The 135,834-nt window shown below is 42.5% G+C and overlaps 5 protein-coding genes, 1 long non-coding RNA gene and 1 pseudogene across 6 annotated transcripts in view; 4 read left to right on the top strand and 3 right to left on the bottom strand.

Annotated features, from left to right (window-relative positions):
* Nucleotides 1-12,305: 12,305 nt before the first annotated feature.
* LOC139458195 (mucin-13-like) lies at nucleotides 12,306-13,037 on the top strand. Its single transcript, XM_071239534.1, has one exon. The coding sequence runs from the start codon at nucleotides 12,306-12,308 to the stop codon at nucleotides 13,035-13,037; it is 732 nt and encodes a 243-aa protein (XP_071095635.1).
* Nucleotides 13,038-14,008: 971 nt separating this feature from the next.
* Nucleotides 14,009-17,929, bottom strand: LOC139458197 (uncharacterized). Its single transcript, XM_071239548.1, has 2 exons — nucleotides 17,680-17,929; nucleotides 14,009-17,313 (listed from the first exon to the last, which is right to left on the bottom strand). The coding sequence occupies exons 1-2, from the start codon at nucleotides 17,927-17,929 to the stop codon at nucleotides 14,009-14,011; spliced, it is 3,555 nt and encodes a 1,184-aa protein (XP_071095649.1).
* A 7,475-nt stretch (nucleotides 17,930-25,404) lies between these two features.
* On the top strand, nucleotides 25,405-29,751 carry LOC139470244 (hydroxylysine kinase-like; annotated as a pseudogene).
* A 6,144-nt stretch (nucleotides 29,752-35,895) lies between these two features.
* LOC139452468 (myosin-9-like) lies at nucleotides 35,896-108,096 on the bottom strand. The gene is made up of 33 exons (XM_071233998.1): nucleotides 107,885-108,096; nucleotides 96,587-96,723; nucleotides 95,857-96,109; nucleotides 94,840-94,923; nucleotides 94,459-94,556; nucleotides 94,025-94,169; nucleotides 92,566-92,691; nucleotides 90,467-90,592; nucleotides 88,906-89,073; nucleotides 84,008-84,133; nucleotides 83,104-83,271; nucleotides 81,485-81,556; nucleotides 80,696-80,740; nucleotides 77,951-78,016; nucleotides 76,886-77,047; nucleotides 76,435-76,514; nucleotides 73,817-73,913; nucleotides 72,777-72,862; nucleotides 72,209-72,272; nucleotides 71,811-71,945; nucleotides 71,531-71,586; nucleotides 70,531-70,655; nucleotides 69,645-69,822; nucleotides 66,870-66,984; nucleotides 64,745-64,786; nucleotides 63,198-63,340; nucleotides 60,830-60,922; nucleotides 60,357-60,463; nucleotides 58,351-58,391; nucleotides 57,396-57,483; nucleotides 55,092-55,518; nucleotides 40,650-40,809; nucleotides 35,896-38,207 (listed from the first exon to the last, which is right to left on the bottom strand). The coding sequence occupies exons 2-32, from the start codon at nucleotides 96,691-96,693 to the stop codon at nucleotides 40,677-40,679; spliced, it is 3,756 nt and encodes a 1,251-aa protein (XP_071090099.1). The 5' UTR covers nucleotides 96,694-96,723; nucleotides 107,885-108,096; the 3' UTR covers nucleotides 35,896-38,207; nucleotides 40,650-40,676.
* Nucleotides 108,097-117,934: 9,838 nt separating this feature from the next.
* Nucleotides 117,935-121,437, top strand: LOC139470249 (uncharacterized). Its single transcript, XM_071252588.1, has 3 exons — nucleotides 117,935-118,019; nucleotides 119,665-119,908; nucleotides 120,953-121,437. The coding sequence occupies exons 2-3, from the start codon at nucleotides 119,699-119,701 to the stop codon at nucleotides 121,070-121,072; spliced, it is 330 nt and encodes a 109-aa protein (XP_071108689.1). The 5' UTR covers nucleotides 117,935-118,019; nucleotides 119,665-119,698; the 3' UTR covers nucleotides 121,073-121,437.
* A 5,337-nt stretch (nucleotides 121,438-126,774) lies between these two features.
* Nucleotides 126,775-127,845, bottom strand: LOC139458207 (serine-rich adhesin for platelets-like). Its single transcript, XM_071239556.1, has one exon. The coding sequence runs from the start codon at nucleotides 127,843-127,845 to the stop codon at nucleotides 126,775-126,777; it is 1,071 nt and encodes a 356-aa protein (XP_071095657.1).
* Nucleotides 127,846-129,068: 1,223 nt separating this feature from the next.
* LOC139470254 (uncharacterized) overlaps nucleotides 129,069-135,834 on the top strand; it is a 16,648-nt gene continuing 9,882 nt past the window's right edge. The window contains exon 1 of the long non-coding RNA XR_011653765.1: nucleotides 129,069-129,170. This is a non-coding gene — a long non-coding RNA (uncharacterized lncRNA). The remainder of the gene's footprint in view (nucleotides 129,171-135,834) is intronic.

Genomic DNA, 135,834 nt, shown 5'->3' on the forward strand with positions numbered 1-135,834 from the left:
CTTCAGCGGTTAACACGTTGTCTTCCATCAGCCCTAAACATACAGAATCGACTTTCGTTAGTGAAGACAACCCTCTGCCAGTCACGTCGTTGCCAACGTCGTACAGTTCCGGTCCATCTCAATCGCAGACGACGATGTTGCGCTGTCAATAGCTGTCCTCTGTATGGTCTAAAAGCCCTGATTCCATGAGCCCTGAGTCTCCTAGCCACTGTCTGTCGACTATCCCTGTGACCTAAGGCATTTGTCGCCGATGACGTCACCGTCAGGAAGCGATTTCGGTGCAAGGTACGCAAGTACCTGTCATCATGGGGCGTGGTCACCCTGGGTCTGCCTGTTCTTGGCCAGTCAGCGGTCCGCCCTGTCTGTTTGTAACGTTGCATCAAGTTGGAAACAGCAACACGGGAGCAACCGAAGGTCCGTGCAAAATGGGCCTGGGTGGCTCCCATCTGTACCATACCCAAGGCTCGTTCACGTTGTTCGAATGTGAGTCGTGGCATTGCTTTTGTGTTTTTTTTATCACTGTGGATGTCTGACTTGCCGTTGCAATCGTTTATACCCTTACCCACGCGTGCATTTGCAGTTGTCCTTGGTGCACGTGTTTTTCATTTTTTCGCGTGTTATCTCGCAAACATGTAACAGAAGATTAATATTTTCTGCATACACTATTGTTGTATTTAGGCTATGTGTTTTAGATAGACTTCATCGAAAAAAAATTACACTTTGTCTGAAATTTATATTTTCAGTTGGTAAAGTTTCTTTTGGACGTCAGTTTATGTTTGAATTGTTACCTTGTTTCGTTTTGTCGCTGTGTGTACATCTGACTACACTTCTTAACGTTATGGCAGGACAGACCGACTGTCATACATGTAAGCGTCCGAACGTGGCCGTGACGTCTCATAGACTAGGGTTAGAATAGCTTCCCTTTGACAAAGGGCAGTTACTCTAGCAGACAGACCGATGGATTGGCGAAAGACAATTAAAAATAATTTTTGTTTTGCGTATATGTTGCTTCACCACTGTATAAAAGACAGATTTCAGTTGGAACTATATTGGCCAAGGCTCGCTAAATACAATGTTTATTCCTAATGTAGGATATTTACCATCCCCAAAACACACCCGCGTGATATCCTCTATTTAAAGCTTGTACAATTTATTGACATCCTTAAAAAGGCTTTACAAAATGTTGATATATCATATAAGAAATAAACGATTATTTGTTTATCGTACAAGACAACGCTGCAGGGAGAATAAACCACTCGGGTTTGCGCTCCTCATAGTTTATTTTCCATGCAGTTTTTTATTGCACGATAAACAACGACAACGAGTGGTCTATTCCTTAAATACATACGATTACATTTAATAAAATTTAATCTGATTTGACTTTTATGTGATATAGTACTGCATCATTGCTTTCCCTCTGTGTGATATAAAACTGCATCATTGCTACACCTCTATATGATATAAAACTGTATTGGCCAAAATATGCAGTGTAATATCTTTTTGATATTTGCACCGTGTGCAATTGGTGATTCTCGAAGCTGATTGGTCAGTTAAACAAAGATAAGATTTCATTTGACAACTGGACTATTATTTTCCATGCATTCACAAATCAACGTCATTCATTCAAATATTTTAGGTGCTACGAACTCACTGATTCGAGATTTTTAAGACAAGAAACATAAACTGACGGCCAAAAGAAACGTTACCAACGATATTTCTAGGATAAAATATGACCAACACAATTTGAAGCAGCAATAACAATTGTATTGTAGAGATTCATCATTCAGAACAGTAAAATGCGAATTTACTTATTCAACAACAAAGTCCTTGACCTCCAACAGGGACATTTCTTGACAAGGGGTCATTCGTCCATTATTCGATCAACAACATTGGTTACAACTTTAAGGTGACGACGGCCCAGAGTGTTCAATACGGGATATGACCTCCATGAGCGGCAATGCATCTTCGAATGCGGCGTCGAACTGAGTAGACAAGCGTCCTCACATCGACTGCAGGTATCCGATTCCATTCCTCACGGAGGGCAACGATCAACGCTTGTCTCGTGAAGGGAGGATGTTGACGTTTCCGAAGACGACGCCCCAGCTGGCCCCAAATATGTTCTATGGGTGACAGATCTGGTGATCGAGCTGGCAACGGCAGGACAGTCACGTTGTTGGCGTTGAGGAAGTCTCTAGTAATACGGGCTTTATGGGGTGTGGCGTTATCTTGTTGGAACACCGTCCGTTGTTGACGCTGGATGAAAGGAAGAACCACTGGCCGTAAGATATTGTCAGTGTAGCGTTGTGCTATCAGATTGCCTTCGATGATGACAGGTTCCGTCTTCTCGTCCCCGCAAATGCCGCCCAGACCATCACACTTCCGCCCCCGTAAGGTTCCACCTCCTGGACACAACAAGTTGCCGTACGTTCACCACTTCTTCGATAAACTCGCGTCCGCCCATCAGGTTTGAAGAGTTGGAACCTGCTCTCGTCACTAAATAGCTCTGGGCGACATTCCCTTTGTCGCCATCGCTGAGTTTGCCTGCAACACGTCAATCTGGCACGTCGGTGTTGACGGGTCAAAGTAATGCCCTTGAAAGGGCGACAAGCCCGGAGACCATAATGACGTAGTCGTCTGGTCACTGTTTGTCTGCTGACCGGATGTCCTAAGCTGTTGGCAGCTGATGACGTCACAGTAAGAAATCTGTTCCTCAGATGAAGTACCCGTACAAAGCGGTCATCATGCGGGGTCGTGACCTTTGGTCTGCCACTCCGTGGTCTGTCTGCGGTTCTGCCAGTCTGTCGGAGACGTGCGACCAGTCTGGTAATGGTCACCTTGGAGCAGTTCATGGCAACCGCTCTCTGTGTCGCTCCCATCTGCAGCATACCTATGGCTCTCTCCCTCTGGACAGCGGTCAGTCTTGGCATGTTCGTTGGTGTTAATCATCGCAACCAATGATAGGGAACAGATCCGTGCGTAATTTATACCAGCAAATTGCACGATAATTTGGGAAAGAATGTTTTAAAAAATTGCTGAAAAACACCAATATCTCCCAAAATGCGCAAAGCACGTGCAAAGAACGACAAAGAACATGAAGGCTGTATTCGTGAGATGTGTTCTTTACTGTTTTTTAACAGGTTGGCATCTTTGTTTCAAAGTGGCAAATCAGTTAATGTTGGTAACGATTCTTTTGTCCCTCACTTTAGGTCATGTTTGGGTTGATTGCATCAACAGGATACAGATGGCTTTATTGTTTGAAACGTGATCATCTTTGACCTTGACGCCGTATATAAACGACCTTATTTGGTCTATATTAAAACACGTCTTTATTGTAAGCTATAGAGACTAGGTAGATGTTGGTCTTTGGAAACAAGGGGCCACGGGTGGCCCAGTCTTCTAAGGCGCCGCGATTCGCTGTGCAGAGTTGCGTCCCTTGGGCACGCCAGAAACCTATGATTGTGGGTTCGAATCCCGGTTCGCCCCAATTATGTTTCTAGGTTTGTCAGCACCATACCCGTGCTCGTGGGTTTTACCGAAGTGGTAAACGTCTGAGAACTGCATCACTTCGGGCTTTCCTCCAACATTAAGCTGACACGCCGCGATATAACAGGAATACTGTTAAAAGCACCGTTAAACCCAACTCACTCACTCACTTTGGAAACAAATTGTACATTTTTCGTTCACATTGAAAGACGTGTAAGTTCAATAGTTATACTATATATTACCTGTTCCAATTTGAACTTTTACATGTTTTTACTGCTATATATGCTTGACAAAACCCTTTCCATATTCATAAACAAATCTCTTATAAAACGAAAGTCGAATGTACGATTCCGACTATATCAAGAGCCTGTGGTGGTAAATCATTATCAAATCGTGATAACAGGCGTTCGCGAATAGGTAAGCGTAAGCTCCAGTAAACCCAAGGCGTAGTTTTTTGGTCTTCTTTTACGATATACAATGAACACTTTGCCCATGCATATGATCTTCAGGCAAAGCGTTCAATGCATGACGTAATATGTGTCGCACAGCAGTTTTCTCAATCTTAAGTGTCACCGTGTTGCGACCAAATAACCTTTTATGAATGTTTCAATCATTCGTAATGCAGGTGCGCTGTTCTCCGTTGATATATGTGGCTTCATTGCACTGAACGTTATTTGGAGACGACTTAAAGCTTGCTGCACACGTTTCCTCATATATTAATAGGTTCTCTGTTTAAACACTGGATTGTGTTCCGAATCAAGTAATAATAAAAGTTCGCCTCGGTGCTGCTAGCAAGTAATATGCTTTTTTGAAACTTAATTCCTCTTCTCTCACGATTAGAATACAGTGAAGCAGTTTGAAGCCAGAAGTCCAGAAGCTACGCCCCATGACGACATGCTTATAATTCAGTTGGAAACCTACAATGGTCACTGCTTATTTTTGTGACTGCTTTATTATTGTGGAAATGGTTTTGTCGCTTTACACATCTGGCAGTTTTCGGTCGTCACCGTTTCAAGAAATTCACCAGGGGCTGAAGTGGTACTTTTTGCTAGTTAGGATTTACATTTCCCGTTTCCATGGAAACGAGTGGGACTGAGCTGAAACGGGGGTAGGTACCGTTTCCGGAGCAGAACGTAAAAACTACAACATTTTTCATTAAAACGTGGAACATGTATTAACAAGGGGCGGATGTGATGCCTTTTGCTATTTAGATTTTAGTGTTGTTGATGGGTTTTTTAATTTACTGTTTCCATGGCAACAAGTTTAACTTTGACTCTGTTTCTAAGAGGTGTGTTCATTTATCATTTATCTAAAACTAATAGGTACTTTTTTTTTAAAACAGTGCACACACAACGACCAGGTTGGCAACTGGTGCCTTTTGCAATTTAATTATTTTTAGAATTTGTTTGCCGTTTCCATGGCAACACGTTTTGAAGTTGAAAAATCACATGTTTTGACTGAATGGAACTTGGTTCTTTTCTGAGATTGCAAGTCAGGCAAATTGAGTGAGTTTTAAGAATTCACCTTGTATTAATTCCACTTGTCTCAAATACTTTCTGTGGATATAAAAAAAAGTCTTTACTTGATTGTATTAAGGATTATGGTTACTCTTTGAGTCAGGGATTTAGTGGTAGATTTGCTGGACCCAGGCAAGATATTAGAAGTTGTAGCAGGATCACTCGGGGTACATGGAGTTTCATGCGTGTTACTAATCGGTTACTCGTGATTTATGTCATCAACTTTTCACCATGCCTTATTATAATATAATGTTGGCTTGAACAGGCCATCATTCTTGTGGTCAGCCAGGTAAATCCTGGGCCCTGTCACATGCAGTTCCTGCAATTGCTATAGAGGCAGGTCACGTGACTGCCCTCCGCAAACACTATATGTGCACTACACCATGCTGGACAACCAAGCTTACATTCACAGGTATGTTGAGTGAGAGTTGGGTGAATGTTATAATTGTTTTATCTAAACATGCCATGGATTTAATCTAGCTGACACATAACATGACAGGTATTTACAAATACAAAAAGACACATCAGCCCAGAGCACGATCCTTTTTGTTCCTGCAACAAAACAATTAATGTAGTGATGCTTACATTTGATGGTTATGTTGTCTGAGGCCTTGTCAGTGGAATAACCTACAAGCCTTCGTGTAGGACAGCCAGACTTTGGGTGCGGTTATCTATCGTAGTATTTGGTATATTTGATGTACTGTAGGTTGGATGAATGGTAATGGTGACCAGGTGAGTACCTGCTCGAGAGAACACGTGGTTCAGCCCATAGTTTGAAATTATAAGTGTATATATTTCTGCCATTTAATTTATAATAGTTATGGTAAATTTACGGTATAAAAAGATATTGTGCAAATATCTCTATTGTAATTAACCAGTCACTTGCCATGTACCTTTTGATAATGTCATTTTGATATTAAGCTATGTTGTATGTTCTGTACCAGTGTAATTTGCCATCAACTATATGATTGTAGAGGTAACTATGTCTGTTTACAGTTGGTTGATGGATTATTATATTGGATGTTATAATGTTGATAGGACCGTTGAACCAACGAGGTCGTGACTTTTGATAACGAACTCAGCCCTGAAACATCGGATGATGTCCTGATTGATGGATTCGTCCGTTACAGACACGATCTGCATCCCTGTTGAAAGCCATCCTTCGTTGCCAGTAATATGCACCAGGTATCCAAAGATAAATAGTGATTTGTTTAATGAATGGATGAACCTGTTTATTGTTTTTCAGAGTTTTTCAGTGCATTATTTTGTCATGGTAGAATACACAAACTTAAAAAGGGACATAGAATTGAAACAAACCCATTCTGTCTCAGCCAGGTGACATGCAAAGTCTGGCTGCGCTACATGATGGCTGGGCGTTGATCCCACATAACCTTCATAGGTAAGCATCACTAGCCTAAAACATCGGATCAGGACTTGATGACGCGTGGTCTGTTTTTCATTAGTAACTTTGTGGACCCGTGAAGATCGGGGTTAGAATAGGTCTTCAGGAACCCTTGTTTGGCGTCTATGCTTGTGGTAAGAGGTAACTAACGGGATCGGGTGGTCAGGCTCGCTGACTTGGTTCATGCATCTCATCGTAATCCAATTGCGTGGATCGATGCTCGTGTCAATTACTGGATTGTCTTGTCCAGACTCGATTATTTACAGACCGCTATCATATAGCTGGGTTATTGCTGAGTGCGACTTTTAACAAAAAGCAAACAAGTAACTTTGTGATACCAGCTATTCTTCCCCAACCTTTTGTAATGATCCCCAAGCTAGCGGGTGTACCTATGAAATGTGACAAGTGCACACACAGTATATTGATAACAACTTCTTTAATCACTGTAAAGGCGACGTTTCGGTATAAATCCGTATACCGTTGTCAAGCAAGACATATCACCGTATTCCATTTGCGTGAATCGACTGTGTCTACTTTGTCATTCGTCAACTTTTAAGTACTGCCTATGAAACAATGTATCTGTGATATGACATTGTGATATCCCTGCTTTAGTTTGGCCACTAATTTTACATGATCACACCTTAGACACGTGTTCACATTTTTCTCGCTGTGATATACGTCATGTACTTGTTTCCTGCTTAAATGTGAATTATATTTATATGGTATTGATTTCACAGTATACATTATGTGATATATTATATTTGGGCTAGTTCAGAAGGTATTGAAGTTATGTGATTGTGATTGTGATTGTGATTGGAGAAAGTTTTGCGTGTACTATTAGTGTTGGCAGTGACGGTTAAGTTTAGGAGGTTAGGTTAGGTTAGGTTGGTTTGGAATACATTTAGTAAATTGTACATTTAGATTAATGTGCATATAACTGATTCTAATATTTCAGTTCAGTAGGCTGAACACTTTTCGGGAGGTAGGTTATTGACTAATTAAAACCTATTAGGTTAACAGTAATCTTTGGCATTGGATTATTTGCCAGGATAAAACATGCAGATCATTTCATATTTTGCAAGGACGCAAAGTACGTCATCTTGCTCCACCAGTATCAATAAGGCTAACTGAGCATATGCACTCTCATGGTCGACGACATAACCGTCTCGCTGACAAGAGTTCAAAGCAACTGTATCTTGAAAAGTTGTCAGGTAGTTATAAAACATAAAAACGTACAAACCAAGTGTTCCCCCAGTATGAGAGTTTTCAACATATTACATGATAGGATTAATCACGTAAATGATTCTCAAAACTTGACGTGATAGAATCACGGAGTTTATATGGAGCTTGCCTTGGCCAGAGCCGTGTCGGTGAGTATTGGAATTCTAAATAGAATAATTAGTTTGTGTAATAGTTCTGTAATTAGTTTTGATCACTTTTCACTGCTTTTATGTCCAAAGTCATTATTGTTGTATATGGTGACCAATCCTCATAGAAGAACAACGCGACAGTCTTTACACGCGAGCCGGAGAGATTTTGCATTCCTGTGGTCCTTAGATTCAGGGGCACGGGTGGCCCAGTCGTCTAAGCGCCGCGATTCGCTGTGCAGAGTTGCGTCCCTTGGGCACGCCAGAAACCAATAATTGTGGTTTTGAATCCCGGTTCGCCCCGATTATATTTCTAGGTTTGTCAGCACCATACCCGTGCTCGTGGGTTTCACCGAAGTGGTAAACGACCACTTCATCATTTCGGGCTGTCCTCCCACATTAAGCCGACACGCCGTGATATAACTGTAATACTGTTAAAAGCGGCGTTAAACCCATCTCACTCACGCACCCTTAGTTTCAGTGTTATGAGTCTACCGAGGTGAATCTTGCAACCCTGCAGTCCTTAGTTTCAGTCTATTTTCGCGATACCCATGGGGATCTTGCAACCCTTGGATCCCTTGTTTCAAACACGTGTTCTACCCCACAATTCGCATATGCGTATACTGAGAATCTTCGTCTTAATTTCGCGATCTGTATTAATTCCGCATCTAACACAGCATCCCTGCGGGACAGACAGAGAAAGGATGCAATCGAATTGTTTCCTGGGCAAGCCATGAACACTTTTAGCACATATTTCATCAATACGTCTCTCAGTGAAGTCTAACGTAGATACCAGATACTTTTTCAATACATTTTACTGTATTTTCACAGTGTTCCACAGATTAGGAAATTCACTTTTTAGTCAAGGAGTTCGTTTAGAATAGGTGTATCAAAACAAAAACCAGCGTCTTCTTTCAAATTCTTTTCAAATGTATCATCTCTTGTCTCAGGTCTTCTGACTCTCATCCTGTCGTTGTACAACACAATTCTCAACATCGTCAACTCTGACGATACTTTCGATATTTCATCCTTAATGTATTTTGTCGACCTTTCCAAATTGGATTTGAATTAATGAATTAAAAATTTCCTCCTCATTTCGGTTATGTAGAACGTGTTTTTGATGGCACAGTGAAAACATTGTTTTTACTCACGTTAAATCCAAATACATTTTTGACAGCACATGACTAAGTTTTGCGAAAGAGGAAGATAATCACCACGGACTTGTTCAATATTAAACTTTCATCTTTAACCATATACAGTATACGTGACATCCGCTAGCATCAGATATGCGAAAATAAGACAATGTTGTGGTTTGCAACTTTCGTTATCAGAGCGAACAAACCAACAACAGCGTCGGTGATCCATGCACCATCAATGTCAAACCAGCCATGTCCTGACGTCGGGGCTTCTTTTATTGAAATTTATCATACAGCTATTCGCTAGTTTTCTGGTTCTTAGTCAAGAAAAACAGCAACTTGCACGCCTTGTGGCATTTAGTGATGTTCAAGTAATACGTATTGTATTACACTCATGTGGTGTTATGGTACTGGTGACATGGTGATATGGTTCTGTATTCTTGAGGTTGGGGTTTTAATCAGTATGTTAAACTGGTGCATTCCTGTGCACACTGAGCTGTGGCCTGTGTGAAATTGCTGTATTGACATTGTGTAGTTGGGGTCAACCTTACTCCAAGTTGATTTACATACTAGACTTTAACATAGTTGACAAAGTTGTGCTTGACGAACATTAATCAACTTGCAGTGACTGCCAGTTTTCCCGAACCTAGATTCCCTTTAAATGCGTGCCCAGCTTCATGTACGAGTAGGCTTCAGTTGCGCAGCGTCTACCATGGCGTCTGAAAGACCTTCCACAGCAGACAGAGGTCCGGATGCGCAGCGTCTACCATGGCGTCTGAAAGACCTTCCACAGAAGACAGAGGTCCGGATGCGCAGCGTCTACCATGGCGTCTGAAAGACCTTCCACAGCAGACAAAGGTCCGGATGCGCAGCGTCTACCATGGCGTCTGAAAGACCTTCCACAGCAGGCAGATCTCCAGATGCGCAGCATCTACCATGGCGTCTGAAAGACCTTCCACAGCAGACAGAGCTCCAGATGCGCAGCGTCTACCATGGCGTCTGAAAGATCTCCCACAGCAGACAGAGCCCCAGATGCGCAGCGTCTACCATGGCGTCTGAAAGACCTTCCACAGCAGACAGAGGTCCGGATGCGCAGCGTCTACCATGGCGTCTGAAAGACCTTCCACAGCAGGCAGATCTCCAGATGCGCAGCATCTACCATGGCGTCTGAAAGACCTTCCACAGCAGACAGAGCTCCAGATGCGCAGCGTCTACCATGGCGTCTGAAAGATCTTCCACAGCAGACAGAGCCCCAGATGCGCAGCGTCTACCATGGCGTCTGAAAGACCTTCCACAGCAGGCAGATCTCCAGAGGCGCAGCATCTACCATGGCGTCTGAAAGACCTTCCACAGCAGACAGAGCTCCAGATGCGCAGCGTCTACCATGGCGTCTGAAAGACCTTCCACAGCAGGCAGAGCTCCAGATGCGCAGTGTCTACCATGGCGTCTGAAAGATCTTCCACAGCAGACAGAGCCCCAGTTGCGCAGCGTCTACCATGGCGTCTGAAAGACCTTCCACAGCAGGCAGAGGTCCAGATGCGCAGTGTCTACCATGGCGTCTGAAAAACCTTCCACAGCAGACAGAGGTCCGGATGCGCAGCGTCTACCATGGCGTCTGAAAGACCTTCCACAGCAGGCGGAGGTCCGGATGCGCAGCGTCTACCATGGCGTCTGAAAAAACTTCCACAGCAGGCAGAGGTCCGGATGCGCAGCGTCTACCATGGCGTCTGAAAAACCTTCCACAGCAGGCAGAGGTCCAGATGCACAGCGTCTACAGTCTGAAATACCTTCCACAGCAGGCAGAGTTATAGATACCTGTTTGAGGAAAGTGCGTTAAATAGATTGGCACTATTCAATTCAGTTTGTGTTACCTTCGAACAGAAACACATGAAAACATTCAAAAACCAACTGAATAACAACGCTGTGCATACTTACCCAAATGAAGCCTTTTCAGCTTTGCAGACCTTATTCACTTTTCGAGTCATCACGTTCGTGAAATCTACTGCATTGAGTTCTGCACAGTGTTGTGTCTACTGTATCGTGACATGAACCATTGTTTTACACAGGCAAACTTATCAAACCTCCCTTATTTATTGAGTACAAACTATAAAGTTCTAAATTGCCAGTCATGAAAAATAACATTAACACCGTTACAAAGCTACCACTCTGACTCATAATCATCTCCTCGTTGTCTCAAAATGGCGAGCGTGACAGCAAAGCGGAAGTGAGAAATGTCACGTGGTCTTGGCGCCGAAACAAAAATAGGACACATGCTTTTTCTACTGGTGTTGAAGACCTTACACTTAGCCCATACGACCATCTAGAGCTGTTTAGAAGACATTGTATATCAGTTCCAGAAACCCATTTGTCCAGAAACTGCGGGCTGAAGTCGGTCTCGGTCAAGGGTAGTTAAACAAACCGGACATGGGAGGAAAAGTGAAAAAATATTTTCAAAAAACTCAACATTTGTCCCACTGGCTGCAGTTTCTCCTTTGTTGGAAATTGTTTATGTCATTCATCACACATAATTCAAATATAAGATATATAGATATGCGTGATCTGAATTGGGTTGTGACGTGCATTAACACCTCATACAGCCCCGCAGTCGTCGACAACGATTTGATTGCATGTCATGAATATTCAAACGTGGAACCATGTGGATGCATGCATATTTTGACCCGGTGGCATATTGCTGACAGCTTGCTCTACCGCTAGGTCATATAATCCACCCTCCATGTGTGTAACAAGGATTTTGTGAACATGAAATAGGGTGTCATAAAAACACTTTCACAAAGACTCACTGTTGGGTGAGTAAGTCATTCAGAATACTTGTTCATCTGGCGATCGCTTGTCAGCCAGGTCTTCTGTTCTCTGAACCTGTTGGACCACCTTTTCTGGCTTCTGTGTTTGGGGTCATCGAAAAGAGAATTGTCACTCTTAGGGACAATGTCATTCAGAAACTAGTTAGTTTAGATAGTTTAGTTTGTATATACATTCTATACATGGATATTAAATGCGCTCACAGTCTACCCTGTGAGAAGCCACACAAGGAAGCACAAGCGGAACGTGGGTACAGCATGGCCAGGACTGTTGAGGCGTACAGTAGGGTAAGTGAGTCAATCCAAGGTTATTTGTTTCTGAGAATGTTTTTATTACTGTGTGGTGTATATGTTGTACAGGACACTTGTTTTGAGACTGATGGCTGTTCATGCGTTGTCACCATGCTTCTCTCGGTATGAATACTCCAAAAGAGGATACTTGACAAGACCAGCTTAGGACGTGAAACTTGCATCAAGGAAAGTGATTATCACTGTCCTCGACGTCCTGTAACAGACTTGGTTTTATTTGTGTGCGTTAAATAGTTGAGTTGTAGTATTGCCGCAACATAGAATTCACGTTTATGAGTAAGAACCTGTCTATCAACGACACCAACACATCTACACTAGTAACATCTGCATCGACACCTCGGAACACCTACAACCCCGGCACATCTACACTAGTAACATCTGCATCGACACCTCGGAACACCTACAACCCCGGCACATCTACACTAGTAACATCTGCATCGACACCTCGGAACACCTACAACCCCGGCACATCTACACTAGTAACATCTGCATCGACACCTCGGAACACCTACAACCCCGGCACATCTACACTAGTAACATCTGCATCGACACCTCGGAACACCTACAACCCCGGCACATCTACACCAGTGACATCTGCATCGACACCTCGGAACACCTACAACCCCGGCACATCTACACTAGTGACATCTGCTTCAACACCTCGGAACACCTTCAACCCCGGCACATCTACACTAGTAACATCTGCATCAACACCTCGGAACACCTACAACCCCGGCACATCTACACTAGTGACATCTGCATCAACACCTTGGAACACCTACAACCCCGGCACATCTACACTAGTAACATCTACATCGACACCTCGGAACACCTTCAACCCCGGCACATCTACACTAGAGACATCTGCATCGACACCTCGAAACAGCTACAGCCCCGGCACATCTACACTAGTGACATCTGCTTCAACACCTCGGAACACCTTCAACCCCGGCACATCTACACTAGTAACATCTGCATCAACACCTCGAAACAGCCACCGTTGAACACCGACACCGCGGAACACCCACTTGTCAATATGCAGTTCCTTGGAAGATTACACAAGTAGTAAGTAATGCGCGAATGTCTTGTTTCAACCCTTGCAAGACGAGCTCTGGGAATGAGGCACGTTATTCCCCGTTAAATAAACAACAAGTCAAAAATATCATGTCGGGCATTTTAATTAAACAGAAACAGAAGACAGAAACACAAACCTTCATTGCCACACTAACCAAATCGCCCCAAAATGTAATGTTTCTATATATTCATCAAAAGTGAATAATTGACCACTTTCTGTTATAAAGTGGATAATGGAAGTTAATTCTAGTATTAGCAAAGGCAATCTCCTGACTGGAGCTCTGAGGACGTCTTCGTCCCACAACGAATAAATGTCAACTTTCACATGTTACCCCGTTCAACGTAGTGGTCCGTCTCATCAGCATGACACGCACGAGATTTACCACAAAAAAGAACATGAGCAACAGGTGCGTTTGGGCGAGCACTTCCATATTAATCGAGTGTATTTGGACGAGCTATACCAACCCAACCAAGAACAACTGTTTCCTTCTGTTCATACCCCCCTCCTTGACAGATTCCTGGCAACACAATACATACAATATCAACACAATATCAACACAATACTAACACTTCTAGCGTTTGCAATGAATTGAAATAAAACTGTACCATACTTACAAAATGATTGAAATTATAACAATCCATTAGTCCCTGAATATCCATGAATGCTCATATCACATTTTACAATGTCACAGTTCAGGAGTCACAGTTTACAACACATTTCAGTTTCACGATGTCACTGTTCACGACGTCAGTTCACGAAGTCACATTATCCAAAGTCACATTCTCCGAAGTCACATTCTCCGAAGTCACAATATCCGAAGTCACAATATCCGAAGTCACAATATCCGAAGTCACAATATCCGAAGTCACAATATCCGAAGTCACAATATCCGAAGTCACATTATCCGAAGTCACAGTTCACAGTTGACCACTCCAGTGGACAAATCTTGTTTGCTGCTCTAGTAATCACTGATTGTCCGATCCGTACATCCACGACACGCACATGTCCATCTCTTCCTGGGTATGTCTTGACAATTCTACCAAGTGGCCACTGTCCCCGTGGAGTGTCAGGAGATATCACCAACACAACATCATCGATACACAGGTCTCTGCTTGGAGTTCGCCATTTCCGTCTTGGGTTCAGACCTGGGAGCCATTCCTTCATCCAACGCTTCCAAAAGTGCCTCATCAGTTCCTGAATACGTCTCCAGCGCTTCCTTGGGTGATAATCGGTTGTGTCTACGGATTCCGGAGCAAACATTCCTCCAATCTGGCCATGCAGGAAGTGATTCGGAGTCAGAGGAATCTCATCTTGGGGATGAGTCGACTGATATGTCAGAGGGCGCGAGTTGATCAGCGCTTCAGCTCCTGTGAATGCCGTTTCCAGTTCCTCATCTGTGACGTCACCATTCCCCAGGATAGCGAAGATAGCACGCTTAGCCGATTTTATCATCGTCTCGAATACCCCTCCAAAATGCGGCGAGTATGGAGGGTTGAAGTGCCATTTCACTCCTCGATTGGCCATGGAACGCCGAACAGCATCTTGATCCAGCATGTGAAGAAGTTCCTTGAGTTCTTTGACGGCACCAACGAAGTTTGTTCCATTGTCAGATATGACATCTTGTGGTAGACCTCTTCGATTTACCATTCGGTAAAACGCATTTAGGAATGCGCTGGTGTCCAAGCTGTATGCCATCTCTAGGTGAACAGCTCTTGTAGTCAAACAGGTGAATAGACACAAATAACGTTTCTGACGTGATTTTCCTCTGCCTTGGACTGTTATGAAAGGTCCAGCATAGTCAACAGCAGCCTGGCTGAATGCACGGAAGGATTTTCGAAGTCTCATTTTTGGTAACGGAGCCATCATTGGATAGGCAGGTTTTGCTTTGTCCCTATTACATCGAGCACATTCTTTCTCCCATTCACGTATTGCTTCTCGTGCTGAGATAATCCAATATTTAGATGACACTGCAGCCAATGTTTGGTTTGTGCCCAGAACATGTTTACCATCTTCGTGATACTGTTTTATGATGAGCTTTGTCACCCAACTTCTACGAGGTAGAATTATAGGAAATCGTGCTCCAAGTGGCAAACATTCAGCATCGCCTAAGCGTCCACTCAATCTCATGACCCCATTTTCATCTAGTTGTGGCTGAAGTGCAAGGAGTTTGGAACTGGAAGCCAACATCTTACCTGACAACAAAGTTGCATATTCACTTGCAAATGCTTCCGTCTGTGCATCAGCAATAATTCTGTGCTCAGAATCTGCTATTTCCTCTACCGTCAGTTCACCTTTCATTTTGTAATCATCTGACGTGGAACAGTTATGCAAGAATCTGAAAATCCAAGCATTCACACGTGTCAATTTTCTCCAGCTGGAGAATCTGGAAGGGTCAAGTCTCCACGTCGCAAGGTCAGGTTTCTGTATTGAAACTAGAGCAACCTGCTTATTGCTCGTTCTTCTTTCATCATCATTGATGATGTCAAGGGAAAATGCTTTATCAGATGGCCATTCAGATTCATCTCTGAGCAAAAACGTAGGACCAGACCACCATAACTCATTGTGTATGAGTTGTGAAACAGACAGACCTCTTGTTAAGTGATCTGCAGGATTTTCTGCAGATGGTACGTGTCGCCATTGAGATGGATTTGTAGTGCTGTGTATTTCTCCAACTCTGTTGCCAACAAACGGTTTGAAAGTACGACTATTGTTTCTTATCCAACACAAGACATTCCTACTATCTGACCAGAAGGTAACCGTTTCAATCTCAATCTGAAGGACTTTGACCACTTCAGATACAAGTCTGAGGCCAAGTACAGCTGCCATCAGTTCAAGGCGTGGGATGCTACAGGCTTTCAACGGAGCTACACGACTCTTTGCAGCAACTATCCTGCTTGACTTCTTTCCGTCCATGTAAGTATAGATGGCATAAACAACGGTGCCATATGCATCCTGTGATGCATCAACAAAGGTATGAATAGAGACTGAACAAATCTCAGCATCAAGGCGCAAACATCTGGGTACCTGAACACCTTGTACTTCTTTCCATTGTACTAACCATTTTTCTATTTTCTGTTGCAGGTTCTGAGGCAGTTCATCATCCCAATCGTGTCCTGTTAACCACATTTCTTGTAACAGAATCTTTGCAGTGATTATAAATGGTCCTATGAATCCAAGCGGATCAAACAGTCTTGCAATTTGCCTGAGAAAACCTCTTTTAGTGGTTTCTTCTTCAGGAAACGTACCAACTTTGAATGTGAACATATCTTTTTCAGCCACCCACATTAACCCAAGTGCTTTCACTGATGGTAAATGGCCTTTACAAAGATCAATTTCAGAAGCCCTATCTTCTTCAGGAATGTTATCAAGGACATTCAGGGAATTGGACAACCATTTCCGAGCATGCATTGAAGCACTGGACCATAACTGAGTTAATTGGTTGTACAGTTCTATACCTTCATCCACATTCTCTACCGAGTCCATACTGTCATCCATGTATGTGGATTTTATGACAGTTTCTGCAGCCATAGGCAGATCTACCAGATGTGCCTTAGCATGTTCCTGGGTAACATACTGAGCCAAGAAAGGAGAAGAGGTGTTACCGAATACAAGACGACTGAACTCGTATACCTCAGGAGGCATATCTGTATTCATAGATCTCCAGAGAAATCTGTGGTAAGGTCTATCTTCCGGTGATATTTTGATCTGCAAGAACATCTCTGCTATATCACAAATGAGAGCTACTGGTTTTCTCCTGAACCGTATCAGCACATCAAAGAGCTCACTATGAAGCTTCGGACCTGGACTGATTACATCATTCAATGATGTGTCCTGATACTTTGCCGAAGCGTCAAAAACAATACGGACCTTTGTTGTGGTCTTATCTGGGCGCAATATCGGGAAATGAGGAAGATACCACACATCTTCCCTCGATTCCTCATGATCTACTTTATGGATATAACCTTTTTCAACATACTGCAAGATGATATTGTCATAGGCTAGTGCCGTGTCCTTGTCTTTGGATAACTTCTTTTCAGTGCTAAGCAGCCTACGAAATGCCATGGCATAGTCATTTGGTAATGATGGAACGTTCTTCCAAGGAATACCAATCTGGTATTGGCCATTCATATACACTAGTGTCTCCTGTGCTTTGTGAAGAGCTTGCTCGTCATCTGGTATAAGGCGTGTGAGAGGAGTCTTCAACTCTTCAATTTCCCAAAATGACTTCACTAATGAGCACAATTCACTGTCTTTGCTGTATGTGTGGTATGTATATGCACAGTGTGTTTGGGATGTTGCCTGACTGCTTACATTGCCTATGCATGTCCACCCAAGAGGCGTTCTCCTTGCAATAGGATCGCCTACATCTCCACAAACATCTTCGAATGACTGATGTAATTGCACATGATCAATACCTATCAGGAGATCGATAATTGGACGTCGCCCAATACTTGGAAAGCTTATGTTCTTCAAGTGACTCCATCTGTGTCTACATTTTTGCCAATCAATCACTTGCAAGTCGCCCGTGACCCTAGTAGTAGTCAGTGCTGTCATTTCCATATCCACCCTACCATCTTCACTCTCAATTCCAAATACCACTGGCTTGGTCTCAAATGTTTCTTTCTTACCATTCAAGACACTTACAGATATTTTCTCTATTGACCCCTGCATCCCTAATTCTGAAGCTACATCAGCATTAATGTATGACTTGGTACTTGCATCATCCAATAATGCGTTGACACGGATCCTTTTAGTTCCATTCTTCAGCACTACTGGAACTGTCCGAAGTGCTGTGAATGGATGGTCAAATTCCAATGGCATAGTTGCATGTGCTCTTTCAGAAAAGCCCTGGTCATGACCTTTTGTTTGAGAACCTACCTGAGTATCCTTCTCCACAACTAAACTATTTTCTGCAAAATCCAGATTGCCTTGTGCAATGTCAATTCTGGGTATGTTCTCATGTAAGAGTCTATTGTGGGTTTTCGTACACCCATTGATCCCACAGCGATATGCATATCTACATTGTGAGCCACGATGATTACCACCAAGACAGCGAAAGCATACTTTCATTTTCTTAGCAGTGTTCCATCTCTCAGAAACATTCATATTCTTGAACACATTGCATTTCCATAACACATGCTGTTCACCACAAACCTTGCATATGACCTCCCTCTTTGACTTTCTATTCAGCTCACCGACAAATGAGCACGATTCTTTTCTTTTGAACTCTAGTCTTTTGTTTTTATCAGAAACACCATGTATCGTTTCCGCTGCTATCGTTTGGTATTCAGCTTCCTGAAGTACCCATTCTCTTAGAGTCTCGACAGACTCTTGCCTATCTCTGTCATGAAGCCATCTTTGGTATTGTGCGATCATTGACTCAGTCATTTTCTTTTGTAAAGTGGCATAAAATAACCCATTACCAAGCTCTTCTATTCTATCTGCTTCTTTCAGACTAACGACTGCAATGTCCAAGATATCAGCAAATCTTTGAACATCTCTAGCATTCCCTTGGCGAATAGGCTTCAAATTTGTCACTTCTTCTAACTGTAACGCTACTTGACGCCTCCTACCACCATACTTCCTTTCTAGGCGCTCTAATGCAATGTCATACGCTATAGCACTATGCCCCAAAGCTTGTACTGTTTTCAAAGCCTCACCAGAAAGATACTGCCTTAGCTGTAATAGCTTGTATTCAGCAGTTGCTGGTGCATGGTCTATGCATGTCAGAAATGCAGCTTTCCAACTTTCATAGCATTTAACATCTCCAGAAAATACTGGGATAGAAACACGCTTGAGTTGTTTCCATAGATCAGTGCCTATTGCATAACTGTGTGACTCTGCTTTATAAGCATGTGTGTGTTCATGTGGTATGCTATGAACACCATGCCCAATGTCTTTCTGAATACATGGCTCACTTCCCGCAGCCTGTTCAGGTCTATACAATCTATTGCGTCCCTTACTTGACAAGGAAGTCACATCTGACCTATTATCTAAGTGAAATTGTGCCTGTTCAACTACAGCATTAGTTTCATCCTCAAGGTGACTAATCTCTCGTTCAGTTTTAGCGACATTTTCACCTTGTTGATTCTTTGCAAAAGCCAGAGTGAGTTGTGTCATAACATCGATTGCTTTCACCAGACTTTCATTTACTTTATCTATACCATCTCGTATGTCTATTCGAGATGGTTGGTCAGAAGATTCTAGTAAGCTGTACAGCTTGTTTTTGGCTTTTGTAAAGGTTGATTTAACATTTGCTTTTTGTTGTTTTAGTTTCAAAATATTCTCCAGTTTTAACAGAGACCCTTCTGTTTCTTGGGCCAGAGACTCATTGCTCTTTACAGAGCCTCCCTCCTGCAGATACGACATAATTTATTTGACTTACCTTTTGAAACCACGCTCTGCTACCATATGGGAATGAGGCACGTTATTCCCCGTTAAATAAACAACAAGTCAAAAATATCATGTCGGGCATTTTAATTAAACAGAAACAGAAGACAGAAACACAAACCTTCATTGCCACACTAACCAAATCGCCCCAAAATGTAATGTTTCTATATATTCATCAAAAGTGAATAATTGACCACTTTCTGTTATAAAGTGGATAATGGAAGTTAATTCTAGTATTAGCAAAGGCAATCTCCTGACTGGAGCTCTGAGGACGTCTTCGTCCCACAACGAATAAATGTCAACTTTCACATGTTACCCCGTTCAACGTAGTGGTCCGTCTCATCAGCATGACACGCACGAGATTTACCACAAAAAAGAACATGAGCAACAGGTGCGTTTGGGCGAGCACTTCCATATTAATCGAGTGTATTTGGACGAGCTATACCAACCCAACCAAGAACAACTGTTTCCTTCTGTTCAAGCTCACAACATCTGTTCCACGAAGCAACATTTAACAACTGAACTAAACCACCTCAAACAAGTATTTATACAGTATAACCTCTATCCTGAGCAACTGGTACTACAGACGATACAGAACATCACCAAGAAATCTCAGAAATCCCCACGTCAACAGTCTGCACCCTTTGTGATCAGTTAGCTACTTCTGGAACAGTTAGCTACAAAATCCAGAGACTCTTAAAGAAACAGGCCAACATTGATGTAGTTTTCAAGAGAAGTCATACCATTCAGAACACAGTTAAAGTCACAGGGAAACCACCATCCAGCCACAAGCTAGAACCATCAGGAGCAGTGTACCACATTCCGTGCAGTTGTGGACAAGCTTACAAAGGAGAAACATCTAGGCCCCTCCAAACCCGAATAAAAGAACATCAAAGCTCAGTCTCCAAAGATGACTCTAAATCAGCTCTTTCAGAACACCAAGCCACAGCATTCAGTTGGAGAAAGTCACAGCCCTCACCACCTACCTCAAAGACTTCAAAATCAGAAAACTTACAAGAAGTCATCAACATCAAAAGACTCCAGCCGTCAATCAACCGTGACCAAGGCTATCACATACCCCCGGCGTACAATCAACTCATAAAAGACCCAAAATCAGCCATAATCCTATTGTTTATATTACTGGCTTCATCCTTTGTATAAGTCACTGACTTCACCGATGATTGTCATCACTACCCTTGAGTGTACATAACAGGCTTCCCTACTAAAGTATAACAATATCTACTCTACTGTATAAACATTGCCTCCTACTTGTACAGTGTGTGGTTGACAAGTATATATATATATACATAACTTGCTTGAGAACCTAGAACCTACACCGAAACGTCGCTCTTAATTGTAACAAAAGAAGTTTTTCTTCAATAAATTCTTATCCTTACTTAGTACTCCAACTTCTAAATGCCTATCAAAGAAGTTATATTTATGTTTAGTAGACATTCATGCACAAAAATATAAAACACGTCCCATTTTAATTCTGGAAACCAAATAGTCCAGAAACTCTAGGTATTTGCCCAGTCTCCGTCAAAGGTATTCACAAAATTAAACATGCTGTTTTCATGGGAACATGCTAAGGAAGAAAAGAAATTAAAAAAAAAAAAACTCAATATTCACACTATGCCTGCCCATGGGCGAGAATATTTTCCTCAACTCAAAACTCATGTTTTTGTCTCGCAAATACATACAGGTGTTCATAGAAGTTTCATGACAAAAAATTTAACTCATTTTAACTTAATTCAACGATTTGATAGCGATATTGAAATATTTCGCCCATGGGCGAGAGAAGGGCTTGGCCCATGGGCGAGAATATTTTCATTCACCCAAAATCCATGTTTTGGTTTCGCAAATAAATAAATGTATTCCTTCAAGTATCATGAAAAAAATCTTAACTCACTTTAACTTAATTCAACGATGTTATAGCGATATTGAAATATTTCGCCCATGGTAAGAAAAGGTTTGGCCCATGGGTGAGAATATTTTCCTTTGCTCAAAACTCGTGGTTTTGTTTCGCAAATACATAAAGGTGTTCTTAGAGGTTTCATTACATATAATGTATCTCATTTTAACTTAATTCAACTATTTTACTGCGTTATGGAAATATTTCGCCCTGGACAAGAAAGTTTGGCCCATGGGCGAGAATATTTTTCTTTGCTCAACAGTTTTAGTTTCGCAAATACATTAAGGTGTGTCTACAAGCATGACACATGATTCAACTCATTTTAACTTAGTTCAACTAATTTGTGGCGTTATTAAAATATTTCGCCCATGTTTTCGTCAGTCCCTTCAAAGCATTAACTAATTGTGTGCAAAGTATATTATATCATGTGAAATATACTTTATATTATATCATTACATTACTATTTAAAAAACGGCCTTTGGTTGGATGTTTCATTCATTCAAAGACACAAAAAGTTTATGAAATATGAATTGGTGCCTTGATATATTCAACGAGAAAGAATCTTGTATTTTCTCCGCGATCCTGATCTGTATCATCGTTTAATGGGTCATTCATTAAAAGTATGTTGTGAGGCGATATCAAAGGCGCCGCCCAATTTACACAGTGTCGTCCGTTTCGCGTGAACTTCCACCCCACCCTGTCCGTAAGAGTTATGTAATTGGTACACAAATATATTTGAGGCGGTGTCGGTGTGGAAGGAGTTTGAATTACGTCTGCCACTGGCGTAATAAGTTCGTTAACAGACTAATGTATGTCGTATACAGCCCTCAACTGGATGTTACATTCCTTATATCAGCTAACAGCCCTGTTTGTGAAAATATGCACTAGACATAAGATTTGAAGACTAATAAAATTAATTTTAAGACCGCATAGACCATAAAACAGAATAAAATATGTCTTGTTATCATCTCTTGTGTATTAGATAATGGTAATGTCCTGAAATGTTATAACGTTAGATTAGGAAGGAGAAACATTGAAGTGTTTTATAATACTTGGGAACAATAGCAATAAGATATAGAAACATAAACATGAGTTTTGAGTAAAGGAAAATATTCTCGCCCATGGGTGAAATATTTCAATATCGCTATAAAAGTATATAAGTTACATTATGTGTCATGGAACTTGTTAAAATACCTGTATGTATTTGCGAAACAAAAACATGAGTTTTGAGCGAAGGAAAATATTCTCTCCCATGGGCTATAAAATTGTTGAATTAGGTTAAAATGAGTTTAATTTTGTGTCATGATACTTGATAGAAATACATTTATGTATTTGCGAAACAAAAACAAGAGTTTTGGGCAAAGGAAAATATTTTCAATGTAAAATTTGAGTATTTGAAAAAAAAATCTTCATTTTTTCTTCCTTAGCATGTTCCCATGAAAACAGCATGTTTCATTTTGTAAATACCTTTGACCGAGACTGGATAAATACCGTAGAGTTTCTGGACTAGTGGGTTTCCAGAATTAAAATGGGACGTGTTATAACCATTAATGACATACAGGTCAGACTCTAAGTAAAATATCGCTTTTTTATAAAGATCGAGTGATACTCTCAAAGATACTTCCAGATGGTTGGTAAATAACAGTATACAATACCATAAGCGGAACACATTTACTATTGTCGTTTCCATCGTGTGTTATGGATGCTGTCGAAGCATAAGCCAATGGGCCAAAAGCAAATACTGTCATTGTGCATTCTACATGCACAAACTTAAAGAGAAGAATCAAGGTTGGAATAAAACCGTTCTGTCCCAGCCAGCTGAAATCACAACATAGATGGTCCCACTGACAAGGCCTCAAATAACACAATCATCACATGTAAACATCACTACATTAACTGTTTGATCAAAGAACTTGGTATTTATAAATGACACATCAAATAATGCCAGATTCAAGACCAGTATGTTAACTGAGGAAGATATCTCCCAAAGCCATGCATCAGTACTAGTCTTTCAATTTGACTGGACTCTAGAACCTGAAGACAATGTCAAGGTCGTCAGCGCCGCATGGTCTGTTTTCGAACAGAGAGGAAAACAAAATGAACTGAAAATAAGTTTCAAGCGTGGGGGTTAATATGATACAGTGGATGTGATGGATAACTTCATGGATTTACTGCAGTGGGCGTATATGCGCGTTTGCAAAACTGCATGGATCAAAAACGGAGGTGTGATTTTCTTGAGTGGGAGCCATCGTCCATCTTACACTCAAACCTTACTCCATGAGTATTCCTGTTGATTTATTCTAACCTCAGGGGAATATTACTATTCTTTTCGGAAGAAAGATAAACGTAATCGACAAAGTAAGATAGCAAAGCATGTTTTAGATTATTCAGGAATAAAGTCATAGTATCAGTTCGGAAAGCAACGAAGTCTATTTTTCTAAAATTGATGACAAAATAGACAACCGAAGTAGCAAAACGTGGTGGCGTCTAGTGAAAAACTATTTAAAATGGAACAAGTTATAACAGTAATATTATAAATGACGATAGCAAATCCTTCGCAGATGTAATGAATGAATTTTTCACCGCACAGTCACCGATAGCGTTCCTTGACCAAGATCTCCCAAACATCAACTCAATCAACCAAGTATATATAAGCGTCCTATATGTAATGTCCTCACATACGATGAAGTTATAGCTATCCTACTGTGGACTCAACAAAAGCTGTTGGATCTGATTGTATTGGTAAGAAAGTATTGAAATCTGTGCCTCACGAGTTGTCCACTTAGTATGCTTTTCAATAAGTCTCTTATGCTTCATAGTTTCCATGCATATACAAAGAAACCTTCGTCATTCCCATTCATAAGAAAAACAGAAATAATCACAGTTATAATAGACCTGTCGCACTTACGACCTGTATTTCAAAGGTTTTTTAAAAATGTGTTATCAAACATGTTCTTCATTATTTTAGTGATAACAACACACTTTCAAACTTCGTCTGGTTTAATGCCAGGTGAATTTACTGTTTATCAGTTAACATACTTGAATGATGTTATCGCCAATGCGCTAGATCATGGTAAAGAAGTTAGAGCTGTAATCTGTGATGTAAGTAAAGCTTTTGATGAAGTATGGCATAAAGGAATTTTTGTTAAACTTAAGGCATACAGTGTAACGGGAATGGTTGAAAAGGGGTTTACAATTATATACAAAAAGCGGAAACAGAAGGTAGTAATCCATGGCTCCAGATCTAATCTAAACCTAATATATGCAGGCATGCGTCAGAGATCAGTGTTAGGACCGCTGTTGTTTTTAGTATTTAGTATTATATATTAATGATGTCAGTGAGGGGATCGAAAGCAGTATGCTGTTTATGCCGATGATTCCTTTTTATATTTTATTGTAGATGCTCCTAGTAAGACCGCCACTGTTTTTAATAATGATCTAAAAATATTTCAAACTGGGCAGATACAGGGCAGGTTTAGATCAGATAGATCAGAGCCAAATATTAGGAAGACTTCACCTGAATGCTTTAAGAACAATTTGCGGGATTCCAAGGGACACTAGTATATGAGGAAACAAAGTTTAAATCTCTCGAGAAAAGACCAAATAATTTTAAAATGATGCTCTACTATATGAGTATAATGGTCAAAAAGTATTTTCATTGTTGATTGTATGTAATATAAAATATATATGCTTAAACGAAAACAAACAAAAACAAAACAGAAAGACTGTGACAAAAATCAAACAAACAAAAAATTCAACTGATAGCGTAACATCCGTTCCCACATCATCCAGAAACAAACAAACAAAAGAGAAGACAAAATGAACCGTTCTCGCTTCAGCACATTGCCTCTGACACAAACCCTGCCCTTATTTTGCAGGACTACCACATTCGTACGACTTTGCACTCATGCCTCCCGTGTTTCTATGTAACAGGTGTGAGGCTGATATAACACTGAGTTTACCTGGATAAAGTTTACCTGGATAAAGAAACACCATGGCGGACCCTCGACGTCCGTACGTGACCACTGACCAGGTGAAGGACATCATGGTGTCTGTGTATGACTCCCACCCAACAGGAATTACCGAACTACCCTCGTTTATTGACAGAAACTTCCTCGTGGAGTCGTCAACCTTTGATCGGTGTGTCTTGAAAGTGACCAACCCAGATGAATCCACCTGCGACGCCAAGATAAAGGCTCTGGTAGATCTAACCTTGGTGCTCAAGAACAATGGCTTCGTCTGTCCACTTTATTTGCCCAATAAACATGGCAATATGTTTACCAAGAGAGGATTTCCTGTACCCTTGTTAGGTAAATATGACACAATATTTGTTCAGTCTCTGATTGGAGTATCCAAACAATATATTGTACAAACTGCCTTTCACAATATCAGACCAGGGAGCGTTTTTGGTGTCGATTGCATTTTTCAAGCACTATTGGGCACAAAATATGGTTTAATGTGTTTGGGATAGAGGGGGCGCAAAATATGAAATGACCGGCCCATAATATGTTTACAATTTTCTATCTTTAGATAGCCCCAAAGAAGACTGTTGTGTTCGTCTCCTCACCTATCTACCCGGAGAACCACTAGATAGTTGTCTCCACTTGCATCATAAGGAGACCTACTTTCTGCTCGGGGTGCTGTTAGCGGAACTGCTCGAGGTAGGGAGAGCGTGCTCGTATCAGTACCACATAGGGTGCTGTTAGCGGAACTGCATGACGTACTCGAGGTAGGGAGAGCGTGCTCGTATCAGTACCACATAGGGTGCTGTTAGCGGAACTGCATGACGTACTCGAGGTAGGGAGAGCGTGCTCGTATCAGTACCACATAGGGTGCTGTTAGCGGAACAGCATGACGTACTCGAGTTAGGGAGAGCGTGCTAGTATCAGTACCACATAGGGTGCTGTTAGCGGAACTGCATGACGTACTCGAGGTAGGGAGAGCGTGCTAGTATCAGTACCACATAGGGTGCTGTTAGCGGAACTGCATGACGTATTCGAGGTAGAGATAGCGTGCCAGTATCAGCACCACATAGGGTGCTGTTAGCGGAACAGCATGACGTATTCCAGGTAGAGATAGCGTGCTAGTGTCAGCACCACATGGGGTTCTATTAGTGGAACTGCATGACGTATTCGAGGTAGAGATAGCGTGCTCGTATCAGTACCACATAGGGTGCTGCCAGTGGAACTGCATGACTGGTGTGGTAAGCGAACGTCCATGACGTACCAGTGTAATTAACGAACGTCCATGCCGATGTAGTGAAAACAAAATCAGCTAAGCTTCCCATTTTGTGTGCCACTGTTAGAGAGGTCTCCTTATGTCACTGCACGTCCACTACATATGATTACCTAATGATGGTATTTAAAGTAAATAGTTGATAATATATGTGTGTATCGGGCTTTTGTCTCTCATGTCTAGGATTTCCCAACGGATTGTCTGCAGGTAGAGAAAGACAATAGATGGATTGCAGAAAATGCCGGGTTAATGAAGAACTACCTGCCTTCAACTCAGGTAGGAACATTGCAATGCAGCCTTCTCCACCGTCCACGCGCATATATACCTGCAACGTTCAACTGAACTTTGCACAAACCCAAAATAATCAACCAAAGTCAACACAATAAAAAAACACACAGGTAACGCCATATTCGCCATTAGATGAACAGCTTCGCCATCATTCCTTATAATATTGATGTGTAAATATAAAAATCGCTTACCCAAAATTCATTAGTTTCCTTGTCGGCCATGTTATTTGCCGCGATGATGGTCGAAGTTTTGTAACTGTTCGCATTATCTCGTGAAAAAAAATGTGAAATGATGTTTCAGAAGGGTTTACGTCATTTCCGCGGTCATTCCAAAATCTATGTAGGCTTTTCGCTCCTATTAACTGAATATAAGTGGGTGTAAGGGGCAAAACGGCTGTGAAAATTATATAAATGGACCACTTAACATCAGTGATGACCAGATAAACAAGTAAGCAGGTCCTTTAGCACCCGCCATTCACACCATGTTAGCCACTATGATGTCTTGAAGAGCCTGGGGTACGTGGTGGCCCTGTGTCCGGATGACATGTCACCAATCAGGCGAAGTAAGCACCCTTTGTCGCAGCGATTAGCCTGGGTGGATGGGTGACCGAATTCGGCGGTTTGACTCTTGCAAGTTTCTAACCAAGGGTTTCGGTCCTGCTCCTGATGTAAGATGTATATATACACTCCCTGCCCATACTGAAACACAGGATACTGGGGTGTCTCCATGCCCAAGTCATTGTTCGTAATACGCCTCTGTTCACCTAGCAGTGAATGGGTACCCGGTAGAAAGATGGTAACTGTAAACTAATGATGTGGAGCCATGAGTATTCACTGGACAAATAGAATCTGGCGCATTATTAATATATTATATTTATTCAGAGCATCCAGCATGTCAAGTAAGACGCGCGGACACATTATTTAAATATTCTTTTGTCACATTTGCGGGAAGAGATTACTTTCAACACAAATGCCAGCACACCCACCAACCCCTAACCCCAGCCCCAACCCCAACCCCAACAGAACATCAAATGGTCGACCCCCCAGGAACTGTTGTATTGCTTGTAGGAAGACGATATAAAGGACATTGTGAGCAGCGTTGTTCGGGAGCAAAATGTCGGTAAAACAAGGCTTCTTGCAAAAAGGTAAGACGTTTTACTATCAAGTTGTGTCACTACGCTGAACCACATACATTGAACGAATTATGAAATCCAGGATGTAATTAAAATCATGTTATGGAATTAGTCCCGAACGTGCATTTGACCTACATTCGCGTTTTGTTGAATGAATTTGAAATCAAGGCCAATGTTACCCTGGTAACATTTAGTCACAAGAATATTGACAAACAATTGTGTTCATGTAAACAATGTATCACATGAACTGTCAAAAACATTGACTTGGTCAATTATTATTTGAATCATGGAAATACAAGTTGGGGACAAGTGATGCTTGAACAAATATTTGACAAAAAACAACCCCCCTAATTGCCTAACTAGTAGAATTAAACAACATATGCATTGCCCGTGGATAGTTTCCGTTCGGTTTGAATGCTTTCACATGTCAAATCCGTGCTAAGGTGCTGGTATTTATTTTGTTGAAGACAAATATACGAAATATCAAATAGTCGGCCACATTCATTCATATTGGCGTCACATATGTACCGCTCTGCATTGTTTATTGATGAGTGACATGAATTGGGGGAGGGATTATACTGTCGATATGTTTACAGCTACACTGAAATTCTACACACGCAGAACCGATTACCCTCTTCATAAAACGACTCACGTGAATATATTATTGGAATTTAGTTACTAGACTTATGCTATTGACAATGTAACTTATGAGTGAGTGAGTTTGGTGCTTTATGCCGCTTTGATCAGAATTTCAGTTAATAGTATATCATTTTGTTTGTTTGTTTGTTGTTTAACGCCGCACTCAGCAATATTCCAGCTATATGATGGCGGTCTGTCAATAATCGAGTCTGGACCAGACATTACAGTGATTGACATCATGAGCATGGATCCACGCCATTGGGATACGATGACATGCATCAACCACGTCAGCGAGCCTGACCACCCGATCCCGTTCGTCACCTTTTACGACAAGCACATTCGCCATTTACGGCAAGCATGGGTTGCTGAAGACCTATTCTAGCCCGGATCTCCACAGGTCTTCTAGTATATCAAGGTGAGTCAATGTGTTGTGGAGGGAGAGGCCGAAGTGATGCAGGTCTTATACTTTACTACTTTCGTACCCACGAGTACGGCGGCTAAGGCACTGACAAACCCAAACACATAATTAGTGACAACTGACTTCTCTATTCAGGAGTAGTTCATGGCGATTTCAACATGGGCAACATAATCGTAAAGCCTGAGCTGTGTGGATCCGAAATGTCATTGGCTGATTGCAGAGGTGGAAAGCAGGTACTTGGAATAATAGATTTCAATGAGGTCTGTTACACATACCGAGTAGCAGAGGTCGGGCAGCTAATATACGGCGCAATGCAGAAATCCCAGGCTGGCCAACAGGAAGCACTTCGTATAGGTGGTCACGTGATTTCCGGTTACCTATCTATCCGGGCTCTCAGTTCAAGTGACCTTGACATGTTGTATGACTTTATGCTGGTATACTGCTGTCAGATTGCTGTTCTGGGAGAGCATTCTGTCCTTCAACAGAAGGATGGGAACACGTACATCCAAGGTCTGGTGGATGGAAGTAAAAGATGGCTGAGGATCCTGAAGTCTGTGAGACGAGAGTCGGTGTGTGACGTCTGGAATGAGGTCCTGGGAGATCACGGAGTGAACGGACTCCGGTGTTGAACTCATCACAGTTTGAAACAATATGTACAGAAGAGTGAGTGAGTTGGGTTTAACGCCACTTTTAACAGTATTCCAGTTATATGTGGAGGGAAAGCCCGAAGTGATGCAGGTTTCAGACGTTGACCACTTTGGTGAAATCCACGAGCACGGGTATAGTGCTGACAAACCGAGAAACATAATCGGGGCGAACCGGGATTCGAACCCACAATCATAGGTTTCTGGCGTGCCAAAGGGACGCATCTCTGCACAGCGAATCGCGGCGCCTTAGGCGACTGGGCCACCCGTGCCCCCTGTACAAAAGGAATACACGAAGATAAGGGGACACTCATAACCAAGAGACTATGATGACCTTGGTTGTTAAGTTTGTTTGACACCTTTGGACAATACTATTTCTGTTAACACTCTATGTGATTCCTATGGTGTGTTAAGCCAATCTAGCAATGGCACTGAGGAGGATGTGTGCCCTGTAGTAGAAGAACTTGTTACATGTGGTATAGGGTCCAATTTGACTGGGATACACAAGGATAGGCGCAATATCGAGATTGCATCGACCTGCTCAAATTCATGGCATGCTCATAATATTTTCTCCCTTCGCATTTGAGCGAGGCATTGCCGTTGCACTTCTGTGATAGTATTCAGGGAGAAATTTTCAGCACATGCAATTAATAATTGATCATGAGCAAATAGCGATTTATATGAGTCAATGACTATTTTTCCATTGTCTCCTTTTGTGTGACACATCGTCATAGACCAGTAGCGTTGATACAATGGCGGTCTTTCCCGACGTATTGGGTTCCAAATTACAGTTTCGACACTTATCAGTTGATGGATATTCACCGTTTCAGATGACTTGTCTGGAAATGGTCTGGTACTTGTTTCTGGACAATATATAAACACTTCATATCGTTGATATAAGGTGATCAAAATGATAAATACATGGTTAAGAAATATTATCAGACTGAGAACTTTTAGGCCTGTTTACGTCCTGTCCAACATCGTTCTTTTAACAGTTTTCTCTTCTGTCCCGAAGTAAATCGTAGGTGTGGGTTTTTTTTCATATCAACTATTGACATTGTTACTTTATTCACATCAGGAATGATATGACATCATCTTTATAAACTTTGCAGCATACGAAAGGAGAGGTGTATGGGTCCATAAAGTGTACATCTAGCCGTGCAAAAGTAAAGGGCGGATCCAGCATTTCTAAAAGGGAGGGATCCAAAATATCAAAATCTTCATTCAATTTTACATACATGTGGTTTTCAAATCCGGTATATCGTTCACATATAAATATAAGCATCACATGGTATACATCTGCAATATCTTTATAGTTTTTGGACGAACAGAAATCGCAGAATGGTTCATAACTGGAAGTGTAACTGTGTCGTCCAAGTTCCACATCTAAACGGAAATTATTGGATTTAAACTTATATATATATATATCTGAAACAAGCATTAGGGAGACCGTATGTAAAATCCAGCTTTAGGGAGACCAGGTGTATATTTTGTTGCACATATACTTTTATTAAGTTTAATGATGTATTTTACCTCTAAATCATCCTAACAATCGATAGCTAAAAGATGAAAAAAAATACTAAAAAATACAAAATATACATGTTTTTGGGTCTCCTTAATTTTCATACATACAGATTCAGCCTTAGGGAGACCAGCGTTCTGTAAATAATCGAGTCTGGACCAGACAATCGAGTGATTGTCATCATGAGCATCTATCTACGCGATTGGGATACGATGACATGCATCATCAACCAAGTCAGTGGGCCTGACCACCCCCTTGCATGCATTGTAGGAAACTCATCTCCCAGTAGCATTAGCAAACCACACACATCTAACTGTCACACACAAATGGATAACCGTCGTCACATAGCTGGAATATTACTTAGTGCGGCGTTAAACAACAAACATACAAACACAAATGTATATAACAGTGTGTGAAAGGATGTATCGATAAGTCGGCGACGCCGGAAGAGCAAGAGCCATTGGTATGATAAAGGGTGGACCATTCCAAAGCTACTTGTCGCGGCTTGTGTCAGTGAATGTCCGAGATGCTCAACCCAGCAACAAGACCGACGACTAATTGTCCTCCATGGCCGCAACACAACTCCAGCAACAACAGCAACGACCAACAGGGATGCACGCCTTCATAGACATTTCGTTACAGACTGCATGCGGCCTTTTTTGTGAATTATGTGGCCATATGTGACACTTAATGTATGAAAGCTCTCGAACACAAAATAATTGGAAATATGAAATACATGTGGGATTTATAGGGTTTACACGGTGCGAATATTTGAAATAAACATCTAAACCATTGGTATATTTGTTCAAGTTTCGCAACAACAAAACGTTATCATTAATAAGATCCACAAGACTTAGAAAGTTGAACCTTTGTGTGCATGACATCAGCTGAAAGAATATTCAAGGCGTCGTAACAACAACATTTGCTAACAAATGAACATAAATGTGTGTCTCTAAAATAAGGTTGAAGTGTCATGTGAACAAATAATCTCACCCTCGTGTCTTTTGATATGAAATTTATCAACACAAGTTGATAAAAGTGGAAAAATTCCGAGGCTTGCCGAGGATTTTTGCCACTTTTATCAACGAGTGTTGATATATTTCATATCAAAAGACACGAGGGTGAGATTTTATTTATCATCCAACATCATTCTTCCAACTGTTTCAATTTGTAGACAGTAATTAGCAGTGTCTTCAGTGTAAAAAGTACTGCTAACAGCTTCAGTAGCAGAGCCATTAGTGATGTCATTTGATTGTGACGTCATGGTAACCAGTGACGTCACAATGGTCTGCAAAGCATTGTGATGTAATTTCATTGCAGCGATATCTACAGTGTAGATATCGCTTGATCTAATCCAAGCGATATCTCCTGTCGGAGCCAGTTTTGGATGATAAAATAAATACGTTACTTTACTAATTCACTCTGACAAGTACTATTACCTAGCGTCATGGTCTTCGTCCGCCTGTTCATTTCGCCGCGCCAGAAGGACGGGCTTCGTACAATCGTACGTAATCGTTCAGTCGATTCTACTTTCTGCAGAGATGTCTTATGAATATGGAAAGGGTTTTGTCGCTTTTCATTATTCAGTAAGGGACCAGTCCAAAAGTTTTATGACGGATACAAAAATATTCTGTGATTTGTCATTAAATACACCCGGTCTTTCCACAAAGTAGGGTTTTATTGCCAGCAACAGTGGTAGGTCCATCTAGTGCAGTGCGTGATATAGAATGGCAGATGTGACCTGTGAAAAACACAAGAATGCGTGACGAAAGGGGCCACTCAACATCGGATTTCAACATTTTCTCACCATATCTTAATTGGTCTCTAATCACGTCATTTGGGGGAATGGATTAATGCTTTGTAAAAACTCGCAATATACATGTATATGATAAAATAATATAGGCTATCCCATCGCTGCAAATTATGTTAGTGTTTGACCTCGTCGCTGGAGACTATTTAAATAAACAAACGTCAAATCAGGGTTGAAGCGATGTACATTTCACGCAGGTGTCCGCCAGGATTGCCACGTGATGTCAAGGTCATGAGTTAAACCAATCAGGACTCAGGGTTTTAAATGCGCGTAAATTCGTCCCCTGGAATGGAAGCAGACGTGTCATGTGAAATCTTCTGCGACGAACCAGTTAATATTCCTTTAAACCGAGATGAACATGAGGTAAGACCTGTTATTGGTGTTTATAATTGCGGGCTACAATGAACGTTGTTTTGGTTTGTGATGTGCATTATGAAAACTAATCACGAAGAAACATATTTAAAGAGACATTAAGAGGTTTAAGAGGTAATCAGGCATATTGGTGTAAACGAAAACACTGTTGCCAACTCATGTTGCAATGTTTTCAACACACACATATAGCTTATTAAAGCAGTTACTTATTTCACCTACGTAAGAAAAGGTTTTCGGAACAGGGGGGGGGTTCAGTGTATGTATGTATGTATGCATGTATGCATGCATGCATGCATGTATGTATGTTAGTTAGTTATTCCAGCTATATGACGACCGTCTATAAAATAATCGAGTCTGAACCAGATCATCGATCATCGAACCACGCAATTGGGATACGATGACATTCATCAACCAAGTCAGCGAGCCTGACCACCCGATCCAGCGAGTCGCCTTTACGACAAGCAAAGTCGCCTTTTACAGCAAGAATGGGTTGCTGAAGACCTATTCTACCCCGGATCTTCACGGGTCAGCACCCAACAGCTATTTGAATACGGTTTATTTTCAGACCGTAGTATTGCGGGAACATTGCTTTAGAGCGATGTTAACTAACAAACATAAAAAGGGCTGGAAATTTCGATGACTTTGTCTTAGGGTTGCTTTCATTTTTTATTTGACATTTAATCATAACACCTCAAACAGAATCGTCTTGCAATGTTTCACTTAGCTCAACCTCTACCTTATGGTAACGAAAACAAAATATATTGCTGAAAATGTCTGTCTGTACGTCTCTACCTCCCTGTCTCTTATTACAAACATGCAGTGTCTTACGAATACTGACTGAAAAAAAGGAAAAGAAAGAAATCACGATTCTTATATATTCTTTTATTTTGAAATAGAATTCATATTTTAGAAAATCCAAATTTATTAGTCAACAATATCTATATTTCAGGCACAACTCTCTATACATATCACATCATAGGTCATTGCTGAACATGAACTAGACTACTGACAAAGTTACTAACCCGTTTGTTGCATATAGGCACTTATCACCAAGGTCACAAACTGATTGAAGCATTTGTAAAATCCCTCATTCACAAACGAAGTCATGACGTTAGACTGCACCCTTTCTTATTTACATATCACCCGAGGTGAAGCAGCTATCAAAGTCAATTTATTATCACTTTCCAATTTAAACATAGCTTTAAAATTTAACTCATCATAATTCGACTGACTGGTAAAAATGTTGTCATACATCAGACTGTGACATCAGTAAGCATTACAAAAACAAGAGTTGTTGACAAGACAAGATTCTACCTGCTACCATATTGATCTCATTGACAAGCCATTTGTTCTACTGCTGGCAAGGTCTGTATGTGAATGAAACACTGCTATGTGTACAAGTGTTCTCGTAACCCAGTAATGCCAGTATACATTGTGTAACAATCCAGCCCTTAAATATCCATATTCTGACTAAAGGTATTCTTATTAAAGGTGCAAGATCAGATTTCAAGGTTTTGTGGTCAGTGTTTGTTTGTTGGTTGGCCCTGCATACAGTAATATTCCAGCTGTATGTTGCCAGCCTGTCAAAACGCCAGGACAGGCCAGACAAACCAGTGACTGATACCATGAGCAACGTCCCACATTGTTACACTACAATGACAGGAAGTCATACAATCACCAAGCTTGACAATCCGACCAGTGTATGTACAGCATTAGATTGTGGTAGGGGTGGGGACTTTTCTAAATCAGAATCCTGAAGGGGTTTGTTTTACCTCTTTCAACAGTTGTTCAGTTATATTTTGAGTGTCTGCTTAATGTGGAAGGACAACCTGAAGGGCTGCAGGTCTTATATATTTGCTTCCATGGGAGAAACCAATGCTTATCCACTGGGCTACTCACACCCCCTTTAACATAGTAGCCAGCGCAATCAGGAACCCTTGGTGGGTTTACCATGAAACTAAACATACTTTTAGAGAATTTTGTTTTTAGTAAGTGTGAAGATGTTATATTTTGGATATGTAGAATAGCATAGGACACAAGAAACAATTGCAAATCTGACCCTGCACCTTTAAGAATCTGAACTATATTTAAAATACATTAGCTGGTATACAGAGATATAGGATTATCAATATTATCTACTCGTAAGAATATACATGTCAAGACTTCAGATATCAATAGTGTCATGTTCTCCAACTGGTCAGAGCTAGAGAAATAACACTACACATTTACCTTCATTAAAGGCTTATACTTGTAGAAATGTATTCATAAGAAATTGCAGCAGTGCTATTCCTTAAGTCCAAGATAAGAGGATATTTATTTTATAGATATAAAATTGCCAATACCAACAATTAAGACATCTGAGAACAAAATAAAATTCATTGATCATCTCTATATTCAAACAAAATCATAAATATATATTCTTGACAACAGAAAACAAATTCACATGATGTTTCATAATACTGAAGTATAGCACTTATATGAAGTATGTATATAGACACACTCCTGCTGCTGCTTGCTACACCTGGTGCATAGGCCTTAAAGGTCAAAGACGGGCCTGACAGATTAAGTATACATAGGACTGACAGTTAGGTACATGCATTCTCCCAAAGTTACCTGTAAGCCAATCTGCTGTGCTGGCCTCGCATTCACCATAATCAGCACTACACCTAGTTCACATGGCTGAATCCTGCTCATAGGGCTTTTCACATTACCACAAAATCAAAATCAAAAGCTATAATGAACATGAGAGTAAGGTTCCATTTAAATATGGACTTTTATTTTGTGGCCCTCAGTAAACTGGTTCTGTTTGTTCATGCAGGTGGAGGCAAAAAAATGCCATTCAAATCTGTTCCATATTCATTAACAGTTGCACATGAGAAGGAACCTTATAAACATGTGTAAATAAACATGGAGACACTTCCTCATCTCAAAATCTGTTTTGGGTAATTAAAGTTATAGTAACTGCTCTGCTGATATTAATTTAGGCAAAAGCTATTTTACTTCACAGGCTAACTTCAGGTGACCTCTATATGTTTCTATGTGATACAGATGACCAATGAATGCTCTTTTCAGTATGGCCCAATTACAGCCTACAGGAAACAGGACACCGCCTGTTAGGAGATAATAACCCAGTCCAGGCCATGAGCTACCACAATAAATGTCAACAAACATTTGCATATAATTGGGATGGGTAACCTTTTGATGTCTTAGTTTATTGCTTACTGACTCTCCAACCCAAATTTGTTAACATGGTGGATATCATGATACAAGAGTGAAGATATCATGAATCAAATGCCACAATATGATATACACCCAGATTCAACTTTCATGACATGATATTGTGTTCCAATACTGGAGAGCCAAGTTGGCACAGGCCTCCGAATTCATCAGTTTAATATCAATAGTTTACACATAAAGGCCACTGAAACAAGTGTTTCTCTACAAATGAAGTGGCAGCAGGATCGTGTCTTGTCCAGAGATTCTAAAAGCAGGATCAGGTTTTGGTCTGGTTTCAATATTACTTCATGCATTTTGTATTTTGGAAAGATAATCATTCTGGAAAGACAATCATGCTTGGCATGGGTATGCAAAACATGAGCAAGGGGATTAACTCCCATCATCTTATGCACTTTGTCTCAGTTATTACTCCATTTTCAAACAAAAACTTTTATTTGCATACTGAATTATCTGAATTTCTTCTTTCCTTATGTGCTAAGGAAAACAACAAATCTCTTCAACAGTTCATTTCTCATGCCAAAAGTGAAACATGAGAAGTGGTAGTGAATTGTCTGTCTACCCCATCCATGATCACTACTGAAAAGATGTGTTTCCCTGCTCTATCAATGCATGAAGAATTGCCCCAGACCAAGATGACTACAGTAGGTGAGTGCATGAAGGTATGAATGTTAACTACAATAAATATATACACATACACAAGCAATAAATATCATTTACCAGATCTATATGACTTGAGATATCACAGACATGCTCTAATCCTGATACATGGAGACAGAAATCTCCCTCTAAAAGAAAAATGGAGACAATCCGACTACTCCAGACACTATGCATTGTAAGAATGCTGCTGTGACTCGATGTAGGCAGGAAGGAAAAATGCATCAATTTGCTGGCAGTTCTCGAGTTTGTTGTAAGGGCAAGCTAAATACTGCTGAATCCATTCTAATTTGCATCAGTATATTGTACATAAAACTCCTTAGAAATTATGATATTGGTAGTATATTACTCCGTATTGAGTAAAAGGAATATACGTCCATTATCATCAAACAGATGTGTCTCACGTCCAACCATTCTTGACATCCGTTCCAAATTTCTTAAGGTTCTGGGTCACAGTGTCATGTGACTTTCCTCCGTGTGCAGTGCAAGGGTTATTGGTCTGACATGTGACGGCCCTCACTTCCTGCAAGGCTAAAACCCAGGCCATGGCCAACCAAGTTTCAGCCAGTTGTTCAATACATCTAAAATAGGACCATCATGGTGGTCATCTCAGGACAATCTGTCTGGCTTGATGAAGTATTGGTTCAGATGGCATCACGACTTCATACACCATTGCTGTTACACTACTTCATGTTGGTCATGTAAGGCTGACCTGACACATGATTGTCTTTGTTGCATTTTTGTTGTGGAGGCATCTGGTTGGTTGATTGCTGTACTTCGTAAACTTGTGTTTGGTTGGTCGATCATCTCACTTGCTACGTTTACATTTCAAGTACTTTGAGGTACCTGCACAGCAAAGAAGAACATAATTAAAACCAAGGACAGATGCTTCATGTTGGTACCAAGGATATAACAAATGCCATGGAGTTTAATTCCTGTACTCTATTAGTATCATCCATCAAATACACAAACACGCAATACAGAAAGCTTCTACTTCAACTCTACAGCGTGACAACATTTCTGTGGTCAATGATTATCTTTGCGTCAACTCTCACTGCAACCAAATATGTACCATAAAAAATCACTGTGTTAAATATCATCCGAATATGCAATGTACTGAATATGAAGATTGTAACAAGATAAGATGAAGGAACAGTCCCTGATGCTTGATAAACATTGAGTTAGGGGAAATACCTACAATTAGAAAGGCGAAATACCTACATTAAGAAAGGGGAAATACCCACATTGAGAAAGCAAAATGCCCTTCTTTGAGAAAGCAAAATGCCTACATTGAGAAAGGGGAAATACCCACATTGACAAGGCAAAATGCCTACATTGAGAAAGGGGAAATACCCACATTGAGAAGGCAAAATGATACATCGAGAAGGCAAAATACCTACATCAAGAAGGCGAAATAACATTGAGAAAGGCCTGCCTACTTCAAGAAGGTAAAATGTTGACATTGAGAATATCATTCCAACTTTGAGAAGGTAATATACCTACATTGAGAATGGCACAATGCCTACTTTGAGAAGGCAAAATGCTAACACTGAAAAGGTAAAATACCTACACTGAGAAAGGTTTTATGCATACAATGAGAAAATAAAACTGCCTACATTAAGAAACAAATAAATATCAATGAAGTGTAGAAAAAACAAGCATATTCATGTTAATATTTTAAAATCATATGCGCACAAACTCAAAACAAAAGGTATATAAAAAGATTAAAACTGATATTGTATTCTTTGTAAAGATTTAGACATGGAAAGCATTTAAAGTACAAAAACATGGACACACTTTTCATCCTATGAAATGGCAGTAGTCATGTCAACTCTCCATGTTTATAACTGTCGCTCATACTCAACCTCACATCTTGACGTGTGAACACGAGGCAAAAGAAATGTCATTATGTTTCTGGTCCCCTCCTGTGTCATTTTCAATCCCCAGCCTTGAGCTCATATATTTTCAGGATTCTTAAAGGCAGGCAACACCAACCTGCTTTTGCAAAATTACTGCCTTTTAGGTGTGTAAGGTGCAGTTTAAACAGCCTTTTATGAATCGCTGCTGAAAGGGCATTCTAATGCCAGAGGCTACATTTTTCCTCCACATGTTAATGTCATGCAAATGAGCTTGCCTCCTAACTAAAAAATGAAAAATAAATAAATATAAAGCTGAGAGCTCTCGTTATTTTAGTCAATATAATTTTTTCACCTACTTAGAATGATACTAAAGATTATAGACAATGCAGAGTCGATCAGAATGAACAATGATGGTTGTCCGGCAGAGCAGTAAAGCAGCATCTATTCGTATCTGGGAGCACCTGCAACTGGACACAGTATGAGAGCACACTGTAGATCTACAGATGTCATGGTGGACAGCAGGAAAACACTCATCCAATCACTGATCATACATATCACAGTTACACAAAAACATGTTTAAAGGGTATGTTGTGGAAAAAACAGACAAAACTGGACACGGAAGTTAACGTGCATGTTTATTTCACAGGAGGACAAATGGACAGACATTCATTCATCAACCTTTAGACATTCAGTCATTCTGTGAACTGTGCACTGACTGGACAAAGATAGTTTGCCTGTGCCTGAATTATTTGGACAAGACAAAGATATACTGGTGGACATGATAGAAAGATAGTCATATCTACAAACACGTTGACATGTAATATATGACAAGACACATGCTCCAGGACAAAATGAAAATACAGACATTATTAACATGAACAGTTTGTTGACAAGACATGACATGGACTGAGACGCACATCGTGGTCACAGACGGACATCACAGCAGATTCACATCAGCAAGTTGACACCTAGGACAAAGAGAGACAATCTGTCTGCCTGCCAGACAACAGACCTGATTCAAGACGAGGTCCCCAGAAACGTCTATGGGTTTCACTGCCAGACATTGAGGTGGTAGACATTGCAACACAACATGTTTTGGTCATCTGCAGTACTTTGAAATTAAAAGGACAGTGACGTTCCAACTACTGCCATGCATTAACTTAACATTTCTTACATGGCACAGAAGGTCTCATAGATTCCCATTTCATTAAGCAGAAATATAAATAATCCAAATATTGCAGTTGACCTTGAATCCAAAATGATCATCATGTAATAATGTAGCATGTATTTTTATCATTTTTAAAAATATTTTCTTAATGGTAATGACTCATGCATTTCCTGGTGTGATTGTGACAACGTGACCACTTCTATGTCGGCAGTGCCCTCAAGCCACATCTACATCTACACTGCTACATTTCTACCCAGTCACCTGCTCTGGCCAGCACCTCTAGATCCTCTAACTACTGCAAAGCAAAGACTTGTCACTCGACTTGCCGCGGCCGTGTGGACGCAACAGCTGAGCTATCACCTTACTTGTTAATTTCGGTGGGTTCACTGATAGAATATGTTTTGGATGGGTGTTACCACGCCTGGAAAGCAAGCACATGCAAAGAGCTGGTTAAGACTTGGGTACACACAGGGGCTGTCACTTCCACTTGTACATTAGGCAATGTCTTCCCAACTTGAAAATGAAAGAAAATGCTTTTCAACAACTACTTTGGAAGCCATTCCAAATCAGGTGAATATTTATTGTATTAAATCCATGCTTTATTTAAAATTTGTACCTCATATGAATGACAATGTCAGTGAGATGCTTGAGAAACTATATGTTTCCAGGTATTATTTCATGGTAGGTTATGTAACAGTAAACATTTCTTTGGTGTAATCAAACTGTGCAAATGGTAAGATTGTATGGTATCTGAAAGTAAACAGAAACTGTTCTATGCAAATTGCTCATCTCCATGTTCAATGCTTTCCAAACTTGAAAATATAAAAGCCATGGATGCAAGTGAAAGTGACTTCATGTATTGACCATCACCACCCCTTCCAGCACGTTTTCCTCAATTAAGAGACCGGGGCCCTGTTCCACAAAGTGATCTTAGCGCAAAGTCTATGTTAAGGTTACGATAACCTTAGCGCTACGATAGCTTTGTGGCTGTTGGCCTTGTTGACTTTAGATTACTGTTAGACATTATCCTTTTATAGGCCTGTTTTCAATGGAGCGGAAGCCCATATTTCTTTCATCTTTGTGTTACAAAACATGTTACTGCCTTCACATTTTTACCTGAAAAAAAATGCTTAAATGTACACCAATGTGTCTCACCCTCCCGTGTGCATAGAGAAAAGATGGTTTAGTTCAGTCATTGTTATGGAATATAAATGTACTGGGGTGAAATTGTTTACTGTAGCTCACCATGGTTTTATCAGAGGCGAGCTCTTATTTCAAATGTTACCCTAGGATCAAGCCATTAGTAGAGGCCAGTCTCTTAATAGAGGAACTATACAGACATTGAGAGAGAGGTTCTTTATATCATGGAGGAAACGGATGGTACTGAACTCCTGAAAATGGCCTACAACTCAAGTGAATGGTATCAGTTCAATCCAACATGATTGTTTGACATGTGACTGAAACATAAATAACACTGTAACACAAGAATACATGGAATGACACCTCTTTTGAAAGGTGAAAGGCTGAAAGATGAATGAATATTAATTGGAATAAGAATGAGAAATGACTGAAAGAGGAATATCTGAAGCATAAATCCCTTGGAGATTAGTAGGTACTAAGTCACTAGAGGAGCATGTGATAGCTTTGGTAATCGCAAGTTCCATACATGAATTCCTGCAAAGATATCGCAATGCACAAGCAGGTCTTCCGTTGGCATGTATCTGACATGAGACACCTGCAATACCCTTTTACTGAGACCCCTGTGCCCATAATACCTTTCTCCCGAGTTTCCCCACTTCCATGCTATTGAGTGCCGATGACCACAGGGTTGGTTTCATACGAGTCATCAAGTGATTACTGTGATACACATGCATATGGTTATCACTATTAATGTCATCACTTTATATTACTGAAACTGACAACTTTCGTCTTTTCTCACCTGTACATTTGTTTTTACAGGTGTACCTTTAAATGAGATCTGCACCAGAAAGGCCACATTGCTTGTTCTAATAGGTGATCAACTTTCCTGTTTACTCACATCTAGTCATGTGATATAATCATATACTGACAGAAGCAAGCAAGGGTAATCTCCCAGAAAACTGATTGTTGTGTCCAGCTGTATACAGAGTTCTAAACAAGTCCACTTTTATTCCAAAATCTTGCATTTCAAAACAAATCTACTTTTATTCCAAAATCTTGCATTTCAAAACAAATCTACTTCACTTTCTTACATACTTCTGTTTATTACAGCAAGTGTATTTCAAAACAGAACTTACAGCGATGAATGTAGTAAATTATTTATTACACAGTACCCATATTTAAGGGTAGATAGTGACATATGAATACAATGCTAGTAGCCGATGGTTTGACCACACTGTTCCCTTAAGGTGTAACTTGAGTAGTTCCAGATCTACAGTGATATACTGGTATCTGGTGAGACCAGTTGGTAGGTAGGTACATCAAATCAAGATCCAGATATATATAGATTACTACACGAGTCTTCTTTCGATTCTGTTCTTATTACAAACATCAATACCATTATCACACAAGCAATAAAAGTTACTATGATGTCAAATGCCAGTTTAATTACCAGCCCCTCAACCCCTTTACCCGGAAGTCAAATCACAGGTCTTTTGTCCTGAAAGCTCAATTAATCATATTCCATATAATAACTAAACTTCACTGAAAACGATTCCAATAATTGTGCCAGTAGATTCAAGGTTTGTGGCACAGATTTTTAAACTGCAGACAACTGAACAAAGGCAAAGAAACCCACACACCAAAAGCTGTCTGCATTCCCGAAGCCCTGCTGACATAAGCTGTTTGTACAACAGTGAGCTGTACCCAATAAAAGCCAACTGTAGACCAGAACCAGGACCACCTCAATCCACCACCCACCACCTCATCCAACACCAGAAGCTCAATGCACTAGAAGATGCAGATGCTAAGTTGATGTCAATGGTTTCTTCATTTATTGTTTAACTCCGTCACTCCAGCAACATTCCAGCTATATGATGTCAGTCTGCTAAATATGGACTCTAGACCAGACAATCCAGTCATTGACATCATGAGGGTTGGTGTACAATAAGTGAGGTGCAATCACGTACAATCTACAAAGTGACTGAGCCTCATCACAAGATCATTCATATTGGGTTACTGGGGTATAATTTTCAGAAGATAGCTGCAGTAACGGTATCTGTGCTGCTCCCTACAAACAACTTTGATATTGACTTGTCGCTACACAGAGCTACAGGCTATCCCAAAGTGTTTTGCTGATAGATCCAACTCTGCATCACACTTTGTAATACGAGGGGTGTTATAAGACCAAGTCACAGAATATCTTTTGCACTTTCAGTTTTCAATATAAACTCCATTCACTCAAAACACTTATTCCATTTGTCCTTCAAGCTTTTAATACCACTTTTATAGAAATCTGCAGATTGGCCCTCTAACCACGCCTCTGTGGCAGCCTTTATGTCCTTGTCATCCTGGAAACGTCTTCCACGTAAGACAGATTTCATTTGCTGGAACAGGAAAAAGTTACTGGGGGCTAAGTCTGGGCTCTACAGTTAAATCATCCACCCTACAGCCCAGACTTAGCCCCCAGAGACTATTTCCTGATACTTAGATCGTGCAACAAAATATTTACGTATCACATTGGAAACCAGATCGGTAAAGATTTTGTATCTAAAACTCTCTCAATTATTCCAACTGATAAGCACATAGAATGTTGCATGATCGAGAATATAAGTCCCGGTACACATATTTGAAGGCAATGTGTTAGGAAGTGAATTGTGTTTCAGCTTTTGTGGGTTTACGATTCATGTTCATTATGGCAGGGTTGTTAGTGAGACTTCTTCCAATTGGGAAAACACTATGGAACTGCTCATAAGTCTGTGTAGTGGTACAAGTCAAAATCAAAATCGTTATAGGGAGCTGCACAGAGATGCGATTAACTCAGATAATTCAGCAGAGTGAGTTATTTTACATCACACCAGCAATTTTTCAGCCTTCGGGATGCAGTTATCTTGAAATAATTCAATAACCAAAAAATACTTTTGAACAAGTTGGAGCCAGTTCCTTCCCTTGAAAGTGGTATAGCTACGAACTGGTTCACTGTCTGCCAACCTGTTTCTTTATGAACAGGAATCAGAATTTGTAGATGTATCATGATATAACATTTATACTAAGTTTTCCTATAATAATTAGATCCACATCAAGTACTTTTATGGGTTATCATGGTGTAATATTTACACATTATTTCATATAATTATGGTTTAGCAAGTAATACTTATCATCAGGTAAAATGCATATGTAAAATATCAGTAGTTTCAGTTATAGCTTTTTAGATAGATGCGCTCCCATTACCTTAGGCTAGCATCTATCTAAAAAGCTATAACTGAAACTACTGATATTTTACATATGCATTTTACCTGATGATAAGTATTACTTGCTAAACTATAATTATATGAAATGATGTATAAATATTACACCATGATAACCCATAACAGCACTTGATGTGGATCTAATTATTATAGGAAAACTTAGTATAAATGTTATATCATGATAGATGTTTGGTCATCTTGGAAAAGAATAATGCTTTTACGTTCTTTCCTATTATTCCCTGTTCACATACCGGTATGTGTTGATTGTATCTGGCTGATTATTGAGAGATTATTTGGTCATTTACATGACTGTTTTCCTTACAGCTGATTCTTAAACACTAAGCATGTAAATGTTCCTTAATTGGCTTGATGATGAAGAAAAAATATGATATGACCTTTTCTAGAGGTTTGTACTGCATCCTACTGTGAAGTACTGCTACTTCACAAAGCAATATACATCTAGTGCCACCAGAGCTTTGAAACATATTTGAACTATTTACACAATATGTATATCTATTTCAACAAAAACTTTGAAATATATACAAATTATAATGTTCAGTAGAAACAATATTGTAGATAACGTTTTGAAAATTAAGTTGTGTTTAATATTTTTGTTGATTACAAATGTATGCTGAAGCAATTTCTGAGATAAGTAATAATTTCCTGAAATTTACTTTAATATTAATATTCCAAACACACACAACCAAAACAACATCAGATTCACAGTTCTCAAACACATACAACCAAACAACATTTCTAATACAACAAAAACACATTGTCAATTATCAACTTCAATATTCAAACTCCAACTTGGTAATGCAACAACGGAACAAATTAAGGGAGAACACCCATGCTAGAAATGTCATCAACAGGTGAAATTTATAACCAATGTTAATAGACAACATGAACAACGGTTAACTAGGAACGGGGTTAAAGTCTCACCAGGCACCACGCACACCTTAATTCTTGGATGTCTCAATCACCACGGCAACGACCCGACCTCTGCAAACCTTTACAAAAACACATAAATGGGTGAAAATAGACAACTCAGTACAAACTATGTGAATCCAATGTGACAGCGAGTGGAAGGAACAGGATCTCTATTTCCATCTAGGTCTCTATCTTTCCATCTAGATCTCTATTTTTACATTGAGATCTCTATTTCTGCATTTAGATTCCTTTTCTGCATCTAGATCTCTTTTTCTGTATCTAGAAAGCTATATCTCCATCTAGAACTGATTGTGGAAATCTTCACAGGGAGTTCACAACTATCTCAACTGCATATTGCAGTCACTGATACGTCCACAGACACCTGAGGCTCACATGACAGGTAGTGAGGCTTGGTGAGTCTAGTTGGAACAGCATGTCAACTTATTGTGAGAAAAAAGTCTGAAATGATGAAGGTGGTATGGAGCTGACAAAACAATAATCACAATAAGGGAAACCTTAGAAGATTTAGATAATTACTGTTTCTCCAAATATATAGTTATCAATGGTTTGTTTTTCAGATATGTTTAAAATTTCCTCCTCAATCCATGTAATACAGAACAAATACATGGGAAGATATGTTTGATTCCCAATATTGCTGCAATGACAGCCTTGTCTGAATCCTATAAGTTTGGTGTAACAACATGCCATTCTCTTTAACACTGTAAATTAAAGATAATACTTTTATTGATTTGTACCTCCCAATTTATAATTTGTAATAATCAACAATTGTGAAGATTTCCACAAGGCTACATAAGTCTATACTGGAGCCAGTAGCAGGTGCTTGTTATGAAGATTGAAGAGCTGTCTCACTAAGCCTTTTTAGCTTCAACTAGTATAACCATTTTACTATTACATATGTTTACTACTGTCACAGAGCTAAGATCTATTTGCAGAAAAAGCCCCTTGTCTTTAATGGGGCTGACATATTCCTCCAGAGGCAGTAACAGGTGCTTGTGAGGACACTCCACTACAAGTTAAAATATTTCTCCAGGGCCAACAGCGGGTGCTTTGTGTGGAGGCAATGCCATTTCCTGAGTATTCTGAGTGTCCTTCAGAAGAGCTGCTTCAGAGGAGACAAGCACCAGCAGTCAACTACACACCACTATCACCTAGTCATCATCACAGCTCACACAACAGAAGCAGTAGCTCTATTCACTAATGCAACTATTCCCTACAAATCATGCAAAATACAAAGTTAGGATTCAGAAGCATTTGTTCTTCCAAATAACTCCATTCTTTCCAAGCGACATTAGGACAAATTTAGAAGACCAAAATGGTTTTTTTCTTTTTGTACTGATGGTAACATCATGTTGCTCCTGACAAATATCTTCAAATATGTGACTGGCATATAAATACTTTAATGGAAGATTGTACTGATGGAGACAGATGGAGATGGCATTGCTAGGCATGACAAGGAAGGAAAAGCAGAGGAAGCATTACTGGTCTATTCTGTGGCCATAGAACTGCTGCAGTTGCCATGACTACACGTCTACCTACCACCACACAATGCTACAGGCTATGCTTTGGAAGCCACTACAATGTTGCACTTGTATTACCCTCATAACACTAGTGGATGTTATTCCATATATGAGATTGTGGAAGCATGTGCGATTCGTTTTTGTTTTTTGTTTAACGTCGCACTCAGCATCTGTAAATAATCGAGTCTGGACCAGACAATCCAGTGATTGACATCATGAGCATCGATCCACGCAATTGAGGTACGATGACATGCATCAACCAAGTCAGCGAGCCTGACCATCCGATCCCGTTCGTCACCATTTACGGCAAGCATGGGTTGCTGAAGACCAAAACAGTGTTCAACTGGATATATAAGCTGTATTGTACTTACAGAAGAGAGAAATAAAAAAACCTACAAGCTTTGAAGATTTATATATGTTTGTACCAAACCATGGTGAGGAACTTTCAACACAATTTTACAAGGGACAGACAATCCGTATATTTGCGTGTAAGTTATTCTGCATCTGTTACCCCCAGGTTTTATTTCTGGAAACATTTTGTAATGTTCTGTGATGTCATGAACAATAGATGATGTCATCCTCAGCTATTTGCAACATTGCACTGATACGTTGCCATGGGCTGCTTTGCAAACAATGAGAATACTTGATGCCAAGTAACCAACCAGCATTCCAAAATCATGTAATGTTCAGTGAGACGTAGAGAAATTAATTTCACAGATAACCCTGTTGCTATGGGTTATATACCCTTGTGTTATCTTCCATTCGGTTTGTAAAGGGTATCTGCCATTGATTCAGTTAAACATTATCTGTGAAGTAGTTCCTCGGTACTGGAAGCTCATCTCAAAAGTGAGCCCTGGCAGCTCAAGGCTGGGTTATATGATACAATGTGGAACATGCGGCAAATGTGGAAAAACATCCCAGACCTACCAGTCTTTTACTGTTGAATAGAATAGTATCAATATAGAATGCAAGGGATGGACACATTGTAGCCATGTGATGAGGATTATTGAGCCTGCAACGACCTCTGCATGATGTGAATATGAAGAGTGATTTGGATTTGAATTCATGATCAGCAGATCCTGACATAGTGAAGGGCCATAACTGTGCACACCATGGCACATAAGACCACTTGGCCTCAAGAACATGATGAACACAACACAAAGAGATAACCACTCATCCCCAAATCCACTAAATAGTGGAAATATAATGCTATGGCCAAAGCTTCATTTATCAAGGCTTATATAATAACAAGCATGCAAGCAATATATATCAAACTCCTTCAACCTTTACTTTTTGTGGAGCTCCAATAACCAACGAATAAAATCTGAAGGACAGTAGATTCTGGAAATCTTTTGATATTGACCAAGCTAAAAACTGTAATATTGGATGAAACAAAAATGCCAAATATATATCAACTCAATCCTAGAGAACTAACTAACAAATGTATTAAAAAACAAAAATTACCCACACTACAATGATGACATCTAAGATTGCCAAGAAGACAGAATATGACAATGTCAATTGGTTAACTTAACTAGTGGATATTTGTTGTGTGAATTTGCACATTTAACTCAACTTGGACGTAAAACTGATACTCAGGATGAGAAAAAAAGTTTACAATGAACCAATATTGTTATGAAATCTTTATAAAAAAAATATGAGATTTATTAAAATGAAAAGATATTGGTGTTTGAATGTTAATTATTGATCATATCAACCAACAAAAATGAATAAAATAATTTCTTTTTCATACAAGAGTACATTATAGCCCACCTGGTCAGTGATACAGATATACACCATCTAGGACATAACCACACCTATGTTAATACATTATCAGTAAAGAAATAAGAGACAATATACCTCTGAGAATCTTGATACAAATAGATATCTGATGTGAATGCGTGATGCACTTAATACAATGTTGTTATTAAAATGGAATTAAAACAAACAAAATTAAGGGGTTCCAACTGAACCCACAAAACTAATTATTCAACCTACCCCAAATTTGTAAACTCCCAACTGAACAAACTGTGTGGCCTGGAGGCCTGGGTTATCACGCAAACACAACAAATATCCCCCTCTATTAATGCTGATGAATATATATATTGATAAAAGAGTGAAGCTAGGTGGGTTTAGGCCTGCTTAAATATTCAACATGCAATAGATTATGAAACATGGGTTTTATATCTCCCCATGTCTTTATACACATTTTAATAATCTGACATGTCCTTGGATCATTTGAGTTGGAATTATACAGAATTTCTACAAAAGCCCGTCTTGAAATAAAGCTGTGATTCTTATAAATATTACTGGTGAACTTTGTTTTCCAAAGATATAGTTTGGATCAAAAACCACTTTGTAGGGGAATGTATTACAGTCGTGCCTCGTTTATACGGACACTTGCGTCACTTCACAATTCGTCCGTATAAACGAATTTCCGTATAACTGAAACCAGCTTCTTACTGGAAGTCTGTCATGGAAGTTTGAACTTTACCACATTTTGAGGTTTGAATTTTAAACAATAAATCCAAATTGTCCAGATCGCCTGTGTTCTCATAATAGGTAATCAAGGTCTCTATACAAGCCACGAACTTGTGCTTGGGGATTACATGTACAATAAACAAGCTCGTCTCAAACGTAACTCAGTGTCACTTGGTTAATTGACTTCTCACAAGTCAAAGGATTACCATCAGCGGAAGGATTACCACCAGCGGAAGTGTATTGTCCGGATAAGTGAGACAATTTTGTGTGCATTTCAGTGTTTTGTGTATGAAAATGACCGTCCGGTTCCGGAAACTGAATTTCCGTATATATGGGTAAATTTATATAGTCATTATTTCGTTTTGAATGAAAATCGTCCGGGAACCGAGGTTTCCGGATATCTGAAGTCCGTATAAGCGAGGCACGACTGTACATCATAGCATGCCTGCCTAACAAGGGAAGAAAGCCGTAGGTGGCCTGCCCTAGACATGTAGAGATGTTGGTGATACAACAACAGGAAAAGAAAAACCAAGGACCACAATCCATGTAGAACCGTCACTGGAACCGATGACAGATGATCCCCAGCAGCTAAGGGTATGCTGAGTTAGTGATTGAGTATGATTTTAGGCCGCTTTTCGCAATATTCCAGCAATATCACAGCAGGGGACACCAGAAATGAGCTTCACACCATGTGGGAAATCAAACCTGGGTCCTTGGCATGATGAGCGAACACTTTAACCAGTAGACTACCTCACTGCCTCACGCTGTGTTAAAACACATATACACAGGATGTTTGCTGCTTAATGTGTGATATTCTGCTCCCTTGTAATGATAACAGGTCTGGTCACATGCTATCCATAACTCTAGAAATGATACACACTGTTTCTACGAGAAAATGGATTAATGTAGTCTTTCGTTTCAATTTGAAATGACAAGGGGAGATAACCAGGGATGTATGATATGGAGATAGAAAGAAACAGCTTGTCAGTACATGTCAGAGGTCGATTTTATCTTACCTCGACGTTCTTGCAGAAATTTTTCCTGGTGGTCACAATGTATGCCAAGCACATACAATACATGTGACCGATAACAACTGTGAAACAATATGTACAAATATGTTTAGACTGTCTACAGATGTGCAAAGAAAAGATTAATATGAAGTAATGAGAAAGTGCAAGAATTATTCAGCCATTTTCTATTATCACATCCACCCCTTAGACTGCCCCCAACCCTAAACACTATCCTACACATAAATTTGGTCTACGTTTTATCGTAAAAGTAACAGGAAAAATGATGATGAAATACTGCTGAGCATCCCACAACACATTTTACTCTGCTCTGTTACAAAAGTAGGTGGTTGGTGCAAGCTGTTTGGCAAAATACACACCGACTACAAAATAGTTCTCATCTGAAGTGGTCGTTAAACTCCAAACGATAGTCAAAATGGATATTCGATGAGAAAAACAAATGAAGAAAAGAACTAATTTTTAAAAGTACTGTTAATCCTGATTACTGACTTCTGTTTGATTGTTTGTTAAGGCCTTACTCTATTCAAGCTATGTGATGGTGATATGTAAATAATTGAGTCTGGACAAGACAATCCAGTGAGCAACGATCCATGCCATTGAGGTACAATGATACAAAAACAACCAAGTCACCAAACCCTACCACCTGATCCATTCAGTCACCACTTTCCGACCAGCATAGGTTGCTGGGTACCAATTCTAACCTGGAATCCCCACTCCTACAGACTAAAAGTCCTAGATCTTACTCTTTATGACAAAAGACCACCCCATCATGCTCCTCATTACCTACCACATCCAAAAATAACAATGCAAAACAATGGGCAGGTCTCCTGGTACGGCAGGTGGAGTGAGTGAGTGAGCTGGGTTTTACGCTGCTTTTAACAATATTCCAGTTATATCACGGCGTGCCAGCTTGATGTTGGGGGAAAGTCTGGAGTGATGCAGGTCTCAGACTTTTACCACTTTGGTGAAACCCGCAAGCACGGGTATGGTGCTGACAAACCTAGAAACAATCGAGGCAAACCGGAATTCGAACCCACAATCATAGGTTTATGGCGTGCCCAAGGGACACAACTCTGCACAGCAATTGGGCCACCTGTGCCCCCCTATGGAAGGTGTGGTTAGACCAAGTTGAGGTAGAAGGGGAGTGATCAACTTATGGTGTCTAGACCAGGTCAGAAAGAAATGGAATGATTGAAACAGCTCCATGCAACACAGAAGGGAATGTATGTATGAGCTCTGGGAACAAGGCCATCAACCCAGGTGAGATACAGCATCTGTAGGACAGAATACAGCTCCATGCAACACAGAAGGGAATGTATGTATGAGGTCTGGGAACAAGGCCATCAACCCAGGTGAGATACAGCATCTGTAGGACAGAATACAGCTCCATGCAACACAGAAGGGAATGAATGTATGAGGTCTGGGAACAAGGCCATCAACCCAGGTGAGATACAGCATCTGTAGGACAGAATACAGCTCCATGCAACACAGAAGGGAATGTATGTATGATGGCTGGGAACAAGGCCATCTACCCAGGTGAGATACAGCATCTATATGACAGAAAACAGCTCCATGCAACACAGAAGGGAATGTATGTATGATGGCTGGGAACAAGGCCATCTACCCATGTGAGATACAGCATCTATATGACAGAAAACAGCTCCATGCAACACAGAAGGGAATGTATGTATGAGGGCTGGGAACATGACCATCTACCCAGGTGAGATGCAGCATCTGTAGGACAGAAAACAGCTCCATGCAACACAGAAGGGAATGTATGTATGAGGGCTGGGAACATGACCATCTACCCAGGTGAGATACAGCATCTGTAGGACAGAATACAGCTCCATGCAACACAACAGGACACTGTCTGAAGGAGGATGGTGCAAGAGATGAGGCCTTGTCAGTTGACTGAAAAGGGCGCCATGCAAAGTGTATGAACAGCAGTCAGTCACACATTCTTCAAGGAATCAGTACATAAGTTGATATACCTTGACACTCTCTATGCTTGAAGAGGGGCTGGACTTGGCCCAAATATGCAGTCTCGACATGTTTGACTTAACTTATTCAAAACACTTTTTTATACGCTGTATTCTCAGTGATGTCAATCTCATGGCGATTCAATCTGATACTGATTACATGGAGACAATGTAACAGTTTGACATAAATCATCAGTTACAATGTGAAGACTATACTGTTTCAGACATACATAAGGTGACTTGTGTTTGTATGTGTCCTGTAGATGTGGTCCCTAGCACGTGTGTATTAGTCTTCAGCTCACAACACTGCTGTGTCCACTTTTCCTACGCACACCCTACACTACACACACTGTAAAGAGGAGGTTTTAGTAGAGAACTACAAAAGTACAGAGTGCGGAGTTTACAGGTGCAATACATAGGGATTACAGAGAACGGTGTGCTGGGATTACCATCTGGAAGTGTACACAGGTAGGTTCTGTGATTATCATTGGGCAATGAAACAGGAAGGGGTTCTATTATCATTGAGCCACATAGACAGGAAGGGTTGATATTATCATTGAGCCATATAGACAGGCAGGGTTGATATTATAATTTGGCCATATAGACAGGAAGGGTTGATATTATCATTGAGCCATATAGACAGGTAGGGTTGATATTATCATTGGGCCATATAGACAGGAAGGGTTGATATTATCATTGGGCCATATGAACAGGAGGGGTTGCTATTATCATTGGGCCATATAAACAGGAAGGGTTGCTATTATCTTTGGGCCATATAGACAGGTAGGGTTGATATCATCATTGGGCCTTGTTATGACAGGAAGGGTTCCTATGATCACTGGGCCATATAGACAGGAAGGGTTACTATTATCATTGGGCCTTGTTATGACAGGAAGGGTTACTATTATCATTGGGCCATATAAACAGGAAGGGTTGCTATTATCATTGGGCCATATAGACAGGAAGGGTTCGTATGATCACTGGGCCATATAGACAGGAAGGGTTACTATTATCATTGGGCCTTGTTATGACAGGAAGGGTTACTATTATCATTGGGCCTTGTTATGACAGGAGGGGTTGCTATTATCATTGGGCCATATAGACAGGAAGGGTTACTATTATCATTGGGCCTTGTTATGACAGGAAGGGTTGATATCATCATTGGGCCATATGAACAGAAAGGGTTACTATTATCATTGGGCCATATAAACAGGAAGGGTTGATATTATCATTGGGCAATATAAACAGGAAGGGTTCCCATTATCTTTGGGCCATATAGACAGGATGGGTTGATATCATGATTGGGCCATTTTTTTTTTATAAACAGGAAGGGTTGATATCATCATTGGGCCATATGAACAGGAAGGGTTACTATTATCATTGGGCCATATAGACAGGACGGGTTGATATCATGATTGGGCCATTTTTTTTTATTAACAGGAAGGGTTGATATCATCATTGGGCCATATGAACAGGAAGGGTTACTATTATCATTGGGCCATATAGACAGGAAGGGTTGATATTATCATTGGGCCATATAAACAGGAAGGGTTCCTATTATCTTTGGGCCATATAGACAGGAAGGGTTGATATCATCATTGGGCCATATGAAAAGGAAGGGTTGATATCATCATTGGGCCATATGAACATGAAGGGTTACTATTATCATTGGGCCATATAAACAGGAGGGATTGCTTTTATCATTGGGCCATATAGACAGGAAGGGTTGATATTATCATTGGGTCATATAGACAGGAAGGGTTGCTATCATAATTGGGCCTTGTTATGACAGGAGGGGTTGCTGTATAGACAACCCTATATAAACAGGAAGGAGTTCTATTATTATAACAGGGAGGGGTTTCTGTAATTGTGATGTAGCTGTCATTGTCTGGCTCTCATCAGGCAAAGCATAAAGGGCCAGGTTTGTATCAATATCAAAGGGCTGTGTCAACAGAAAGTTGTGTGCCAATGGTAGGGTTGTGTCTACAGGAAGGTGCAAGACCTGGACTAGGTTAGTGAACACACATCACCGGATACAGAACTGAATTTACATATTTCATAAAGTCAAGATAGTTATTTCTTAAAACCTGAATACATTAACAAAACAATGGAACATTTTTTATCAATGAAAAAAAGTAATAGCTATGACCAACCCATACATGACCCTTTCCATAATGGGCTGACAACATGTTGCCAAGAAACAAATCAAACCATGACTATCCAAACCCAGCAATAATCAATTACCAGCCATAACCTTTCAATTCTTTGAATTTCAGAATTCCTCATCAGGTCCCCCATACAGGAAATGGGTCACATATAGACTTTCCTTTCCAACATTCCGGCATCTGCTGCAGATACTCACTTCTGTATGAGAGCATTGATGTCCTTCTGCTCCTGGGTGTCCTGCAGATTACCCTGTCCCTCCCCTGCCTCGGCTCCACTAGTGGCTCCTGGCTCCAGGCCGCCCTGTGGCCGTGAGGCTCCAGCCACCACCTCCTGCCTCACTTTGGGTTTGGGGAGCGTTGGCGGAGGTGGCCCCTTGGATCCTGACCGTCCCACTCCTAGTCTGTTGAATCCCGTCTGGTCTGATGCTGAGGGTGTTTTGCTGTCGGGGACTTTGGGGGTTGTGAGGGTGACTCCCTTACCCCTGAACCCTAATCTTCCTGTAGTGAAGGAAAATGGTTTCACTTTTTTCTCGGGCTCCTCGGTTGTGGCATCGCTGTGACTTCGATACTTTGAAATCAAACTCTGCAGTCGACCAGAACCTTCAGTCGATGATTTCTCTGGCTCTGGGAAGAAACGGAATACAAGAGAATTTTTTGAGGAAGCCTTGCTTTAACATTTGGAAAATATTTGGAGCACTCATAGTTTGTTTAAAACTTTACCATTATGGTGAAAATGACCCATTTTCAAATTTTATCCCATATATACTTTTCACAGGTAAGATTAGGTAATATACAACTATTACATGATTCCATATTAAGCTGTACTGTAATATTCATAATGAAGATGCTCCTTGAAATTTTCAATCAACTTATCATTACACACTTCCGTATCATAAAATTATACGAATAAAACCTTAATAAAACATACATTATTTCATGAGACTAGCACTCCTCTCAGCAACATTGACAAGAAATATACAATTAGATTCAAAGAAACAATATTCTAAAGACCTCAAGTTGAACATGAATACAGAAGTCATCAGCAAAGAAAAGCATCCTCACCCAAATCTGACAATAGAACCAAAGCAATAAAATTAACATAAAAAGGCAAAACTAAAATAGTAAATTCAAATTATAAAAAAACCTACCCACCCCCAACCTCTACTGATGTGACACATGGTGATGTGCTCATTAGAATCAATTGGAACTGTCAGAGAAACTGTGCATGTTAGAAACAACTGTCATGCAAAGAGTGCTAATTCTTGATACACAATGTCTGTCTGTCTGTCTGTCTGTCATGTTGAAGCTGTGATGTAGTTTCTGTGATATCAAGGACAACCTCTATAGCCACAGCTTACAACAACTAGCACTACGACAGCCTATGTTAAAGTAAGGGAGCTTGGACATTTTGTGGAACTGAGCCCTGGGTGCGATTGTACAAAACAAGCTTAGTGCTACAACTGCCGTAAGTCTATCCAAAGGTATGGAAGTTACAATCACCTTAGTGCAAAGATAGCTTTGTACAACGGCACCCAGGGTCACAAAAATGATCTTAGCACTACAACTATCATAAACCTATGTTCAAATATAGGAATTATGACAGTCGTAGTAATTGCCCAGTACTAACTAAAGCACATAGAATTACTACCGAAATTCAATTTAAAGCATGTGAATCACAACAGTCTTAGTCTTACGATCACTGTGTGCATATGGGTCAGGTCATTAAAAAGTGTAACTATCAGGAACTGATGAAGAGATTTTACCTGAAAAGACACTAATATGGCAAACGTATCCTAAATACCCGATATAGGTTTATATATTGACATAGATATGGGTACAGAGTTGTAGAAAGATAGTCACTTTGATAGACAGTAAACTAACGTTTATAACGAACACACTTATAACAAACTGACGGATATAACTAACTACCCGTCCATGTGCTGTATATAGGCTGAATATATGCTTATAATGAACTATGATTATAACGAACTACAATTAGTGATTCCTTTGGGTTCGTTATAACCGTAGTTTACTGTAGATGCTGATAGTTGAAGACAGATGTAAATATGTTGTTGAAACTTCATGTTCTAGACTAGGATTATGAAAGCTAACCTTAAAGTGGGGAGAATGCCTGGCTGTGACAGACAGTTACAGAAGAACATGGCAAGAGAAAGTCAAAATTAAGAAATCTTTATAAGCATAAGAAAACTTACTTATCATACTGTAACCAATATACTGTCAAAGAAATGACTGATAATTCAAACCTCCATGAGAATTCTTAATTAATAACCTGATGTGAAATATTATCTGCAGACAGAAAGTCCAAACGACAGTGCCGTACTCCGTGATACTTACACACAGGTGAGAGAACAGAACAGTGCTCCCCTCCCTCTAACACACACACTAGCCAACACGGCAGCCTGCAACTGGACACAACCAACATCTTTACTTACTGAAAAAGAACTGGGCACCATACAATCCTGTCGCAGGGTTGAGTTTACCTTGCTCACTAGGGGGCGCTGGCTTGGCCTCCAGGAACTTCTTACTAAGAAGAGGATCGGTTTGAATCACTCTTGGAACCGAACTTTCCTGGAATATAGACAAAACTTCATGAGACCTCAATCTTTTGGCTTTCCATGAGGAGATCTTGGTGACACTGTATCGTCACTACTTCATGGTCTTGTATACTCCATCGCCTGTTAATACATGTAGCAGCTGGGCATTGTAGTCGTGAGACATTCTTTTTTCAGAAGGCTTATGAGTGAGTGAGTGAGTTAGGTTTAACACTGCTTTTAACAGTATTCCATGGCCAGTTATATCACGGTGTGTCAGCTTTATGTGGGAGGAAAGCCCTCAGTGATGCAGGTCTGAAACTTTTACCACTTCAGTGAAACCCACGAGCACGGATATGGTGCTGACAAGCCTAGAAACATAATCGGGGTGAACCGGGTGAACCCCCAACCATAGGTTTCTGTCGTGCCCAAGGGACGCAACTCTGCACAGCGCCTTGGACGACTGGGCCACCCGTGCCCCATTAAGGCTAATGTACTGAGGCCATTTATAACTCATGGACATCATATGAGCCTCTCTGGGCAGAGGCTCTACCACTAGACTACAGAAGCAGGCTGGTCAATGGGAGGGACATGGAAGGGACATAACTTGTAATAGCCACTGGTGGCGTTACAATCGAGCCATGAAATTCCGGCCCAGTTCATCAATGGTGGAAACTTGGACTTTGACAGTCAGTAAACTCCCTTGTCTCGAGAGAAGATGTGGCCACACAGGAGAGGATGTGTTTGAGGAAGACAGCAACAGCTGTCCTAGAAGTAGCTGTATCATAGCATAGTAAACAAGTGAAGGACATAATAACATTTCTGAACACTTGACATGAGAAAAATCTCGATGAAATTGTAAAATTCAGGGTTTCGTAACCTTGGCAACCTGGGTATCTCTCACCTTCTTCTTCAGAGCATCCTGCAGCTCCTCCTGGAGGGACCCTGTGGAACCAGAAACAAGTGAACATTCTCGTGAGTTTCACTGAGGACCACTGTAGACACGATACAATTGTTTGTTTCCTGTTTAACGCTGCACTCAGCAATATTCCAGCTAAATGACAGTGGCCTGTAAATAATCAAGTCTGGACCAGACATTCCAGTGACTGATATTGGGAGCAACGATCTATGCACGGATCCATTGAGATACCTCCTACTACAAGCATATGTTGCAGGGGAATAAATCTAACCCCGAAGTGTTACTGTATGACAAAGGCTCAACAAATATAACTTTCAACAGGGCTTTTCAACCATTTTCACAAACAAATTTTCTGCTGAAGCCATCAAACCATGTTGGAGAAGACGTCTTAAATATTAAGGTGTATGGACCACCTCGACGATGGACAAATTGCATTGACAAAGACTCACATTGCCTTTAAGGCCAGGGGAGCTAAAAATATGCAATTGATCACTTATTCCAGAAACACTTTAAGCATTATTTTTCTTTCATTTACTCATTTCTCATTTTACCCTCAAAAGCAATGAAATACATTTTGCTGTTATTTGTATTGGTTTTAAAAAAATATATCTGCAAATCAAGCAAATTAATACAACAAAATTGTAAAGCTCTTGTACACTCCAACAAATACTGATGTTATTCCTACAGCTGGAACACACACTATATATATTCACTTCAAATGTTAGTAACTATTTCAACAATAATTGTGCTAACCTGATCTGGCAGAATTATCTCCCTTTGCCCACTTGAACTTTTCTAATGGAAGAGATCCAAAATCGAAAAAGTGCATGGGTTTTCACTCTGGTGACAATATTACAGGATGGCTTGTTGTCAAGGCTGAGAGAAGATATATTTTGCCCCAGTGTCAAGCAGAAAAATGTGAAACAGAATGTTTATTATTTAATGGATATGCAGCTAAACTGGTTTATATGTCCTCATAAAATTGAAAGAAAAAAAGTTTCAATGTAAAGCAAGTTCATTCTAAAATTAGTTCTAGTGTATCTCTGGGCACTAAGCACTATCAGATCTGCATACATCTACCTGTTCCCAATCATCTGGAGAATCTCCAGATGCTGTCTCATTTTGAAAAATCTACTATTTGTTATATATACCCAAACATATCCCCAAGCCCACAGATGCCTACCAAAAACCTTTAACAAACAAAACCTTGACCCCTGACCTATCAATCCAATCCTTATCTCCACTCAAACACCCCAACCCGACCCTGACTCTCCCCAACTCCACCCTGACTCTCCCCGACCCCACATTGACTCTCTTCTTCCCAACCCTGACTCTCCCTGACCCAACCCTGACTCTCCCCAACCCAACCCTGACTCTCCCCAACCCCACCCTGACTCTCCCCAACCCCACCCTCTCTCTCTCCAACCCAACCCTGACACTCCCCGACCCAACCCTGTCTCTCCCTAACCCCACCCTGACTCCCCTCAACCCCACGTAACTCTACCTGACCCCACCCTGACTCCCCTCAACCCCACCCTGACACTCCCCAACCCCACCCTAACTCTCCCTGATTCTCCCCAACCCCACCCTGACTCTCCCAAACCCCACCCTGACTCGCCCCACCCCATCCTGACTCTTCCCAACCCCACCCTGACTCTCCCCGACCCCACCCTGACTCTCCCCAACCCCACCCTGACTTTCCCCAACCCCACCCTGACTCTCCCCAACCCCACCCTGACTGTTTCCAACCCAACCCTGACTCCCCTCAACCCCACCCTAACTCTCCCCAACCCCACCCTGACTCCCTTCAACTCCACCCTAACTCTACAGGACCCCACCCTGACTCTCCCCGACTCCCCTCAACCCCACCCTGACTCTCCCCGATTTTCCTCAACCCTGACTCTCTCAAATTCTCCTCCCCCCTCCCCCCCCGTGGTTCTCTCCAACCCCATCTGTGCTGTTAGTAGTATGGTGAGACAAAGCAACTGTACTTGGTGCAGTGTTAGATGCAGGCTTTGCTGAGCCGGACACGGCAGGCGACACAAACTTAGGCAGTTTACTTCCACGCGTCAGCCGGACAGTGTTACCTGAGTCCAATCTGAGGAAAAACAAACCTCATCAGTCACTTTAATGTCTTCAGTTTACATTCATCACAATTATCTGATTTACACTTTAAAAATGAAAATCATACTTTCCAGACAATAGGATACAATTTCGCTATATTATGCAGAACTAGCAAGTTAATATCATTATCTCTGAACATATAGCTGTAATAATGCCAAGTGCAAACAAACAACACCCACACCCACACTGAACAACATTGAGTCCCAAATAAAACAATGCTATTCATTTGTTTTGTCAATGTGTTTATCATTAATGATTCTCCATGTCTATCATAATGATTAAACAGATTAAATCTATTTTGTCATAATTCTCAAAGCTGTGTTGTCAAAGTAACACCTACTCATCATGCTGGCTGCCCTTGTTCTGTTTCAGACTCTTATTCTGCTTCTCCAAGTCCTCCACCAGCTTTCGAAGGTCACTGATCCCGTTATCCCTGGAACAGAGGAGAAGTTAAGGTACAGATCCCGTGATCCCTGGAACAGAGGGGAAGTTAAGGTACAGATCCCGTGATCCCTGGAACAGAGGGGAAGTTAAGGTACAGATCCCGGGATCCCTGGAACAGAGGGGAAGTTAAGGTACAGATCCCATGATCCCTGGAACAGAGGGGAAGTTAAGGTACAGATCCCGGGATCCCTGGAACAGAGGGGAAGTTAAGGTACAGATCCCATGATCCCTGGAACAGAGGGGAAGTTAAGGTACAGATCCCATGATCCCTGGAACAGAGGGGAAGTTAAGGTACAGATCCCGTGATCCCTGGAACAGAGGGGAAGTTAAGGTACAGATCCCATGATCCCTGGAACAGAGGGGAAGTTAAGGTACAGATCCCGTGATCCCTGGAACAGAGGGGAAGTTAAGGTACAGATCCCATGATCCCTGGAACAGAGGGGAAGTTAAGGTACAGATCCCGTGATCCCTGGAACAGAGTGGAAGTTAAGGTACAGATCCCATGATCCCTGGAACAGAGGGGAAGTTAAGGTACAGATCCCGTGATCCCTGGAACAGAGGGGAAGTTAAGGTACAGATCCGTGATCCCTGGAACAGAGGGGAAGTTAAGGTACAGATCCCGTGATCCCTTGAACAGGGGAAGTTAAGGTACAGATCCCGTGATCCCTGGAACTGAGGGGAAGTTAAGGTACAGATCCTGTGATCCCTAGAACTGAGGGGAAGCTAAGGTACAGATCCTGTGATCCCTGGAACAGAGGGGAAGCTAAGGTACAGATCCCATGATCCCTGGAACTGAGGGGAAGTAAAGGTACAGATCCCATGATCCCTGGAACAGGGGAAGTTAAGGTACAGATCCCGTGAGCCCTGGAACAGGGGAAGTTAAGGTACAGATTCCGTTATCCCTGGAACAGAGGAGAAGTTAAGGTACAGATCCCGTGATCCCTAGAACTGAGGGGAAGCTAAGGTACAGATCCTGTGATCCCTGGAACAGAGGGGAAGCTAAGGTACAGATCCCATGATCCCTGGAACTGAGGGGAAGTAAAGGTACAGATCCTGTGATCCCTGGAACAGGGGAAGTTAAGGTACAGATCCCGTGAGCCCTGGAACAGGGGAAGTTAAGGTACAGATCCCGTGATCCCTGGAACAGAGGGGAAGTTAAGGTACAGATCCCATGATCCCTGGAACTGAGGGGAAGTTAAGGTACAGATCCTGTGATCCCTGGAACTGAGGGGAAGCTAAGGTACAGATCCTGTGATCCCTGGAACAGAGGGGAAGCTAAGGTACAGATCCCATGATCCCTGGAACTGAGGGGAAGTTAAGGTACAGATCCCGTGATCCCTGGAACAGGGGAAGTTAAGGTACAGATCCCGTGATCCCTGGAACAGAGGGGAAGCTAAGGTACAGATCCCGTGATCCCTGGAACAGAGGGGAAGCTAAGGTACAGATCCCGTGATCCCTGGAACTGAGAAGTTAAGGTACAGATCCCGTGATCCCTGGAACAGAGGGGAAGCTAAGGTACAGATCCCGTGATCCCTGGAACAGAGGGGAAGCTAAGGTACAGATCCCATGATCCCTGGAACTGAGGGGAAGTTAAGGTACAGATCCCGTGATCCCTGGAACAGGGGCAGTTAAGGTACAGATCCCGTGATCCCTGGAACAGAGGGGAAGCTAAGGTACAGATCCCGTGATCCCTGGAACTGAGGAGAAGTTAAGGTACAGATCCCGTGATCCCTGGAACTGAGGGGAAGTTAAGGTACAGATCCCATGATCCCTGGAACTGAGGGGAAGCTAAGGTACAGATCCCGTGATCCCTGGAACAGAGGAGAAGTTAAGGTACAGATCCCATGATCCCTGGAACAGAGGGGAAGTTAAGGTACAGATCCCGTGAACCCTGGAACAGAGGGGAAGTTAAGGTACAGATCCCGTGATCTCTGGAACAGAGGGGAAGTTAAGGTACAGATCCCGTTATCCCTGGAACAGAGGGGAAGTTAAGGTACAGACCCCTGGAAGGGAGTCGGGGGAGCAGTCATGATTTGGATCCTGGAGCAGGGGGGAAGATAATAGAAAAGCTATGGGCCAACGTTCCTAGTAACTAGTAATTGTTACAGTTTCCAAGGCAGAAATTGCCATTTCCAACATTTATTCATAACTTGCACCAAACTTTCAATCACCATGACCAAAATGCACTTGCTCCAAGTGATACTTCTGCTACATTCCTTTACGTTATGTGCAAATTGTCCGAGATCTCTGCATCCACTACCCACTTGAGATCCAGCTCCTCCTTTGTCTTCCTCAGCTCTTTCTCCAGAGACAGGATCTCCCGGTCCTTCCTCTCAATCTCCTCCATAAGTTTGTGGAGTTCCCCTCTCATCTGGTGTAGCTCCTCCCCCACGTCCTCCAGTGACTCCTGCAGCAACATCGACAATCAGCAACTCCAACAGCAACAACACGACAATAAGCAACTCCTTCAACAATCAGCAACACCTGGGGTACAACACTAATGACTCATCCCTCACCACACTGCTCCACACAGAGGACCCTTGCTTCTTGGATGTAAAGAATCATAAATGGACAGGTGCACATGCATTTCAATAAAAAAAAACTAAAGGAAATAATAAACAGTAAAATGTAAATATTTTGTGATAGTGAAATTTTATGTGCATGATTTCTTGTGAAAATAATGGAAGACTCACATGCCCCCTATACAGCCAACATCATTCTTCGTTCAACATCCAAGTTCCATCTATGAGCCTCTCCACTCATCACCCCAACCTAATCCATCTACCTTCCATTCATTACCCGGGGCGGTCGGGTAGCCTAGTGGTTAAAGCGTTCGCTCGTCACGCCGAAGACCCGGGTTCGATTCCCGACATGGGTACAATGTGTGAAGCCCATTTCTGGTGTCCCCCGCCGTGATATTGCTGGAATATTGCTAAAAGCGGCGTAAAACCAAACTCACTCACTCCATTCATTACCCAACCAATCCATCTACCTTCCAATCATCATCCCAACATAATCCATCTACCTTACCTTCCATTCATTACCCAACCAATCCATCTACCTTCCAATCATCATCCCAACATAATCCATCTACCTTACCGTCCATTCATTACCCAACCAATCAATCTACCTTCCATTCCATTCATCAACCCAACCCAATCCATCAACCTTCCATTCATTACCCAACCAATCCATCTACCTTCCATTCCATTCATCACCCAACCAATCCATCTACCTTCCATTCCATTCATCACCCCAACCCAATCCATCTACCTTCCATTCATTACCCAACCAATCCATCTACCTTCCATTCTATTCATCACCCCAACCCAATCCATCAACCTTCCATTCATTACCCAACCAATCCATCTACCTTCCATTCCATTCATCACCCCAACCTAATCCATCTACCTTCCACTCATTACCCAACCAATCCATCTACCTTCCATTCCATTAATCACCCCAACCCAATCCATCTACCTTCCACTCATTACCCAACCAATCCATCTACCTTCCATTCCATTCATCACCCCAACCCAATCCATCTACCTTCCACTCATTACCCAACCAATCCATCTACTTTCCATTCCATTCATCACCCCAACCCAATCCATCTACCTTCCACTCATTACCCAACCAATCCATCTACTTTCCATTCCATTCATCACCCAACCCTACCTTCCCTTTCCCTACACACAACATCTCCCTTCAATTACCTAAACCAAATGATAAACAGATTAAAACATAAATATCCTTCCTTATCACAGTGAAATTAAAATAAACAGATGAACAAAAAAGGCAAAATGCAAACCCGTATCTGTGATGGTTTCTTGGTCCTCTCTTCCTCCAGCTCCTAATGAGATAAAACAGAAACTACGATGTGACTACGTACAAGCAAGTCAGGAGGGACAGGGGCAAGTCAAGAGACAGCGGCAAGTCAGGAGGGACAGCGGCAAGTCAGGTGGGACAGCGGCAAGTCAGGTGGGACAGCGGCAAGTCAGGAGGGACAGCGGCAAGTCAGGAGGGACAGCGGCAAGTCAAGAGACAGCGGCAAGTCAGGAGGGACAGCGGCAAGTCAGGTGGGACAGCGGCAAGTCAGGAGGGACAGCGGCAAGTCAAGAGACAGCGGCAAGTCAGGAGGGACAGCGGCAAGTCAGGAGGGACAGCGGCAAGTCAGGAGGGACAGAGGCAAGTCAAGAGACAGCGGCAAGTCAGGAGGGACAGCGGCAAGTCAGGAGGGACAGCGGCAAGTCAGGAGGGACAGAGGCAAGTCAAGAGACAGCGGCAAGTCAGGAGGGACAGCGGCAAGTCAGGAGGGACAGAGGCAAGTCAAGAGACAGCGGCAAGTCAGGTGGGACAGCGGCAAGTCAGGAGGGACAGGGGCAAGTCAAGAGACAGCGGCAAGTCAGGAGGGACAGGGGCAAGTCAAGAGACAGCGGCAAGTCAGGAGGGACAGAGGCAAGTCAAGAGACAGCGGCAAGTCAGGAGGGACAGGGGCAAGTCAGGAGGGACAGCGGCAAGTCAGGAGGGACAGCGGCAAGTCAGGAGGGACAGAGGCAAGTCAAGAGACAGCGGCAAGTCAGGAGGGACAGCGGCAAGTCAGGAGGGACAGCGGCAAGTCAGGAGGGACAGAGGCAAGTCAAGAGACAGCGGCAAGTCAGGAGGGACAGCGGCAAGTCAGGAGGGACAGCGGCAAGTCAGGAGGGACAGAGGCAAGTCAAGAGACAGCGGCAAGTCAGGAGGGACAGCGGCAAGTCAGGAGGGACAGGGGCAAGTCAGGAGGGACAGCGGCAAGTCAAGAGACAGCGGCAAGTCAGGTGGGACAGCGGCAAGTCAGGTGGGACAGCGGCAAGTCAGGAGGGACAGCGGCAAGTCAGGTGGGACAGCGGCAAGTCAGGAGGGACAGCGGCAAGTCAGGTGGGACAGAGGCAAGTCAAGAGACAGCGGCAAGTCAGGTGGGACAGCGGCAAGTCAGGTGGGACAGAGGCAAGTCAAGAGACAGAGGCAAGTCAGGTGGGACAGCGGCAAGTCAGGTGGGACAGAGGCAAGTCAAGAGACAGCGGCAAGTCAGGTGGGACAGCGGCAAGTCAGGAGGGACAGAGGCAAGTCAAGAGACAGCGGCAAGTCAGGAGGGACAGGGGCAAGTCAGGAGGGACAGGGGCAAGGCAGGAGGGTCAGGGGCAAGGCAGGAGGGTCAGGGGCAAGGCAGGAGGGGCAGGGGCAAGGCAGGAGGGTCAGGGGCAAGGCAGGAGGGTCAGGGGCAAGGCAGGAGGGAAAAAGCCAGGACTGGAGTTTCAGTGGCAAAGAGAGACTACCATATCATGACATACAAGCATACAAGTCAGGGAAGGACAGAGAGGCTTCTCATCAGGGTCCCGGTTCACAAGGTGATCACATAGCTACAACAGTCGGAAGAAGGGAGTAACGATAGTCATATCATTAGGACCACTTTGTGCAACAGTGCCCTGGTATGATACAAGGTCATGTCAGAACTGTAGACAGCAAGGAGGGTAATACAGAGCAGGTGAGGACTGATGCAGCTGACTACATAAGGACAAGCTCTATAGGTAGTAGGTGAGTCTCAAGCTGTACCTAGGCGTTTCCACTAGGCACACACAGCTGACTGCTCAGTTGTTCCAGCAGATCATTATGTATTTTCAGCGATTATGCCCTATGCTATATCTATAATTGATTTCCTTTTCAAAAGTTATAAACAAAATGTGACTGATTGTTTATTGTGAGTTCATTTGGTTTTTGGATTATTTGCAAGCTCACAGTAGTGTCTACTCAAGATCTTCAGGATGTTAGACTACAGACCAACTACCATGGACTTGAAGATGGGTGTGACTACACTCCACAAACACCACAACATGATCTATGACATGCACATTCCTTGTCACTTTCTGGCCCCACTGGTATAGGATATGTATACATACATCTTTCAGGTTCTTCACAGTCTGATCCTGCTTCTGTCTGGCAGCCTCCGACTTTGACAGCTTGTCCTTGAGGGACTTTACCTCACCCTCCAGCCTCTGAGCCCCCGAGTCAGATCTGTGGAGTAGGGAGTACATCTGGATATACTTTCGGGATCCATGTTGTAGGACCTCCTTATAAAATGCAGCCTACATGATTCTTACTCAGGATCCTTACCCCATGGGCCTCTGTGACAGTACATGATCCTTACCCCATGGGCCTCTGTGACAGTACATGATCCTTACCCCATGGGCCTCTGTGACAGTACATGATCCTTACCCCATGGGCCTCTGTGTCAGTACATGATCCTTACCCCATGGGCCTCTGTGACAGTACATGATCCTTACCCCATGGGCCTCTGTGTCAGTACATGATCCTTACCCCATGGGCCTCTGTGACAGTACATGATCCTTACCCGATGGCCTCTGTGATAGTACTTGATCCTAACCCCATGGGCCTCTGTGACAGTACATGATCCTTACCCCATGGGCCCTTACCTTGTGGGCCTCTGTGACAGTACATGATCCTTACCCCATTGGCCTCTGTTACAGTACATGATCCTTACCCCATGGGCCTCTGTGACAGTACATGATCCTTACCCCATGGGCCTCTGTTACAGTGCTTGATCCTTACCCCATGGGCCTCTGTGACAGTACATGATCCTTACCCCATGGGCCTTTGTGACAGTACATGATCCTTGCCCTGTAGGCCTCTGTGACAGTACATGATCCTTACCCCATGGGCCTCTGTGACAGTACATGATCCTTATCCTGTTGGCCTCTGTGACAGTACATGATCCTTACCCCCTTGGCCTGTGTCAGAACATGATCCTTATCCGTTGGCCTCTGTGACAGTACATGATCCTTACCCGATGGCCTCTGTGATAGTACATGATCCTTACCCCATGGGCCTCTGTGACAGTACATGATACTTACCCTGTTGGCCTCTGTGACAGTACATGATCCTTACCCCCTTGGCCTCTGTGACAGTACATGATCCTTACCCCATGGGCCTCTGTGACAGTACATGATCCTTACCCCATGGGCCTCTGTTACAGTGCTTGATCCTTACCCCATGGGCCTCTGTGACAGTACATGATCCTTACCCCATGGGCCTTTGTGACAGTACATGATCCTTGCCCTGTAGGCCTCTGTGACAGTACATGATCCTTACCCCATGGGCCTCTGTGACAGTACATGATCCTTATCCTGTTGGCCTCTGTGACAGTACATGATCCTTACCCCCTTGGCCTGTGTCAGAACATGATCCTTATCCGTTGGCCTCTGTGACAGTACATGATCCTTACCCGATGGCCTCTGTGATAGTACATGATCCTTACCCCATGGGCCTCTGTGACAGTACATGATACTTACCCTGTTGGCCTCTGTGACAGTACATGATCCTTACCCCCTTGGCCTCTGTGACAGTACATGATCCTTACCCCATGGGCCTCTGTGACAGTACATGATCCTTACCCCATGGGCCTCTGTTACAGTGCTTGATCCTTACCCCATGGGCCTCTGTGACAGTACATGATCCTTACCCCATGGGCCTTTGTGACAGTACATGATCCTTACCCCATGGGCCTCTGTGACAGTACATGATCCTTACCCCACGGGCCTCTGTGACAGTACATGATCCTTACCCTGTTGGCCTCTGCGACAGTGCATGATCCTTACCCCATGGGCCTCTGTGTCAGAACATGATCCTTATCCGTTGGCCTCTGTGACAGTACATGATCCTTACCCGATGGCCTCTGTGATAGTACATGATCCTTACCCCATGGGCCTCTGTGACAGTACATGATACTTACCCTGTTGGCCTCTGTGACAGTACATGATCCTTACCCCCTTGGCCTCTGTGACAGTACATGATCCTTACCCCATGGGCCTCTGTGACAGTACATGATCCTTACCCCATGGGCCTCTGTGACAGTACATGATCCTTACCCCATTGGCCTCTGTGACAGTACATGATCCTTACCCATTGGCCTCTGTGACAGCACATGATCCTTGCCCTGTAGGCCTCTGTGACAGTACATGATCCTTACCCCATGGGCCTCTGTGACAGTACATGATCCTCACCCAATGGACCTCTGTGTCAGTACATGATCCTTATCCGTTGGCCTCTGTGACAGTACATGATCCTTACCTGATGGCCTCTGTGATAGTACATGATCCTTACCCCATGGGCCCTTACCTTGTGAGCCTCTGTGACAGTACATGATCCTTACCCCATGGGCCTCTGTGACAGTACATGATCCTTACTCCGTTGGCCTCTGTGACAGTACATGATCCTTACCCGATGGCCTCTGTGATAGTACTTGATCCTTACCCCATGGGCCTCTGTGACAGTACATGATCCTTACCCCATGGGCCCTTACCTTGTGGGCCTCTGTGACAGTACATGATCCTTACCCCGTTGGCCTCTGTGACAGTACATGATCCTTACCCCATGGGCCCTTACCTTGTGGGCCTCTGTGACAGTACATGATCCTTACCCCCTTGGCCTCTGTGACGGTACATGATCCTTACCCCGTTGGCCTCTGTGACAGTACATGATCCTTGCCCTGTGGGCCTCTGTGTCAGTACATGATCCTTACCCCGTTGGCCTCTGTGTCAGTACATGATCCTTACCCCGTTGGCCTCTGTGACAGTACATTATCCTTGCCCTGTGGGCCTCTGTGACAGTACATGATCCTTACCCTGTGGGCCTCTGTGACAGTGCATGATCCTTACCCTGTGGGTTTCTCTGTGATCTTGGCCTTGAGTCTGGAGATGGTCTCCTGCAGCTGTGTGACGGTGTCATCCAGACGCTTCTTGCTGCCCTCAACCAGCACCAGCTGCCCATTGAGGAGCTGCACCTGCTTCTGGAGGGCATCTCGTTCCTTGCGGAGCTTCACCATGTCCTGTTTCTCTGCGGGAGGTAAGACATAGACAAGAATCAGAAACAACAGTGGCCAATATCTCCTTCACCATGTCCTGCTTCTCTGGGTGTGATAGGACATAGACAACAATAAGAAACAGCAGTGGGGAATATCTGCTTCTCTGTGGGAGATAAGGACATAGAGAAGAATCAGAAACAACTACAGTGATTCTTCCTACCAAGGCAAGCTTACAGTGATTCTTCCTACCAAGGTAAGCCTACGGTGACTCTTCCTACAAGGCAAGTATACGGTGACTCTTCCTACTAAGGCAAGCCTAAAGTGACTCTTCCTACGGTGACTCTTCCTACTAAGGCAAGCCTTCAGTGACTCTCCTACGGTGACTCTTCCTATCAAGACAAGCCTACAGTGACACTTACTATCATGACAAGCCTACAGTGACTCTTCCTATCATGACAAGCCTACAGTGACTCTTCCTATCAAGACAAGCCTACAGTGACTCTTCCTATCATGACAAGCCTACAGTGACACTTACTATCATGACAAGCCTACAGTGACACTTCCTATCATGACAAGCCTACAGTGACTCTTCCTATCAAGACAAGCCTACAGTGACTCTTCCTATCATGACAAGCCTACAGTGACACTTCCTATCATGACAAGCCTACAGTGACACTTCCTACCAAGGCAAGCCTACAGTGACTCTCCTACAGAGACGCTTCCTATCAAGACTGGCCTACCTTTCTCCAGCATCTCCTCATGGCCGTAGTTGATGACCATTCTCTGATGTCGAGACTCCAGACTCTCGTAATCGTTTCTAAGGTTGGTGTAATCTTCACTGATCTTTTTATTTTCTCTCTGTAGTCTGTAAAAAAACAAATTGAGACCATGAATTGAAATCACACAATACCTGTGTGATGTTTGAAAACCACCATCCATTGAATACCATACACACAAGAATGACATGAATATAACAATGAGTGAGTTTTGCTTTGAACAGTGTTTCAGTTATACCACTGCATATCAAGTTGATGTAGGAGGAAAGCCTGAAGTTACGCAGGTGACAAATGGTTACCTCTTTGCTGAACTATGAGCACAGGTACGGTGCAGACAAACAAGAAACACAAGTATTTGTCACAAAGTGACGAAATGTCCCCCGCCTGTATATACACCATAGTACCAAATATGAAGACGATCCAGCGATTAGTTCTTGAGATATCGCGGCAACACCGTTTTCCAACTCCAAAAGCAGATTGGCCGGCTGTGACCTTGAAAATGGGGTCAAGGTCACCAAAACGGACTGGTGTCTGCGGTGTCTGTATATACACCATAGTTCCAAATATGAAGACAATCCTGCGATTAGTTCTTGAGATATCGCGGCAACACCGTTTTCCAACTCCAAAAGCAGATTTGCCTGCTGTGACCTTGAAAATGGGGTCAAGGTCACCAAAACCGACTGGTGTCTGCGAAGTCTGTATATACACCATATTTCAAAATATGAAGACAATCCAGTGTTTAGTTCTTGAGATATCGCGGCAACAAACAGGTGGGACGTACGGACGTACGGACGTACGGACGGTCATGAATACTATATCCCCCGCTTCGCGCTTTCGCGCGGCGGGGGACAATTATCAGGGTGGACCAGAATGAACCCACAATCATAGCATATATTCAATAAACATCCACTTAACAATATAACAAAGGGTTGATTTAAAGGAGAACTCTGATCTTGGTACATACCTTTCCTCACTGGTACTTGACGGCCCACCAATGGCTTGTTTTAATCTTGCATTTTCCTGAAAACATATAACAAAAAGCATTTGATACTATGCAAAAGCATGTATGATTCACAATCTTCACATTTTTTGGAATGGCTGTTGGTGGCTGTAATGTCTTCCTTTTGGATGTGCCAGAATCACAGCAACATAAATTTAATAACATTTCATAAATTGTTACAACAAAACCCCTATAAATCAAATTCATCATTTTTCTTCCAATACTTGAAACGGCAGTGATTTACCTGCTCTACAACCTCCAGTTTGTCGGACATGACCTCGTTGATCTCGCGCAGCTGTTTGTTGGCGGCCCTCAGTTCCTCAGTCTTGTGTTCTAGGTCGTCCAGGCCTGGCTTCTTGTAGATCAGCTCACTGTTGGCCTGCACACAACGTGACTCTCTCACACTCTCAACTCACAACTACAGCAACTGTGTCTACAGTCAGTCCTAGGTCATCTCACAGTAATGGTGTGTCATGTGTCCCCAGTCCGTCAACAGTAACGGTATATCATGTATAATCTGATAGATGTTCTATCATTTGAAATAATTTTTCTGATTAATCCTGCAAGTTTTAGTAGTGTATTTAGATAGTCAGTGGCCCTCTTTTAATCTAGGATATATGAGGCATACATAAGACGACCTACCAGAACCTCTTCCTTCTGTTTGATGAGGTTGTCCCGGACCTTCTCCAGCTCCGTGATGCGGTCTCTACAACCAAAACACACACATCAAAAATCACAGAACACATCAACAATCACAGAACACATCAAATATAACTGAACACATCAACAATCACTGAACACATCAATAATCACAGAGCTCATCAAATATCACTGAACACATCAACAATCACAGAACACATCAACAATCACTGAACACATCAATAATCACAGAACATGGCAACATCTCTCTGACCAACTAGACTCAGTGCTGTATCATGGAAGCTAGTGATACTAGAGTCTAGACCAACCAAACCAGTTGCTGACAGCATATACAACGATCCACAATTTTGGGTCCAATGATTCATTATCATTCTAACACTGCTATCACCCATCCCAAATCAGTTGGCTCTTCCGAACATGGATGGGTAGTGTGACCTTGGAAATAGTAGGTATGGAATCAAAGATGTAACCAGGCTTTGAACCAAGACATTGTAGTTTCCATCAGCACACAAGCTGGTCACACAGACTGTAGGAGTGATTCAGGAGTTACCTGAGAAGCTCGTTCTCCGAGCGAAACTGCTCCACCTTGCCACTGAGATGGTCGACATCATGCAGCTTGTTGAGGCTGCTCTCAGTCTGTGGAACAAAACACTCAGTCAGAGAGTCCTGACACAGCAACACATACCAAACAGGATATAGCTTGGAGACCACTTCACAATACTATTTTTTTAGGAAACAGAATACATGAGCATCTATGCTAAAATTTCACAATGAGAACATTTTTGTGGGAGTTATTCTTTACCATTTAAACATTTACACATGCCTGTCACTCTTAGTGGCGGCAACTAATGCCCTGTCACATATACTCACACTCTCACAGGACAACCAAGACCCTGTCATATACTCACACTCTCACAGGACAACCAAGACGCTGTCATATACTCACACTCTCACAGGACAACCAAGATCCTGACTGTCACATATATTCACACTCTCACAGGACAAACAAGATCCTGACTGTCACATATACTCACACTCTCACAGGACAACAAAGCCCCTGACTGTCACATATACTCACACTTTCACAGGACAACCAACATCCTGACTGTCATATACTCACACTCTCACAGGACAACCAAGACCCTGTCATATACTCACACTCTCACAGGACAAACAAGATCCTGACTGTCACATATATTCACACTCTCACAGGACAAACAAGATCCTGACTGTCACATATACTCACACTCTCACAGGACAACAAAGCCCCTGACTGTCACATATACTCACACTTTCACAGGACAACCAACATCCTGACTGTCATATACTCACACTCACACAGGACAACCAAGATCCTGTCACATATACTCACACTCTCACAGGACAACCAAGATCCTGACTGTCACATATACTCACACTCTCACAGGACAACCAAGATCCTGACTGTCACATATACTCACACCCTCACAGGACAACCAAGATCCTGACTGTCACATATACTCACACTCTCACAGGAGAACCAAGATCCTGACTGTCATATACTCACACTCTCACAGGAAAACCAAGATCCTGACTGTCACATATACTCACGCTCTTAGTGAGGACTTCCTTCTGGGTTTCCAGGAGTTGGATCATCTGCTCATTCTCAGCCTTCTCCTGATGCATACGACGGTTCTCAGACCGTAATCTGACAAAACCAAAACAACAGATCAGAATGCAGTTTGAAATGTTAACCATTGTCACCTGTCAGTATCAACAGTACCCACCTATCTGTGTCACCTGTACCCTTCTATCTGTGTCACCAGTACCCACCTGTCTATGTCACCTGTATCCACCTGTCTGTGTCACCTGTACCCACCTGTCTGTGTCACCTGTATCCACCTGTCTGTGTCACCTGTACCCACCTGTCTGTGATACTAGTACCCACCTGTCTGTGTCACCTGTACCCACCTGTCTGTGTCACCTGTATCCACCTGTCTGTGTCACCTGTACCCACCTGTCTGTGTCACCTGTACCCACCTGTCTGTGTCACTAGTACCCACCTGTGTGTGTCACCTGTACCCACCTATCTGTGTCACCTGTACCCACCTGTCTGTGTCACTAGTACCCACCTGTCTGTGTCACCTGTACCCACCTATCTGTGTCACCTGTACCCGCCTGTGTGTGTGTCACCTGTACCCACCTATCTGTGTCACCTGTACCCGCCTGTGTGTGTGTCACCTGTACCCACCTGTCACCATCACCTGTACCCACCTGTCTATGTCACCTGTATCCACATGTCGGTATCACCTATACCCACCTATCTGTGTCACCTGTACCCACCTGTCTGTGTCACCTGTACCCACCTGTGTGTGTCACCTGTACCCACCTATCTGTGTCACCTGTACCCACCTATCTGTGTCACCTGTACCCACCTGTCTGTGTCACCTGTACCCACCTGTGTGTGTCACCTGTACCCACCTGTCAGCATTACCTGTACCCACCTATCTGTGTCACCTGTACCCACCTGTCTGTGTCACCTGTACCCACCTGTCAGCATCACCTGTACCCACCTGTCTGTGTCACCTGTACCCACCTATCTGTGTCACCTGTACCCACCTGTCAGCATCACCTGTACCCACCTATCTGTGTCACCTGTACCCATCTGTGTGTGTCACCTGTACCCACCTGTGTGTGTCACCTGTACCCACCTGTCTGTGTCACCTGTACCCACCTGTCTGTGTCACTTGTACCCATCTGTGTGTGTCACCTGTACCCACCTGTCTGTGACACCTGTAGCCACCTATTTGTGTCACCTGTACCCACCTGTCTGTGTCACCAGTACCCGCCTATCTGTGTCACCTGTACCCACCTGTCTGTCACCTGTACCCACCTGTGTGTGTCACCTGTACCCACCTGTCTGTGTCACCTGTACCCACCTGTGTGTGTCACCTGTACCCACCTGTCAGCATCACCTGTACCCACCTGTCAGCATCACCTGTACCCACCTATCTGTGTCACCTGTACCCACCTGTCTGTCACCTGTACCCACCTGTCTGTGTCACCTGTACCCACCTGTCTGTGTCACCTGTACCCACCTGTGTGTGTCACCTGTACCCACCTGTCAACATCACCTGTACCCACCTGTCAACATCACCTGTACCCACCTATCTGTGTCACCTGTACCCATCTGTGTGTGTGTCACCTGTACCCACCTGTCACTATCACCTGTACCCACCTGTCTGTGACACCTGTACCCATCTGTGTGTGTCCCCTGTACCCACCTGTCAGCATCACCTGTACCCACCTATCTGTGACACCTGTACCCTACTGTGTGTGTCACCTGTACCCACCTGTCTGTGTCACCTGTACCCACCTGTCTGTGTCACCTGTACCCTACTGTGTATGTCACCTGTACCCACCTATCTGTGTCACCTGTACCCTACTGTGTGTGTCACCTGTACCCACATGTCTGTGTCACCTGTACCCACCTATCTGTGACACCTGTACCCACCTGTCTGTGTCACCTGTACCCACCTGTCAGCATCACCTGTACCCACCTATCTGTGTCACCTGTACCCACCTATCTGTGTCACCTGTACCCATCTGTGTGTGTGTCACCTGTACCCACCTATCTGTGTCACCTGTACCCATCTGTGTGTGTGTCACCTGTACCCACCTATCTGTGACACCTGTACCCACCTGTCAGCATCACCTGTACCCACCTATCTGTGACACCTGTACCCTACTGTGTGTGTCACCTGTACCCACCTGTCTGTGTCACCTGTACCCACCTATCTGTGTCACCTGTACCCATCTGTGTGTGTGTCCCCTGTACCCACCTGTCATCATCACCTGTACCCACCTATCTGTGACACCTGTACCCACCTGTGTGTGTCCCCTGTACCCACCTGTCACCATCACCTGTACCCACCTATCTGTGACACCTGTACCCACCTGTGTGTGTCCCCTGTACCCACCTGTCACCATCACCTGTACCCACCTATCTGTGACACCTGTACCCTACTGTGTGTGTCCCCTGTACCCACCTATCTGTGTCACCTGTACCCACCTATCTGTGTCACCAGTACCCACCTGTCTGTGTCACCTGTACCCACCTGTGTCACCTGTACCCTACTGTGTGTGTCACCTGTACCCAGCTGTCAGTATCACCTGTACCCACCTGTCAGTATCACCTGTACCCACCTGTCTGTGTCACCTGTACCCACCTGTCTGTGTCATCTCTCTGGTCTTCGAGTGCTTCGTACTGGTCTCGGATTATCCTGAGTTCTTCTTGTAATCTTCTGATCTGGAAGAATACACCCAGCTACTAATGTGCTCCTTCCAGTAGGATACAGCAATGTTTCATTATAACCACGAAGATGGTCTTGAACTATGCTAGACATATCACCAACATCAGATGTGTAAAGATTTGTAAAGATACACGCAATTCTATAGTTTCCTGGCTGCAGAGAGGTAACCATGTACTCAGAAACTGACAAACACATAACCATGTTTCTAAAAAAAACTGAAAGCTGACCTTAGCCTTTGACTAATCTTGATTAAATTGTTCGGCTACTTCTTTTGAACCCGTGACCGAAAGCATCTCTTGTTCAAGACAAAAATTATCCCCGCCAGCATAATAAAATGGTGGGTCCCTAACACCTGTCTCCAGCTTACAATGGACTCCGTGTCGTGACACTTGTCTGTGAGACTCTGCAACTCCGACTCTTTCCTTGTGACAGCACCCGTCAGTCTCTCGCACGTCAACTTCCACGTCACCATCTCCTCCTGCTGGATGGTGGATGTCCGCCGGATCTCCTCATTGGCTCGCTGTAGTTTCTGTACAAAACAGGGCCATGTTTGTCAACGTCTGGCATGATTCACTGCTGTGGAATCTCATTAGAATCCAGAGAATAGCTAGTACAAAATAGGGCCATGTTTGTCAACGTCTGGCATGATTCACTGCTGTGGAATCTCATTAGAATCCAGAGAATAGCTAGTACAAAATAGGGCCATGTTTGTCAACTTCTGGCATGATTCACTGCTGTGGAATCTCATTAGAATCCAGAGAATAGCTAGTACAAAATAGGGCAATTTTTGTCAACGTCTGGCATGATTCACTGCTGTGGAATCTCATTAGAATCCAGAGAATAGCTAGTACAAAATAGGGCCATGTTTGTCAACTTCTGGCATGATTCACTGCTGTGGAATCTCATTAGAATCCAGAGAATAGCTAGTACAAAATAGGGCATTTTTTGTCAACGTCTGGCATGATACACTGCTGTGGAATCTCATTAGAATCCAGAGAATAGCTAGTACAAAATAGGGCCATTTTTGTCAACGTCTGGCATGATACACTGCTATGGAATCTCATTAGAATCTAGAGAATAGCTGGTACATATTTTGAAAAAAAAACATGTTATAGAAAAAAAATGTTGGGCAATATAAATACATTATGATCTATTTTTTTATGGGAAATTGTAGACATCCAATTTTTCTGTTTTATTTTAATTGCATTTTTTGTCAATACGATTTGAACAAGTAAAATTTCCAGAAATAGATGACACCTTGGTTGATGAAACCAAGGAAACATGGTGGCAAGCATGGATGGACAATTCCATCAACAACTTATCATGGCTGTGTGTATTACTTGTGACTAAACAAAGTGAAAACAGACAAGAACATGTGCAGGTGTATCTGAGGACACGTGGGACGTGGACTGCCGATGTTACAATCACCCACCATCTCCAGCTCCCTGTTGTGGTTGTCTGTCTGGGCCTTCTCGTTCCTCAGCTGCTTCAGGTCCGTCTGTACAGAACACACCTCACTGATTACATGGAGAACACACAGAACATGCTGGGGTAGGGATGGCTAAAAACATTCAGAATCGGAATCATTGTTGATGTAAAGAAATATAAACATTAATCAATATGAAAACTGTGTCATCGATATCTTACGTAAACTATTGTGATGAAATAAAGTTTGGATAACCAAAACAGACTTGTTCTTGCCAATTATGCCAATTGCTGAAGATTGAAAGCTACTGTTTTTGTAATATCTTTAATGTCCAAAGTAATCTATGCATATATGTGCCACCACTCACCAATTGGGTGAAATATGTTGATTTGTTTGGACTTGTTTTGTGTATTTGCTCAATGTTATTACTCTGTTACTAATGGATAGTTGATTGATATTTAATGATAGTTGATCTCTGTGACCTGCATCGACACCCACGAGCACGGGTATGGTGCTGACAAACCTAGAAACATAATCGGGGCGAACCGGGATTCGAACAAAAACCAAGAAGACTCCTGGTCAGTTTTCATTTCACTCCTTCTTTGTACAACGTTTTGAATGGCAGAACTATAAACAACAACAAACACAAAACAACACAGTTACCAGTCTTACACAGACCAGGGTGGCGTTGTACAAAGGGATCTTAGCACTAAGGTGACCGTAACTGCCATACCTTAGGACAGACATACGACAGTCGTAGTGCTAAGGTTGTTTTGTACAATGGTACCCAGGGATTGTTACGATAAACACAGACTTGAGTATGTCACATCTATGTAGGTACAGTTCAAGGTCTCTAAAGCTTAAGAAACCCATACAATTTTAATTTCACCTACATATAGTGTATTTACATATACATTACCTTTATAGTGCATATAAGAAGTTAAACATGGTTATAATAATATTATCAATTACACATTACCATAATCGACATAATAAGCACCCTTCACCCTTTATCTAACCCCACTCCAACACTCTCACATTCCTGCATCTATGCTGATTGTTGAGCTTTTTGATCACATGACTTGAAATTTCAAAATATCAGTATTCGAGCATTATATAAATGATCACTGATTAAAAAAAAGAACAAAGATAAAATTGTGTTGTATAAAAACACCTAAGCATCCCCAATCTTAGACCGCATCCCAATAAGCGCACCGTTTGCTCTTTGATGGGGTTAAATATCTGGATGCTGACAATGTCAATAGGTATGAGACAATACCACAAACTATAAGCATACATTTGAACACATACTACTCAAAAGAAGTCAGAGAACACCCAATTCTTTCATACTACAATAGTTAATTATGTCATGTCATGGCATGACACATTAACTTTAGTAACATAAAAGGATTGAGTGTTCTTTAACTTCTTCTGAGCAGTATTTATATTTTTGGTTAATTAAGCTCGGTAAAAAGTATAAGACTGCATAAATGTCCATCATACGCCTAGATTAAATAAGCAAGTTGCAGTAAGCTGGCATCAACAGCCTCCAGTGGTTACTAGCCCAGCCTGACAGTGTTGTGTGACTGTCACAAGCACAACGAGACACAACAGTAAACAACACGGGGTTGGATGTACTGCTGAATGAAAGCAAATGACATTATATGGAAATAAATGAAACAAATATATCTGTCATCAATCCGCCTGAATCTACATCTTGGTGAACTAAATCAAACTCAGCATGACTAGACGATTCAAAAATTAAACTAGCTAATAAAGTGTTAAACACAAACATTCAAACACACACAAAGGGTAGAGGTCCCCATTTTCAAGAATCGAGCACATCTTGTCCTGAGCGATGTTTTCTGACTTTCCACCATGTACTCCCATGGAAGACAGGTTATAATGTCCACATGGTGCCATGTTAGCTGTGTAACACTGATTCATCAAAGAAAAGGTGTATCATGTACAAGTGTTCATAATTTCACAGGTGTAGAGTTGAGCATGTATTCACACAGGATTGGAACAGATGTTCATGTGTACAAAGGTGTCCAGGGTGCCGTTGTACAAAGCGAATGTAGCTCTAAGGTGATCGTAACTCCCATCTATTAACATAGACTTATGACAGTCGGAGCACTAGGGTTGTTTCGAACAACGGCACCCAGGGCCCTGTTCCACAAAGCGATCTTGGCGCTACGATCATCGTAAGTCTATGTTAAAGTATGAGAGATATGATCGCCTGAGCGCTAAGATCGCTTTGTTGAGGGCCTGGTGTGCATAAGGGTGCAATGATACAGTACGACATCGGTTTGTTGCTCAGTTTGTGATGGAAACATGAAAGCCTTCACATGCCTGTAATACGACCAGACAAAACTACAACGTATGTTGACTGTCTGGCAGTGTTACAGTTCCACTGTAGAGCCCCAGGGGACCTCCACACACTCAGTGCTATCTAGGGCTTCTTACAACAGCTGGCTACAACATTCAACATGATAGCAGTCAAGAAGCCAGGTTGGCAATACTGCATCACACAGCTTCTACTCCAGACCAGTGTTATGTTTACTGGAAGAACTTTCTCAGAAATATTAACATCATTTTGAACGAAAAAATACCAAGAGGCACTACATACAAATTTTGAAAGCCAGAGTTTGTGCATTTGACAGATCTAAAGAAGGAATTAGTTAGATAGTCTACCAAGTGCAAGTCAAGCCATTGCGAGAGCCTTCATATCAACACTGTGGCTATACAAACCTCAAACCTACTCAGACCATCTAAAACTTTGGCTGAGTGCATCAACTGAATAAAAGAACCACACCCAAGGTTAGCAATCAGGCAATTAAAACCTACATCCCAAACACACGTTACATAATGGCATACATGACAGTCACACATAACAGCTCATGGGATACTGTAGCACTGGAGAATACTCATCATTTCCACTGATCTGATGGATATTCTGGAGGGCAAAGTTCACTAAATTCCTTTCATCACACTAGTATACCGATGGGCAAGATTCACTAAATACCTGTTATCACATAGGTATCCTGATGGGTAATATTCACTAAATTCCTTTTATCACATGGGTATACTAAAGGGCAAGATTCACTAAATTCCTGTTATCACATGTGTATCCTGATGGGCAAGATTCACTAAATTCCTGTTATCACATGGGTATACAAAAGGGCAAGATTCACTAAATTTATGTTATCACATTAGTATACTAAAGGGCAAGATTCACAAAATTTATGTTATCACATTGGTATACTAAAGGGCAAGATTCACTAAATTTATGTTATCACATTGGTATACTAAAGGGCAAGATTCACTAAATTCCTGTTATCACATGAGTATCCTGATGGGCAATATTCACTAAATTCCTTCTATCACATACTAAAGGGCAAGATTCCTGTTTAATATCACACGGGTATACTTAAGGGCAAGATTTACTAAATTCCCTGAAAAGCTCAAGGTAGATGGACCAGCAATAAATGGTTCACAGCCAGGTAGACCCTTGTCTCAATCTGACCAGGATCTTCTCACCTTTATCCGGGACATGCTATCCTCCAGCTCCTCACGGCCCTTGCGGTCTTCCCGACTCCGCCCATCAAGCAGCTGGCAACACAGAATGAATCTCTACTAAGATTGGACATTACACTGGCCCTATCTGAGCCCTACAATGGGGCACACAACACTGTGGCTGACAGTGAGATCACTGGTCAAGGTATATTGACTAGGTCCTGACTTAGGTGGTCTATCCATGATGTTCAATGAGATCTTTGATGGGAAACCCAGGGTCACTATAGACCCCTTTCACCACAAGAACGATGTACCAGAGCCATGACCCTGGAATGCTGACAGGGATGTTTGACAAATATAACACAGCAATTACACAAGATTATTTACCTCCACAGTGTGTTAGTCAGTACGTCTTTTGAGTTGACTGTTTCAATGTTATTGTAGCCTTTCTAAGATCCCAACTATCAAGCATGGTACCACCTTCAAGCCTTGTATCCAATATAACCCCCATCACCATCCACCCCCACCTTTAAAGCCTTGTATCCAATTTATAAACCTATTCATTGGGATCACTATTTAGTAAGAGACTTCTTTCTATAGGCATTAAGACCTATTGTGAGGTTTTACTTTCCAGTCGGGTTAAATCTCATAAACAGGGACGTTGTAATGTCCCTGGGATTTTATATAATATCCCAGGGATTTTATAGGATATTCAAGTCATATTTGCTATATACCCCGGTAATGTGTTATAATATCCCAGGGATTTTATATAATGTCCTGGGTATTTTATTAATACAACTCCCGTTCAGATTGTAACATGTAATGAAATGTAAAATCAAATGACAAACGTTTTTATTTATATTCCCAAGGATCGAACTCGCAACCTTCATATCTGTAGCCCAATGAGTGTACCACAAGGCTACAGAGGTGTTGATAAGCCTCACTGGTTTTTAGAATGTCCTTTTCAAGATCCGTACGCCAGCAACAGATATTTTACACGCGTTTCCTAAGGTTCATGGAAAGTATGTGCGAAACATAAAAATGTTGATAAATGTTGTTTTAGGTTTCTTTTTTCGGTTTATAAGCATGGAAAAACACTTTCCCTCGGTTTTGGTAGACAGAGCATGCCCTGGGGGTTGGGAAAAAACGCGGGGGCTTCACCCCCTTGGTTTTTCCCTCTCCCCAGGGCATGCTGTGTCTACCAAAACCTTGTGAGCGTGTTTTATCCAATACATAATTCACATTACGATACGTATCATTACAAATAGGTCACGATACGATACACATCGCGCAGTGCATATTTACGGCCAATTACGTGACATCTTCTTGACTAGAAATATTTCAGAGCAGGTTCAAAAAGTAAAGCTAGCTGAAGACACATGTTCGTAGCGGCTATTATTAGTCAGGAACTTGAAACCTTAATTACAACACATTTTGTGATATTTGTCTGACAAAAATGCTGGGTGTATTTAAAACAAGTAGTAAGTAAATTCTTTTAGCATGTGTATCGTCTTGTATTGATACAAAATGTATGGTATTGTCGCATGAAAACTCACGGTGCACTGGTGCACCGATGTATTGATTCACCCCTACTCTACCCTCCCACCCCTCTGACCGGGTGGTTTCCAGGACCTCCACCCTACCTGTGTCAGCCTGTCCACCTCGCCCTGCAGCCGCCTCTTCTCCTGCTCCGACAGCTCCTGGTGCTGCTGCTGCATCTTCTTCCCGTTCTCCAGCAGCGAGATCTGCTCCAGGGCACGCTCGTAGAAGGCCTTGACTGACGCCAGCTCCATGGACAGTTCCTGGCTCACCTAGAACAGTGGACAAGGACATACGTACATGTGGGTCCAGTGGGTCCAGTGGGTCCAGTGGGTCCAATGGGTTCCTCTAGTGCCCATCTGTGGCGACCAGAGCTACAGATACATTCATGGACAAGGGCCCGGGTCCACAAAGCCATCATCTCTACAACTGTTGTAAATCAGTGCTGAAGAATGGGAGTAAGTATTAACTTAGCGCTACAACTGTCGCAAGTCAGTGTTAAAGAATTGGAGTTAGGATCGACTTAGCGCTAAGATCGCTTCGTGGAAAGGGGCCCTTGCACACCTCTACCACATGCCATGTCACAGATTCCAGGTTGACCATAAAAAAAAGACAACTGACCCTCCATTTCTATAAGGCAAAAACTGTACACATAAATAACAGTTAAAGGTGACATATGTTTAGTGATGCCTTGCTGGTGAAGTGTCCCACCAAGAGCCCCTGCCAAGAGCCCCTGCCAAGTGTCCCACCAAGAGCCCCTGCCAAGTGTCCCACCAAGAGCCCCTGCCAAGTGTCCCACCAAGAGCCCCTGCCAAGTGTCCCACCAAGAGCCCCTGCCCAGTGTCCCACCAAGAGCCCCTGCCAAGTGTCCCACCAAGAGCCCCTGCCAAGTGTCCCACCAAGAGCCCCTGCCAAGTGTCCCACCAAGAGCCCCTGCCAAGCGTCCCACCAAGAGCCCCTGCCCAGTGTCCCTGCTAAGTCTCCTGGCAACATATCCCCTTCACTCACCCTCTTCACCCCCTGGAGTTCCTCTCCCAGCTTCCTGGTGTCATCGTGCTTCTTGTTGGACGACATCCGCGACTTGTTCAGGTCACACTGTGCGTCTGTGATCTGCTCCTCCAGCGACAACTTCACCTACAACATGGCATCGGTCAGGAGATTAGCATAAAAAAACATTCTGCTATCCTTGAAAAATAAAGCCAGAAGGCTCACTAACTCTGAACACATCTGTAAAACTATAGTTTAAACAAGATCTGCTCCGGAAATGAGCTCTACCTCCATTTTCATGTCAAAGTCGTTGTCATGGAAACTTTAAAATTATATTTTCAAAAATTCCAAACTATCAAAAGGCACCAGTTTACCACTAGACCTATCTATGTGCCAAGTTTGGTTAAGACATCTCTCTTGGTTTTTAAGTTCTGCTCTGGTAACGAAACGTGATGAACGAATGGAAGGTTGGATGGACAGCCCCCATTCTTATATCCCCCTTTCACTTTGTGGCAGGGGATATATAAATAACTGATCCTAAGGACACAAAACATGACACAGTTCTAAGACTAATCCCTCCACCCACACCCATCCCCCATAATATATGACCAGTCCTTATGTTGATATCTCACAGATGTAATGGTACAGATAACCAGATGTACTACCGAATCTCACTACTGATACCTCACAGCCTTAGTACTACTGAGACCTCACAGCCTTAGTACTACTGATACCTCACAGCCATAGTACTACTGATACCTCACAGCCTTAGTACTACTGATACCTCACATCCTCAGCACTACTAATACCTCACACCCTCAGTACTAGTACACTAGTACACAGCCTTAGTACTACTAATACCTCACAGCCTTAGTACTACTAATACCTCACAGCCTTAGTACTACTGATACCTCACAGCCTTAGTACTACTGACACTTCACAGCCTTAGTACTACTGATACCTCACAGCCTTAGTACTACTGATACCTCACAGCCTTAGTACTACTGATACCTCACAGCCTTAGTACTACTGACACTTCACAGCCTTAGTACTACTGATACCTCACAGCCTTAGTACTACTGATACCTCACAGCCTTAGTACTACTGACACTTCACAGCCTTAGTACTACTGATACCTCACAGCCTTAGTACTACTGATACCTCACAGCCTTAGTACTACTGATACCTCACAGCCTTAGTACTACTGACACTTCACAGCCTTAGTACTACTGATACCTCACAGCCTTAGTACTACTGATACCTCACAGCCTTAGTACTACTGATACCTCACAGCCTTAGTACTACTGATACCTCACAGCCTTAGTACTACTGATACCTCACAGCCTTAGTACTACTGATACCTCACAGCCTTAGTACTACTGATACCTCACAGCCTTAGTACTACTGATACCTCACAGCCTTAGTACTACTGATACCTCACAGCCTTAGTACTACTGGTACCTCACAGCCTTAGTACTACTGATACCTCACAGCCTTAGTACTACTGATACCTCACAGCCATAGTACTACTTATACCTCACAGCCTTAGTACTACTGGTACCTCACAGCCATAGTACTACTTATACCTCACAGCCTGAGTACTACTGATACCTCACAGCCTTAGTACTACTGACACTTCACAGCCTTAGTACTACTGATACCTCACAGCCTGAGTACTACTGATACCTCACAGCCTTAGTACTACTGACACTTCACAGCCTTAGTACTACTGATACCTCACAGCCTTAGTACTACTGATACCTCACAGCCTTAGTACTACTGACACCTCACAGCCTTAGTACTACTGACACCTCACAGCCTTAGTACTACAGACACTTCACAGCCTGAGTACTACTGATACCTCACAGCCTTAGTACTACTGACACTTCACAGCCTTAGTACTACTGACAATTCACAGCCTTAGTACTACTGATACCTCACAGCCTTAGTACTACTGATACCTCACAGCCTTAGTACTACTGATACCTCACAGCCTTAGTACTACTGATACCTCACAGCCTTAGTACTACTGATACCTCACAGCCTTAGTACTACTGATACCTCACAGCCTTAGTACTACTGATACCTCACAGCCTTAGTACTACTGGTACCTCACAGCCTTAGTACTACTGATACCTCACAGCCTTAGTACTACTGATACCTCACAGCCTTAGTACTACTGATACCTCACAGCCTTAGTACTACTGATACCTCACAGCCTTAGTACTACTGATACCTCACAGCCTTAGTACTACTGATACAACCTTAGCACTACTGATACCTCACAGCCTTAGTACTACTGATACCTCACAGCCTTAGTACTACTGATACCTCACAGCCTTAGTACTACTGATACCTCACAGCCTTAGTACTACTGACACTTCACAGCCTTAGTACTACTGATACCTCACAGACTTAGTACTACTGATACCTCACAGCCTTAGTACTACTGATACCTCACAGCCTTAGTAGTACTGACACTTCACAGCCTTAGCACTACTGATACCTCACAGCCTTAGTACTACTTATACCTCACAGCCTTAGTAGTACTGACACTTCACAGCCTTAGCACTACTGATATCTCACAGACTTAGTACTACTGATACCTCACAGCCTTAGTAGTACTGACATTTCACAGCCTTAGTACTACTGATATCTCACAGACTTAGTACTACTGATATCTCACAGCCTTAGTACTACTGATACCTCACAGCCTTAGTACTACTGACACTTCACAGCCTTAGTACTACTGATACCTCACAGCCTTAGTACTACTGGTACCTCACAGCCTTAGTACTACTGATACCTCACAGCCTTAGTACTACTGATACCTCACAGCCTTAGTACTACTGATACCTCACAGCCTTAGTACTACTGATACCTCACAGCCTTAGTACTACTGATACCTCACAGCCTTTGTACTACTGATACAACCTTAGTACTACTGACACTTCACAGCCTTAGTACTACTGATACCTAACAGCCTTAGTACTACTGATACCTCACAGCCTTAGTACTACTGACACTTCACAGCCTTAGTACTACTGATACCTCACAGCCTTAGTACTACTGACACCTCACAGCCTTAGTACTACTGATACCTCACAGCCTTAGTACTACTGATACCTCACAGCCTTAGTACTACTGATACCTCACAGCCTTAGTACTACTGATACCTCACAGCCTTAGTACTACTGATACCTCACAGCCTTAGTACTACTGATACCTCACAGCCTTAGTACTACTGATACCTCACAGCCTTAGTACTACTGACACCTCACAGCCTTAGTACTACTGACACCTCACAGCCATAGTACTACTGACACTTCACAGCCTTAGTACTACTGATACATCACAGCCTTAGTACTACTGATACCTCACAGCCTTAGTACTACTGACACTTCACAGCCTTAGTACTACTGATACCTCACAGCCTTAGTACTACTGATACCTCACAGCCTTAGTACTACTGACACCTCACAGCCTTAGTACTACTGACACCTCACAGCCATAGTACTACTGACACTTCACAGCCTTAGTACTACTGATACATCACAGCCTTAGTACTACTGATACCTCACAGCCTTAGTACTACTGACACTTCACAGCCTTAGTACTACTGATACCTCACAGCCTTAGTACTACTGGTACCTCACAGCCTTAGTACTACTGATACCTCACAGCCTTAGTACTACTGGTACCTCACAGCCTTAGTACTACTGATACCTCACAGCCTTAGTACTACTGACACTTCACAGCCTTAGTACTACTGATACCTCACAGCCTTAGTACTACTGATACCTCACAGCCTTAGTACTACTGACACTTCACAGCCTTAGTACTACTGATACCTCACAGCCTAAGTACTACTGGTACCTCACAGCCTTAGTACTACTGATACATCACATCCTTAGTACTACTGATACTTCACAGCCTTAGTACTACTGACATTTCACAGCCTTAGTACTACTGATACCTCACAGCCTTAGTACTACTGATACCTCACAGCCTTAGTAGTACTGATACCTCACAGCCTTAGTACTACTGACACTTCACAGCCTTAGTACTACTGATACCTCACAGCCTTAGTACTACTGACACCTCACAGCCTTAGTACTACTGACACCTCACAGCCTTAGTACTACTGATACCTCACAGCCTTAGTACTACTGATACCTCACAGCCTTAGTACTACTGATACCTCACAGCCTTAGTACTACTGGTACCTCACAGCCTTAGTACTACTGATACATCACATCCTTAGTACTACTGATACTTCACAGCCTTAGTACTACTGACATTTCACAGCCTTAGTACTACTGATACCTCACAGCCTTAGTACTACTGACACTTCACAGCCTTAGTACTACTGACAATTCACAGCCTTAGTACTACTGATACCTCACAGCCTTAGTACTACTGACACTTCACAGCCTTAGTACTACTGACAATTCACAGCCTTAGTACTACTGATACCTCACAGCCTTAGTACTACTGATACCTCACAGCCTTAGTACTACTGATACCTCACAGCCTTAGTACTACTGATACCTCACAGCCTTAGTACTACTGATACCTCACAGCCTTAGTACTACTGATACCTCACAGCCTTAGTACTACTGATACCTCACAGCCTTAGTACTACTGATACCTCACAGCCTTAGTACTACTGATACCTCACAGCCTTAGTACTACTGATACCTCACAGCCTTAGTACTACTGACATTTCACAGCCTTAGTACTACTGACACTTCACAGCCTTAGTGCTACTGACACTTCACAGCCTTAGTGCTACTGACACTTCACAGCCTTAGTACTACTGACACTTCACAGCCTTAGTGCTACTGACACTTCACAGCCTTAGTACTATTGATACCTCACAGACTTAGTACTACTGACGTTGCAGTACTGTGGATTACCTTGATGAGCTGTTCCTTATCCAGCACCAGCTGCTGCACCTTGTGATTGAGGTCCAGTTTTTCTTGAAACAGCCGATCTTTGTCTGCTGACACGGTAGCTAGTCGAGCTTTCAGGTCTGCAACCGTGTCCTGATAATTCTCGATCTGTTTGGAAGCGTTGTGTTTGTCCTGTTTAAAAGCAACAATCACAGTCAAACACCTTATTTGCATGTGGCAAGTGTCCTGACAGTACACTGCTAACATCCCCGGCACACATCAACAACAGATAAATGTGTGAGCCATCATTTCATTCGTCCCAACAAGTTTTCAAGAATATCAAAGAAAAGGTTGGATATATTTCATGGCACTCATTCACAACTAAGATGAGCAAATTAACATAATTATTTGATATTTGAATACATTATTTTGTCTAAAATGTTCTTTTTCTTATATTCAGTGGTATTTTAACATAGCATTCAATATGATAATGTAAAACAAATTGTAAGAAATTTTCTACTTTATTGGTTAGTTAAATACAAGTCACTCAGCATTATTAGATAACAGTGAGAATATAAATTGACTGTTTTCGTTTAATTTTGCTGTAGGTCTGTGGTCAAATATCGGCCTCTATGTATGCTAAGGTAAATTTCTACTCTAACCATATCACAATACCTTAAAGATCATATCTTAATTAAATATTATTCTGAAATTATTCAATAAAATAACTTATCAGTGCTATCTGAAGAAATGAAATCATGGTTATTTTATCGACAAAATAGAAAATGAACCAGTCAGTATTGAGATAAAAGCTAAGTATCCATTGATCTATTGCTATTTTGGAAAGTCCAGGTACAGTTTATAAATTGAAATATTAAATACAAAACAGATGAATGGTTGTGATAACCACACAATGACATATATTTATAACAATAAAATCATGTAATAACAAATCTCATATTAAGACGGACATCATGTACCAAAGATATTTTGTTATATTTGGCACTTGGGATAAATCATGACAATAGATACGTAGGTCACAATTTATCCACAGCAGCCCTGCAGGGCAACTGAGTGTGTCAACAGTGTATTTGTCGGGAGTCGTGTTGTTGTGGACAGAGGACCGAGGAAGTTGTTTGGCAGGCACTTCCCACTCATTGTCACTGGCATTGTGTTTTCATTTGTCACACTGGTTCTGCTGACATTGACTGAAAATTTACTTGCTTCAAAGATTTCTATTTCTGCTTCAAAACAGGAAATATATTGGCATATTTGAATACTAACAGTAAATATTACACAGTAACTACCATTAGAATGCAGACAAACTCTCACACGTTCTTCCACATGCTAGACGGACACACTGACCTGGGAGACGTTCTTCCAGGTGCTAGACAGACTCTCACACTGACCTGGGAGACGTTCTTCCAGGTGCCAGACAGACTCTCACACTGACCTGGGAGACGTTCTTCCAGGTGCTAGACAGACTCTCACACTGACCTGGGAGACGTTCTTCCGGGTGCTAGACAGACTCTCACACTGACCTGGGAGACGTTCTTCCAGGTGTTAGACAGACACTCACACTGACCTGGGAGACGTTCTTCCAGGTGCTAGACAGACTCTCGTTCTCATCCTGGACTGCCTGCAGCAGCGTCCTCAACTCCACCATCTGCCCTGCCATCTCATGGATCTTCTTACAAAGCACAGTATTCTCCTGAAATTGAATAGAAAGGTGCCTTCTTTATTTACACATTAGGATGTCATTCACTATTAAGACGCTACTATTCAATCACTTCTACCCATTGTATATGCTTCTGGAACACCACCTCACGGGGCACCCAACTACTATCCCCTCAATACAACTGCACTACTTGTGTAACACTGTCTTACCTGTATTACATTATCCTACCTGTGTCCTACCTGTGTAGCATTATCCTACCTGTCTAACATTGTCCTACCTGTGTAGCATTATCCTACCTGTGTAACACTGTCCTACCTGTGTAACATTGTCCTACTTGTCTAACACTGTCCTACCTGTCTAACACTGTCCTACCTGTGTAACATTGTCCTACCTGTGTAACACTGTCCTACCTGTGTAGCATTATCCTACCTGTGTAGCATTATCCTACCTGTGTAACATTGTCCTACCTGTGTAACACTGTCCTACCTGTGTAACATTGTCCTACCTGTGTAACATTGTCCTAACTGTGTAACATTATCCTACCTGTGTAACACTGTCCTACCTGTGTAACATTGTCCTACCTGTGTAACATTGTCCTACCTGTGTAACATTGTCCTACCTGTGTAACATTGTCCTACCTGTGCAACATTGTCCTACCTGTGTAACATTGTCCTACCTGTGTAACATTGTCCTAACTGTGTAACATTGTCCTACCTGTGTAACACTGTCCTAACTGTGTAACATTGTCCTACCTGTGTAACACTGTCCTACCTGTGTAACATTGTCCTACCTGTGTAACACTGTCCTACCTGTGTAACATTGTCCTACCTGTGTAACACTGTCCTACCTGTGTAACACTGTCCTACCTGTCTAACATTGTCCTACCTGTGTAACACTGTCCTACCTGTGTAACACTGTCCTACATGTCTAACATTGTCCTACCTGTGTAACACTGTCCTAACTGTGTCACATTGTCCTACCTGTGTAATATTGTCCTACCTGTGTAACACTGTCCTAACTGTGTAACATTGTCCTAACTGTGTAACATTGTCCTACCTGTGTAACACTGTCCTAACTCTGTAACATTGTCCTAACTGTGTAACATTGTCCTACCTGTGTAACATTGTCCTAACTGTGTAACACTGTCCTACCTGTCTAACATTGTCCTACCTGTGTAACACTGTCCTACCTGTGTAACACTGTCCTACATGTCTAACATTGTCCTACCTGTGTAACACTGTCCTAACTGTGTCACATTGTCCTACCTGTGTAATATTGTCCTACCTGTGTAACACTGTCCTAACTGTGTAACATTGTCCTAACTGTGTAACATTGTCCTACCTGTGTAACACTGTCCTACCTGTGTAACACTGTCCTACATGTCTAACATTGTCCTACCTGTGTAACACTGTCCTAACTGTGTAACACTGTCCTACATGTCTAACATTGTCCTACCTGTGTAACACTGTCCTAACTGTGTAACATTGTCCTAACTGTGTAACATTGTCCTAACTGTGTAACATTGTCCTAACTGTGTAACATTGTCCTACCTGTGTAACATTGTCCTACCTGTGTAACACTGTCCTAACTGTGTAACACTGTCCTAACTGTGTAACATTGTCCTACCTGTGTAACATTGTCCTACCTGTGTAACATTGTCCTAACTGTGTAACATTGTCCTAACTGTGTAACATTGTCCTAACTGTGTAACATTGTCCTACCTGTGTAATATTGTCCTACCTGTCTAACATTGTCCTAACTGTGTAACATTGTCCTAACTGTGTAACATTGTCCTACCTGTGTAACATTGTCCTACCTGTGTAACATTGTCCTACCTGTGTAACATTGTCCTAACTGTGTAACATTGTCCTAACTGTGTAACATTGTCCTAACTGTGTAACATTGTCCTACCTGTGTAATATTGTCCTACCTGTCTAACATTGTCCTAACTGTGTAACATTGTCCTAACTGTGTAACATTGTCCTAACTGTGTAACATTGTCCTACCTGTGTAACACTGTCCAAGCTGTTCCTCACATTGTTCCTCTCCTGTGACATCATATGCAGATTAGCCTTCGTCATCTCTACTATTTCTTTCATAGAACCAACTTCATTTTGTAAAAAGTCACGTTCCTGCAACATACAGAAAATATTATTTTAATTTCCATTCAACTTACCCTTCTTCACTCTGCAGACATCTGACAAAACACGACTGATGATTTATGAACTGAATCAAAACCATGTGCCATTCACTGTACAGATAGCCTTAGTGACCTCTGAGTTACATATTCCCGACCCCAACACAACAACTCTGGGAAGGAAATCCCATGTCCATATTCTCTATCACCTGAGTTCCATTTTAAAATTTAGCCATGAGGGAACACAAGAGCAGGCAGGTTCAACCAAGCTGATGATGCTTTCATTTTTGGTGAACAGATAATAAACAAGCAGAGCCAGGAAAACTATTTTACTTGTTTACATTTTTCCACCTTTGGTATTTCCGTAACACTAGTGGATGCAGATGGGCAGTAGGATGTTACCTTAAGCACTGGCAGGGGACATGGGGCAGGGGACATGGGGCAGGGGGCAGGGGACATGGGGCAGGGGATATGGGACAGGGGGCAGGGGACATGGGGCAGGGGATATGGGGCAAGGTACATGGGGAAGGGGGCAGGGGCAGGGAACATGGGGCAGGGGAAAGGGTACATGGGGCAGGGGGAAGGGTACATGGGGAAGGGGGAAGGGGGCAGGGGCAGGGAACATGGGGCAGGGGGAAGGGTACATGGGGAAGGGGGCAGGGGCAGGGAACATGGGGCAGGGGGAAGGGTACATGGGGAAGGGGGAAGGGGCAGGGGACATGAGGCAGGAGGCAGGGTACATGGGGAAGGGAGCAGGGGACATGGGGCAGGGGGCATGGGACATGGGGAAGGGGGCAGGGGGCAGGGAACATGGGGCAGGGGACATGGGGAAGGGGACATGGGGCTGGGGACATGGCACAGGGGGCAGGGACATGGGGACATGAGGCAGGGTACATGGGGAAGGGGGGCAGGGGACATGAGGCAGGAGGCAGGGGACATGGGGCAGGGGACATGGGGCAGGGGACATGGGCAGGGGGCAGGGAACATGGGCATGGGCAGGTAACATGGGCAAGGGGCAGGGAACATGGGCAGGGCGCAGCGAACATGGGGCAGGGACATAGGCAGGGAACATGGGGCAGGGGGCAGGGACATGGGGCTGGGGGCAGGGAACATGGGCAGGGGGCAGGGACATGGGGCAGGGGGCAGGGGGCAGGGACATGGGGCTGGGGGCAGGAAACATGGGGCAGGGGGCAGGGAACATGGGGCAGGGGGCAGGGACATGGGGCTGGGGACATGGGCAGGGGACATGGGGTAGGGGGCAGGGAACATGTGGCAGGGGCAGGGGCAGGGGCATGGGCATGGGCATGGGGCAGGGGGCGGTGCTCTACCTTCTGGAGCTTGGTGTTCTCCTCCTCAAGGAGAGAGAGGCAAGATGTGGTCTGGTCCAGCAGACTGGTGCGTGTATTGTTTTCAACTTCGGAAGACTGGTGCTGGCTCTGTAGAGACTTCAGCTGGAAGTCAAGGGCTGTGATTCTGAAAGGTCAGTATGTAGATATTTCAACATTCACATGAATTCATCTGCACTCATGTCTGAACTCTAACAACGTAGACCAGTACAAGCGCGTCCACACACCTGCCCACCCAACCGCCACACCTACAGCCCCTCCCAGTCTTTCCAAACCCCTCCCACTCACTCCCAGCCCCTCCCAGCTACTGCCCCCCAGCCAAAACCACACCCACACCCACACACACCTACAGCCCCTCCCAGTCTTTCCAAACCCCACCCACGCACTCACTGTACAAGGTACAACGTTCCACCCACCTGTCCTGCATCTCCTGGCGTAGTCGGATGTTCTCCATCTGCACCACCTCCTTCTCTTCCTCGGCCTTCTCCAGGCTCATGATCTTCTTCCGGTACTCCTTGAACAGAAGACAGATGTCACACTTTTTTGAAGATGATGTCAAGCTTAAAAATAATACTTAACTTCAAATGCTGAAGGGGGCTATGGCTGAAATATTGGCAATGCAACACTGTATGTCACTTGATACAGTACTGCAGTGTAATGAAACAATCTGCTAGATTGCAATATAACAATGAAATACTACAGTGAAATGTAACAATGTAGCACAACAATCAAATGTAACCATGGCACTACTGTGCACTGTAACTATGCTGTACTACCATGGAAGGACAAGTACTTACTCTCTCCTTAAACTTCAGGTCCTCTACAATGACAGCGTTGTCCTTGGCTGAGGTTTCTATCTTGGACAGCCTGTTGTTCTGTAGCTGCAAGGACATGCAAGGACATACAGCTGTTTCTGTTGTAGGAATAGGATGGCTAGGTGGACACATTCAAACATGATGCTCTTACTGAATAATTTACAATTGAATACCATACATAAAGGTTTATTTCCATCCATCCACTCACATGTACACACAATGACTCATCTTGACAATGTCAATCCATCCACACACAGGTACTCAACACAACACAACAATCCATCCACACACAGGTACTCACCACAACACAACAATCCATCCACACACAGGTACTCACAACACAACAATCCATCCACACACAGGTACTCACAACACAACAATCCATCCACACACAGGTACTCACAACACAACAATCCATCCACACACAGGTACTCACAACACAACAATCCATCCACACACAGGTACTCACAACACAACAATCCATCCACACACAGGTACTCACCACAACACAACAATCCATCCACACACAGGTACTCACAACACAACAATCCATCCACACACAGGTACTCACAACACAACAATCCATCCACACACAGGTACTCACAACACAACAATCCATCCACACACAGGTACTCACAACACAACAATCCATCCACACACAGGTACTCACAACACAACAATCCATCCACACACAGGTACTCACAACAACACAACAATCCATCCACACACAGGTACTCACAACACAACAATCCATCCACACACAGGTACTCACCACAACAATCCATCCACACACAGGTACTCATAACACAACAATCCATCCACACACAGGTACTCACAACACAACAATCCATCCACACACAGGTACTCACCACAACAATCCATCCACACACAGGTACTCACAACACAACACGTCATCCACACACTGGTACTCACAACACAACACGTCATCCACACACAGGTACTCACAACACAACACGTTATCCACACACAGGTACTCACTGATAGAGTCTCCTGAGCTTCCTTCAGCTTGTGCATCAGGACCGATCTCCGTGTCTCACTGTCTTCTAGGTTGTCATGGAGATTGCGTATAGAGTAGTCCACTGGCATGGTCAGTGACACCACACTTCCTGTTGGGGACGTGTCTCGACTTCCAGAATTCAGCCTTGACATTGACCTTGACCTTGTAAGTCTGGTAGGAGCCATTGAAAAATCATCGGTTGTGAAGACTCTGGATTTTGTCCGGAATGTGGAGCTGAGAAAAGGAAATGATATTGAACTGAAGGTGACAAGTGCCTACTGACAACACCTCACACTGAAGGTGATAAATGCCTACTGACACCTCACACTGAAGGTGTCAAGTGCCTACCGACAACACCCCACACTGAAGGTGACAAGTACCTACTGACAACACTTTACGAATGAGGTGACAAGTGCCTACTAATAACACCTCACACATGAGGTGACAATGCCCACTGAGAACACCTCACATCTGAGGTGACAAGTGCCTACTAACATCACCTCACATATGAGGTGACAAGTGCCTACTGACAACACCTCACACTGAAGGTGACAAGTGCCAAATAATAACACCTCATGTACGAGGTGACAAGTGCCTACTGACAACACCTCACACTGAAGGTGACAAGTGCCTACTGACAACAACTCACATACCAGGTGACAAGTGCCTACTGACAACAACTCACATACCAGGTGACAAGTGCCTACTGACCTGATACCGCTGTCCGAGTCCGGGTACATTGTGGTCAGGTCGTGGACAGCTCGCAGGGGGGAGCGGGCCGGGCTGCCCCGGTATCCCAGGGTGTCATAGCAGGACATGGTTCCTAGTGCCCCTGTCTCACCATCAACCTGCAATACAGTGACCAATACACAGTGATTAACAGACAGTGATGAGCAGATATATCTATACAATAGATATACCAATAGACAATGATCAATACACAGTGATTAACAGACAGTGATGAGCAGATATATCTATACAATAGATATACCAATAGACAATGATCAATACAGTGATTAACAGACAGTGATGAGCAGATATATCTATACAATAGATATACCAATAGACAATGATCAATACACAGTGATTAACAGACAGTGATGAGCAGATATATCTATACAATAGATATCCCAATTGACAATGACCAATACACAGTGATTAACAGACAGTGATGAGCAGATATATCTATACAATAGATATCCCAATAGACAATGATCAATACATAGTGATCAATACACAGTGATCAATACACAGTGACCAATACACAGTGATCAATACACAGTGACCAATACACAGTGACCAATACACAGTGATCAATACAGTGACCAATACACAGGGATCAATACACAATGATCAATACACAGTGATCAATACACAGTGATCAATACACAGTGACCAATACAGTGATCAATACACAGTGACCAATACACAGTGATCAATACAGTGACCAATACACAGGGATCAATACACAATGATCAATACACAGTGATCAATACACAGTGATCAATACACAGTGATCAATACACAGTGACCAATACACAGTGATCAATACAGTGACCAATACACAGGGATCAATACACAATGATCAATACACAGTGATCAATACACAGTGATCAATACACAGTGATCAATACACAGTGACCAATACAGTGATCAATACACAGTGACCAATACAGTGATCAATACACAGTGACCAATACAGTGATCAATACACAGTGATCAATACACAGTGACCAATACACAGTGACCAATACACAGTGATGAGCAGATATATCTGTACAATAGATATACCAATAGACAATGATCAATACACAGTCATCAATACACAGTGATCAGTAGAACAGACTGCTCACAGGAAAGTGCCATTGAACAAAAAACAATATTGCTATGTCTGTGCAGGAAGGGAAAACATGCACGACATCCTCCAATAAAAGTTAATAAGCGTACATGTTTTGTATAAAACGTACTTGTAGCTGTAACATTCAAACTAATCAAAGTATTTGGAAAATCTTAGGCCTGACAACATCTGCACATGAAAACTGTTCAACACACTTAAGTTCCTTCCAGAAACATGTTTTAACTCAGTGCCTTGAAGAGAAACATTACCAATAACACACCATACAATGAATGATAATCTAAGTAGTTATTGGGGAGATATCATATTTAGCACTTGACCCCACTTGAAATATACTGTACATATCCAGGGGGCCTGGATGTATTAGAATACACCTGTCTGGCTGATACATGGACAAACACAAACATGGCTGATGTTCTGCACACAATGAGTCCAAGTATGTCATTTATGATATGTCTTAATTCCCTCACAACTAATGTTTGTATAAAGGTGCTAACTATGATAATCTCACCATGATCGCTGTTAACAATGGTGCGTTAAGTTAATGGCATCTGCCAATCAGTTAAGACATTCATTAATAAAAAAACATGCCATGCATGCACTGTACGCTACGCCACGCCATGCACACACCTGTCATTCTACACAAGAAAATGGTACTTAATTAAATGACATCAAGATTCTCATCACCACTACCAATGTAGTAATAACTACTGTAACATTATTCAGTCTTAAGAGCTACTTATAAGTTCTATCCTTGAAACTTTGCGTATAAAGAATGCTGAAATTGCTGTTTGTTGTTCAGCAGTAATATTCCTGCTATTTGACCAGACCAGACATACCAGTGATTTATATCCCACAACGTCTAAGTGCAATGACACGCAATCAACCAAGTTGCCGAGCTTGACCACACAATCCAATCAGTCACCTCTTGCAACAAGCACAGGTCATTGGGGACCAATTCTAACCCAGAATCACCATGGTGTTACAGTTGAAATCCATAAAGCTTTGGTTTCTATGAATAACCAACTTCTACACATCCGTCATGGCCTGGTTAGCCATATTATGAAATACCTAGCATCTCAACGTACACCATGAAAGACGTTACCACATATAGTCTGATGCAACAAACTGTATTGAACTCAATGCATCACAATGCAACACAATGCAACACAATGCAACACAATGCAACATATAATGACACAAACGAACTGGCGATCATTCAGTGCTGCTGTCAGTAATGTTGGTAAATTCAACATACAGCGTAGGGCTAGCCATAAAATGACTTTTATTGTCCAATATGACTCCAAGAGTGCTGGAACAACTGCTCTCAACAAGTACGGTATAAATCACACATGGCCTGTCCAAATACTGCTGGTCAGACAAATGAAGGCAAGACCTCCTTGCCCTTCCCACAGAGACACGAACACACACCGTATATATCACAAACCTGTCACATTGGCTGGTGATCACACATACCCTGGTCATATTTACACTCAAGTCCCCTCATTGGGAGGGCAATGTCACATATCAGATATGTAATAGATCCAGTAGAACAGGTTCCTATGTTAAGTCTTTGAAAGGCATTAGAAGTGATACGCATAAGGAAGAGATTTGATGGACGTCAACTTCTTTATAAAGAGGATCACAGCGTTTCAGAGTATATACTTACTCCTTCATCAGGTGAATGATGAAGGAGTAAGTATATAATCCGAAACATTAGTGGTGGGATGATACACCGATATCTCGACTTTTTACTTCTCGATACAAGTATCGATCACAGTCGCACACAAAGTAAAAAGTATCAATTTTTACCTTAAATGTTTTCTTGAATTACAAGTGAAAATGGCATGTCATCATATCCCAAATGCGTGGATTGATGCTCATGATGTCAATAGCTGGATTGTCTGGTCCAGACTCGATTATTTACAGACCGCCATCATAGCTGGAATATTGCTGAGTGCGGCGTAAAACAACAAACACACATAACTAATGAAAATGAGTACTGAAAGCGTAAATATTTTCCTCCATTGCGCCATACCTGACACTGCCCACTGTAAATCATCAGTGTGCGAGGTATTTGGCAGTCCTTTCTATGAAAAAGATGGCTTACGCACCACAGATAAGAGCACATGCAAGTATCACTATACGTATCGGATCATGAGCAAAGTATGGTGATACGTATCAGATCGCACAGTTGGTGTATCGTCCCAGCTCTATGAAACACTGTGTTCCTCATAATAAAGAAGTTGACATCCATAACATCTCTTCCTAGGGTTCCTATGTTATTATGCTGTGCGTTGATTATGTCATCCAATCTTCTGACCATGGACACTGCAATCTTTTGGATTTAACACACGTTATATACGGAAGAATGACCAAGCTTGGAAAGTGTAACACACAAACACATCCCAGAGTAAAATCTGTTTGAAGAAAGAATTACCTTTTACTAATCATAGACAAACTGGTTCAGGTGTGCAGACTTATCCCAGTTGCCATGGAACAAGTTCCAACCAAATGTTATCGCTATGAACCATATAAACTCCTTCACAGCAGTGTTGGAATTATTCTGTAGTTCCAGATACAACAACCAACTACTGGGCTGAGTGGGGAATCCGCGGTGTTCCTGGAGTCCTGGCTGGACAATAGGTGCATTTCCTGTGACTTCCACAGCAACAATAGCCCTGTATACAGCCCCAGGTATCTACTATCTCACTGGTAATTGTTGCTGGCAGTGTCAGGCTGGTGTAGATGGCTCTTTGATAGCCCTGTATACAGCCCAGGTATCTACTATCTCACTGGTAATTGTTGCTGGCAGTGTCAGGCTGGTGTAGATGGGTCTTTGATAGGTCCTGGACTAGCTGGTAAGGCCTGGGGTGCACTCACCTAAGTCATATGGTTTGAATAAACTCTAAAATTGTCAATCAATGTTTATGGATATTAGAAACCATAAAGACGCTGAGAAAGGAAACCTTTAATTGAGGTGAGAGGTTTAATAGTGTCTAGACACAACCAGACACACATACCGAGAGAGCACATCCAGTGGTGATATTGCCAGTTGTAATATTGGGATACAAAACTTTCGGTACAAACCATATAACAATAGCACAAAATGAAGGTAGTCTTCATGGAGAAGTCTTCAAGGAGAACAAAAGGTTGGTAGTTCAAACCCCGGTGCGTCATACCAAAAGCCAGATGGTACTTGTAAACCTGCCTGGTGTTCAGCATTAAGGGAAAACACAAGGACTGGTCTGCTCATAATCAGTACACTGTCCAAGTTAAAATTAGTCTGGTGTAGTGCAAGCAGACACACACACACAAATATGCATGCAGTGCACTATATAAGTATGTGATCATTTCAAAACCCCTTTTCCCCTCACTCACCTCACATGCCTGTGGTTAAGGTTTGGTGTGTTGTATGCTGGTAATCTACATGGCTTTTAGTCAGTGAACGTAGCATAATCCATGTACCTAGCACGTGTGGGCGTTGGTTTACAACCACTTGAAGCCACAGTATTTCAGTTATATCACTGCAGTTCAGCTTAATTTGGGAGTTAAGCCTGAGTGAATGAGTATGGTTTTCTGCCGCTTCTAGCAATATTCCAGCAATATCACTGGGGACACCAGAAATGGGTTCACACATTGTACCAATGTGGCGAATCGAACCCAGGTCTTCAGCGTGACAAGCTAACGCTTTAACCACCAGGCTACCCCACCGCCCCTGAGTGAGTGAGTGAGTGAGTGAGTATGGTTATACGCCGCTTTTAGCAATATCACCGCGGGGGGGGACACCAGAAATGGGCTTCACACATTGTACCCATGTCGGGATTCGAACCCGGGTCTTCGGCGTGATGAGCAAATGTTTTGACCACTAGGCTACCCGACCGCCCCCAATGCCCGTGAGTAAAGCCCTAAGTGATGCAGGTTGAGGTGTTTACCACTACAGCGAAACCCATGAGGTTATGGTGCCTAATGTGCCAAATGTACCGAATGTGCCAACTGTTCCGAATTCCGATCATCAATATTTTTTGACAACCCTACCATTCAGTACGCAACTATCCATGTTTCAAGTCAATAGTTTATGATAATCATATCTGTGTCCCAGCAGGGCAAGTATACACCTGTATAATGTCCCCAGCCTGCTGTCAGTCCCTAGGCCTGCTAATCCCCGACCCCCTACATTCCACCGGGACTGTTTACCTGGTATACATGTAGTAGCCAGGGAAGCCCTATACCTTCTACTGCCTCAAGTATTACTCCAGGAATGTACTACAATATACAATTATGTATGTCAAAACATGCTTACACAAGGTTTAGCTTAAAGGCATGCAGAGTTCCTTATCAATAACAGGTATTAGATAAGTCAGGAATTATTACAAGTAGTGTTTCCACATGACAACCTTCAATAAACCTGACGAGATTGCCTGCTTCGCTGAATGGTTATTTGATAATAAACTTATAACGAAAAAGAACATCTGTAAGAAAATATATGAAAATAGAAAACTACCTTCATTATTCACAAATCAATCAAATCAATCATACTCTGCCAGGTTAGAAAATTTTGAATATACTTCCATAATACATTAGAGCAAAATAAGCCATCATTCATAAAAAAGTAAGGGTCACTGCTCATTCATAGTGGGGGTTGAGATTAAGGGGGGATCATAAAAAAATGACAGCAAATGAGTTTGATTGTTTGTTTGTATGTTGTTTAACGCAATATTCCAGCTATGTGACGGCAGTCTGTAAATAATCGAGTCTGGACCAGACAATGCAGTGATTGATGTCATGAGCATCGATCCACTCAATTTGGATACGACGACATGCATCAACCAAAATCAGCGAGCCTGACCACCCAACCCTGTTAGTCGCCTTTTATGAAAATCTTGTTGTATTTTACGGCAAGCATGGGCTGAAGAAGACCTATTCTACCCCGTTCGACATCATTTCACTGCTTGGATGTTTTTGACGAAATAATGAAAACACCACAAGTTTGCATGTCACTGTCGAACAGCAAATCAAAGTCATTACTCCAAACACTACCACTATGTTAAAACTACACAAATAGCGCATTCTGTGCAGTATGGATGGAGCTTGCTACACAAACGCTTTTCATTGGATGCTTATGATACAAAATTGGACTTCAGGTGAAATGCACTTGGGATATTATGACTTGTATTTGAGTGAGTGAGTGAGTTGGGTTCAACACTGCTTTTAACAGTATTCCAGTTACTGTTATATCATGGCGTGTCAGCTTATAGTGGGAGGAAAGCCTGACGTGATGCAGGTCTCAGACATTTACCACTCGGTCAAACCAACGAGCACGGGTATGGTGCTGACAAACCTAGAAACATAATCAGGGCGAACCGGGATTCGAACCCACAATCATAGGTTTCTGGCATGCCCAAGGGATGCACAGCGAATTGCGGCGCCTTAGACGACTAGGGCCACCCGTGCCCCCACTTGTATTTGAAAAGAATTTAAGACTGAGCATAGTTTGTGATATAACAGTGTTTACATGCCGGTAATGTGCTATGGAATACGGACATTACTTTCTCTTGTCAATCTTGCAAATAACTTCCAGCTATGCATCGGTTAATTCTACAGTAAAGATGACAATAATTAAGGAGCCAAATTGGTAACCAAAATTAAAATAATGGCGCCGATGTTAAAATTCAGTTGCATATGCGACCGTTCAGTCGCTAATAAGGGGGCTGACATGTGCATATACATGAATCTTTCAACCCTGAGGGGCAGTGGTAACATTATGACGAACTGGTGCCATAGGTTTAACAACACTAACATGACTACCAAACATTGTAATCACACCAACTTCTGAAATATACAAAAAAAGGTTTTTCAAAAATTGTCATTTTCTCATACTGATTTTAATTCGTTTCATTGTTACTTTATACTTCATTTTTTTTTATAGATGTCTCTAGAAAAACAAACTTTGGGCATTTTCTCATATTCACCTTTATTCATTTTATTTAAACTTAATTTTTCAAAAATCTAAAACATCTATGCCAATTTTAAATGCAATATTGAAAATTTTAGTACAACTCTCTTACACTACCAACATGAACTGAATATAATCATTGATCAAATCCGAATCACAGGCAAGCCAGGAGTGATATATCACACAGCAGTGTCTATATAAAAGCTAACCGATCACAATGGCAACACAGTTTTCAAAAGAGACCTATTTGACCGAGGATCATCCTAGCCTAACAGACTTAGCAGTTGTATTTAAACATCTCCTATTCCTGCCCCTACACCCACGACTACTGATACCTCTGATATCGGCCACAGTTTCTAATCCCTCATAAAACATCTCTGTCGCAAGTCAACAGATTAATTCAGCTGGTATAGACTACCCTGTTGTAGTGCACACAAGACCAGTTGTGCCTTATCACCCCGCAGTACTTCAACTGTAATCATATACACAGTCAGGGGACACACATATAACAATCTCAAGTCATACATTCTCTTCACTGGTATACGGATCAACCAACCTCAAAATAATTAACAAAAATACTAAATATGGAAAGAATTATTTTCTATACACCAAACGCAAACTTACATGTGACCTGACCAAACTTTGCATGAAATAGTTTAAGCTCTGTGAAATGAGTTATCTGTGATTTTTTAATATTATGACTGGTCACACAACTTATGAGAGACTGCATAAAACCCGAATTCTTGGATTTTCAGAGTTACAGATAAGCAGCGTTACAACTTGGCACTGGTCCTGTAGTCCTTGCCAAACTGGCCAATAGTTAAGGTATCAAAAGGACTAGTAGACATTTGCCCTTTTTAAAGATTTTGCTATATGTTATCACTATAGGGACTAGTAGATTAAATATGTTAGTTTCTACCCCTGATAAGCAGCGTATTTGCGTAAAATACCCCCTCAAAAAATATTCGAAACCTGATTACTTTCACTTCACCTGCATACAGAAACGCAAGCATTAAATAAATAACTCAAATTATAAAAACAGCATGCGTAAATACTCAATGAAGCTTAATCAGCATGCGTACAAGGGAGCTAATGTCTGAAACACAATTACAAGCTAATTTACTTTCCGAGTCAAGCCTTTATATTTAGAACACTTATCATGTACATCTACAACATTATTTCATTTTTTTTAATCTTAAAATGTTCACTAATATGGGGAAAATACCCAAAAGAGCGATGAACAGATGAGTTAAACAATATTGGTTACCGAATGAAAAATGTAATAAGCCAATCAAAATAGAAACCCTAGAGTAAAAACTCAATTGCTCAAAATGTTATCTGAAGCTCTGATTTTGTTTCTGTTTTAAGTTCATACTTTTAATTCATTGACGCATTCAGAAAAGTTCACACAGACTATTAGGAGCCATCTGGTTCGTTATCTATGCCAAGTCCAACATAGTTTCTTGCATTGTGGATGAATGTATTGACATATATAAGGCAACAAAGAGAACAAATATTGTTCAATTAAAAATAGGCCTATTTTGGATATCTTATTTTGCAATTTCTGTTCTAACTTTATTTCAGGATTATGATCTTAGGAACTGAACTTTAAACCAACCCTGACAACAATTTCTTTTGCTTTTGTTTCCATGGTTTTGGATCTTGGCATATTGACCATGAAAATCCATTAAAGAATAAATTAGAAATATTGGATAGCAAACTTGTGGAGTAAATGCAATGTCTAATGACTGTTTATGTATTACCAAGATATCACAGACTAGTAACAGCATGATTGATCTGGAGATGATCTGCTAATGTTATAATCACCATGCCTGTCACACCTGGGCCAGTAGGCCTAACACTCAACCTCTGGACAATCCATCCTGTCGGGCTAATCTCTGATAACGGGGGATATTCCTACCTAAACGGATGTCAATGTATGGCAAATATTTCTTACAAATCAAATACAGATTGTGGTTTATCACCTGGAGGACAGATAAACAGATGTGTTCACTACGGTCAGGATTTAAATGTCTCGGACAGTTGTCAGAAGAGTCTATACGGGTAATTGATAAAGATATCCCAGAATGTTTGTTTTTCAATTGGACTTGGCAGGGAACTGTTGTGTTTCAAACTTTTCAGGACCAATTCATTCACTTAGCAAAGACAATCTGGCAAATAGGAACAAAATAATCTCATGGATAAATTGATTTCCGTGACGTCGAGTCACTACGCCACAAAGATTCATCGACTGATCAGGATCTCTACAGGCCGATCTGGTGTGAGTTGATATAAGGAGGTGTAACAGAGTATCGACAATTGGTATATTGCTGCTGTATTCATCCCTGGCCACAAAGTAACAACACTAGTACAAACTTGGTTCCATCATCCGCCAGTGATCAATAGTTTGCCTTTATGTAATAACTCATGGATGAATTTACAGCGATTCACAACATTAACAAACATTAATCCTCCTTTTGTCTCAATGCCTTGAGTGGGCTCTATTTAACCATATAAAACATGCACCAGGGCATACTTTTGCTGAAAAATGCAACTAATGTTTATGTCTACTTGAGCCAAGTGCATGTCAATAATGTTTGAATGTGTGTCTTGACTAACCCTTAATTATCAACACAACATTGATCTTTAAACACACAATACCTCCAAGCCATATTTACCATACTCCATCACTAATCACTGTGTTATGTGTAAATGGTTATGCTTTCTTGGGCTTGACGCCATCAAACTGTGGGTACTTCAGAATTATGTACTCAGCATAAGAAAGTGGCACTATTCTTGTTGTCCCTGCCAGACTGCCCAATAGTTAATATATCATAAGGACAAGTAGACATTTGCCATTATTAAGGATTTTGTGAAATGTTATCATCATAAGGACACATGCTTGCCGCAAAAGGTGACTATGCTTGTTGTAAGAGGCGACTAACGGGATCGGCTGGTCCGGGTCGCTGACTTGGTTAATGCATGGCATCGTATCCCAATGTGGATCAATGCTCATGATGTCAATCACTGGATTGTCTGGTCCAGACTCGATTATTTACAGACAGCCATCATATAACTGGAATATTGCTTAGTGCGACGTTAAATAACAAACAAACAACAACTTACTACTGTTGCCGGCATTGATAAAACCCTACCTTGTGGAAGTCTGGCTGTATTTATGACAAGTCCTGACAGCATATGATTGAAATAGGATGGGATTAGTATAGTTACTATACAAAACATTTAGAAATCAGGTAAATTGATTCTGCCACGGATGGAAAACTTGTAGGTCCATTAACTCCCCCACCCCTAAATTTAAGGAATTAAGATTTTTATCCGACATCAAACTTTTGAATTTGTCCCTTAAGACAGGCTTACAATAGTCACAGCGCTAAGATTGCTTTGTGGAAGACGGCCCTGGGTAAGAACCAGATCACACAGGTACTAAAACAAGAAAATGTCCACCTTCTAGCTACCTTACATGGCGGCTGATCCAAATTATATACCCCAGAGTGTTGAGTGGCAAGCACAACGGTGACCACCACCTGATAGTCCTAAACAGACCCACTTATCACGGTCCTACAGTTCATTCTGCTGGGCACAAGTAGAACTAAACAATCAGGTCCACACAACATACACCTTTACCTATGACAACAATACATGCTTACAAATGCAAGTGTTACTAACATAAATGAATCTGTGGTCAGCAATACAACAAAAACCAAAATATTTCCAAGGCTCAATAATGCACAACTTTCGTTTAATTTTCCCTATACAGTAAACTATGTTTATAACGAACACACTTATAATGAACTGACCGATATAACAAACTTATGTTTTAGTACCAGGCATTTGTTGAAAAATGCAGTATATATGCTTATAACAAACTACAGTTATTACAAACTAAAATTAGTGGTCCCTTTGAGTTCGTTATAACCGTAGTTTATTGCATATGTAAGAAATAACATGATCAAAAGTCGGTTTCAAAAATGTACCTATTTTTATGACGGACATAAAACAACTTTCCCAGTACTTTGAGCTCAAATAAAACCTCCTATAACAGTGCAACCTGGTGCTGTGACAAAAATTCTTGTAAACCTACAGTGTTTCCAGCAAATGTCAATATGCCCATTCACCATGTAAGTATCACAGCCCCATTGAGGTCCAAGTTTTTAGATTAATGTGAGGCATTACTTACCTGTCACGTCCTGCCATTGACGAGCGAACAACACATATTCCCAGGTGAGCTCAACACCCGTAGACAGTGGCATGTACTTGAAGCTCTATATCAACATCAGATCAAACTCAACAACACTTCTTGTGCTTGAAACATTCCCAGCCCACAACGCTACTGACCCATTACACAGCTATTCAGAGTCACTATGAAATTATCAGTGTTATGTGGCTCAAATCACCCCCACCTAAGCCCTGCTACACAAACTCTGCTTATGCCTGGGCTAGGCAGTCACAAGCACTGACTCCACTGTGGTCAATAGGCGTGCAATTCACGCCCAAACATGCTCGTCGCTTTCACTCGCCACAATAGTACTGATCATTTCATTGATTACAGGATGTGTGTGTGTTCATGGTGAGTGAACAAGATGCTTGGAATCAGCAATTGAACCATTAATGAGATCGTCAGTCCTTGTAGATGAGGACATCACAGATCAGCTGTTGACTGGGAGCTGATCAGCTGTTGACTAGGAACAGATCAGCTGTTGACTGGGAGCTGATCAACTGTTGACTAGGAACAAATCAGCCGTTGACTGGGAGCTGATCAGCTGTTGACTGGGAACAGATCAGCCATTGACTGGGAGCTGATCAGCTGTTGACTGGGAGCTGATCAGCTGTTGACTGGGAACACATCAGCCATTGACTGGGAGCTGATCAGCTGTTGACTGGGAACAGATCAGCTTTTGACTGGGAACAGATCAGCTGTTGACTTGGAATAGATCAGCTGTTCACAGGAACAGATCAGCTGTTGACTGGGAATAGATCAGCTGTTGACTGGGAACAGAACAGCTGTTGACTGGGAGCTGATCAGCCATTGACTGGGAACAGATCAACTGTTGACTGGGAACAGATCAGCTGTTGACTAGAAACAGATCAGTTGTTGACTGGGAACAGATCAGCTGTTCATAGGAACAGATCAGCTGTTGACTGGGAACAGTTCAGCTGTCGACTGGGAACAGATCAGTTGTTGACTGGGAACAGATCAGCTGTCGACTGGGAATGAATAAGCTGTTGACTAGAACAAAATTATCCATTTACTTGGACAAAATCAGCTGTTGTCAACTGGGAACATATCATTTGTTTAAAGGCAACACATACACCTTTCACAAGGATCAGATCAGTTGCTAATAGGAAACAGATTACAGATAATCTATCTGAAATGATATTGGTAATGGTTGGTGTGACTAAATACATCAGTGAAACTCATAAAAGTATCAAATATACCCCCAGTTTACATCAAACACAATGAAATCTCACACCTACGATGCCAAAGTACCGATTACATGTCTCATACAACTCCAGGTCCAGATAACAAATCTGCCTCACCCACCTCATGGTGGGGTCACTGGTGATGTCAGAACCTGTGTGAGGCCAATAGCTCTTTGTCCACCAAAATTCCAGACATCCATTCAAAATGTTAATCCACCATGGCAGGATTCACAGACAACTTTAACATAATGCATTAGGTAACTAACTAAATATACCCTGATTCTGGTACAGAAACTATTGATCACATCTGTAACCAGCTATGGAATGTATGTGTCTAGTTTAACATTGTTTACTTGTCTGACGGTACATTTATCACAGGCGTCATATCATAAACTCGCCACCAGGTACTTTTGTCCAAAAAATACTTCCAAGGGTGCCCTTCAGGGTTCAGGTCTTATATAAGTCGTGCCATTATGATTTTAGCTGTGCAATGGGTACTTCAATACAAGGAACTTCCAACCACAACTGGCCATTCAGAGGAATGACAATAAGATGTTCTTTTCAACAATACCATGCTTGGGTATACACAAGATCAAACAGCGAAGTAATGCTAAGTAAAGTAACTTCATGGCTGATATGACATGCTCTCTGGAAGTGTTTTTTACTTGTTTAAACATGAATCTTTGTCCCAAGCTGATTTTCCTCAAAGGTAGGTAAATACAAACAAAAGGTGGTCTTCTCAGGCCATGGACATGCTGTCCGGTTTTCTTTTGATGTTAGAAAAATCAGCTTTTCACACTCAATATGCTAAATGTATGTTACTCCAAGAGATTGCTTCTACTTAATTGCTGGAATTGACCTTTTCTTTGGTTGGTATTTTTGGAAAGCCTGCTCCTAGATGTTCCTGAAACCTTTTGTCTGTCAGTATCGCTAGCGGTGGATACTGTGTACCAGAGGTCAATTACCGTCAAAGTCCACAAAAGAGTCAATACTGAAAATGTGCTCTGTCGGAGTAATATTTGCATATGGGTACCAGATGAAATGCTGTCCAATTATTTATCTAACATTTATTTAACATTTCAGAAGTTCATAATAAGACAAATTCAATTTTCAATCATTTTTTCACATAGGATGGAAAGGACATTGTGGCATATTACCGCTGAAATCTAGAACTCCTGATCAGGTTAGGTTTTGAGAAAGGGGTACATTCTTTTCTACTCATCACAGCCCTAGAGGTAGGTTCCCCATTTGATTGTGATCTATGTGATCTGCGTGAATATGGTGTAGTGAGGACTGCCAGGGAATCCTACCTTGTTCAGCCTCCACGTCCAGGTGGTATATCCAGCAGGTGGCTACAGTCCCGGGCACATGCTCCTGAAACACCACCACAGGAGGAGATGTACAGTGAGTTCAGGGTAGGCGGCACAGACAGCCACATGTATAGGGGGGCCTCTGTTGAAACAATGGTTCTCTGCAACTCGTTCCCAGAAAGTTGAATGCTTGCCTTGGCTTGTGTAATACACTAGTGCATGTAGACATATTGGGGAGACAGGGGCAGGCATATTGGGACAGCATGCATAATTCATTTTTTCCAAATAAAGAACAGGAGCCTAACTTCTATCACTGGAAGTGACATCACACATTCTGGCATTTCGGCTATGGAAGATGCCTGCATCCAGGGTCAGTGAGGATTCTGTGAGTAAAATATTTTATTTTTTCAGAAGTAATAATAGAGCCCATGTTACCTTTCTTAAGAGATCACTGTTGTGTCAAATGTATTGTTTAACATTGATACCAAGTTCCATGGCATGTGGTCAATGAGTTTGTTTGTTTGTCCACGCAATTGAGATATGATGACATGCATTAACAAAGTCAGCAAGCCTGACCACCCGATCTCGTTAGTCACTTCTTACGACAAGCTTAGCCACCTTTTCCGGCAAGATGAAGACCTATTCTACCACGGATCTTCACCGGTTTCATGCTCAATGATTCCTCGGCGTTTTGTGAGTTCTTGAAGACTGATACTTCGACTTGTCGGGGGTTCTTGAAGACTGATACTTCGACATGCATTTTGGGCATCGTCTATAGAGACTAGGAATTTTACATTGTGCCAAGTTCTATTAAGCGTTCTACATGCGACTTAAAAATATGTTATTCGTAGCCCTATGTTGGCTGTGACAAATGGTAAACCTGTTCACTAGGACCATTCTGCCATATACATTTTACATACTATTCAACCTGTTCATGTAGGAGGTTCAACATTTGATAGGTCCAGTGAAGATTCTGAGTTAGAATTAGTCTTGAGGAATGAGTAAGGGGGACCGAGGTCCTGGGGGCACATTTGGACAGTACCCCATACTGAACAAATAGATAAAACTAAAGAAATTGTGAATTGTTTAAGTACATAAACGTTGCAATTGATAAGAAACCTATGGGAATGAAACAAATCTATTGTGTTACAATCCATGGAACAGATTTTGGACGTACCTGCCAAAATAGTCTTTTTCATATGTAGCTACCTCCCACTGAGACTTTGCTAGTTCAGGAAGAGTTTGTTGCAAACTAAGGACATTGCTCTCCACTCATCCTTTTGTGATGTTTGTGTTTGTCTTGCTTATATATCTCATTACCCCGTTCTTTTGATGGCGTAAGTTCTGCAGTTTTTAGGGGTTTTTTATTTGTTGTTTACCACCGCTTTCAGCAATATTCAAGCTATATGACGGTGGTCTGTGAATAAATAAAATAAAAATATACTGGTCCTGTTGGATCTCTACTGGACACAGCGGTCCTGACAAAGGGTTTTAAAAGGTAATACTTCATTGCATGTCGATGTCCTGTCCATTTCGTGTGATGAATGCCATGAATCCTACCAATTAATGTCTTCAAGCATCCATACCATGTGTATACACTATCAGTTGGAAATTGAACGTGTGTGAAAAAAATACAAGGCTTTGATGTAAACATCCCCTTCTGAAACAAGTAACAGTCTGCCATGTATACATGCTTGGTCTCGGGATCTTCCAAAATAAATAAACGCTGTGTCAGCTTAATGTGGGAGGTAAGCCCGAAGTGATGCAGGTCTCACACATTTACCACTTCGGTGAAACCCACGAGCACGGGTATGGTGCTAGAAACATAATCGGGGTGAACCAGGATTCAAACCCACAATCATAGGTTGCTGGCGCGCCCAAGGGACGCAACTCTGCACGGCGAATTGCAGCGTCTTAGACAACTGGGCCAACCATGCCCCCCACCCCAAGTTTGAGAAGGCTGGGACTTAAATTAGACAAGCATTTGTTCACTTTGCAAAAATATGGTAGTAAAGTTTCCATGAACATGCACTGTGTCGAGTTCTTATTTCAAACATAAAAAAAGAATATAAGAAAAATAGATGTATCGGATCGTCACTTTATGTGATGTCTCTTTCAAAATTTGAGACGTCTGTAAAAATTTCAAATTATTGTCAAATGACATATCATGATTGAATGTTTTTTTAACCCCAACTCAGCAGGATCAATAAATGACAAGGAATCCTACGTGTGCGGATTAAACGCCCACCGACTCTGTAGCAAATGTAAACTATCTATCACATTATGGCATCATTACACACACACACATACACACGCACACGCACACGCACACACACACACACTCGATCAGCTGTCAATAAAATATAAAAATAAACACGGCTCCATGCTACCTGACGAATCAACTTGGTAGAATTGTTCGTACACAATGCACTGTTGATGACAGGCGATCTACCTGTAACTGTACAGCATTGCGTCACAATTGCTCAGCATGCACATATGTGTTTGAAATCCACGTATGCCTACACACACAAGAGTTGCACACACAATAACGCTCACACTTTCTTTGACATGTAAATTTCAACGCACCTGTCACATGCCGGCCGCCATCTTCTCCCTAGCTACCAGTGGCGTCCCCTCTGTGACGTCACACAGCGACACGTTCAATCTTGACCGGGGTAGATTTTCCCGCGCTTGTGTTGCGACGTGACTTAATTAGCGCCGAACGCCGAAGATCAATAGATCAGTAGTTGGCTACAAGTGAGTGGTCTCGAACTGTGCTTACTCGGTAACCGACCGTCAAGACAAAGATCAACTTACATGTGTGAACGTTCATGACGGTTTCAATAATCTTCATACACAATCTATTTTTTGAAAAATGTTTTGCTTAACCGAGGCAATTATTTCATAATTAGGATAGAGAAGCGTAACCACTGACAATACAAGTCTGTTGTGTTCGGTAACTTTTTAGATGTTATGTATATTGCAGGTGTTCGAAGACACGGAAATTTGTAGCCACAAGCACAACACCCTATGTATATAGCTCTAACGGTGGTCGTCACGTGTGACGAAGCATTATCCAATTGTCTATATACACATGCAGGGCGATGTGCCCCCAACCTCTGTTTTATACTTATGTAGGGCGATGTATGTTTAGTTATTTTGGGGGGCAATATTCTAAATTTTGACCTTGTTTTTACCAAGCTCTAACATACTCTCAAAAGGCAGATTTCGCTGTTTGAGCCCCTTTTCCCGTGAATTTATTGGATTGAAGGAGCTGAACTTTGGCATGTATATTTCTCTCCGTGTGTGATGATATCGCCTTGTGTTCAAAGCAGTAGCAATGCTGACATCAACTTTTTCCCTTTCTGTCTTTGTTTACATAGAGACTGCGCACCCCTCGGGGCTCGTGCCTCGACGCTGTTTTCATGTATTTGTTATTGGTGTTTTATTTTAGATTAATAGTCAGGTCTATATATGTCTTCATCTATATGGGATTCTTTTGTGTTCTGAGGTAAGCCTCGAATACTGATAAATATACCTGTCTGTCGGTCCCAAACCTATCTTACATGCTTATGCACCCATAATGTCAGTCTATGAATGTTCAAGATGTAATTTTGGTCAATGCAGTAAATTTAGAAACCGCGTGTAAATAGAATGTTTGAGTAAACCGCGCCATTTATCATATAGTGTAATGTGTTTTGCATCCGTGTTTGTCTATATTTCCGACATGTTCCCGCGGCAGGTAACGACGCTTTACGCTGCCACATGTACAAGTGATCACGCCGACCCACCTCCTGTAGATATTTACCAGGCGCTTCAAACACTTCACGTGGGGTCCCTATGACTGCGAACATATAGCATGAAACACTCTTCTTTACTTGTCCCAATGATAGTGACGTTTTCGATAAAAGATTGGCTCCATTTAACAAAATATGGGTTAGAGACCATGAAAATAAGTTTCAGGATAAGTAAGTCAGGCTGTATTGTATTGAAAGCGGATAAAAAACTAACAATAGTCTATACTGTTGCTATACATTTTATGCAGGAGAGTCTGTGTTGCGTCATCAACACCTCTGTCGGTCTGTTCTGTATACAACTGGAAAAGGGCCAAGAACGAGCTTAACTTCGACAAATAACAATCTCTAAGTAATGCGCTCCAGGCATTTCATAGCAAAAGCCACATGTTGATAGTCATTGTTTACAGATGGGTTTTGTTTTTTGGGGGGAACAGGCACAATGTTAGACATTTTTCCATATTTGAACGTGATGAAAATCTAATGACGCTGGAGGTTTTCATGCTTGGGTAAGACTTTCTAAATTTTTATTATTATTGTTTTTATTTAACGGCGTCCTAAATATGTCTTGTCTTCTGACGTCAGAAGATAGTAACGCGTGGCTGGGTAGACCCTTTAAGTAATGATAACACTCGTGCATGGCTAGGGTAGGCCCGCCAAGTAATAGTAACACACGTGGCTAGGCTAGGTCCGCCAAGAGATAGTAGCACACGTGGCTAGGGTAGGCCTGCCAAGAGAAAGTAGCACACGTGGCTAGGGTAGGCCTTCACAGAAGCAGTAACACGTGGCTAGGGTAGGCCCGCCAAGAGATACTTGCACATGTGGCTAGTGTAGGCCTCCACAGAAGCAGTAACACGTGGCTAGGGTAGACCCGCCAAGTAATAGTAATTAACACACGTGGCTAGGGTAGGCCTTCACAGAAGCAGTAACACGTGGCTAGGGTAGGCCCGCCAAGTAATAGTAACACACGTGGCTAGGGTAGGCCCGCCAAGTAATAGTAACACATGTGGCTAGGGTAGGCCTGCCAAGAGAAAGTAGCACACGTGGCTAGGGTAGGCCTTCACAGAAGCAGTAACACGTGGCTAGGGTAGGCCCGCCAAGAGATACTTGCACACGTGGCTAGGGTAGGCCCGCCAAGAGATAGTAGCACACGTGGCTAGGGTCTTGCCTTCACAGAAGCAGTAACACGTGGCTAGGGTAGGCCCGCCAACAGATAGTCAGATCACGTCCCCCGGCACATCAGGTCCCCATCACATCGGGTCCCCCGACAGATCAAGTCCCCGCCACATCAGGTCCCCGTCATATCAGGTCCCCTTCTCAGAGCATGTCCCCCGTCGCATCAGGTCCCCGTCAGATCAGGTCCCTCGTCAGATCAGGTCCCCCGTCATATCAGGTCCCCTCGTCAGATCAGGTCTCCGTCAGATCAGGTCTCCGTCAGATCAGGTCTTCGTCAGATCAGGTCCCCTCGTCAGATCAGGTCTTCGTCAGATCAGGTCTCCGTCAGATCAGGTCTCCGTCAGAGATCAGGTTGACTCAGTGACTTGATTCATAGCGTGTCATCTTATCCCGACGGCGTCAGTATGTGGTCCAATCTCGATTATTTCCGGGCCGCCGTCGTTTAGGTGAAATACTTGTGAGTGCGGCGTTAAACAACAAACAAATGGTCCCGATTTTAAGTATAAGTGGAGGCCTTTAACAGCCAGTTTGAAATTGAAACAATGTCTTCATGTGTAACTGGGGTATTAACTGCTGAATTACATGAACGCTTAAGTATAAAAAAAAACAGATGAACAAAGTGGTGTTTGAACCACTCGCATAAAACTTTGTGACACTACTAAACCGCCCGAGCCAGGTCCCTTAACGTGACAGGCCCCATCTCCTACTAAGGCAGAGTCACGAGTCCATTCTCACGTAGCGTGACGCGTGTTGGAAAGCGGCCAACAATGTTGAGATATCTATTGTCAAGGAAATGGTAAATGACTGAACCATTCATACTTTTTCATGCGCGTGTATACTATACACCTGCCGGCGAAGTTATTCGCCTCGCTCTATGTTGATGATACCTGTTGAAACAGGAAGAAAGCAGAACATTCCTCTTATAGAAAGAACATGTATGTTATGTCCATCAAATGATACTGCAGATGAATACCATTTGTTTACTTGTGTGTATTTTAATAAATCAAGAAGAGCGAGCGAGCGGGTATGATTTTACATCACTTTTAGCAATATTCCAGCAATATCACGGCGGGGGACACCATAAATGGGCTTCACACATTGTACCCATGTGGTGAATCGAACCCGGTCCTTTGGCGTGACGAGTGAACGCTTTAACCACTAGGCTACCCGGCCGCCCAGATTCAAGAAGAAGGTTCTTATCTCTTTATTACATTTATGGACCATCAGTTTTCAAAATGACCAAGTTATTTCAATGTGAAAACATATCTACTCTGAGGACACTGCCTCATTTCTCATGTTTCTGTCCCTACATTTTTTGCACAAATAAATAGAACATATTGTATATTTGCCGCCATGTCACAAAAATAGACCTGTGTAAACTCCTCATTTTGCTGTGATCATAGCCTGGAGTGAAGAAACTTCTGTTCTAATCTGTTGTGTTCTGTTCTGTTCTAATCTGTGGTGTTCTGTTCTGTTCTAATCTGTTGTGTTCTGTTCTGTTCTAATCTGTGGTGTTCTATTCTGTTCTAATCTGTTGTGTTCTGTTCTGTTCTAATCTGTGGTGTTCTGTTCTGTTCTAATCTGTTGTGTTCTGGTCTGTTCTAATCTGTGGTGTTATGTTCTGTTCTAATCTGTCTGTTCTAATCTGTGGTGTTCTGTTCTGTTCTAATCTGTTGTGTTCTGTTCTGTTCTAATCTGTTGTGTTCTGTTCTGTTCTAATCTGTTGTGTTCTGTTCTGTTCTAATCTGTGGTGTTCTGTTCTGTTCTAATCTGTGGTGTTCTGTTCTGTTCTAATCTGTTGTGTTCTGTTCTGTTCTAATCTGTGGTGTTCTGTTCTAATCTGTTGTGTTCTGTTCTGTTCTAATCTGTTGTGTTCTGTTCTGTTCTAATCTGTTGTGTTCTGTTCTGTTCTAATCTGTGGTGTTCTGTTCTGTTCTAATCTGTTGTGTTCTGGGACAACAAGCCTCCAGCGACTTCTCTGCGCAGTTGACAAGCATCATGGCGTCCTACTCAGTCTACCTGCCTGGAGCACGCGTCTCTCACCCCCGCTAATCTGTTTGTAATCAATCTGAGAGTGAGGTGCTTACTTCAGGCAGCGATTAGCTACTGCTAGTAAATAATTCGCTAATAATACACCGTCGGCTCTTATGACCACGCTGTGTCGGGATCGATCGTTGCTGGGTTGCAAGCGACGCGATCGCATCTACAGGGCTACCTCATCATAGCTACCGTACTCGTTGCCGGAGTCCTCTACGTTCCCGAAATCTTATTCACGGGTATCTTGAGGAATTCCATGAAGAAATTTCAGCATTTAAAACTCGCTGGTTGTATCACAGTCAAACGTGCCCCTTAAGTCATCCTCGTATATGATAACAGCTCTCTCTGTTTGAACTTTTATATGTATGTATACGGTAGTTGATATCTTGGCGAGACTGTAAGGTTTTTGACTTTTTGATCTGGGAATGAGATTGGCATGTTGATTGGGTGACGGGCTTGTGTTTGGGGGTTGTCCCTGAAACGACGGAGGTTGTTGAGACGTTGTGCTTCTACTTGGCAAGAGACGAGGATGTCTTGACCAACGACGACACAGCGGGACCTATTCACTGAACTGGTGAGTTTATATGATTACAGAAAGCTAGATTTGTGATAAAATTCTCTTGCGATTTGTGACATGTATTGAAAAAGTGCTGATATGCATGCAGTGTTTTCTCGTTTTCCGAAAATACACACACGTTTGATTTATGTAATTATAATGTTTATGAGTACATAAACTCTTAAATTCGATTCCCTATATGGGTACACGGTATGAGGACTGTTCTTGCGCCCCCGTCGTCATAGTGTTGGAATATTGCTGAAAGTGGAATAAAGCAATTCTCACTCACTCTGTTACCCTGGCTTATTAATGATGTTTTCGTATGATAAAACACGTCTTCTTCTGAAGGAGTTGTGTGAAACAGTTCAGTGTTGAAAGTTACTCGACAAAATACAGTACAGCTCCCGTTTATGATACTACACAGTGAGTGAGATATTCGGATAATGTCTTGTTCGTCGTCGGGTAGCCTAGTGGTTAAAGCGTTCGCTCGTCACGCTGAAGACCCAGGTTCGATTCCCGACATGGGACAATGTGTGAAGCCCATTTCTGGTGTCTCCCGCCGTGATATTGCTGGAATATTGCTAAAAGCGGCGTTAAACCCAACTCAGTCACTCACTCTTGTACGTGTCAATGCAGAGTGTCGTACAACAGTTAGATGTTCTTGTTGAGAGAGCGTGGTACAGACAACAGAGAGATAGGGTGTCTTGTATACATACCGTTTTTCGGACAATAAAGATCCAGAAATAGTGACGAAGATAATACAAACTGGCTTGGAGAACGTAACGGCTTAAAGGTCTACTTTATAGTTCTTGCATAAAGTGGTATTGCTCTCGAGTTAAGTAATGTTATATTTTCAAACAAATAAAGCACTTAAACTCATTAAGTGTAGACACATATTGAACACATATATGCTCAACGTATGTGAGGACCGCCTCCGTGGTCTAATGGTAGAGCGTCCGCCCGGAGAGCGGAAGGTCCGGGGTTCGATCCCCAGCCGCGTCATACCAAAAGACGTTAAAAGATGGTACTTGTTGTTACCCTGTCTGGCGCTCGGCATTAAGGGGCTAAAACAAGGACTGGTCTGCTCGGAGTCAGTATACTGTGTCTAAGTGGGGTTTTCATGTTAAACTGTGGCATGGTATCTCAGTGTGCTAGCACTATAAATCGGCATCAGTCCGGACTAGTACAAGCAGCCACACACACACACACACACACACACACACATACGTATAAGTGTAATAATCTTTGACGCGACGTTAAACCCCATTTCACCTCACCTCACCTCAGCGTATGTGATCAACCGTCAACAGTTTTGGTTTGTTTCTTGTTTAACGCCGAACGTATTACTTTACCGGGGGTTTCAACAGTGAATATTTTTTGGGTAAAAACCGATTTGGGGGAAACTGCAGAAACGTGTTTTCAGAAGAATGCATTCAAAACATTGATGTGTTTTTTCTCGAGAACATTCTGCATTGTATTTCAATTCATTGCATGTTCCCCCACTCTCATTTCCTTGGAAGATGAATTGTGTGTGACCAAATTAATCATAGTTTACATGTAGGATGAAATGAATGTTGAAAAATGAAAAAGATCATATCCCTAAAAAGGTATTAGGGCTGTATTAATATTATCGATCGCGTTTGAATGAGTTTGTATTTTGCAGTTGAAGGGAGACAACTCTTACACACACACGGAAGATGAGCTCGCTGCGCTCCTCGGTTCGACCCAAGAGCTCCAAGCAGAAATGGGGCACTATCCTGAAGCCAGAATTTGGTCTGGGCTACCAGAAGCTGACTAAATACGAGATAGCCCAGACTGTAAACCGCCTAAATACTGTACCAAGCTCCGATGACAGAGCCTATGAGCGCTTCAATAAGAAGATGTCTCAAGCAGAGGTTGATGAAATGGTGAGTGTGTTTGGAACACGATGAAGGAATTTCAGATAGCAAAGATTGGCATTCTTGAAGTTTGTGAGTCAGTAAAAAAATGTACAACTTTATGGATAACAGCTTCTGGTTTATTGCATAAAGCAGCGTGTCGATGTAGATCCTTACACCGTTATCACTTCAACTTGATAACGGTGTGGGAATCTTCATCCATATGTAATAAACCAGTTAGGTTGTTATCCATAAAGATGTACGTTTTCTGACTAACAAAGATTCTTTTCCTAAGAAGACTGAATTAGCTTTCCACTGACACATCGAGACACCCCAACGCATCCCCATTAAAACAAATTTCCGTTTGGACGATATACTCATAAAAGTCCAGCTCACTATGTACCTGTCTTTAAAGTAGTTTGGTATTTTTACAGGAACGTTGCCTCTGCGTAATACTTCCTCATATTAACTGTAGAACAGGTTATACCAATGAACGTCTTGCTTCATTGTCGTCATGTTGATCGTTTAAGCTACTTATTCAACTTCCAAGTTGTCGATTGAAGAAGTTATTGACATGCCAAGACTCTGTTTGACCTTCACCTCCGGTTTGTGTTTTCCCCGCCTTTTTGATAGCTCGGCACTGGGTGGCGCAGTGGTTCAAGTGTTCGCTCCTAACGCCGGTCCCAGTTTCGACTCTTGGTTCAACATTGGTGTTCTCCGCCATTTAGAACCTGGAATATTGCTAAAAGCGGCGTTTTATTCCACTCTTAAGCCAATCTCCACTTGCTCTCCCACTCTGCCTCACCCCTCACCCTTTGTCTCCACCACGCCGAAATCCCGGGTTCGATTTCCCCACATGGGTACAACGTGTGAAGCCCATTGATTGTTTAAGCATATTTCTTAGCATCATCTAAGTTTCTCTCCCGTGATTGCAGGGTGGTGGGGTAGTCTTTTCGTTAGATTCTCCACATGGGTACAATGTGTGAAGCCCATTTCTTATGTCCCCCGCCGTGATATTGCTGGACTATTTCTAAAAGCGGCGTAAAATTATACTCACTCACTTTATCTCCGCAGATCAAGCGAGTGTCCAAGACGGACGTGGACAGGATCCCCGACTCGGACCGGCGCGTGCAGAAGTCCATCTACATCGGCATGGGGGTGGTGTCCTCATACGCCTGGCAGGGCTACAACTAGAGGCGGCCGGCCACACACTGACCACTGCCCTAGCTGGGGACAACTTGTGACCACAGACTCGCTAGGTGTAGCTTAGATTTTAAAATTTTTAGTGCAGTTTTTTTCCCTTTTCGAATTGACTGCTTTTATTGACTGAATATATGTTTTTTGTAGTTCAACATTAGACATTATTTGATAGACTGGTGACAAGCATGCATACATGCACTCTACCTAAGCAGGTGCGTGTTTTACAAGTGACGAACATGCATGCACTACACCTAGGCAGGTACGTGCTATTCAGGTGACAAGCATGCTTACATGCACTTCTCCTTGGCAGGTGCGTGTTTTAGAGGTGATAAGCATGCATGTATGCATGCACTATACCTTGGCAGATCGGATTTGCCTCTCACTTTCTACTTCGCAAGGACAGAAGATCTTCTCACCCATGTAGTGTGTATATAGTGCAGCATAGGTGTAGCGTTAATTCGTCAGGTTGGAGCCTTTCGTGTTTGAGCCTGTAATATAAATATGCAAATTCCATTATTATCCGCTTCCATCAAGGAAGGCGGTGGATCAGCTATGCATGCCATGTTATTGCCATGTACAATGCTGTCAATCATCAGTGATGCCCATAGTTACTTCCCCCACACAGCGTGTAGCTTGTGATCGGTGCTCGATAGGTTTATATGACGGCCGTTTTCAGGTGCAAAATATGTTGTTGTATATTTTGAAATAAAAATGCTGGTGATTACATGTTTGTAAGTCGATTTCATGAAATAAAGGACAAGGAAAAGCCTCCTGTGTGATGTGGTATATGAGGTGTATTCCCTTGTTGACTGGGTCACGACAGATGTATATCAACCCCTACAGTAAGTCTCACAACACGCGAGATGGCTACAGCACGTACAGTATGGTCCTTGGCACATGACAGTGCGGCCGATGCAGTCAGTCGACCATGGTTTTTACTTCTATTTGTAATCGCATGTTTGTTAGGGCTGGGGTAGCCTAGTGGTTAAAGCGTTCGCTCGTCACGCTGACCACCCGGGTTCGATTCTCCACATGGGCACAATGCGTGAAGCCCATTTCTGGTGTCCACCGCCGCAATATTGCTGGAAAATTGCTAAAAGCGGCGTAAAACCACATATCACTGTTATGTGTATTATGATTGAAATGTGTTTGAACAAGAATTCGAACACAACCGGAATTGCAGTTTATTTGTTTATAATTAACAGCATATCCGTTACCCAGTGTGAAATTACTTTAATTATTTCTTATCTGAAGGATTTCCTAAAGATGACCTAATTTCCATTCCAAACTTGTTCAGAAGGTGTTAAATCCCTCATACACACGCAGCAAACAGTAACTGGTGTGATGCATGTTGCATAAAGAGAAGGTTAAAACTACATAATTGAACATGAGTTCAGACACCTTACCTTATCTAGCACCTTGCTTAAAGCCAAATGGTTTCGTCTTACTATTATCCATGTACACGTCAGTTTAGCTTTGTGGGTCACGGCTGACATGCACGCGACGTTAATCCCTATTTCACCGCACTATGTGATATACGGATGGGTACTATAGTTAACACTTGCAGATGATAAGAGAACGATCGTTTGATGTACGGGTGGGTACTGTTGGTGGCAGGGGTAGGAACGGTCCTATTTAAGGGGGGGTGTTACTATTGGTGGCAGGGGTAGGAACGGTCCTATGTTGAAGGGGTGTGTACTATAGGTGGTAGGGGTAGGAACGGTCCGATTTTGAGTGAGTGAATGAGTATGCCTGTTGGCCTATTGCTGTCTCAGCCTGTGTAGTGAGTGGGTATGGTTTTATGTCGCTTTTAGCAATATTCCAGCAATATCACCAGAAATGGGCTTCACTCAATGTACCCATGTCGGGAATCGAACCCGGGTCTTCGGCATGACGAGCGAACGCTTTAACCACTAGGCTACCCGACCGTCCCTCCTATTTTGAAGGGGTGTGTACTAACACAGTCGTAGATACTGCCAGTGTTCGTTACCGTTATACACCTGTGATGCTGCTAACTGAAAGCTGACGTGGTATATCTGTAATATTGCTGACATGTTCGGGTATCCACGTTTAACTGTCGCGGGGCATCTCATTATAATTAGGCTAGCACTGTATTCCGCTATAAGTCTTGACGAGTACAAGTCACATTCACACGTGTATGCGCGTCGCTCCATACGTGAAACAATCTTGAACGCGAAGTTAAACCCCATTGCCCACACCGTATACAACATACTTCCACATGGAGATAACTGTAGCAGCCGTCCGTTTAATTGTGCTAATGCCTTATAATACCGCGCAAGTGAAGTATTTACACAAATAGAAACGTTTACACAAATGTATCTAACACTGCGTGCAGAAGCTTGCTTTTACAAAACCATCACACAGTATCAACGTTAAACTGACTGTGTAGAATATTCAAATCATCTTGTTTGATTGTTGAGACTCAGCACAGCGCGAGTTTATTTTCACAATAAATAGGAAACACCTTTCTCCGTGACGGACGGCGTGTTACATATAGATAAAAACTGTCCTTCATATTTCCTACACGTAGACAACCAGATCCCGAGCTAGATATACGTCTTGCCAGTACGCCAGTGGGTGCGAACTGCCCCCTCAACACACGCTCCATGTGCTAGCAATTGAAATTGTGTTTTTTAAACAATTTTGGAAATTTGAGCTCTCAAACCCGGCTTTCAATTTATGACGTGCTCCCCAGCCGATGGATTTTTTGTGTTGGTTTCTCTGGGTTTGTTTGTAGCGGTGTAGCCGAGATGATCAATGTGAGTGTTAAAGTGGGCTGTAAGTTGATATGTACAGACATAATTTCACCGAGAATCGTATTAAAGAATTAGATATCAGCTTATAGGTAAAAGCTTCCCCCAGGACATGATACACATGCTCGCGAGCTACAAGATGTAGTCGGTTCTGTTTCAAAAAGAATACACAGTTGTGTGGAATAGACAGTAGATGTGTGGAACAGACAGTCGCTGTGTGGAATAGACAGTAGCCGTGTGGAATATACAGTAGTGTGGGAAAGACAGTAGATGTGTGGAATAGAGAGTAGATGTGTAGAATAGACAGTAGCAGTGTGGAATAGACAGTAGCAATGTTGAATAGACAGTAACAGTGTGAAATAGACAGTAGATGTATGGAATAGGCAGCTGTGTGAAATAGACAGTAGTTGTGTGGAATAGACAGTAGAAGTCTGGAATAGACAGTAGTTGTGTGGAATAGACAGCAGCTGTGTGGTATAGACAGTAGCTGTGTGGAATATACAGTAGATGTGTGGAATAGACAGTAGATGTATGGAATAGACAGTAGATGTATGGAATAGACAGTAGATGTGTGGTATAGACAGTAGATGTGTGGAACAGACAGTCGCTGTGTGGAATAGACAGTAGCAGTGTGGAATATACAGTAGTGTGGGATAGACAGTAGATGTGTGGAAAAGAGAGTAGATGTGTAAAATAGACAGTAGCAGTGTGGAATAGACAGTAGCAATGTGGAATAGACAGTAACAGTGTGAAATAGACAGTAGATGTATGGAATAGGCAGCTGTGTGAAATAGACAGTGGCTTTGTGGAATATACCGCAGATGTGTGGAATCGACAGTAGAAGTGTGGAATAGACAGTAGATGTGTGGAATAGACAGTAGATGTGTCGAATAGACAGTAGCTGTTCGGAATACGCAGTAGATGTGTGGAATAGACAGAAGCAGTGTGCAATAGACAGTAGCAGTGTGGAATAGACAATAACGGTGTGAAATAGACAGTAGATGTATGGAATAGGCAGCTGTGTGGAATAGACAGTGGCTGTGTGGAATATACAGTAGATGTGTGGAATAGACAGTAGCAGTGTAGAATAGACAGTAGATGTATGGAATAGACAGTAGCAGTGTGGAATAGACAGTAGATACGTGGAATAGGCAGCTGTGTGTAAATGACAGTTGCTATGTGGAATATACACTAGATGTGTGGAATAGACAGTACTTGTGTGGAATAGAAAGTAGCTGTATGGAATACGCAGTAGATTTATGGAATAGACAGTAGATGTGTGGAATAGACAGTAGATGTATGGAATAGAGAGCAGATGTGTGGAATAGACAGTAGATGTATGGAATAGACAGTAGATATATGGAATAGACAGTAGATGTGTGGTATAAACAGTAGCTGTATGGAATACGCAGTAGATGTGTGGAATAGACAGCAGCTGTGTGGTATAGACAGTAGCTGTGTGGAATATACAGTAGATGTGTGGAATACGCAGTAGATGTATGGAATAGACAGTAGATGTATGGAATAGACAGTAGATGTGTGGTATAGACAGTAGCTGTATGGAATACGCAGTAGATGTGTGGAATAGACAGTAGATGTATGGAATAGGCAGCTGTGTGGAATAGACAGTAGCTGTGTGGAATATACAGTAGATGTGTGGAATAGACAGTAGAAGTGTGAAATAGACTGTAGTTGTGTGGAATAGACAGTAGATGTATGGAATAGGCAGCAGTGAAGAATAGACAGTATATGTGTGGAATAGACAGTAGATGTGTGGAATAGGCAACTGTGTGAAATAGACAGTAGATGTGTGGAATAGACAGTAGATGTGTGGAATAGACAGTAGAAGTGTGGAATAGACAGTAGTTGTGTGGAATAGACAGCAGCTGTGTGGAATAGACATTAGTTTTTTCGAATAAACAGTAGATGTGTAGAATAGACAGTAGATGAATGGAATAGACAGAAGATGTGTGGAATTGGCAGTAGATGTGTGGAATAGACAGTAGAAGTTTGGAATAGACAGTAGTTGTGTGGAATAGACAGTATATGTATGGAATAGGCAGCTGTGTGAAATAGACAGTGGCTGTGTAGTATATAACGTAGATGTGTGGAATAGACAGTAGAAGTGTGGAATAGACAGTAGTTGTGTAGAATAGACAGCAGATGTATGGGATAGACAGTAGATGTATTGGATAAACAGTAGCAGGGTGGAATAGACAGTTGATATAAGGCATAGGCAGCTGTATGGGATGGACAGTAGCAGTGTGAAATAGACAGTAGCTGCGTGGAATAGACAGTAGCAGTGTGGAATAGACAGTAGTAGTGTGGAATAGACAGTCGCTGTGGAATATACGGTAGATGTATGGAATAGGCACCTGTGTGGAATAGACAGTAGCAGTGTGGAATAGACAGTAGCTGCGTGGAATAGACAGTAGCAGTGTGGAATAGACAGTCGCTGTGGAATATACGGTAGATGTATGGAATAGGCAGCTGTGTGGAATAGAGAGTAGCAGCGTGGAATAGACAGTAGTTGTGTGGAATAGACAGTAGATGTGTGGAATAGACATTAGATGTATGAAATGGGTAGCTGTGTGGAATAAACTGTAGTTGTGTGGAATAGACAGTAGATGTGTGGAATAGACAGTAGCTGTGTAGAATAGACATTAGATATATGAAATGGGCAGCTGTGTGGAATAAACTGTATTTGTGTGGAATAGACAGTAGATGTGTGGAATAGACAGTAGCTGTGTGGAATAGACAGTAGCTGTGTGGAATAGTCAGTAGCTGTGTGGAATAGGCAATAGTTAAATGGAATAGATAGTAGTGAGTTTGGTTTAACGCCGGCTTGAACTGTATACCTGTTATACAATGCATGTCAGCTTAATATGGAGGGAAGCCCGAAGTGATGCAGGTCTCCGATGTTTACCACTCTGGTGAACCCCTGGAAGAGTTGTCTGCCCTGATGGAGAAAATGGTCTGCCCTGGTGGGAAAGAGTTGTCTGCCCTGGTGGAGAGAGTTGTCTTCCCTGGTGAAGAGAGTTGTCTTCCCGGGTGGAGAGAGTTGTCTTCCCTGGTGGAGAGAGTTGTCTTCCCGGGTGGAGAGAGTTGTCTTCCCGGATGGAGAGAGTTGTGTTCCCGGGTGGAGAGACTTGTCTTCCCGGGTGGAGAGAGTTGTCTTCCCGGGTGGAGAGAGTTGTCTTCCCGGGTGGAGAGACTTGTCTTCCCTGGTGGAGAGAGTTGTCTTCCCGGGTGGAGAGAGTTGTCTTCCCGGATGGAGAGAGTTGTCTTCCCGGGTGGAGAGACTTGTCTTCCCTGGTGGAGAGAGTTGTCTTCCCGGGTGGAGAGTTGTCTTCCCTGGTGGAGAGACTTGTCTTCCCGGGTGGAGAGAGTTGTCTCCCTGGTGGAGAGAGTTGTCTTCCCGGGTGGAGAGACTTGTCTTCCCTGGTGGAGAAAGTTGTCTTCCCTGGTGGAGAGAGTTGTCTTTCCGGGTGGAGAGAGTTGTCTTCCCTGGTGGAGAGACTTGTCTTCCCGGGTGGAGAGAGTTGTCTTCCCGGGTGGAGAGACTTGTCTTCCCGGGTGGAGAGAGTTGTCTTCCCTGGTGGAGAGAGTTGTCTTCCCGGGTGGAGAGACTTGTCTTCCCTGGTGGAGAGAGTTGTCTTCCCGGGTGGAGAGAGTTGTCTTCCCGGATGGAGAGGGTTGTCTTCCCGGGTGGAGAGACTTGTCTTCCCTGGTGGAGAGAGTTGTCTTCCCTGGTGGAGAGAGTTGTCTTCCCGGGTGGAGAGACTTGTCTTCCCTGGTGGAGAGAGTTGTCTTCCCGGGTGGAGAGAGTTGTCTTCCCGGGGGGTGGAGAGAGTTGTCTTCCCGGGTGGAGAGACTTGTCTTCCCTGGTGGAGAGAGTTGTCTTCCCGGGTGGAGAGAGTTGTCTTCCCGGGTGGAGAGACTTGTCTTCCCGGGTGGAGAGACTTGTCTTCCCTGGTGGAGTTCACGTGACATCTAGGGAGTGATTAAATTGCGCCAAGCCGAAAAATCACAGGCAAATGTGAAATTATTGCATACCGTTTCAACATCTACACCGTGCTTATAAACAATGTTTAAAACTAATAAACTTTTATAACTAAAAATTGTATAGGGGCAATTGTTTGAATTTCCAAATTAACATGCGACAATTCCGACATTGCTTATACTACACCATTGTGTAAGTAAGCAGTATTATATAACAAAAATTAACTGGTGCTTAGTCAGCATACAGAATTTGGTTTTAGTTTTTAAAATATTATTTGGTTTAAACAAATTTAAAATCCTTGAAAATCAATAGATTTGCTTGTTTCTGCATAAATGTACAACATTTAAAACATGGTAGGGGTAATATGGTTACAAATTATTTCTTACCCCGGTCTTCATTGAACCACTTTAGTGTACCCAGGTACAGATTACAAACTGTTGCAGGGATGAGTGATGGCCAAATAGACATGATCAAATTTAACAGCAGTTCCTTCAATTTTCAACAAATAAAAACAAACTAGCTGTACGTTGTCTCCCCACCATATTAGGGCAGTGGTGGCCCAGTCATCTGGGGCGAAGCAAGTTGCGTTCCTTCGGCGTGCAAGAATTATGAGGCGACTAACGGGATCGGGTGGCCAGGCTCGCTGACTTGGTTGATGCATGACATCGTATCCCAAATTGCGTAGATCGATGCTCATGATATCAATCACTGGATTGTCTGGTCCAGACTCTGTTATTTACAAACCGCCGTCATATAGCTGTAATATTGCTGAGTGAGGCGTTAAACAACAACCGACCAACGACAAGCATGAGTTGTTTATCTGAAGTGTACAAACGTTTAAATCTTGCGTTATGTCATGCATGAAAACTTTCGAGGATGTAACAATCGACATTCCTGAATATGGTTATTTCTTTATTGTTGATGAGAACATCCATGACTAAATGACCCAAGAGAATTATTCACCGTCTGAGCCCGACACCTCTACCTGGTTTCTTCAAGTGATGGGTAATTGATGTGTCACCTGCAGAGCACTACCTATGTTTTAGCAGACTCGTGGATTGAGTCACACGAACCATGCAATCAATGAAGAGTTACGCGGGACTCGCGAGCGATGATTCAAGCCGCTGACTGCAGCTGGCAGCAGTAGGTTTAACCAGGTTAAATTTAGACCCCATTATCAACTGCATCAGTTCCGGAAGTCGTCTGCTGCGTCTTACCAGAGTCACGTGATATCGACGGTGGCACTATTTTGGGTCAGAAAACGCCGAGGAGTCTTCACGTGAACTTCGAGGCAGCAACACGGCTATCGGCACCGGTGAGTTACTACTGGCGTTTATCAAATGCTTTTAGAATTTTAACTTTAACAGTTCCATATTTCACTGCACTGCGGATATTTAACCATTTCCTTTAGCAGCTGTAAAACTTCAGGAATGCAATTAACACCTAGCTCCCCGCGTTCGCAGGCAAATCGTGGGGAACAAAGAGCGAGGGGCAGAAGGCGGACGGAGATCCACGTACTGTTTACGTTGTAGTAAAAGGCATTTCGCAATATCACTAAAGACATTCTGTCGGGGTTCATAGTGGTCCTCGGATGCGCAGAGATTGTTAACAAAGCTCGTTAACACTAAGTCCTTTGACAGAGTGCTGACGAGAAGCCATACACATTCAAATGGTGTTATCTTGGAAATCTGATAATACTAAAAGTTATAAAGCGATCATGTTTATTGTAAGTTCCGATGGTTTCATCCTTAACTTCATTCAAAGATCAGGAGATATTTTGGTAATATTTAGAATTTTGAGAATGCTTATTTCAAATCTGAAAAAGTGTTTATCTTTGTATTTGTTTACTTTAAAGTGTGTATTCTAATGTTTAAATGAATAAAACTAATTGTGTAAGTTAAAAGAAGCAGGATTTCTGTTTTTGAAAAAAACACTAACTTCATATCAATAGTTTTAAAGTTAAATTTGTTGTTCAACGGAACGGTTGCTGTCTGTGAGTGTAAAAACTGTCAACTTTCGTCAAACCGGTGGAGTTTCCCGTGGAATGTGCACACAGTCTGTTGGCGTATACCCAAAGCCAAGTGCATGCACAACAGTCAAAACCGCTCCAGTCCTTTGAAGGCTCCCGACTGCTACCATACGCGGCGCAGTGTGTAGGGTACAAACAAATCGACAACAAATTTCCTTAAAGCCCTAGCTCGCCTGACACGAATTTCTTTGTTGTTTGTTTATTTGTTCAATGTTGTCTTGTATCTTTTCTCGTCCAACTCTGATCGAACAACATCCTTCGGTCCGGACACTCTCCCTGTCGTGATCAATACCGCCCTCCCCCGTCACCCTTACCCTCCCCCCTTCACCCTATCCTGTCCCCAGCGTATCCCCTGTAGGGAGGCGTTATCACAGAGCCATTCTCAAACGACACACAAGTATGGGGACAGCAGAAGTATGATTACTTGTTTGACTGAAACAAGACCAGAATGCAAATATTTATTTATGAAACGCGTTCACATACGATGGAGTTTTTCAGGGATCCATTCAATTAATTTTAATCACTATGTTGCCTTTAACGCCCTATGGTACCTCTGGCGTTGACAGTGTATATTTGATATTAAATAACGTTTGACTTTAAAAAAGTCGATTTTTTAGATATCTCAATGAATTTGTGATATCATAAGATATAGTAAGTACATGAACTAATTATTAATATCTCACATTGCATCATTTCTTAATATCTATAAATTTATCACAGATATAAATGATAAAAAAGCTATATAACTTAACAGAATTGAGTCTTCAAAGCCAAGCAAGTCATGTATTAACGCGTGGTAGATAGTAAGTAGTAGCAGCAAGGGAAGAGTGGTACAAGAACAACGCGTTGATGTCCTCCTTCTAATCGTCTTCAGCAGACAATGCGAGATAGAACGAAACTATTTCACGTGATTGATTCTGGACACTTTCCCTTGAGGCAAAATCCTTCCTTCTAAGTTTCCATTGTTAGGATTACACATCTAAGTGGTGGGATGGCGCTCTGTTTCAACAGTTGCCGCAGCACGGAAATCTCGTGTGGTTTACTCCCCCTTCAAACATATCCCGTGACTTCCGGTGACAACAATCTCTGACCTATATAAGAAGGAATGAGGAATATGACTCGCGATAATGAACATGTGTCACCCGGCTTGAACTACCCCTTTGGTACTGTCTAGAACCACCGTTTTGTATCTTCTACAACCACCCGTTTGTCCCTTCTGGAACCACCCGTTAGCCTCATCTGGAACCACCCGTTTGGTCCTGTCTAGAACTTTCCGTTTGTCTCATCTAGAACCACCCGTTTGTCTCATCTAGAACCAACCTTTTGTGTCATCTACAACCACCCTTTTGTCTCATCTACAACCACCCGTTTGTCCCTTCTGGAACCACCCGTTAGCCTCATCTAGAACCGCCCGTTTGTCTCATCTAGAACCAACCTTTTGTCTCATCTAGAACGACCCGTTTGGTCCTGTCTAGAACTTCCCGTTTGTCTCATCTAGAACCACCCGTTTGTTCTCATCTAGAACCAACCTTTTGTGTCATCTACAACCACCCTTTTGTCTCATCTACAACCACCCGTTTGTCCCTTCTGGAACCACCCATTAGCCTCATCTAGAACCGCCCGTTTGTCTCATCTAGAACCAACCTTTTGTCTCATCTAGAACGACCCGTATGGTCCTGTCTAGAACTTCCCGTTTGTCTCATCTAGAACCACCCGTTTGTCTCATCTAGAACCAACCTTTTGTGTCATCTACAACCACCCTTTTGTCTCATCTACAACCACCCGTTTGTCCCATCTAGAACCACCCGTTTGTCCCACATGGAACCATCCATATGATTGTGTTTTTGTTTATTTGTTGTTTAACGCCGCACTCAGAAATATTCCAGCTATATGGCGGCGGTCTGAAAAATAATCGAGTCTGGACCAGACAATCCAGTGATTGACATCATGAGCATCAATCCACGCAATTGGGATCGATGACATGCATCAACCAAGAAAGCGAGCCAGTTTATGGGTTTTTTTTAGCGCTCATAGTTTGACAAGTTGAAACGATCTCAGAATGTTGTAAATATTCGGAAAAGGAACTTTTAATGAAATTAATAGTAATTAAGTAATCACCTTTATTTAAAAAACATAAACTAGTATCCAACTGGGGTCGCTACTTCACAAGACTATCACAGTTTTAGTAACGGTACGTAGATGAAAGTATATATCTTCTACGTTGATGAAAGTATTATCTACGCAGACGATAAAATCTTTTTAGAATGTGACACTCATAAGTTTCCATACTTTTCCATTAGGTACCAACCCGATGTTATTCCAATAGCTGTCAAATATATGAATTATTTGTTGGAATGTAGGTACCCGGATGTTTCCTTGTCTCCCCTCTACTTCCGACTAAGACAGGATATCGCTACAGCACCAACATACACCGACCTGTCAATGATAATGTGGATGATATCAAGAGGGGCTTTTCCCACTCTCCCTATCAATACCTTGAGTGGTATACTGGAAAATATCCAAACATCCAAACATATGGAAACATCTTCTGTCTTTCCCTTCACCACTGATAAAGGTCATTTTCACCCTAAACACTCTACTATACTGACCGCTGACCACATGAGACATCTGTCACCTCTAGGACCATAGGGCCCTGCCCGTTATAGTAGCATCCCGACATGAGTTCCATGACTCGGTACCAAGATAGAAAGATTATTTAGTAACGTACACTTCTGTTTCACGTTATCGTGCGAGGTGCCAAGCTAGCACTCACATGCCCCTTGATTACTATCGTAATGGCCGCGTGTATCTGACGGCGCATGCGCTCTGCGAGACTAACGCCAAGTCTCTGAAGATATATTATTTTGATCGAAACACGCAACTACATTTAAAAGAAAAGGAGCCCTAGTGAGATGGGAGATTCAGGCCTGAGCATGTGGAATATTAGACTTGCTTCATTTAGGGCTATATATCATTACAGTAAGGGCTAGCAAAAGGGAAATGAAATGGTCCAGGGACTGTGAGACAAACTAGCTCTATGCATTCTCCAAGAAGTTGGAATGATCCCGATAGTTGAGTTTCTCTGAAGGTTTAGGCAGACAAAATACAGGAGACTTGGTAGTTAAGTGACAAACGGCAAATTCTCAAAATTGTTTAACGTCCATAGCAAGACCGATGCCCCCACAGCATTCCAAGCACACCTCCTTAGACAGATGACAGCAGGATCATAAATCAGTAGACATTAACGATGCACAGCCTCGCTACCCTTTAACTGCGTATCAAACTTGTGCGGAGCAGGTTTCTATATTACCGTCATATGTAGCGAGTAATGAGATGATGTTTCCTGTTCACTGCACTCTGTTAACTGAAGAGCGTGGCAGCTATTGATCATAAACCCTCCATATATACATGGAATCTGAGGCCTCATCCGCCTCTGTACATGCTAGCTGAATGTGAAGAGCAAATGTGGAAGTAATACATAAGCCAATTAGCGAAGCCCCATCATGCATTCTGGTTTTCGATGTGGCACTCTTGCGCTGTGGTTGAGATATACTACGGCTCTTGTTACTTCGGGGTATCTCTTGAAGATAAAACAACGCACGTGTTTCTTGTTTAATTCTATCCGGTAACATCCTCTAGTGTGACTCAAAGTCCAGAGCCGCATTGTGTCAGTGACCATGTTTGTCATGCTGCGGGCGATGAGAGGCGACCGGTGCCCGGATGATGCAATACGCATGATCCCAACCTTGAGTTACGTCAATCAAATAAGGCAATGCTGGGTTGATTATCTTTGGGGTCACGTGAGATGTTAATTGCTTCAAACTGAGAAGCAGGATGGAGGCATTAAACATTTGTAGAGAAAATATGCGTTACGTCCGAGGATTATCTTCGAAGGCTGTACTGTCTTTACACCCATGTCTGTGTGTGAATCATGCTGTGAACACGTCGACGTCTTTGATCACTTGAAGCCGGATACTCCTTCTCAAACTACAGGGGGAAACAGGATCGCAGTGGTCCTAGGTAAATTAACATTCAGGAGTAATAGCATACATAGGACTTACTAAATTTGGCTTGTACCATATGTTTCAGTGTTTTTTCAGGTGAACAATTGCCTTGCCTTTGATTGTGTTTATGACGGGTGCCTTTTCGCGAACACCTGGTATCATCACTATTTGATAGTGATTCACAAACACATGCTCATGGTATAGTCGGATTAGTATTATCGACTCCTCTTTATGCAGAGATATCTTTTGGAAGTGGAAAGGATTTTGTCGCTTTATTTACAGCTAGGTGATACCCGCAAGATAACTCACAAAAACAAATCATCTCTCCGTTTTCGTGTTCCAAAATGTACATATATGTAAACACAAACGTGTTGTAAGGATTCCAACAAAAAAGCGCCGTTGCGTGACCTTGATCGCATTGACCTCTTACACAAGGTTTTCGGGTAATGCGTTTGTAACGACTCGGAGACTTTAGAGTGGATGTTTTTCAGTCGACTTGAAATCAATTTGTGATGCGAACACCAGTCTGGAGGGAAGCTGGGGTGTTAACATTGGCGGCTTGTAATTAGCTTTCCTTATGTCACGTGACCTAGGATCCATTAATGAGGAGACACATGGGGAGGGACAGGGTACGGAGGCTGACATTGTCGGGACCCCTGTAGTTCCTCATCAGCACACACACCGAGCGCGCGCACACCACACACACACGCACACACGCACTCACACACAAACATACACGCACTCACACACGCACACACACACGCACTCACACACAAACATACACGCACACACATACACCACACACGTACAGACACACACACTCACACATACACACACACGCGCACACACACAGACATACACGCACACACGTACAGACACACACACTCACACATACACACACACGCGCACACACACACACACAAGTGCACACACACACACATACATACATACACACATACATACATACATACATACATACATACATACATACATACATACATACATACATATACTTTCATACATACATACATACATACATACATACATACATACATACATACATACATACATACATACATACATACATACATACATACATACATGGCACACCATCACTTCAGCACCACGCAGCCCAACTCCCACACCCTTACTGTCCACATCACGTCAACATCACGTACACCCCACTCCCATGTACACCATCACTTCAACACCACGTAGCCCAACTCCAACCCCCTTACTGTCCACATCACCTGAACATCACGTACACCCCACTCCCATGTACACCATCACTTCAACACCACGTACATCCAACTCCCACCCCCTTACTGTCCACATCACCTCAACATCACGTACACCCCATTCCCATGTACACGATCACTTCAGCACCGGGTAACCCAACTCCCACACCCTTACTGTCCACATCACCTCAACATCACGTACACCCCATTCCCATGCACACCATCACTTCAACACCACGAAGCCCAACTCCCACCCCCTTACTGTCCACATCACCTCAACATCACGTACACCCCACTCCCATGTACACCATCACTTCAACACCACGAAGCCCAACTCCCACCCCCTTACTGTCCACATCACGTCAACATCACGTACACCCCATTCCCATGTACACGATCACTTCAACACCACGTAGCCCAACTCCCACACCCTTACTGTCCACATCACCTCAACATCACGTACACCCCATTCCCATGTACACGATCACTTCAACACCACGTACATCCAACTCACACCCCCTTACTGTCCACATCACCTGAACATCACGTACACCCAACTCCCATGTACACGATCACTTCAACACTACTACTGGACCACAAAGCACGTCTAGTCTTGGTGGGGTATTGTACGTGCAGGTGCTCGGTACCTGTGACCATCTGGCGAGACATACAGGGTTCTCATACTGTCACTTCACCAGGTATCAGTGG

This window comes from Haliotis cracherodii, unplaced genomic scaffold, assembly GCF_022045235.1.
Source record: "Haliotis cracherodii isolate W230 unplaced genomic scaffold, xgHalCrac1.p SCAF_1, whole genome shotgun sequence".
NCBI classification, from domain to species: domain Eukaryota; kingdom Metazoa; phylum Mollusca; class Gastropoda; order Lepetellida; family Haliotidae; genus Haliotis; species Haliotis cracherodii.

Excerpts from the sequence above, each read along its gene's own strand:
- LOC139452468 (XM_071233998.1), bottom strand. The coding sequence starts at position 96,693 with ATGTCCTGCTATGACACCCTGGGATACCGGGGCAGCCCGGCCCGCTCC. Across the intron at positions 71,587-71,810 it reads AACTGGAGGTTGTAGAGCAG|GAAAATGCAAGATTAAAACA; the intron begins GTAAATCACTGC and ends ATATGTTTTCAG. Across the intron at positions 55,519-57,395 it reads AGCGCCCCCTAGTGAGCAAG|AGCCAGAGAAATCATCGACT; the intron begins GTAAACTCAACC and ends GTTTCTTCCCAG.
- LOC139458197 (XM_071239548.1), bottom strand. The coding sequence starts at position 17,929 with ATGCCATTGGAATTTGACCATCCATTCACAGCACTTCGGACAGTTCCA. Across the intron at positions 17,314-17,679 it reads TGGAATTGAGAGTGAAGATG|AGTTGAAGACTCCTCTCACA; the intron begins GTAGGGTGGATA and ends GGGAAATTGAAG.
- LOC139458195 (XM_071239534.1), top strand. The coding sequence starts at position 12,306 with ATGAGTAAGAACCTGTCTATCAACGACACCAACACATCTACACTAGTA.
- LOC139470249 (XM_071252588.1), top strand. The coding sequence starts at position 119,699 with ATGAGCTCGCTGCGCTCCTCGGTTCGACCCAAGAGCTCCAAGCAGAAA. Across the intron at positions 119,909-120,952 it reads AAGCAGAGGTTGATGAAATG|ATCAAGCGAGTGTCCAAGAC; the intron begins GTGAGTGTGTTT and ends TTATCTCCGCAG.
- LOC139458207 (XM_071239556.1), bottom strand. The coding sequence starts at position 127,845 with ATGTCACGTGAACTCCACCAGGGAAGACAAGTCTCTCCACCCGGGAAG.